We start from the raw sequence: 144179 nt of genomic DNA, 5'->3' as shown, positions 1-144179 counted from the left end.
ATCACTGATTTCAATGATGAACATTTTGATGATGATATCATTTTGCATTATTGACACACTGTTTTCCTAATGAATGTTGTTCAGTTGCTTTGACGCAATGTATTTTGTTTAAAGCGCTATATAAATAAAGGTGACTTGACTTGACTTGACTTAATACCAGGCAAGACGTCTTATTGGGTCTAATTAACCTTGAGAATATATGTTTGTTTTTCAGTCTAAAGACCTACAATTTTCATCTGTTCTGTCTGTGTCTCAATTTAAATGTCAATTTTGTGTGCTTGTTATTGGCACTACAAAAGCCCTTAATTTGTATTGTATCTGTGTACAATGAGACTGTGCAAAGTAAACAGTAACACGTATGACTTGAAGAAAAAAAATTGTTAACCAATGCAGTTTGTGTCATCATTTACTCACCTGTATGACTGGATGACTATCTTTGTTTTGTGGAACACAAAAGGAGACTATTCAATTAATATCCACTTGGGTGAAATAAAAATAGCAGAAACACCAGATAAAGCTTTTTGTTTAACAGTTGGTTTAATACCAGGTTATTACTCATCAAAACAAATCAGAGCACATCAGAAAATGATCAGCAATCCACAGGGACATTTAACTGACACCCTTGGGTGCTTTAAGCGTTAAAGTTAGTCACAATGTACTGAATTCACACAACCAGATATTGATCCTTTTGTGTTCCAAAGAAAAAGGAATGTCATACAGGTTTTGGATCAACATGGGGGTGAAGAATTATTTAAAAAAGGTAATCAAGAAAGATTAAGATTAAAACTAAATGTGCCCAGTAACTGTGATAATGAACAACACAAGGCAGCAAGGCAGGGACAAAGTGTACAGTAACATGGTAGTCCTTGAGTTCTCTGAATGCAAAGAACAGTTCACTGTTGTGTGTACTGTGTACAGTCGTGGCCAAAAGTTTTGAGAATTACATAAATATTGGAAATTGGAAAAGTTGCTGCTTAGGTTTTTATAATAGCAATTTGCATATACTCCAGAATGTTATGAAGAGTGATCAGATGAATTGCATAGTCCTTCTTTGCCATGAAAATTAACTTAATCCCAAAAAAACCTTTCCACTGCATTTCATTGCTGTCATTAAAGGACCTGCTGAGATCATTTCAGTAATCGTCTTGTTAACTCGGGTGAGAATGTTGACGTGCACAAGGCTGGAGATCATTATGTCAGGCTGATTGGGTTAGGATGGCAGACTTGACATGTTAAAAGGAGGGTGATGCTTGAAATCATTGTTTTTCCATTGTTAACCATGGTGACCTGCAAAGAAACGCGTGCAGCAATCATTGCGTTGCATAAAAATGGCTTCACAGGCAAGGATATTGTGGCTACTAAGATTGCACCTAAATCAACAATTTATAGGATCATCAAGAACTTCAAGGAAAGAGGTTCAATTCTTGTAAAGAAGGCTTCAGGGCGTCAAAGAAAGTCCAGCAAGCGCCAAGATCGTCTCTTAAAGAGGATTCAGCTGCGGGATCGGAGTGCCACCAGTGCAGAGCTTGCTCAGGAATGGCAGCAGGCAGGTGTGAGCGCATCTGCACGCACAGTGAGGCGAAGACTTTTGGAAGATGGCCTGGTGTCAAGAAGGGCAGCAAAGAAGCCACTTCTCTCCAAAAAAACATCAGGGACAGATTGATCTTCTGCAGAAAGTATAGTGAATGGACTGCTGAGGACTGGGGCAAAGTCATATTCTCCGATGAAGCCCCTTTCCGATTGTTTGGGGCATCTGGAAAAAGGCTTGTCCGGAGAAGAAAAGGTGAGCGCTACCATCAGTCCTGTGTCATGCCAACAGTAAAGCATCCTGACACCATTCATGTGTGGGGTTGCTTCTCATCCAAGGGAGTGGGTTCACTCACAATTCTGCCCAAAAACAAAACCATGAATAAAGAATGGTACCAAAACACCCTCCAACAGCAACTTCTTCCAACAATCCAATAATAACGCTTGCCCCAGTGAAAACGTCCACCCACATATTTGTTAAGAATGGTTTTGGACTGTTTTTGCTTGAACTGCTCATATTTTAAATGACTTTTTAACTGGATCAATATTATAAAGAGGATTATAAAGCAACAGCTTTAAGTTACTGTAAAACATCAAATACAACTTTTTACTTCACAAAACGTTAATTGATGTACTGTTGTGGCATATATGGCTGGATTTTTGTGATATTTTTTTCAGCTGTTTATATTCTCATTCTGATGGCACCCATTCACTGCAAAGGATACATTGGTGAACAAGTGATATAATGCTAAATTTCTACAAATCTGTTATGATGAAAAATCTATATCTTAAATTGTCCAAGCTTCAGCAAAGTTTCATTTTTAACTAATTATTTTGGTTGTTTCACTCTGTTATACATTAACTCGTCTCTTAATGTGCAGCCGTGGCCAGAGAGCTCGGCCCTAGAGGTTTGAATGAATCACGATGTCATTGCACCATGTAGTGATGTGGCTACATGTCACTTTTAATGATAGCTGCCATTACTTTGAGCTGGCCTATGAAATGGTGGGTGCACACATCTGTGAATTTAGAACCAACTGCACCACGTTGATTCATACTGCATATATTCTCCTACACTGGCAAGACTGGGTGTGCATGCAAGCATACAGTATGAGCGTGTTTTGCCATCACCCTGACCTGCCGACAAAACAGAAGCACATGGTTATCAAGAGGGGCGGAGTAATAACATCCAGCTAATTCACATTGGCTGCCATCACATGAGAAGGACAAAAGAAGCACTCAGCCCATGCTTATCATAGTTGTTTTAGAGGAAGAATAGAAAGGACTGCTGAAATTCCCTTAACACCTGGATAACCTTTCAGAAACACGACTTCTCATCACAATATGGGTGTTCACTCCCAAAATTTAGGTCTCATTGACATAACCATACAAAATCTGCTTGTTGTAAAAAGTATTTGACTGGCCTGTTGTTAGATTTCCAATGGCAATTTGCATTTTGATTCATTCTTTGCGGTCCACCAGAAGAGACTGAAGAAACAAAACTAGCATAATTATTAACACCTACTGTACATTTAATCTAAAACTTTTTAGCCAGAACGCTACTCTCTTGTTTACTGTACATGTGCACAACAGTTAGGGGAAGCCTATGGTTTATGGTTTATAAAGTTTTAAATATGGATATTATTCTTACTCAAACACATCAATTTGCTTTGGAAGGTTTTTATTAATCCCCCGGAGCTGTGTGGGGCACTTTTTTGATGGATTGATGCATTTTATTGGTCTTTTAAAAACCAACACCCATTCACTGCCATTATAAAGTTTGTAAGAGCCAGGACATTTTTGTATATTACTCTGACTGCTTGAAGGTAAGTAAATCATGGAGTAATTAAATTTTGGGGGGGTAAACAATCCTTTTGGTGATGCATGGAACTTTTTACAAAAATTAGCAGAGTTGCTTTCTGTATCCCTAACAAATGGAGACATGCACACTGGATATGTCAGGTTCAATAACTGAAATTGATCTGACACATTCATCTTACATTTATCTTATGGCACATTGCTGTAACATTAACATCTTAATTGCATATTGCATTTCATACAACCCTGTTGCTGAGTTCATCCTCCAATTGATCTGCATGATAACATTCAAGGCAGTTTGCTATATACAAATATTGCTTAGTAGTTTTAAATATTGCTTATGGTATCAAAGAAGTTTAGTTCGGTTTACAATGATCTTTGCCTTTTTGTTCCCTCAGATGGAGCCTTACAGAAGAGTATTTGCTTGTACATCCATGCTTCTATTTGTGTACGCGTAATTGAGATTTTTTTTCCCAACAAAGAGGTGTACAAAGGTTTAGTACATTATCATGCTGCACACACTCAAGTCTCTGAGCATCTGCTCTGGTTAGAGTGCATTGTGTTTCTTGTATGCAGCAGTGTAGTCTAGGTGAAGAGCTGTTTGGAAATGAATGCCTGTATAATCAATGAAAAACAAACAGTACAAGACTCTGTGTGTGTGTGAGATCATGTGTCCTTGTATACATGTGTGCGTGTGAATAACCCAGACCTTATGAAAGCGAATGAAGGTATGTGTGTTAGTGTAATTGTGTTAGTCATTGAATAGGACCTGCAGCTCACTGAATGGAAGATTTTTGTATCCTCGCTCAGTCAAGATGTCTTCATCGAGTTGGAGCCGTGCCTGGCGAGCACTCACTAAGGAGTTATTTTCGCCACAGCTCAAAAACCTTAGCAATGTGATCAAAACCAATTTACCCATTTGAATAAGCTTGAACGCGTTTCCTTATCTCAGCTTTGCAGTCCAGGAAATCCAGGCTCGTATGATAGGTTTGTGGAATGGTGATGAAACAGAATTAATTTTTAGGGTAAGCACCAAGCAAAAGCATGCTTTATGATTGTACCCTTGTAGGTATAAACAGGAGCTTCAGCCCACCTTGAAAAGGTGATTTCACCTGAGCTCTTGATTTAATTGAATCTTAGAGCCCTAGGCCTGTTGCCTTGATTTAAGACCTGTTTACACTGAATGCGAATTTTCGCAAGAAAAATACTTGCATTAAACAGTATATTCCTATTTAACTGTTTGACCTATAACAAAGCATTTTATTCGTATAGGAAGAGTTCAAACTAAAATCTATAAAAACATATGTAGTTAGTTAGCTATTAATTTTTTAGTTGGTTGTCATAGCTGTCCTTGCCCAAAAAATAATAAAAACATTAATAACTGCTCATATACCTATAAACATATATATATATATATATATATATATATATATATATATATATATATATATATATATATATATATATAAATAATTCCAGCACTGCTACTGAATTTGACAGCACACATTTGTATTTGAACGATAAAGACAACAGCTTTGACATTTTAATAATAACTCCTTATGGTTTTTTGGTGAATCAGTGTTTGAGCAACATAATGGATGGTAAGTGATGACAACTTTTGAATAGTTTATCTGGGGTAAATTGGTTATTTATGAGACAATATTTTAGACAAGCATGTATTACCCCAATATTAATGCAACTTAAATATGAAAAATAAATTTTATGAAGGGTAGGTCACATTCTCACAGGTGCACTCAACTCTATTTAGCTAAGCTTGTGCTGTAACATCAATATTTAAATTGTTTGCATGGATACTGTACATTTAGTTGATTCAGTTTATTTATATCTTTTCAGAACTTTTTTCCGCTTCATACTACACAAATCTTTTAGGTATTTTTTAAAGTGCTGACATGCTGACCATAGCATCACTCTGGACTCGTCTCTGTGTTACAGTATGTTGTTTCTGTAGTGTATATAAATGTGTATATAGTGTATATAAATATATATGTGTGTAAAATACCTTATTCAGTGATAGCTGTCATGTAGGGATAATTTATGCTTAGTGTACAAGAAATTTGCATATTTTTTGCACATGCTTATTTAGGCTTCAGAGAAAGACTATGAAAATATGTAAATTATTAGCATTATTGACTGTCTAAACTGTAGTGATTAACATTCCTGCAGCTGACTCATAAAGGTTTCACAGTGACATTGCCCATGGTGTTGTCAGTGTCAGAACAGATATTCTATATTAGAAACACACATTCATTATTCATCAGTGACTGCTTTGTTGTGATTGCTGCTAGTTTACAACATTAAAAAATAATAATAATGTAACCTTATGTAAGCTGATTTCTTTATATATATATATATATATATATATATATATTTTTTTTTTTTTTTTTTCATGCTCCGCAATATTCAATATTCATGCTCAGTTTTCAGGTTTTACAATTATTTTCCATCCTCTCTTTTCCCCTGTTAACTGTTTGGTAATTAAGACAAATGAACTCATGGAAATGAAATTTTATCTTAGTAATTGATGTGGTCCGGCTTAACTGGACTTGGTTCTTCTGTCAACGATAAGAAAGACAGATTACTGAGAGATTAAAGAGCTCTGAATCGAAGATCCGCAATACCTAATTACTCACTTAACAAATTAAATTACACATACAACTGGCAAACAAGATCACTAACAGAATTAAACACATGCTGATCGTATCATGGTTGAATCTGGGAATTCACAGTTTGCGAGGCACATTGCAGCACAGATCGTTTTGTGTGGCTGACTCAATGTAATGCAGGATACTGCAGCTCTGTTCACTGGCCATTTGAATTGTGTGTTCATGCTATTTTTAGTTATGTCTGTGTCTGTGATCCCTAAGTACTTTCTGTTTCAGCACACATTTCCACCAGTTTCTTTTAAAGCCATTGCTGTATGATGACAGTATGCAATTATCTGAATAAATATCTTCCATTGTGATTTACTATTGTGGTTTTATTTTGAATTTTTTTTTAAAAATGGACAGGTTTGTTTTTACAATGTCTAAGTGGTTATTAGTGTTGAGTGTGCATCTGGAAAGTGAGCTTGTAGAATTGGGCTAAATATAAATATTTTGCTTTCTCAGAGGAAATTCTTCAGGCCTGATGCTACCAGAAGTAGAGCAACCACTGAACTAGAACTGCATCTTTTAACTCAGTGATCCAAACAGGAACAGGAAGAACCGAAACACCTTGCAGAATTTTGAGCAGGTAAACTCAGGTAACAGCACAGCAGGCCAAACTTCTCATGTTTTTGTATAGCCCTAAAAACACAAGTGGAGAAGGATTGTTTGTTTCTGACAGAAATATCAAACTCATGATGACTGCAATAGCAGTAAAATTGAAGTCCTACCAAAGTAACAGAGAAGCTGATGTTAGTAGATTTTGTAACCTACACCATCTGGCCAAAATTGTAATCATTTTATTTATCAATATTTAATTATCATTCTCAGGATTCTAACATCAATATTACATCACTGCGTTTTAATTATTTCAATTTATATTTTAATTAAAACTAAATCTTTAAAATTATATATACATAATTCTTACATAAATAATTATAATAATTTCATTGCATATATGTATTCACACACACATACACTACTGTGTAAGAAAAGTAACTGATGCTTTTATTCAGCAAGGTTGTATTAAATTGATTAAAAACTAAAACTGACAGTAAATATATTTGTAAACTTTTGGATTTTTTATTTATAAAAGAATATTGACAAAATGTTATTTTTAATATTTTGTTTATAAATAAATGCAGCCTTTGTGAGAATAACAGACTTTCATGAAGAAAAAAATGTGAAAGAGAGAGTAATAAATATTTGCAATAATTTTGTATTAATAAAAAATGAAATTTTTTAGTTTAGTTTATTTGAGCTGTTCAGAATCATGGTTGTTACAGAAGTCATAAACTTATACAGTAATGGAAGCTCAAAAGGAGTAGGCTGAAGCAAGGAAGCTTATAATAAAAAGTGTTACAATAATAATAATAATAATAAACATGTTAATAATATATAAATATATTTCACAATATTAACTATTTTTGATCAAATAAATGTAGACTTGGTTATACAAAAGAAAAAAAAATATGTTTTTACAGTGAAAATTGTTATTGAACATAATTATTATATTAGTGCCTAAACTATACATCACAACATCCTATGTTCTAAAACATGCCTCTGATTGTCTTGTTTCTCTCCATACGTCTGTGTAATGATTCTGCTGGAGTCTGTTTACATCAGTGAAATGATTTATAGAACATCTCTTTCAGGATTCGTGGAATTCAAAAGGCGTGAGGAAAAACAATCTCTGTGTCTTGTACCTCTTTCTGTTTGTCAGGGTGGATTACTGAACGGGAAGCAGTGAGCTGTGGTACCGAGAAAAGGAAAGTGTATGAGATCCTAAAGTGAATATGACAGATCTATAAAAGAAAAATCTCATTTTTCACATCGGGGGAATATTGGCCCATTTAGGCCTTCAGTAGTCTGATGAACAGAACAGCAATGGGCCTTTTCTTATCTTTTCTGTTATAGCTGTTCCCACTAGTAAAGGCTCAATCTGTTGCTACCTGTGAGCCATTGTGATTAAAACATATTTTGCTAATACTAAGGGTCAAATGACGGCAGGCAACATCGGGTGTTGCTTTCCCATGAGACTGCAGTAATTATTCACTCATCTTGATGGGGATACAGTTGCAAAACACAAAAACGTCATAATAAAAAAATCAGGCAACCTTTTGTACTTCCAATTCAATCAGAGTCGTGTCTGAATGGAAATATGTGGAACAAGTAATTCTTTTAATGGGAGTAGGGTATCACTATAATTTCAGCTGAATGGACTGAATGTTTTTATTGAGATGAAACATGCTCGTGAATATTTATTTGGAAAAATCAGCACAGCTTGAAAAGTTGCCTGTCTTTCTATTCTGTATTTCTGCAGCCCATAACTTCAACTCATGAAAGGCCTGTTTTTAACAAGCTGAAGAATTGAGATTCATTCGCCGTCACCACAGCACAGGGCAATGAAAGAGATTTCTCATTCTCTGTGCAAATGAAGTCACAATAAATGATCTGTGCTTCCCGACAGCAACCATCTTTAAACTTCAGGGAGATTCTCTGACACGCTCTCGAAACACACTTCATTCCTCTCAGCCCACTCGCTCCTTGAAATGCAAACCTTTCTCTAACTGAATCGTATGAATTTTTTACCTCAGATGACAGAACTGTGAGCTTCAAGCATGGCTGATGGCGGTTTGGCTCGGTCCATTTCTAAACTGTGTTATTTTCATTATAGCTCTCACACTTCTTTCTTCCTTTAACAAAACTGTCTCATATTTAACAGTTAAAAAGAACAATTACTGAATACATTCTTGGTTTTGCCAGATATATATGAAATACATATTCTTTTGGTGTCATCTCTGAGTGGGATTAAAGGTGATGCAGTATAGCAGAAGTTCAAGCGGGAGTCAAAAACAGCTCAAAGAGAAAGGCTTTCAGGAGTTGGATCTGAAGATGCAGCTCAATTGCAAAGAGTACAAGAAGTCAGAGTACTCCATACCACAGCTTTTCAACTTTAAGTCAAGCCACATTTGACTTTTGAATAACATTGTATAACATTATTAATCTTTTCCCAGTTATAGTTTGCATTCTTTCTAATGCATTCATTGATATAATTGGTATAAAATATGTATCCCCTGCCTATATACTTAATATATATATATAATGTATGTATGTACTGTATATACAAACCCGATTCCAAAAAAAGTTGGGACAGTGTACATATTATGAGTTAAACAGGAATGGAATAATATACAAAAATCTCATAAACTTATATTTTATTCACAATAGAATATAGATAACATATCAAATGTTGAAAGTGAGACATTTTGAAATTTAATGCCAAATATTGGCTAATTTTGGATCTCATGAGAGCTACACATTCCAAAAAGGTTGGGACAGGTAGCAATAAGAGAAGTTAAATCTACATATAAGGAACAGCTGGAGGGCCAATTTGCAACTTATTAGGTCAATTGGCAACATGATTGGGTATATAAAGAGCCTCTCAGACTGGCAGTGTCTCTCAGGAGTCAAGATGGGCAGAGGATCATAAATTGCCCCAATGCTGCAACGAAAAATAGTGGAGCAATATCAGAAAGGAGTTTCTCAGAGAAAAATTGCAAAGAGTTTGAAGTTATCATCATCTACAGTGCATGATATCATTCAAAGATTCAGAGAATCTGGAACAATCTCTGTGCGTATGGGTCAAGGCCGGAAAACCATACTGGATGCCCGTGATCTTCGGGCCCTTAGACGGCACTGCATCACATACAGGAATGCTACTGTAATGGAAATCACAACATAGGCTCAGGAATACTTCCAGAAAAAACATTGTCAGTGAACACAATCCACCCTGCCATTCAACGTTGCCGGCTAAAACTCTATAGGTAAAAAAAAAAGCCATATCTAAATATGATCCAGAAGCGCAGGCGTTTTCTCTGGCCCAAATCAAATTTCGAAGTTATTTTTGAAAAACTTGGATGCCATTTCATCTGGACTAAAGAGGACAAGGACAACCCAAGTTGTTATCAGCGCTCCGTTCAGAAGCCTGCATCTCTAATGGTATGCGGTTGCATGAGTGTGTGTGGCATAAGCAGCTTACACATCTGGAAAGGCACCATCAATGCTGAAAGGTATATCCAAGTTCTAGAACAACATATGATCCCAACCAGATGTCTTCTCTTTCAGGGAAGACCTTGCATTTTCCAACATGACAATGCCAGAGCACATACTGCATCAATTACAACATCATGGCTGTGTAGAAGAAGGATTCGGGTACTGAAATGGCCAGCCTGCAGTCCAGATCTTTCACCCATAGAAAACATTTGGCGCATCATAAAGAGGAAGATGCGACAAAGAAGACCTAAGACAGTTGAGCAACTAGAATTCTGTATTAGATAAGGATGGGACAACATTCCTAAACTTGAGCAGCTTCTCTCCTCAGTCCCCAGACGTTTGCAGACTGTTATAAAAAGAATGCCACACAGTGGTAAACATGGCCTTGTACCAACTTTTTTGAGATGTGTTTATGCCATGAAATTTAAAATCTACTTATTTTTCCCTTAAAACTATACATTTTCTCAGTTTAAACATTTGTTGTATTCTGAATAAAACATTGAAATTTGAAACTTCCACATCATTGCATTCTGTTTTTATTCACAGTTTGTACAGTGTCCCAACATTTTTGGAATCGGGTTTGTAAATATATACAACAGTGATGCGCGGGTTGTTCCGAAATGAGCGGGTGCCTGCGGTCGTCCGCGGTTACGAGTCTTCCAAAAATATTTTTAATGATATTCGGCTCATGGTCAGTCGGGTCGTTTGAAATAAAAAATGCTAATTAAACCTTTGTCATTTATATAGTACTAGACACATTTTTGAAATACATAGGCCTACACTTTATTGGCTGAATAACTGGCATGAAGATGACGCATGAGCTCAGTCTGCACGTAGAGGCGGCAAAGAAGACTGCATGGGGAGCAACGTCGCTGTTTTTGGTAAAACATGATTTTGACGACTACATTAAGTTTTGTTTTATAGAAAATACTTTTTAAAAGATTTTCGTTTTGTATAAATTGTATCTTAATTTTGATCAGTGTTTTATCAATCAGTTGCCCGTATATTAAAAAATAGGAGCAAATATATAGCCTAGAAGAGAATGTATGCTAATAAGGCGCCGGCAGGATCACTTGCATTGCATGTGAACTGGAGGGTGCCAAAACTCAGCGTGTGCCTCACAGATCTGAGAAAAATTGGCTATATATTACAGAAAGCTTGAAATGTCTTCTTTTAAATGAAAATATTTAAACCAAAATAAATGGGCTACTCTCTGATGATGTAATATACATAATACCATATGAAATGTGCATTTCTCTCTGGCGTTCATGGCGAGTCTGGATCGTCAACTTCATCTTTGCAGCGACACAGAAAACACCAGTTTATTACTAAACAATTAAATGACTCCTTGCATATTTTCGAACCAGCAGGCCAGTCTGGGTTGAGCGAGACCCCACAGAATGAGCGAGCGGATCGGGATATTCAGAAATGTGCTCTCCGCTCACGAGCTCTGATCGGAACAAACGTACTCGGTTACTAACGTAACCTCGGTTCTCTCTAGAAGAGGGAACGAGTACTGCGTCTTAGCTAAGACGCTACGGGAAAAGTCTCTTTTCACGAAATACTGAAGCAAAAAATTTTCCTTAATTTTGAATTTTTGTAAAGCGCATTTGCAGCAGTACACAGCCATAGGCGAGATGGCTCGCTCGCTCATTGGCTGCATCTGCGGCAAGTGCACAGCCTATCGAGCGCAGGCTGATGCCATATCAGACCAATAAGGGCGCTTTGCGCCCTTCACGCCACTTCCCGCCAAAACGGGTGTGGCCCAACCTTATAAAAGGAGCTCAAAAAGGCTGACTCACCGGATTTATTTCATCGCCGAAGCGAACCAGAGTGAATCGTACGCACGGCAGAGAACGCAGTACTCGTTCCCTCTTCTAGAGAGAACCGAGGTTACGTTAGTAACCGAGTACGTTCTCTTACGAGAGTTCTCTCGTACTGCGTCTTAGCTAAGACGCTACGGGAACCCCATGTAAAACGCCGTGTGCGCAGGGATCACACACCAATAAACCTGAAGCAACGCCCAGGATTTACAGTGCACAGTCACCCGAGGGACTCACAGAGAGCCCAGGACAGGAGAGGGGGGGAGCCCTCCGTCCCATATCTAGCAGCACCCGTAGATGCGGCAATACAATCATCACACAGTCGAGGCAAGGCCTGACCAATGTGGCAATGCGGGTCTTACGCAATACTGCCCATATAACAGTCGGCAGCGCATAACGCTCACGAACTCAGAAGTCCCATCAGGGCCCTGATTCTGCTATACCGACAGCAGCCTTGCAGTGGGCACTGAAGGCCCCTGGAAGCGTAAGCTAATGCTATTAGCGTCAACTATCCATCTGGATAGAGTCTGTCACGAAACAGCCCTTCCCTTGGAACGTCCACTGAACGAGACAAACAGCTGCTCAGTTTGTCGAAAGACAGCGGAGCGAGACACATAAGCTCTTAAAACCCTAACAGGGCAAAGAAGACTCGAGTCTCCATCCTCTCCTGACACCGACAGGTTAGACAGGGCAATAACCTGAGCCCGAAACGGCATGTTGAGGGACTTCGGCACATAACCGTGCCTAGGTTTGAGTATGACCCTTGAGTCATTAGGCCCAAACTTCAAGCACGACAGGCTCACCGAGAGCGCGTGCAGGTCACCCACACGCTTCACTGAAGCGAGAGCCAACAAGAATACTGTCTTCAACGATGATGCTGGAGGCTAATCGATTGGATAGGCTCAGAAGGGGGACCCTTCATGGCCTCCAAAAACTGCCGCGAGGTCCCATATAGGGACTGACGGAGGTCTGGGAGGATTCAGCCTCCTAGCTCCTCTAAGGAAGCGGATGACCAAATCGTTCCTTCCTATTGACTGACCGAGCGCTGTTCAGAAAATGCTGCGATGGCCGCCACATAAACTTCGAGCGTGGATGGGGCTCTGCCCTTATCCAACAGCTCCTGTAGGAAGGAGAGAACCTCCGTCACCTCACAACTAAGGGGTGAACATCCCCGAGCCGTGCACCAGCTGGAGAACACCGACCACTTCGAGGCATACAGCCGTCGTGTCGACGGAGCTCTAGCCTGAGTGATGGTATTTAGCACTCCCACTGAGAGATCAGTGGGTAACCGTTGAGTGCCCACACATGGAGGGACCACAACTCCGGTTGAGGGTGCCAAATCAAGCCCCTGGCCTGCGAGAGGAGGTCCCTCCTCAACGGCAATCGCCACGGGGCGATGTCTGCTAACTGCATCAAATCTGGGAACCATGGTTGGTTCTTCCAAAAAGGTGCTACAAGCAGTATTGAACATCTCGTTTCTCTCACCCGTTCTATCACCTACGGAAGGAGGGAGACGGGAGGGAAAGCATAAAGCGGGCAGCACGGCCATCTCCGTGACAGCGCGCTTTCGTCCTTGGAAAAGAACGTGGGGCAGTGAGCGTTTTCGTGGGACGCGAAGAGGTCCACCTCCACCCTGCCAAATCTCTCCCACAACAGCCGGACTGTTTGCGGGTGTAGAGACCATTTGCCCGTGGGAATGTTGCTTCTGGACAGCCTGTCTGGACCCAGATTCTGTAGCCCAGGCCCAGCACTGCCCTCAGCGAACGCACGTTGCGCTGAGCCCAAACCAGGAGGCGTTCCGCCAGCCTGTACAGGTTTCGGGACCCGAGACCGCCCTGGCGATTTATGTAGTACACCACAGACATGTTGCCCGAACGGACTAAGACGCGGTGGCCCTTGATTTGGGGACAAAAGCGCATCAGCGCGTTCTCCACTGCCAGCATTCCCAGACAGTTGATATGATGGAGCTTTTCCCGTTTTGACCACAGGCCAAAGGACGGTCTGTCCTCGAACAGCGCTCCCCATCCCGAAGTGGAGGCGTCCGTCGACACCATCTTCACATTCGAGGAAGTCCCCAGGCTTACACCTGATTGGTACCAGCCATTTGCTGTCCAGGGTTTCAGGGCTGTGACACAGCCCTGATTGACCTTGAGATGCAGTTGGCCAGACACCCACGCTCTGCGCGGCACCCGCGCCTTCAGCCAGAGCTGCAGGGGGCGCATGGGGAGAAGGCCCAGCTGCAGAACAGGAGATGCTGAGGCCATGAGACCCAGCACCTTCTGACGCTGTGGTGACAGCCGCGCCGTCATGGAACACGAGTTCAGAACTATACCCAAAAACAGAATCGTCTGACTGGGGTTCAGCGAACTCTTCGCTCAATTGACACTGAGACCGAGCTTCTCGAGGTGATCGAGTAAAACGGCCCTGTGCTTCGCTCGTGATCGAGCCATAATCAGCCAGTCGTCCAAATAATTCAGCACTCGCATGCCTCTGAGAGGAGCGAGCGCTGCATCCATGCACCTCGTAAACGTACGAGGAGCCACGGACAAGCCGAACGGCAGGACTGTAAACTGGTATGCCTGGCCCACAAAGGCGAATCTCAAATATCGCCTGTGACTTGACGCTATCTGTATTTGAAAATACGCGTCCTTCAGATCTATTGACATGAACCAGGCCCCTCTGCGAATCTGCGTGAGGAGCTTCCTGGTCGTAAGCATTCTGAAAACTGCGTTTCATCAATGCCTTGCTCAGCTGTCTTAGATCCAGTATGGGCCTTTATAATGCCTAGCACCCAATCCGAAACCCCTGGAAGCGCTGACCATGCATCTGCATGAATGGCTAAGGGCTGGATGCGAAGCGCGCTCTGTTGACTGGGCAACGGCGGCGCTTGGGTGCACTGCACCATGGGCGTTTCGCCTGTGGCATTTGAGGCGGGGAGCGCGCTGATCACAGCGGGCAGATCGCTCGTCCTTGACCCCATCCCGGTGCTTAACCGATTTGGGGAGGGCTGAGCGGGTCCCGTGGGACTCGTGATGTCTGCGAGTAACAGTGGGCTGCAATGCACATTTACCACTTTCGACTCGCTGTCTGCCTGGGCAGAGCGTACGTGCACGGGTTTCGTTTTTACAGAAACCACACGCCGTGTGTGACATAGTGTATGTGGGCACTGAGGAGTGGGCACGTTTACTATGTGGTGCGCGTGACCGATCTGAGTCGATCTTATGTGCGCGAGCCCTGTGTGCAGGGCTGTGCTCACATGTGGAGATGGGCACTGAGGAGTGGGCATCGTCACTACATTTATAGCACCATCGGCCGTGGCCGGACGAACGTGCACGGGTTTCGTTTTTACAGAAACCACATGACGCGCGTGACATAGTGATTGTGGGCACTGAGGAGTGGGCACGTTTACTATGTAGTGCGCGCAATCGACTTGAGTCGCTTTTATGAGTGCGAGCCCTGTGTGAAGGGCTGTGCTTACATGTGGAGATGGGCACTGAGCAGTGGGCATCGTCACTACATTTATAGCACCATCGGCCTTGGCTGGACGAACGTGCACGGGTTTCGTTTTTACAGAAACCACATGATGCGTGTAACATAGTAAACGTGCCCACTCCTCAGTGCCCACGATCACTATGTAGTGCGCGCGATTGACTTAAATCGCTTTTATGGGTGCGAGCCCTGTGTGACGTACCGGTCTCCCTCGCTGAGTGGGGCTCTGACGAGCCGCAGGAAGGCATCTTAAAAAAGACGCAAGCTCTTTTACGAGTGTGTGTCGCAGGGCGAACACACACACACGCATAAAGAACAGCTGGATATAACAGAATTGAAAGGATATAGGCGCCGGACAGCGCAGCAGGAACGGCAGTGGAAGGCGGCGAAGGCCAGCAGCTTCAGAATGCCTCGTCCCGCTGATATGCCTCTCAGACGGCGCTTGCTTCCTCCGTGATCCAGCGATGCGTGAGCTTCGCTGAAGAGATGAAAAAACAGGTGAGTCAGCCTTTTCGAGCTCCTTTTATAAGGTTGGGCCACACCCGTTTCGGCGCCCTTATTGGTCTGATATGGCATCAGCCTGCGCTCAATAGGCTGTGCACTTGCCGCAGAAGCAGCCAATGAGCGAGCGAGCCGTCTCGCCTATGGCTGTGTACTGCTGCAAATGCGCTTTACAAAAATTCTAAATTAAGGATAATTTTTTGCTTCAGTATTTCGTGAAAAGAGACTTTTCCCGTAGCGTCTTAGCTAAGATGCAGTACGAGAGAACTCTCGTAAGAGAACCCGAGCCTCAATGTCTGCTGACCTTGCAGAAACATACAAATAGACATAGCCAGATGACTATTTTAGTAAAAATTATGAGCTTACTGACAATTTTTTTTTGACAAAATTATAATATATTAAAGTTTGTTGTTGTTGTTATTTAATTTTTTATTTTTTTGCCTAGTTAGTCTTGCCTACGTTCCTATGGCCAAATGACGCTACGATGAGCATTTACTGCTTTTTAAAAATGCGGGTCAGAAAGCGGGTCGGGTACAATATTTTATTTTTATTTTTTTGCGGTCCAAGTTGCGGGTGGGTTATGAATACATTGAACCGTGCATCACTGATATACACCCACCCACACACACACACACAAACTGCCATGAAAAGGTTTTTGTCCCTCTTTTTTTTATGTAGTTTTTTTTGCATATTTGTCACACTTAAAATATTCATTTATTAATAAACCATTTAAATCATTATAATGAGCCTTTACTTGCCTACATAGCCTAATAAGCACTCAAACACACGTATAAAGCTTGCCACAATGCACAGGCAGAAGTAATGATTATGAATGTGTCAAGGAAAAACAGTAAGGAGGCAGCATTAACATTTTAATAATTCACTGATAAACTAGTGCTTTTTTGTTTTCATTTTAAGTGAAGTTGGTGACACTGACACCTCATCTCATCATAGTGATGTTCATGCATGTTTCATACGGATTACATAATCTGAGAATATTAGTCTTCCATTTGAATTGGTTTATTTGAAAGTAGACATTTCACTCTCTATAGATATATATTTGTGTCTGTAAGGCAAAGATATACACAGAGTTTCAAGCTCAAGTTCACATAGAGATGGCTGAAAGTGCATTCTGTTCTCATTCGTTATTTTACAAAAGCACAATGGTTTGATGTTACTGTGAATGTACACAAATAAACAGAGTCTTTACAAATATGAAATATGCATACAGGTAACTCGTCTGTATGAATAAAAATTAGGGAGTATTTTTAAGAGCTAGACTGCACTGGCACCTCCGTCTGTCATGCAGTGAGCGCACTATTCTTCACACTCCACACAGACACTATAACGCACATTTATCTAGGTTAACATCAGATTGAACAGCCATGTAAAGTTGCTGATACATATTTCAGATGATAAGCCATATTTGAGGTCAATGATAGGCAAGCGTTTGGATGTCCTGCCTGATGTACTGTATTAGCCAGTGGTGTATAAAGTACCTGAAAGTCATACTCAAGTAAAAGTACAGATATCTTACCAGAAAATTACTTTGATAGAAGTTGAAATCACCATTTAGAACATTACTTGGGCAAAAGTCTTAAAGCATTTGATATTTATTGTACTTGTATTGTATTTTTTAAATCTTAAATGTACTTAAGTATTGAAAGTAAAATGCAAAATGGAAAAGAAGCACATTTATATATATGTATGTGTGTGTGTGTGTGTGTGTGTGTGTGTGTGTGTGTGTGTGTGTGTGTGTGTGTGTGTGTCTGTGTGTGTGTGTGTGTGTGTGTGTGTGTTTGTGTGTGTGTGTGTGTGTGTGTGTGTGTGTGTGTGTGTGTGTGTGTGTGTGTGTGTGTGTGTGTGTGTGTGTGTGTATGTGTGTGTTCATACACAGCTTGAGTAACAAGATTGCATTGTTTTAACTATTTCTTCCATTTTGTATTTTTGGGTAAGAATAAGAAGCACTTCATCCGGTACTTAGTCTTTCATTCCAACATAAGAAAACATTTCTGGAATATGCACCTGAAATAGCATTAAGCCTACAGTTTATGTATCTCAGAGGGGACATGGATGAATTTAACTTGTATTTACAGATGCATAAATAGGCTTAATGTTTTGTTTTTAACATAAAACGTTGAATACTGATATTTGAAATAATTTAAAACATGGAAAAAAAATAAATACGGTAGTCGAAATGTGAAATTAAAACCGCCAGTAGGTGACAGCAAGTGAATGTTAATGAGTGAGTCATCAAAATTCAAAAGGCTGATTCATTCAGAATCAAGGCATTTGATTGTGTTAATAAGTGAATAACTGAATCGTTTTTTCAACCGATTCGTTCAAAAAGCTGATTTATTCAATAAGTAAACACCGTCCATTGCTCAGAGACAAAACCGTGCTGTGATCTTTGTTTGGAACTATTGTCGTTAGCAAAATGTAGCAAAAACAAGCAATATTAATGTCTAAAATGTAAGTCACTTATTGCTTTACTGAACATATATAAAATTATTATTAAATGTGTTCATGTATCTGCAGGAAAACGGTACTCTTTGTGTGATATAGATTACTTTAGGTCTGCACTAAATAATATAAATATAAAGAGCATACAAAAGAATTATTGCTGTCTACTATTTGGAATGCCTGGAATTTTGAGTTTTAATAGACTAATAAATACATTTTTGATATTGGTGATATAGCCTACTTGATAACGTCAGATTGCACATCATTACAACTTACAAACACTTGCACTGGCAACCATATTATTGCAGATGATGCTGTATATCGCACACCCCTGACTCGTGTTCTTCTGGCTATTTTGTAGTAAGTAACGAATATACTTAGGGGAAATGTATCAGAGTAAAAGTATACATTTTAATTAGGAAATGTAGTGGAGTAAAAGTAAAGGTTGCCTGAAATATAAAAACTCAACTAAAAGTACAGATACTCCCAAAAAGCCTATCACATAGACCAGCTGTTAACGGTCTGCGTTACTTTGCTAATGTGGAATTTTATTGTATTTATTTTTTTCTGTGACTAAGCAACTAATACAATTTTGGTCGACTAAAGATTAGTTGACTATAAGGGGTCAACCCTAATTTTTACGACCTCCTGGATGAGTCTATGTTGCACTCTTGGAGTAATTTTGGTAGGCCGGCCACTCCTGAAGAGGTTCACCACTGTTCCAATTTTTTTTCCATTTGTGGATTACGGCTCTATCCGTGGTTCACTGGATTCCCAAAAACCTTAGAAATGGTGACTAATACATGTTATCTATTTTGTTTCTCATCTGTTCTTAAAATTCTTTAGATCGAGGCATGATGTGCTGCTCTTGAAGCTTGCTCCGCTTTGTCAGAAAGGTTCTATTTAAGTGATTTCTTGATTCAACCGGTCTGGCAGAAATCAGGCCTGGGTGTGGCGAGTAAAATTTAATTTAATAAAATAATGTGGTTAATTGCAGTTCTTCCATGATTTAACAGGAGGGGGCAATAAATTTTTTTCACATAGGGGCAGATAGGTTTGGACAGCTTCTTCCCATTAATAAATAAAATCAACATTAAAAACTGTATTTTGTATTTTCTTGCATTATCTTTGTGTAATAGTAAAAATTTTTGATGATCAGAAACTTTTAAGTGTGACAAATATGCATAAAAATAAAACAGGAAGGGGGCAAAAACCTTTTCAGGGCACTGTATATATATATATATATATATATATATATATATATATATTGTGGCGGGGTGAAGTAGGACACGACACGAGAAGGAGGGTAAATTCCCCAAACGGTGGATTTATTAAAAGAATCCGTGTGAGAACTGGCGGTGCTGTGAGGTGGCTTGGGTGTTCGGCGTCCTGTCTTCGCAGTGCTCTAGTGCAGTGTGGGTCCGTGCTCTCCTGTGGCGTTGGGGCTGGCGGTCACACGCTGCTCTCTAGGGCATAAGGAAAAGACAATGTTAGCCGATTCTCGTGGAGACATCTCTCACCTCTGTGGCTGCTTGCGGGGTTTATAAGGGCAGCGGCTGATGACACGCAGGTGTGGCCGCTCAGCCCATGATGAGTAGGCGCAGGTGTGTCTGCGCCGTTGCCTGGGCGACGCTGATGAGCGCTCGGGACACGTGTCACAATATATAGGGTGCTTCTCAATATCCCTACTCGTCTCCTCGCTCCTCCGTCCTCCATCCTATGACCCGGAAACCGATCGAACACAGCCATCTTGAAGGACATCTCAATTCCCTAATTGCACCACGAGGAGACGAGGATCGAGGAGGGAGGAGGCTTCATGAGGAGAGATGAGCGAGGATACACAGGTGTATCCTATGCGGAAGTATTTTATCGACTTAACGTGACGCACGTATAAATTCTCCTCCCCCTTCACATCTGTTGTAACAATTTTTATTTATATTTTACCTTTTCACTTCAAATAAACCATGCATGTCATATATTTCAAACAGGGCATCTTGCTTTATTAATATTTATTATGAATGTCTTAATTAACAAACTTTAACAACATAAGGGCAGATCCCTTTAATTACAGCTGATGACACATTGAAGTAACGCTAAAGGGAGCGAGGATAAATCATTTCACTTGATTCAAGTCCTCCATCCTCACGTCTTTTCCTTGCGTCCTTCCCTCGCATCCTGAAAGGGTGGAGCTAAGACACGAGGAAAGGAAGCGAGGAAAGGAAACGAGGATGCACAAATATGAATTGAGAAGCACCCATACAATCATACACACACACATATTTATGCAAGTGTGTACTGTCTTTAAGCATTTCATGTTTTATGTTCATTTTCCATGAAATACAGGATTTATTTAATGAGTCATAACATGCTTGTCAATACAGATAGATTAAATCATTTTTGGGATTTTTAAAAAGTTTATATAAATGTAATGCATTTTTTAAAATATGTTTAAAGGCTCTTTTGTTATGAGATCTTTTTTATAATGTAAATAAAATATAAAACACTACTATGGGGATTTTATCTTATTATCTGCATGCGAACAATAAATAAATTATACTCTGTGTGCATTTAATTGGTGTTTTTGTGTTAACACTCTGTCAGATTTGTTTGGATCTGTCAATCGAGACTTGAGATATCATGTGGTTTTGTTGAATCTTGGAATTTGACATAGGGCTGTTTTTTTTCCTCAGCAGATTCTAATGGCCATATTACTACAAGCAACAGTTTTTTTTTTTTTTGCCTTTTTCACTTTATATACTACAGTATAGCACCACTACAAATGAACATTGTTCTCAGAGGACCCTTAAAGGCATTTTCAAAGGGAACTTTCAATATATCATCTACTTCTTAAAGTCTGTTTTCTCACCATAGGGGTCAAACTTCAACATTCTTTTAAATGAACAGGAAAAGTACTAGTTATGTTCCCTATCAAAAGGTAACTCCTGTTGCATCATCACTTACAACTGCTTATGGAAACTCCAGTTTTCTCTGTTACTGAAGCCTGATTTGTTAATGTTTATGTACCCAATGATGCTCGAGACTGGCACAGGGGGCAGAGCCGACTGCTATATAAGTTGGCCCAGAGCGCCATTTCATCAGAATATTCTCTTTCAGCATCAAGACCATCCCATACGCTTCACTCTCCCGCAGCGCCTCATGCCACCGGTGTGCTTTGCACGCGAGGATCAGCACTCCTCATCAGATGCAAGTGGCTTGGTCTCGACTCCATGTCCTTGATGGCATCTGATGCTGACAAGTGTCCATGTAATGGCCAAGAGCCTGAAGTTCCCCCTCCAGTCTACGTGGCCCAGCATAGACTCAGGACTGATCCATGTTCTCACACGCGCTGTGTAGGAACTTGACTTTAAATGGTCGACCCCAGAAGAGCCCGCCCCCAGCCTCTTCCACAAATGGTTCCCGAAGGGCCAACATAATCCTTGCTCTCATCAGTGTCCAGCTCCCTCCATGCCTGCGGTGCACAACGAGCTCACCAATTTCATGGAACAAGGTGATCAGCCACCACCTCTTCCTGAGGGGGTGTTTGCAATTTCCCTTGTCCTCAGCGGCGTCAACGTTGGTGAGAGCTGCAGAAGTCGAGGGGAAAACACGCGTTGAGTAGGCAAGGCCATGGCTGGTGGTGCTGGAGTTACACCTATGGTTAAGCTTAATGGACATCAGTGACGCCGAAAAGATGGCCTTCCTCAATTCCCCGGTTTCTCCCAAGGGACTTTTCAGCCCTGCCATGGATGGCTTCTCTGAGAGCTTTACTGAGGCCCAAAAGATGTCGTAAGTGCTGTGTCAATTCCTTTCTAAGCACCCCAGCACGGCGACTGTTTCAAGCAACCCCAAGCCAACTTCCACACAGTGCCTGACATCCAAAAGTGCCCCTGTATGGCAAAGAAGTATCCCTTCCCGAAGTGCCAAGGTCCCTGCCCTCGTGTAGTGCTGGACCCTAAGACTAAGTCATCCTAACCTGTGTGCAGAGAAGAAGAGGAGAGGGCAAGTTCTCACAAATGCCGGGGCCCCCTCGAAGAAAGCATGTGATCATTCCCTACCCCTTTGAGCACCTGTGATGGAGGTTTTTTAGTGTGGCACGTCCTGCCAGTTCAGCATGTGCCACGAAACACTACCACTGTGGTAACTTTGACCTTGTGGGGAGATATTTCTTAGATGTGGGGTAGAAAATACAGTTAGGGGGTAGAAAATACAGTTTGTATAAAATATGTGCATAATTGAGATATATATCTATATCTTTATATATATCTATATATTTATATACAGTACAGACCAAAAGTTTGGACACACCTTCTCATTCAAACCTAGAGACGTTTCATGACTATGAAAATTGTAGATTCACACTGAAGGCATCAAAACTATGAATTAACACATGTGGAATTATATACATAACAAAAAAGTGTGAAACAACTGAAAATATGTCATATTCTAGGTTCTTCAAAGTAGCCACCTTTTGCTTTGATTACTGCTTTGCACACTCTTTGCATTCTCTTGATGAGCTTCAAGAGGTAGTCACCTGAAATGGGTTTCACTTCACAGGTGTGCCCTGTCAGGTTTGATAAGTGTGATTTCTTGCCTTATAAATGGGGTTGGGACCATCAGTTGTGTTGTGCAGAAGTCAGGTGGATACACAGCTGATAGTCCTACTGAATAGACTGTTAGAATTTGTATTATGGCAAGAAAAACGCAGCTAAATACTAGTGATGGCAAAATCGAGGCCTCGTGAACCAATGAAACAGTTGAACCAAATGTGCCATATTGTTTCGAGGCTTCGAATCAATCCGACACCCGTCTCAACGGTGACACCTAGTGGTCACTTGCAGGTGTTGATCTGAAACAACCTTGACGAGCCATTAAAAAAATGTGTTGTTTTTTTATTATTATAATGTTCTAATATGTGAAGCTTGTAACCTATAGGCTCCTCACTGTGCATAATGTTATTTTGGTCATGAAAAATGAATATTAATAAAAGAAATCAAGCCACAATGTCTCACTTTTTTAGAGATTTTTATTCAAAAATATTAATTTATCTGGTGTGGAAGGACTTAGCCTACTTCTTTTTTTACAGATAATTTCTCCAGCCTTTGAAAAAATCCTCTCACAAGGGACACTTGTTGCTGGCATACAAAGATATTTTTTTGCAAGGACATACAAATGAGGAAAGATTACTGCTCTCTCTTTCCAGTAAGTTAGTGGATCATGAGTTCTGGGCAAATACGCATCGTTGATGTATTTTTTCACTTCCACTGTGGCATCAGCTGTAGCATTGTGTATCATCTTGGTTTGATGGATGCGAGTATCAAAAAGTTCCCATAAACTGTCCTGTGTTTCTACTGGTGTTGATGTTGATGGTGATGGTGATGATGATGATGATGGGTGTGATGTTGACATTTCTGGGTCTGAATAAAAATGAAAGCAATTAGTAACAAATCCTAAACTGACGGCATATATGAAGGATATATTATATTACATGATTCAGATTACATAACATAACACAGACTGAAACTGCTCACCAGGATTTGTGTTTGAACGCATCAGTGAAGCACACTCCAGTGTGATATGCTTTTCAGCTTCCTGGGCTTTGGCAGCATTTCCAAATGCCACATTTTTGAACCTTGGGTCCAGCAGTGTAGCCAGTGCCAAGGCTCTAAAACTCTCATAACCTCCACATCTGGAGTGCAGACCTTCTTGCAGATGTGAGCCTATGAGCCAAAACAGGAGAAACACATATTTATAATAATGACAATAATATGACAGTTATGGCCAATCACATGGGTAGTATGGTCATTGTGGCCTACCTAATTGAACAGTTGATTCCTGCGTTGCATTTCCTTTTTTCTGTGCAAGCTTGTGCTGCAACATCCTGTACAGTGGTATAAGCTTTGAAGCAGACACTCTCTTTTCCTCTGACATCTCTGTTGTTGCGAGTTTGAATGGTTGCAGTATTGACAATGATTGTTCAATAATGTCATAATCAATACTTGTCAGGGGAGCAGTATCATTGTTTAAGTTGGAAAGTGCAGTTTTAGCATGTAGCTTGTCAAATGTGCAGTGCCATCTCGTGTCAACCTCCTGTATCAGTTTCAGAGTTGGTCTTCCCATCAAGCTCTGCATCTCCACAAGCTTGTCCTTTGCTTTGCAGCTGGATCTGAACAACCCCACTATCTTTCTGGCCTTCTGGCGTATTTCATTGATGCCTGGGGTTTGATCTAGTGCCTTTTTCACAATCAAATTTAAAGTATGGGCAAAACATGGGACATGGCGAAGCTGGAGTAGCTGGGCACTTAGGATCATGTTAGATGCATTGTCAGTCACCATGCACTGAACTTTGGAGGTTATTCCCCACTCAGCCATTAGCAAGGCTTTAGCCTCCATGAGATGCTGGGCTGTGTGGGTTTGGTAAAACCTCCTTACACCCAGTACAACAGTTGCCATTTTTGCCTCTGGTGTTATGTAATGGCAAGTCACACAAAGATATCCATCCATATTAATGGAGGACCACATGTCAGCTGTAAGGCTAACAAATTCGGCCTTTTGTAGGTCCTCCATTGTCTTCTCCTTGGCTTTGTTGTACTTTTCGCTGACCATTATTTTAAGCACCTTCCGGGATGGGAGGACATAGCTTGGATCAAGCTTGTTCACAAATGCCCTGAATCCCTCATCGTCCACGATGGTGAACCACCATGTTTAAAAGAGCCTCATCCAATTCCCTCTGTCTGACTTTTAAAAGAGAAGACAAAACATACTTTCAGACAAATACATTGGAAAAATACAGCTTCAATTAGTGCACATCTATTAAAAGTATAGCCTACTGGTTCATTAATTGGAAACCTTCCAGTGTTTATAATCAGTGCTTTATATAACTTATAAACTTTATAAACAGTGTCCCAAAAGGTTGTAATTATATTTCAATTATAATTATATCCCAAACAATGCATACCTTGCTTAGATGGCCCAGCAGTGTCAGTAGCAGGCCTAGGTACAGGGGGAATGCCATCCTCTGCACCCTGCAAAATGGCAGGATGAGTGCTCCTCAAATGGCGCATCATGGATGATGTATTGTTGCAGTAGGCTAGCTGCCGATCACAATACACACATCTCACTTTATTTGGGGTTTCTAAATGGAAATGCTCCCACACCACAGATGTACGGCATCTCTTCTGGGGAGCTTCCATTTTATCTATCTATCCAAATCTATCTATCTATATATGAATCGATCTATGTATCTAGATATGTATCTATAATCTATGTATCTATATATGTATCTATCTATAATATATGTATTTATATATGTATCTATAATCTATCTATATATGTGTCTATCTATAATATATGTATTTATATATGTATCTGTAATGTATCTATATATGTATCTACCTATTAATCTAGCTGTCTATATATATTTATATCTATGTATCTATTAATGTGTCACTATATGTATACTCTGTCTGTCTCTAGCCTGTCAGTCAATGTGTTGTGTAAATTTAAATGTAAGTCTAAATTGCCTATAACTAATTAAATCGCACTATGTCACTATATCACCAAAAATCCGCTATCTCAAAGTCAAACTCCTCTCACAAAAACCCACGAGGTCAAAATGCGTTTATTTCACTTTTATACAGATGTGCGATTGTGTGGTCTGTTCCCGACCGTTCCAATCAAACGCTGATTCGGCGGACCACACCTGATGAAACAATTAGTGAAACACTTCGAGGCTTCGTTTGGTCATAGTCACGTGACATGGGTGTTTCGAATCACGCTTCGGATCAGTGTTTCGACACATCTGCGCTTCGGGATCTCGCAAAGCTTCGGAACGACTGTTTCACTTCAGCCATCCTTACTAAATACATGAAAACGAGTGGCCATCATTACTTTAAGAAATGAAGGTCAGTCAGTCCGAAAAATTGGGAAAACTTTGAAAGTGTCCCCAGGTGCAGTCACAAAAACCATCAAGCGCTACAAAGAAACTGGCTCACATGCGGACCGCCCCAGGAAAGGAAGACCAAGAGTCACCTCTGCTGCGGAGGGTAAGTTCATTCGAGTCACCAGCCTCAGAAATCGCAGGTTAAAAGCAGCTCAGATTAGAGACCAGGTAAATGGCACAGGGAGTTCTAGTAGCAGACACATCTCTAGAACAACTGTTAAGAGGAAAATGTGTGAATCGGGCCTTCATGGTAGAATATCTGCTAGGAAACCACTGCTAAAGAAAGGCAACAAGCAGAAAAGACTTGTTTGGGCTAAAGAACACAAGGAATGGACATTAGACCAGTGGAAATCTCTGCTTTGGTCTGATGAGTCCAAATTTGAGATCTTTGGTTCCAACCACCTTGTCTTTGTGCGACACAGAAAAGGTGAACGGTTGGACTCTACATGCCTGGTTCCCACCGTGAAGCATGGAGGAGGAGGTGTGATGGTTTTGGGGTGCTTTGCTGGTGACACTGTTGGGGATTTATTCAAAATTGAAGGCATACTGAACCAGCATGGCTACCACAGCATCTTGCAGCGGCATGCTATTCCATCCGGTTTGCGTTTAGTTGGACCATCATTTATTTTTCAACAGGACAATGACCCCAAACACACCTCCAGGCTGTGTAAGGGCTATTTGACCAATAAGCAGAGTGATGGGGTGCTGCGCCAGATGACCTGGCCTCCACAGTCACCGGACCTGAACCCAATCGAGATGGTTTGGGGTGAGCTGGACCACAGAGTTAAGGCAAAAAGGCCAACAATTGCTAAGCATCTCTGGGAACTCCTTCAAGACTGTTGGAAGACCATTTCAGGTGACTATCTCTTGAAGCTCATCAAGAGAATGCCAAGAGTGTGCAAAGCAGTAATCAAAGCAAAAGGTGGCTACTTTTTTAGAACCTAGAATATGACATATTTTCAGTTGTTTCACACTTTTTTGTTATGTATATAATTCCACATGTGTTAATTCATAGTTTTGATGCCTTCAGTGTGAATCTACAATTTTCATAGATATGAAAGGTCTCTAGGTTACGAATGTAACCCTAGTTCCTCGAAGGAACGAGACGCTGCATCAAAGGCCCTTTGGGAAAACGCCTTTGGCAAGATCAACTCTGAATATTGTGTGCAATCAGTCCAATGGAAGAGCGTGACGTCACAGGCGGGGTGACGTAGCGACCAGGAAGCTATAAAGGCACATGCCACGCAGCTGGCTTCAGCTTCGAGTAGGGAAGCAAGCGCCGGCAGGGGTGCCGGGAGTATGGCTCTGGGACGCAGTGTATCGTTCCTTCGAGGAACTAGGGTTATATTCGTAACCTAGAGACGTTCCTCTTCAGGAACTCGAGCTGCGTCAAAAGCGCTTTGGGGAACGATGTGTCAACGCTGCCAGACTACCAATCCCCTGCCTAGTGTGTATCCGAAGAGCACAGCTAAGCCAAGAGGACAGAAGAGCCAGGAGCGGCTCGCATATCGAGATTGTAAAATATGGCAAATGTAGAGGGCGTGGACCATCCCGCAGCGTTGCAGATGTCCAAGAGGGACACACCTGCTAGAAAGGCCTTAGAGGCAGCCATACTCCGCGTAGAGTGAGCCTTGGCTCCCAAAGGAAGGGGAAGACCAGAGGACTCATAGGAGACGTTGATAGCCTCGACTATCCAACGACTAAGGGTCTGCTTAGAGGCAGGGGAACCCTTTTTAGAAGGACCGTAGCAAACAAGCAATTGATCAGATTTTCTCCACAGGGCAGCTCTGTGGAAGTATGCTTCTCCTGGTCTGGCTCCCGAACGGGAGGAGGGCAGAAGGCCTGCAGTATGATAGGTTGTGGTGTAACAGAGGGAACTTTGGGAACATAACCTGCTCGAGGGTATAAGAATGCTTTGGCCATACCAGGGGCAAAGTCTAAGTAGTTAGGGGCCACCGAGAGGGCCTGAAGGTCTCTAACTCTCTTTAGAGACGTAATAGCCAGTAACAGGGCAGTCTTAAGGGTCAGATGTCTATCTGATATATCTTGAATTGGCTCGAATGGAGCTTTGCAGAGAGCCTCTAACACCACGACCAATCCCACGGGGGAATACGGGACCGTACTGGAGGTCTCAGCCTCAGTGCACCGCGGAGGAAACGTGTAACTAGGGGGTGCCTACCCACTGACTTACCATCGAAAGGGACGAGGTAAGCAGCTATGGCCGCCACGTACACCTTTAAGGTGGAGTGAGTTAACCCCGCAGAGAGCCTAGCTTGTAGAAACTCAAGAACTGTACCAACTGGGCAGTTAACAGGGTCAAGCTGATGGTCTCTGCACCATGAGGTGAAGAGTTTCCACCTCAGGGCATATAGTTTGCTCGTAGAGGGAGCTCTGGATTGGAGGAGGGTCTCAACAACCTCAGTTGAGAGTCCGGAAGCTATGAACTGTGCCCCCTCAGGGGCCACACCAACAACTTCCACAGCTCCGGGCAAGGGTGGATTATTTTGCCCTGCGCCTGAGAGAGTAGATCTGTCTTGATCGGAATCTCCCATGGAGAAGCCGTTGAGGAGAGAGAACAGATCCGCGAACCATACTCGGCCCGGCCAGAACGGGGCTACTAGCAACAGACGGAGCCCGTACTGGCGTACTCTCGCCAGAGCTCCCGGGAGCAGAACAGTGGGGGGAAAGGCGTACAGACGAAGCCTTGGCCAGGTCTGTGTGATGGTATCTAGTCCCAGTGGAGCTGGGTGAACTAGAGAGAACCAGAGGGGACATTGCGATGTCTCTTGAGTCGCGAAGAGGTACACCTGAGCTTTGCCAAATATCTGCCATATCTGCTTCACCACCTCGGAGTGAAGCATCCATTCCCCGGGCCTCGGCCCCTGTCTCGACAGCATGTCTGCTCCCACATTCAATCTCCCAGGAATATATACCGCTTTTAAAGAGAGGAGTTTGCCCTGGGACCACAGGAGGATCTGGTATACCAGCTTGTATAAGGGGCGTGAACGCAGACCTCCCTGGTGATTGATATAAGAGACCACCGATGTGTTGTCGGTGCGCACCAACACATGACGGCCTCTCAGGTCTGGGAGGAAATATTTCAATGCTCGATACACTGCTAACATTTCTAGACAATTGATGTGCCATGTTAGATGGCGACCACTCCACAGACCGCGGGCAGGGTGGCCACTCATGACCGCCCCCAACCGGTGAGGGACGCGTCTGTCGCTAGCGTTACACGGTGACCAAGAGCTCCCAACACCGGGCCCTGATTCAAGAACCAAGTTTTCTTCCATATGTCTAAGGCACGAAGGCATCGCCGCGTGACCTTGATAGTTCGGATTGGATTTCCCCTCGGGGAAAACCCCTTGGTCTTGAGCCACCACTGCAGGGGCCTCATGTGCAGGAGGCCAAAAGGTATCACGTTGGACGCAGCTGCCATGAGCCCTAACAGTCTCTGAAACTGCTTGACAGTGACTGACTGGCCTTCTCTGACTCTCTTGACTGAGGAAAGGATTGACTCGATCCGAGCAGGAGACATACGTGCCTGCATTGTGGTCAAATCCCACACTACGCCTAGATAGGTGGTTCTCTGAACTGGAGAAAGTACACTCTTCTTGGCGTTCAGTCTCAAACCCAGCTCCCCCATATGGGCGAACCGCCATCTGCTCTGATTGAGCTAAAATCAACCAATCGTCAATATAGTTCAGAATGCAGATGCCCTGCATACGGAGGGGTACCAGAGCTGCATCTACACATTGTGTGAATGTGCGGGGTGAGAGTGCAAGGCCGAAGGGAAGTACTCGATATTGGTAGGCTTTGCCCCCGAAAGCGAACCTCAGGAACTTCCTGTGTTGTGGAAGGATGGATATATGCAAGTATGCATCTTTGAGATCTATTGTGACAAACCAGTCCTCTGAACTGATTTGAGCTACAACCTGTTTGACAGTGAGCATGAATATTGAACTTCAGTGACATTACTGAGAGGTTTAATTGAGTAAGTCCAAGATCGGACGCAACCCATCATCTTTCTTTGGAACTATGAAATACCAGCTGTAAAACCCGGACTCCCTGTCTAGAGGAGAGACCACCTCGATGGCCTCCTTTCTTAATAGGGTATTCACTTCTTGTTCCATCACCAGAGCCTGCTGGGGGCCGACGACTGTCGGTGTAACCCCATTGAATCTCGGCGGTGGACGGCCGAACTGAATACAATAGCCTCTTTCTACTGTGTGCAGGACCCATTGAGATACATTTGGCAGTAGTTTCCACGCTGCTAAATAATGTACTAAGGGAATCAGTCTCTCGAGACTGATCTCTGGTGTAAGAGGCCCCCGAAGGGGTGGCGAGCTTCCCAGCTCCGCTACGCTCACGGGCGGACATAACTGGGAGTGACACTCGCAGGAGACCGCTGCGCCCTGAAACACTGGCAGGGTTGGCAGACCGGCCTCCAGAGGGCACTGGGGTGAGACGGGCACCGTATAATGAGGTGGACACCACTCTACCCAAGTAGGGACTACCCTCAGGGTTGCTGCGCCTCTGGCATCAGGACCTCTTTGTCGAGGAGTTCCTAGCTTCGATAATTGCACGAAGGTCTGATTTTGCCTTGGATTTTGCCAACGGTATTGACTGTGTCGCCCAAACAGGCCCGAGGCTTGAAGCGGGGCGTCCAGGAGGCAGACCCTGTCACGCTCTCTTATCTGAGACAGGGTCAGCCATAAATGCCTCTCCGCGGCCACCAAGGCTGCCATAGACCGCCCAATCACGCGAGCGGTCTCTTTGGTGGCGCGGAGGGAGAGATCAGCGGTCTGTCTAAGCTCTGCAATATCGTCGGACTTGATCCCCTCTCCCTCGTCTACATCTCTCAGCAGGTCAGCTTTATATGCTTGGAGGACGGCCATAGTGTGAAGGCATGCCCCCGCCTGACCTGCTGCCACATAGCCCTTGCCCATTAACATGGATGTTGTTTTTAACGGTGTTGTGGGCAAGGCCGGAGCCTTCAGAGACGACGCCGAACCAGGTGACAGATAGCTCGCAAGCGTCTGCTCAACCCGGGGCATTGCTCTGTACCCTCGCTCATCGAGCCCCGTGACATTGCCATAATATTTAGAGTCGGGCCGAAGAGACGGGTCGAATAAGGGTGTTTCCACGATCTCGCTATTTCTTCGTGGAGAAGAAATCGTCACCTCATCAGACGAAGAGTGGTGGAGTGTCAACCCCTCGCCCTGGGGGGAAAAAACCGACGAGCGTGCTTCCGAACCCAGGGTTTGGGCGCCGGATCTGGCAGATGAGGAAGAAGATAAGGACTGGCCCGTCTGCATACCCTCCGCCAGATCCACCTGCGAACCCCACGAGTGCAGCAGCCGCTCTGCCTCGGCAGAAGCGGGGCCAACACCGCGGGGAATGCTGGCGAAGGCTCCCTCCTTGAAGAGAGCCCTCCGGGATCGAAGCCTCCGCATCGGCAATCGTTCACAATGCGGACAGTCGGCTCCCTCGAGAGCCGACTCAGCGTGCTTCGATCCCAGGCAGACCACGCATAAATCGTGTGCATCCCCAGCCGTGATGTAGCGTGGGCATGGACGAACACACAATTTATAGCGCGATCTGGATTCGCCCTTCATATGTCTAGTCTTAGCTTTGCTCTTTGGCATTATGTTGCTTTATTGGGACAGACAACAATAAATAAGACTCACAAGACTTTTGAACATGCACACACAGAGCGCTTGCTGAAAGACGCGAAGCTGAAGCCAGCTGCGTGGCACGTGCCTTTATAGCTTCCTGGTTGCTACGTCACCCCGCCTGTGACGTCACGCTCTTCCATTGGACTGATTGCACACGATATTCAGAGTTGATCTTGCCAAAGGTGTTTCCCCAAAGCGCTTTTGACGCAGCTCGAGTTACTGAAGAGGAAATAAAGAAAACTCTTTGAATGAGAAGGTGTGTCCTATATATATATATATATATATATATAATTTATATAATATAATTTTATTAAAAAAGATAATTTACACTCAATGCATTATTGCATACTGTTGTATAATGTACAGATAATTTCTTAGCGATAGATGCTATTTACACTTAGTCAAATAGCAGGATTTTCTGCTATTTATTATACTACTTATTGCAAATAGTAGCAAATATATGCACCTTAGTACTGTAGATTATTAAAAAATATGCAATAATAGTATCAGTATATTCCCGTCAGTACTCTATTTAACCAGCAATCCTGTTAATCAGCCACAATCGATCAGACACTGGGGCGCTCCAGGCCTGAATGACCTTGATCATACTGCAGATGTCCTCAGAATTTCAGTTACTACCTGAGCTGATGTTAAGAATCAGTCAATCCTGATGGCTCTGATACAAAAATAAGCACTGAGACCAGCTTTTAAAGTGATTCTGAGAGTAATTGTGTTTTTCACCACTATGAACTTTCAGACAACAATGGTGCTGAATTGAAAGTGACGGACAGAGAGGAGAAAACAAACAGAAGAAGACATCAAGCTTTTGAAACACATTTCAGTCTTCAAGGTCAACACATCAGCCCTTATCTATAGCAACGGCTTGTACACGGTATGATCAGCTATTAAAAAAACAGCTTCATCGAGTTTCCCAGAAAGCTGTCAGTGTGAATTATTCAGCTCTATTAAGGGTGAAAAGAGATGTGAAGCAAAGAAAGGCGCTTAAGAATCTGAAAAGAAAAGGTTAAAGGGGTCATATGACGTTACTAAAAAGAACATTATTTTGTGTATTTGGTGTAAAGCATTGTGTTTATGTGGTTTAAGGTAAAAAAAAAAAAAAAAAGTGTACAAAAAAAATGTACATTATTGTTGCTCCTCTATGCCCCGCCTCTTTGACACAGGTCAACATAACATTGTTGACCTGCGTAAACATAAACCATGTCTAAATTTGTGATCGGAAAAACGACAAATAACAAGCGCTACTCTACACTGCTCAAAACTCACGTTGGAATCATCAGTGGCAAATCCTTTACATGTAAAGCTACTTACATGCTATGAGTCAGAAGTGCCAGACTGTCCATGCAAGCTGACACTGCCCCACTTTATAGCAAGTGGTAAGAACAATATTTATATTCTGCCATCTCACAGAATCAAGCACAGGAGGACTATAATTAAAGAGATGTTTCACTCTGACTTTGCACCACTGTCTATGGGTCAGACAGGATGTGACGTGTGTGCTTATGTTTTGAGAGGTTAAGGCTTGCAGTGCAACTGGAGCCACAGGTACAGTAAAACATTATTATCAAGTGGATTTAGAGAAGAACATGCTGTGGGTCAAAACATTGTGTCGGCCCCCAGGGATGTGAAACTTTACCTCAGGCAAAGCTAAAAGAAGTTCTCTATATCAGGCTCTGTTGGACCGTACTGTTCCCATACCCTGGGGGGATGGAAAGTGTGCTGTTTCTTATCACAAAGTGCAGAAATGTAATAACTAATGAGCAGGATTTGAAGCAGATTTAATTAATTATACAAAACACATGAACATATTAACATACAAATTAGAGCTAGAAGGCAGAATTCTTAATTCTAACGTGGAGGCCCAATCATTTTAATAAGAAAAATCACTCTTATGTTTAAAGAAGCACAAGTGGCGAGCACATGCAATGGAACAGCACTTCAGAATATAGATTTTGTTATTTAGAGTTCAAGCGTACAACAGTTTTTAGTTTGTGCCATGAGGTTCATAGTCCTTGTTATGTTATTCCAGAAATGTGAATATGTGAACACTGTGACAGAATGAACTGAATTGCTGATTCACTTAAAATATCTGGTTCATAAGAATCGTTTGTTCGTGAATCAGTCTTTACTAGTTGCATTTCCGTGCAGCTTTCAAGAAAAACTCAACAGAAAGATGTTTAATTGATTGACTGAATTGAAAAAAATCACTTTGTGAACAACATTTACTTAGCCATTTAACTATAGATTTACTGATAACCAAGTTTAAAGATAACACTGGCTCACCAATCAATAGCCCAGCTTCAGTCGGATCAGTGGAATCACTGGTGGGAGCAGTGATGATAACATAATGTCTGAAAGGCCATTACACAGGTTCTGGTTTCCATGGTGATTGTGAATGTACTTTAAGAGGTGCAAGGGTTGAGATTATTCAGTCTCTTCTGATTAGAACATTTGTTTGAAAACTCGACAGGGGAAATTGTGTGTTTTGACATAGTTGTTATGCCTTACGGTGTTTTTCCTAGCAATGCTCTTTGGCACTCACTTTCAGAGCATTCTGGGCCTGATTGATTGCACTCGGTAAACTATCTGCGAAAAGGAACAATCCACTTAATCAGTGGATCTTAGAGATTGACAATAGAATTTTAATATGAACACAAGCTGTTTCTCTCATTCTTTTAAATGGGTATCCAGTTGCTACTTTGTAAGCCTTAAAGGTATAGTTCACCCCCAAAATATAAAAATTAGCATTTTTATTTACTCACTATCATATGGTTGCAAAACTGTGTAACTTTCTTCTGTCATTTAAAAAAATAATAGAGAAAACATGGAAAAATGTGATTTTGAACTTTGGATTTTGAATTCTGTACACACAATTTAAAAATTCAAAAAGACCCTTGCTCTACCTGTTACTTTTTTATTAGAGAATTTGTCATTCTTTTTAGTCGTATGTTTTTTTAATTAATGACTTGTTCACAGCTTGGAGTATATGGAACTGGTGTCCATTTTTATAACACCAAAAAGGAGGACACATTGCAGGATCCAGTGAAGCCAAAAACTGAAGCCAAAATCTATAAGCTGTGACAGAAATTATTTTTTCTAATTTAAGAGGTAACATTTGCTGCCTTAAACTGAGTTTAATGTTTAAATATATAATATACTGAATAAGGAAATATGAAATGTAAAAAAAAAAGTAGGTGGTGGCAAATCCTTGTTTCATCCAACCAATTAATTCAGAAAATTAATTCAGAAAACTCTGAAACATGAAACACAAATGGAGTGAAGCGATAGCTCTGGCAGGCCATGTTAGTCAAGCTCGCATCAGCTGATCTACCTACAGGATCAGCTGGTCTATCTACAGGATCATGACACCAATCATAATTACCTACATAAGGTCCCTTCAGTCATTATTCAGCAGCTATCGCTCGCTCAGGAACTAATCACCCACCTCTATCCCCAGATCCTCCTCTCGTCCAGTCAGGTCACCCACCTCTATCCTCAGATCCTCCTCTCGTCCAGTCAGGACTTGGCAGTTAATATATCATTGAGTCAGACCACTGAATCATGTTGTTAAAATAATCACGTAGAACATTAATGGTATCTGCTACATTTATCATTGATGTTGGTTCTGTTCTGTAACCCTGTGGGGCGGCGGGGTCTGCTCTCCTTGCTCGTATCCATGCTAGGCTGCGTGGATGAGTGTTTGCCCAGAACAGAACCATACCCCCAACATAAAATGAATGCTAATCGTAAGTTATATTGACGATAGTTGTCCTGACAGAACTGTTTTAGGAGATTCAACGATTCTACGGTGACGCTCTTTAAAACTTTTAAAGAAAAAAAAACAGTCAATACTGACAATATTTTTTCTAAAAGCCAATGTCAACAGTCTCCAGATTATAGTATGTTACTTCTCAGATATTTCAAGACCCAACAAACACAGATTCAACATGTTCAACCTGTGAAAATAAGGGCTAATCAATACCAACAGATGATGACTGGGTTAATGCACTCGAAGACTTGAAGAACCTAAGACACTTTGATCTTCTGAGATACAGACAATATACACACAGTGTTAAGGTCTGTTTTAATATCTCACTCATCACGACATCTCAGAGATGTCCTTTTTCACCTATCCTTTTTATCCACTTCCTTCATCTCACCCATCTCCCTTCACTCAGCTCATCAGAATGGTTGACAATGTTCTATATAAATGAAAATGATATTCACAGCCATGTTTGGTATCATTTGTATAGTCTCCGTTTGACTGGTAAAAGGGTTTCAATATTACAAGATGTAGACTTAAAGGTAATAAAGATCATATGAGTTTAGAGACATTTTGCTTACTGTAGTGTGCCATTTCCCAGTGTCTTTCCAGCAAAAGACTATTCGTCCCCAAAAGGTTTTAAACTCTTAATGTCTGGGTCTTGATCAATACAAATTCCTGTTGCCAGTTGGAAGATGTTTTTCTTGGACAGTATTTAAAGAAATCTTGCAAGAAGATCAGGGTGCTTCTGTAGCCAGATGAACCCATAGCATGGAGTGTGCCCATAAAATGAATGAATGAATGAATGAATTTTTTATTATTATTGTGTCTTGTATACAATTCATACTATGCATTTTACTGAAGTCGGTATGCATCCTTTATTCTTATATTTATTTTTGAGGTCTTGTATTGATTATCTCTGTATTGAATATGTAATTGGCATCATGTACTATTTGCCTGACTTATAATAAATTGTCACATTTAAATTGATTCCATAGATTGACACAAGTACAGTACAGTAGATTACATTGTATCCTTGTTACTGCATTTCTGCGTCAGGTTAGTAACAGACTAAAATTTAGTTGAGATGGAGCATAGGGCACATCACCTGGATCTTGAGAGATCTGGCTAACAATTGTTATTAGTTCAAGTGTACACAGCCTGTAAGGCCTAAAAAAAAATTAGTTTGGTTCCGGTTTCCGACCGACCCTGTCAATTTATGTGCGACCCAAATTTATTTTATGAGACTGGGGAAGAACGGTCTTTCACACATCGTTAATTAAATTACAGTTTCCTTTAAATGCTGTTTTACACTTAAGTAATCCGTTAAAAACCATTAAGTATTGCATCAAAACCCTTTAACTGTCAATTCCTAAAGTGAGCTATAACTTAAGGTTTGGAAATCGTAACATTAAGAGAAACACGGGGGGAGTCAACAATATATCGCGGAACAGAGAGGGCACTGACAACATGCTGACAGACAGGACATTAACATTACCAGCTTACTTTTAATATGAAACAAAGTCTCATTTGGTTATTTCACCTTTCAAATGTGGTCATTTTTTAAAGAAATGTAAACAATAAATACCGTTTTGTGGCTCTTGAATGTGTCGAACAGATCGCTGTAAGTTAGATCATCAGTTAAAACTAACTGATCGTCTCTTGCTTCTAGTTAATTTATAGCATCAAAATCAAATAAACCACATAAATGAACATAACAAAGAATGTTGTTTGACTACAAAATGATGTCTGTACACTCCGTTTTTCAAGTTCAAATCCTCCATGTTAATCTACTATGAGATCGCCTGTCAAACTCCCGCGAAGGCTTTTTGTGTGTGTGTGTGTGTGTGCGTTTTGCGTGTCTATGGCAACAACAGACTTTAAACGGGAATACAGAATCACTGTCGTAAAAGTACCGGTACACACATTTAAAATCAGTGCGCGCACGTGTGTGTGTGTGTGTGTGTGTGTAAAACTGCCACTGGAGAAAAAAAAAAAAAATTAAAAAAAAAAAAAAAATCCCTACCGACCAATGACCTCAACTGACAACCAAACTTTTTTTTTTTTTAGGCCTAAGGGATAAAAGGGAATTTCCGTTCCGAAATTTAACTGGATGTTATTCAACCAACTAACCTCTGTTTACTGTAATGTTACTCTAGCTAAGTGTGCATGGGAAACCATGGCATGACCAAACCAAAGCTACTATCAGAGAAAGAAATGTTGGTCTGCTTATATAGTAGTGGTCGTGACCTCTGATTAGAGATAATTTTGCTATATTCAAGTCTGTACAGATTTATGGGTACTAAGTTAAATTAAATAGAACAAACAAGCATAGCAAGAGCCATCTAAAGTATTAGTCAATTAACTCTGTCAAATAACCAAGAAGCATGTGACCATGAGGTATGCTAACGGGAGCCTGTCCTCCAACAAAAAACGACCATATAGGTCGTTTGTGCAAGCACCTTATTACGACCTATATTTACGTTTTAAAGTTAAGCGCCCTCTAGCGGGCGTAAAAATAATGACAGTATCGCGTTGCGTCTGTCGTCATGAAATGACGTATAACGTCATTACCAATCAAAACGCACGTTTATTTAAATGCAATGTGTGGGCTTTTTACACCGATCTCACAGTATTTCCTACATATTTTACTAGGTGGCTTATTCGTTCGAATGACCACACCTAACCCCACCCCTAAACCTAACCCTCACAGAAATCATGCTAAATTATGATTTATTGAGCATACATTTTCGTGCACATCCGTTCCCTGGGATCGAACCCATGATAGCATGATTACCTATCAATGTATAGCGCAATAATCTACCAACTGAGCTACACGAAACGCAAATCAGAGTGCAAATAAAAGAGTACAAAACATTAATATGAAAATGACCTTTTGCCAATAGGGGCGCAATTGTAGTATACGCTCTGATGGGTCGTATTTTAGGGATTTGGACAAACGACCTATACGGGCGTATTGGTTGGAGGACAGGTTGGCTAATGGCCAATGAGATATGAATAGAGTAATGAGTACAATCAAGATAGGAGTCAAATAGGATAAACAAATCCTATTATTCAAATGATCAATGATCAGTTGATATTTCAACCTAAATTCAAGGTTATAATAAAATGACATTAGATTAGAATTTAACTTAAATAACTTAAAGATAGAACATGAATGAAACCTTCAGCCACCATTGGATACCATTGTTGGGCAAGTTGCATGAACCTTACACACTGATGAGACAAAACCATCAAACGTGTCTGTTGCTGATTGACTGCATCTGTCGATGCAGTGTGAACTGACCTTAAAATGTTGGCCATTAAATACGAACTAAAATATAGACCATTTCTAAATTCATACATTTTTATTAGATACCATTGAATAAAGTGTAAAACAGCGATGATTTTAGGAGGACAAATGAAAGCGGAGCAGATAGGTCAACATGGTATTTCAAAACCAAACTGTCTGACCTAAAACTGGGCAGATGATCAGCCTATATAAACCACTTTTACTGAACTTTTACGGTGTTTTTGAGTTTTAAAGGCCCATTTCCTATGGTTGCATGAGAAAGAACAATAATTATTTGAAAAATGTTCCTTTGGGGTCTCATGGGAAAGTCCAAGGTGCTGGAAAGTCCCAGTTTGTAAAGACATGATGAAAGTAAATGATTTTTTTTATTTTAGGGTTAACAATTCCTTTAAATTCTTCACTTCCCAAACTCTGAAACAAGATAATACACTATTCACACTCAGCCTGTTATTGGAATAACAATTCTCCAACAAACAGCATGAGCCAAGCACGCTTTACTGATGCCCATCTACCCCCTTCCACATAGACAGAACTTTCACAACACTGTCAAGGGGATCGCATGGGATAGGAAGGTTGCCGCAATTCTTTGATGCCGCAGCAGGATTCCATTAAAGATGTGCGGTATGAGACAATTACAGGCTTTCAGAACTGCACTTCACATTGTGGTAGTGCTGGCAAGAGACAAAGAGACGAGAAAGTGAGGACAGCTAAAAAAAAAGGGGCATGTTTAATGAAGTCCACAAACAAAAAGAGGTATACACACTCTCACACTCCGAAGGAGCATGTGTGATAAGTGCAGGCCTTTGTTTTTATAGGTTTCCAGGGAAATGTTTGGCACAATCTGCATGTGCTCATGTTAATGATAATAATTCTTTACTTTTATATACAGCTTTTTTTCACACTCAAAAAAAAAATATTTTGAAAAGAGATCTTCTGAATCTTCTGGGCCCCCGACAGTGTTTAGAATTTACCTGGGTGATGCAACTCCAGACAAAGAGCACAAGAATGTGCTCCACACACCAGCTAACAGTGAGAAGAGATGGAGACCATTGTAGGCAAACAGTGAATGTGATGGTTAGGTGGTCATGGAATTTTTTTTTCATCTATTTGATTCCAAAGTAGAACAAAAAACTGTTGTATTATTTATACACAGACTCAAGAATAATTTAAAAGGTATAAAATTAAGTTGTATCGAATGGACTAAGGTGCTGGTGGCCCCAGTCTGCATAAGGGCATGAATAATTAATACGGTCACATTTTGTTTTATTTACACTGTTATTTTGAAAGTAAGTTGTTTTGCATCACCTGGAGTTCATTTTCTGTGAACTGTTTAGGTTTAGAAATTATACACTGATTGTAACCATTATTGTGTTTTGTGTACTAGGTGTTGAGATGTGTGTGTGTGAATCTATTGTTTGTCAAAGTATAATGCTGTATTATTTGGAAAAAAAAATAGACAACATTTAGCTCTCAGCATCACTGGGCTGTTTTAAAGGAAATTGTATAACAGTTCATTGTTTGTATATATTGTTGGTTTAAATGTCTTTAGGTGCCACCACTACAGATTAATGAGTAAATGCTAATCTAATTAACATTTACTATTATTCTGCATAGCTTACTATTATTATTATTGTATCAAGCAACATATGGCATATTGAAGATTTAGATGTACTGAGGAATGATATGATACTCTGATGAAAATTGCCACTGAATGGTGAAAGTTACTATGGAATCCCTTGGAGTGCATTAAAAATGTATCAAAGACTGTCAAAGTAGCCTGAGAATGTTGAAGTATCAAGTCAAGCAAAAAAAAATGGAGTATTAGCATGGACTACCTTGAATACACATCTTTCCCAAGGATGGATTTCTGATACATGTCAGCGTCTGTTACTATTTGTGGGAGACAGACATGCTTGCTCTGTCATTCAGTGTCAGTCAGAAGCATACAGAGATGAAAGTCTGTTGAGGCATACAGTGGTTTAATCAGAGATTTGAGGTTTGATGTTGAAAGCAGAGGCCACTAATGGATTCAATAGATGTAGAGTCTCCAGAGAGGGGACTTTTGAGCAGCAGGGATTACGTGAAAAACCACCATCTTAGTTCAGTATAGCCATATAAACCCACTCGTGATTGGGGCAATGCATGCATGGCAAGAAGTCAAAATCCCTTTAAGACATTTTGACACCATCAAAGAAAAGAAATGTCTTTATCTTGATTGATTTTTTATTTTTATTTTTTTGGGGACTGAGTCTTCAAAACGCACAAATATATATTTCTGATCGATAACAAACAGCTTCCTTTGACTATAAATATGAATGCATTATGCAAAAAAAAAAAAAAAAAAAACAGTATGCAGTATGACTTTGACCTGCAGCTTGGTTATAGAAAAAGGATAAAAATAAGAAAACACAAAAGGTACTTTAAGGTTTCTGGGAGCCAAAAAAGACTTGTTTGAACACTAAAAAACAAGGCATACTAGACCAAAAAAAAAAGAAATAATACTACCATTTATTGCCAAAGGAGAAAAAATAAACAGGAAAACAGAAAGAGATGCAGGCCTTTTGTTCAAAATAACCATATACTTACACACTTTTTGAGGTACATTTGCCTCTAGCCTTTTTTGTTTTATCTTTTTTAATTCTTTCCCCACTATCACAATAACAATTAATAACTAAGAGGTAGCAAACATTATACAATGCAACTGCATTAATGTTGATATTTACTTGTAACATGGACTTGTTTTGATATTGAATGTTTATTAATATAAGGCAGATTTATGTGAAATCCAGTCAGTTTATTTATTAATGTCATGTAGACTATATTCTTTTATTCAGGAGCATTTTTCATATTTAATAATGTACACTTTGAACAAAATATTGCAGTCAGTTTTTGCTCCAGCAACAAAAATAGTTCCAAACAATGCCACAGAAGAACAAACATTTCTGAGCTTCACATACTTTTGTTTACTAATTTTTGAAAAGTTTCTAAATGTCACTAGATGTGATGTGTTATGCATATATATGCATATAAGTGTCTGAAGCTAGGATTGTGTAGTTGCTAGAATTGTCGAATTTTTTTTTTTATTTTTTTTTTAAAGCCACTAAAAAGATCTGAAAAGTCATTAAATATCACAAATATATTAAGCTGGATACACAGTCTAAACACAGTAATTGTGTTTTGTTCCAGTGAACCACTGTTTTGAGTGAATCGCTTCGATTGAATGATTCAGTGACTCAGAGACAATCAAAGTTTTGTTCTTGAATAAATCAGAGTTCAAATGAATCAGCTGAATGATATCAGACAGACAGTTATCTCCATTAACTGATGTAAGATTGTAACTGAAAAATGCACAGACTTGGGAGTACGTCTGGAACATATCATAGTTGATCTTCCTTTTAAACAAATATGTTTGCCTTTTCAAATACGATAAATTAGAAGATTCAACACAAATCAGTTATGATTCTGTTCATAACTGATTTATGTGGAGTCTGACATGATATGTCAGATTTGCTTTAAATGTACTGCAAACTCCAACAACATTCTTAGATTTAATAACAGCTTGTGCCAGTATAAAAAATTCAGACAGGATTTACTAAAGACTTGAGGTGGAAAAGGTTTTGTGGCTAACCTTATTGCATACAAAGGCCCTTTAAGGCAAGTAATTTCACTCGGCAGCCATCTTTGAAATGCCTCTTGGGCAGCTATTTCAGTCATGCAAGTACAGCTCCTAACTCTTTGGATGGGGAAACATCAAATTCCCCAAACTGTTCACTAAGCTTATGGTTAAATTCCATATTTTAAATCATCAATGAAATCTGCCAACGTTACCATGTCATTTTTTTTTTCTTATGCTCAAATAACATTAAGACCAGCCAATACATGTGTGGTCCTAAGTGTGTGTCTCCGAACGCGGATTGTTTCTATAACAAAATTCTATATAATTCTATTAGAGCTTATAACAACAGCTTGGTGAGGCAATGACCAATTAGCAATTGACTTTTATTTAGAAGGCGGGAATATTCGGCCATATTGTGTGTTGCACATTCTCCCATTCATAAGTTATATTAATGCACTGTCTTGGTTACCTAAAGTCTTTGATTGCATATGCATTTGTAGGAGTTTCCTATTCAGGCACAAATTTTATGGGAGGAGAGTACAGCAAGGTTTACTGCAGTTTAGTGCTATTTGTGCCATTACTTAATGCCCAGAAAACATCTTAACTTTTTCTTACATTTTTCTTCCGTGTTGGTAGATTATCATGCACTGTGTCTGAAATCAAATACTTCCCTACTGTATAGTACATAAAAACATTATTGTATGTATTAATTGATAACTAAAAATGCAGGTGAAAACTAGTTCTGGTGATATTCACTGATGGACACTTTAATATCCTGTGAGGCCATGAAAGAGGATTTATAAATGACAGTGAAGTGACACAAATGCCAAGTTCTGTCTTAAAACTCTAGATGGTGCTGGCTGATTAACACAAAATGATGATATTCACAGCGTTAAACTACTTTGCACAAGCTGATTAGTTCATATTGCATACACAGCCAATGAACTTACTGCTTTACATTTAAATGGCTGGTTCATCTAAAACCCTCTACCTTCCCCACACTGTAAAAAACTGCTGTAGTTTCTACAGCAAAATTTTACAGAATTTTTCTGTATAAACATTTTACAAGATGCAGCTGTAATTCGCAATGCATTATGGGTCAAATAAGGTTTTACAGTTGTTAACAGTATATTTCCACGTCAACTGTAATTCATTTACAAGAAGCAGGTGTTGTCACTGTAGTCCCTGCTTTTTACACTAACTTACTGTAGTGTGGCATTATGGGATTGCGCGCGCATCATTCAAATCTGAAACCCAGCCGACTGGAGCCGCGTGAGAACGATTGAAGATTAGAGGCTTTATTCATAATTCCTGGTAAGTTCACTTAAATATACTAGAGAAACATATCCTTTTTATATTTATTTGAGTATATACTTATAATGTATAAGCGATATCATGACACAATGACCTCCTATCCTGACATTTAGACAAGTGGTCTTGGTAACTTCTGTGCAGTACTGGGAATTGCTATCATAGCATAGTTAGGCCAAATTTTCTATTTTTGGAAGTTACATTTGCATATTGAGAGCATTTAAAGTAGTGTTTACCTAACTTTTATCATAAAGCCCAATGCGAACGATCGTCATAGTAACTACTATCTGTCGAAATAACTGACAAACAGCAAAATATGTGAAATTTCATTTGTTTATATGTATTCATTTTTTTATGTGTTCAACTATCCCATATTGACGTGACGCCTTACTATAATAAGTGAAAGACATCTTTATATGCCCGACTGAACAAGTTAGCCTGATAAAAAAAAAAAAAAAAAAAAGACTGAGGAAGCATCGAAACGCGAGACTGATTCTGATTATATTAACGTTTCATTCAACATCAAAACAAGCTTAACGCCATAAACTCACGGAAAATACATGAGGTAAATTTCAACTGTTGAGTTTATTTATAACATATGATATATAAGTAGCATCACAAGTGAGCTGTTTTCGTGAGTATCATGATTGCAAATACATAGTTCAATAAACAATTAGTTAACAAGTCACTTACTTCTTTTAGACACAATATTAACTGTTGTTCTATTTCACCAACGAAAATAGTTCCAAACAAAGACCAAAGCAAAACTATTTTGCTCATCCTCAAACAAAAACTCAGCGGTGTTTTTGCTGAATGATTCAGCTTTTTGAACGGATCGGTTCAATAAATGACTCAGTTGATTCCCTCATTAAGTTATTTGCTGCCACCTAATGGCGGTTTAGTTTCACATTTAAAAAGTATCATTGCATTTTTCCAACATTTATTAATTGTATTTTCAAAAATTAATTTAAAACATTAATTTCATTACACAGTTGTAATTTTGCACTGTAAATTATTTAATTTGATTGGTGGTACAGTTCTACAGTGTAATTATAATTTATAATAGGTTGTTTATTCTAAAATATATGCCTTTTTTGAGTGTTAATTTTGGTCTCATTTATGTAAATGCTTTAAAGAAATCACTTGTAGGTGCAAAGAATAGCAGCTGATGTGGAGAAATGTTTGATGCTTCAAGAATCTGAAGCTGATTTTATTAGGTAATGTATTAATTCTTTAAATAATTTGATAAACTTGTGAGTTAGATTACATTTTATATTGAAATACTACATTGTAGGTTACATTATTGCTTATATTTCTTAATTTCAGGTCCACCCATTGGCTTTTGACTATTTGAGGGTCAGACGGTTGTGAATTCATACCTCAACTTGTAGCTGGATTTGGAGCCTTATTACAACTTCAGTCTGGCATCCCAGGAGCAGGCATCTTTTGCACACTTGAATTTTTTTAAAGGTAACAAGTTTTACTTAAGTAATTTCACTTGCGAAAAAGGTTACTCATTTCGTTTAAAGGGTTACTCCACCCCATAATGACAATTTAGTCAATCACTGTTAACGTGATTAACAGTGATTAATGTCATTTCAAACCCGTAAAAGCTTTGTTTGTCTTCAGAACACAATTTAAGGTATTTTGAATGAGAACCGGGAGGCTTGCGTCTGTCCCACAGCCAAACAATTAACAATGTCTAAGCCCAGAAAAGTATGAAAAGCATCGTCAGAATAGTCCGTCTGCCATCAGTGGCTCAACAGTAATGTTACGAAGCTACGAGAATACCTTATGTATGCAAAGAAAACAAAAAGAACAACTTTATTCAACAAAGCTGGTATTTTTGTTTTCATTCAAATCAAAGCGTGAATAAACATAGAAAGCCTGTCCATGTGACACAGTTCAACACATACTCGCCAAAATGGCGCTAAACTGATGCGTAGAGGAGGCGAATTGTTGAATAAATCGTTATTTTAGTTTTCTTTGCATACAAAAAGTATTGTCGTCGCTTCATAACGTTACTGTTGAACCACTGATGGACTATTCTGATGATGTCTTTCATACTTTTCTGGGCCTTGATAGTGGTATTTACTGGAGAGTCTATGGGACAGTCACAATCCTCCCGGTTGCATCCAAAATATCTTAAATTGTGTTCCGAAGACGAACGAAGCTTTTACGGGTTTGGAACGACATGGAGGTAAGTGATTAATGGCAAGATTTTCATTTTGGCGTGGAGTAACATTTTAAGTACTGGTAAATACTGATTGTATTGTATAAGTGGCATTTTGATATTTATTTTATTGAGCTAGTTTCATTCAATACTTAACTTTATCCTGATGCTTTTGCTTGTTTTTATGTGCAGATGTTTTCTTGGAATCACAACACTCACTGGATACAAGACGGACACATAGAGGCAAAACAAGTGGAAAAGTCTCCGAGAAGAGGGACAACGCTCATGTGTGTGCTCATCTCAGAAAGTTGATGGACTTTCAGTATGTATTTATTAAATTGTCTTTTGCAGGAATATTCTTAATTTAATAGAACATAAGCTCAAACCAACAGAATTTGTGATTTAATGTTGATTCCAGCATTTTATTTTAATCATTTTCTTTAAAACGTATATATTTTTTACAAAAATTATACAAATTCTGTTGATTGACCTTCATTTTTATAGAAAGTTAATGTTCTACTCTGAATATGGCTTTTTTTTAAACAGTTATTTGTGAGGCTATGTTATTTTTATGCTAAGATTTAACTGTTGAAAGACTGACATTTTTATTTTAACAGTAAAAGCCTTGCAATGTCTTTCTGCCAGTTTTAATAAATACTTATTTGCAACATCATTGACTTCATTCATTTTTATTAATTTGTAATTGTATTAAGATAGAGCTCATGACAATGCATTTATATCAGTATTTTATAGTTTACTGTTAAAATTATTCTTTAAAGCAGTTTCATTGTTAAATTATTACAACATCATATTGTATTTAGGGGTATTACAGGATTTTATTGGCAACTTTTGTTGCCAGTTAAATACTGTTATATAATGAAATTACAAATAAATGCTGTAAAATATATTTACAGGACTTTATTGGCAACTTTTTAGCCAGGTAAATACTGTACTTTAGTGAAATTAAAAAATATTGCTGTAAAATAAACTACAAGTTAAATTCAATGTTACTGTAAAAAATACTACAAACTACTGTATTTCACATACAGCAATTAACTGTAATTTGCTTTGCAGTAATTTCCTGTAATCCATTTTACAGCAATTAACATCATTTTTACAGGATTTTATTGGCAACTTTTTTGCCAGTAAAATCCTGTAAATTCTACAGTACATTTTTTACAGTGCAGCTCCACCTGTATGGATCTGCTATGGGTTAATATATATGATATTTGTGCAGCAGCAGTATGTCTTAAATACTAACAGCATCTATTCCACCAAGACCAAATTAATTGTTTGAACAATCCTTTATATATATATATATATATATATATATTAGAGGTGGGCATAGATTAATTTTTTTAATCTAGATTAATCTCACTGTAATTTTGGAATTAAATCTAGATTAATCTAGATTAAAATGGCTCATTTGAATTCTGCCAAAGGCATTCAGAATATGTGTGCTACCCAAATAAAATAATGACTAAAAGTAACGTTAAGTCTTTGAGAACGGGTTTTTCAAGACAGGTGGTGCATTAGACCAGGGGCTCATCTCCTTTTTCCAAAATGCATCACAAAGTGCTTGAGAAAGCTGTAAACTAATTCCACATTGTACAAGGTGCAAACAACCTTACGCCTGTTTCAAACATAATCCATCTGCAGTGCGCATGCGTTTCGTATTTTTTTACGCACCCATGTTAACGGATTCCAGCGTTCATGCGGTTGCGATCCGTCAGTGCGTTCCAGGAGCGTTGCGTCTGCAGCAGTGCAGCGATCGTTTACATACCGGGTAGCGGACTGCAAACGCATCCTGTGTGAAAGCACAACAACGTGCTGCTTCAGCACCACATACGAAATGCACGCGGACTGCATACGCACGAAGTATGTGTGAAACAGGCATGCATCTTGTCGAGGTTTCCATTGGGAAGCTTCTTTAAAAAAAAAATTCCCTGAAGCAAACCCGGCGGCTTCACCTGCATCCATGTTAACTTAGCACGTCACGTTTGATGTGGTAATTTCACAGTAGGCATACACACATGTTTAAAGACTCGTTCTTGCCCCCTACAGATTCGGCTAGGTATACATCCGCGCTAAAATATCAAGGTGAAAGTCATCATAGCTCGCCTAGTATAGACCCAGTTCCCAACCCAACTTTGAGAATAGCTTAACGGCGATATTTTTTTTATGGCCCGATAAGAGTCTCCCGTTAACGCAGCACGTTAACGCCGATAACGGCCCACCACTAATATATATATATATATATATATAATATATATAATGCCATACAATGGATTTGGATTCTTATTTTGTATTGTGTTCTAAAACGTGCATGTGGTAAAGAAATGATCAAATTTTTTTCTTTCCCTGCACCCAGGGGGATCGGTTTAATGGTGAGTGCCAATACAGGGAGTGATGACATCAAGATGACATCTGCTCTCATAGATTCATGATTGTAGAGGGCATTTTCTCTTTCATGTCATAGAGTATTGCAGGGAGATCTCCCTCCTACGCAGGGTACGTACAGAATGATGACACCAAATTTGAAAAGCTCTTTGAATAAGGAACATTATGAAAAAGAATAAGAGATGAAGACTCAGTGAGGGTCCTGGTGAATCCTCCTAGTAATTAGATCAAGGTAGATACGACTGCATCCCAGCTCCGCTCGGGCAATGTGAACCCCACCATCAGTTCCAAATTTGATATTGTGTGTGCTGCTAAATAGGGAAATCAGGAGCATGGGAAACACAGCTCAGATATAGGAGACAGAGGTTAAAGAATCATGGATTTTGCAGATACCAACAACTAAGGTGGGGGGGCATCTGATTTTATATTAGCCTCTAGGTTTTAAAATCAAGATACTGAATATAGCAGTTTTTCATTTATTTACTTCTGGCCTAGAGTTAATAAAACCGTCAGTAATAATACTGATTTTAAGTGTCACAAACCTCATTTCACAATGTGGTCCCCAGATACTTAAGTGCACATAACAAGGTAACAATTCTTAATTTCTTGTTAAACGTTACAGCTGAAAGTTGTCTTGATTTGGTGAAGGATTCATTAGAATGATTTAAATCAGTAATTCACAGTTTATAAGTCTTTTGACAAATGAATTAAAAGAATAGTCATTAGTCATTACAGTCATTTGAGTGCAAATATGATTGTAGTGGTAAGTTCAGAGTGTGATTTTATTTTAATTTTTTTGACAAACATTTAAATGTTTGTGGTCGGTATGCAAAACAAACACTGCAACGACTACATTTGCCTTGAGGGGTTAAGTCAGGATATAGGAGGCGGAAATAAGATGAGCAGGTAAATCTTACACAACAGATGAGATTTTACAGTACACATTTATTTACCGTGCTTCCCCCGCTATTAGTCACTGTCCACACGGCTCCTTTATAAATGGTCAGGGATTGCTATAATCAGTTGAGTGGTGTAGTCATTCCCAGAGTTATAATTTGTTTTCAGTCATACATTGTTAAACTAATGCGCACGCTCGTTCTCGCCCATATATGGGCCATTAGTCACCGCCACACGTGTCTCCCTTCTTTGAGCGCAATAAGGTCACTTTGCCCTCTCTGATTTGGTTTCCTATGTCAGTGTGTAACAGTCAGAAGATGCTGAGAAGAGAAGTAAGGCTGAACATGAGCGCAGATGAGAATTAGCACGGCAGCTTCACACCAGTGGCCTAGTGGTTAGAGAGTTTGACTCCTAACCCTAGGGTTGTGGGTTCGAGTCTCGGGCCGGCAATATCTTGACTTAGGTGCCCTTGAGCAAAGCATGTTGATTACACTGGATGAGCGATAGCACAAATATCACCCAATCTTCCACTTTCACAAAACATGCAGGAATGGCTAATGCTAGCAAAGGGATGGAAGCCTTAGAAGCGAGTGCCACTGCTGGTACAAGAAAGGATAAACCTGAGGAAAAAGTTAGATATAATTATATATACTGTACACATGATCGTTCAGAAATTTTTTGAAGGAAGATTCTTATGTTAATTAATCAAGTCTAGGGGAGTGCGGGGCACAAACTAATGCGGGTTCAGTTGTAACGCACACAGTGTGCTGATTTGGTGCTCAAGAAACATTCTTATTATTATCAAAGTTGTGCTGCCCCTAGTGAAAAATAAATGTACTAAAATGTATTTGAAATACATTTGTTTCATGCTAGGAATGCTGCAAATACCTCTATGTAAGACAAAATATAATTTATATATATATATATATATATATATATATATATATATATATATATATAAATCCACTATAAAGAAACTTTAGTGAAAAAGTTTCTTAATGGAACCACAGATATACATATATATAAACTTTATTTTTAAGGGTTTAATGCGAGTAAAAATTAGCTTTGGAAAGTGAATAAAATATTTAATTAGAATTTTATGTATAATCCAACCCTTGATTATACAAATGATATGAGTGATTAAAAACAAAGATTAAACCCATAAATTAAAGTGTTACTAAATTTACCTGATGCTGATATTTTTGTCTAGATCTCCATGTGGCAAATAAATGTGGAATATTGCTCACTGTAAACAACCAAACCATAAATCTGGAAAAAAACTGATCTGTGCTGCAATGGCTTGCAATGCTGCAAGTTAATGGATGGGGTGGCCTGTGGGTCATGCTGTGTGGTTCGGTTGGGTAGTGCGGCAGCACTCAGGGCAGCGCTAAAGCACTTTGGTCTCTTTTTGTTATCCAAACATCACTGTGTAAATGATGGGATGGGATAGCACTTCATGTCAAAAGGTTACCTGAACCTACACTAGTACAAAGAGAGCGTCTTTTATTTGGAATTAGCTATGATATGAACAATTACGGAGTCACAGTTTGTGTTGGAGTTTATGAGTGTAAATAATTCAATTGCACAACATCTCTGAGCTCAATGCTGCAATGGCAACAACAGCAACAGTAAATGCAACTGAAAGGCCGAATGACCTGGATAAGCATGGTTGCAAATTGTTGTTGTTCAGAATTGCCTCTGTAAACCAGTGTCATTCACTGTATAATAAAAATTAAGTCTTTGTTTTGGATCATATTCTAGTACTGTGTCATGTTTCCATGGCAGTGTTGTTTCCATGAGATCTATTTGAGTCAGATCGAAACGGCCTAGTGAAAAAAGAAAATGTTCAAATAACAAATATTGTATTTTTAACTCTCTCAGGATTGAAGAGTCTGAATAACCCGTATAGCAAATTCCTGCTTACAGTTATTGCAATTAGTCTGCTGGGAGAATGTATGCCTACTGAACAGTAAAAGCTCCATGAAATATTTCTTCAAAACAGCCAGTTGTTGTCAGGGAGAAATGTGTTCTATGTTCAAAAGCCCAACCGCGGTCAAGAAACTGATGCTCGTTTTAGTGTTAATAATCGATCAGTAAACACTCCAGTTTGGCATTTTCTAAAAGAGAATAAATGCACATAGACCCTCTCTGGCCTGAAATCATATCCATCCATGAATTCTCAAAGTTATGAAGATAAGAGAAAACACATCTAGTAAGGACAAGCAGTAAACAAATGACGCTATAGTTGTTAACATTTAAGCACAAGAAAAATCTGCAGTAAACCTTATATCAGAGCTCTGAAGAGCCTTAAAACAGACAGGGGAAGGTTTTCGATAACTGAACTGGTGATCTGGAAAAGACACAGCTATTGACCCAAGGCTATTGCTTTCATCTCATGATGTTCTCTATTTCCAACATTGTTGTGGACAGTGATCACAGCAGTATCATCAGCTGCACAGCAAGACTTATCAAAGTATGAACGTTATATTTTACTAACAAACAAATCTGCTGGTCCAATGCTACTCTATATTTATGGGTTGATAGAACACTTTTTTTAAAACCTTTAACTGGTGTTACATAAAAAATAAAAAATAAACATTCAAATAATCGGATTTATAAACAACAAGCAACAATAATGGCCTAAGAATGCAAAACTCACAATACGACCAGATGATGCATTAGCACGCCTGAGAGGTTTTTTTGCACAGTCTACTGTATTTGGCCACAGAAATGATTATGGTGATAATAGGCTGAGAGCAGGAGCTATTTGAAGGAAGGACACAGGCATGAAATGAAGAGTCTGTTGTGGCATACTGTGAAACACTCAGTTGCCACAGGGGAGATCAACATCCAGCAGACAAAGACACCCGACTGACTGATTGACTAAAATTGAGCATTTAAGAGAAACAGAGAGGCAGCATTCGTCATTCATATTACTAAAGTTCTCAAGTGTTTTTCAAACCAGAACAGAAGAGGAAGAAAATTATAAGAGCAAAAGAGTGCAGGAGTACATTTTGTTCAATACTGTGAAATGTGTTTTCATGAACCTGTTTTGTTCAGTAAGTATATGGGGGAGACCGGGCTAGCTGTCAATTAATTCATTTGCTAATTTTTGGTTGCCTTTTGTGTTTCATTATTGTTATACTGTTTAAATTTTGCTGAAAATCTTTGATTGATTCCACTGTAACAACTTAATCCATATAGGGCCAGTTTTACTAAACAGGACAAATTAGCGCAAGAGCGTAATTCCAAAACAGCGCAGATTAGAAGTAGTCGCAAATAAAGTATAAAGAAATAAAAAAGCCACAGTATGTTTGAAAAGAACCAAAAGAAGTTTTGATAGTTCTGGTATTGCATGACTCCTAGTTGAGGGTTCCAAATCATCTTTTATTTCCTGAAGCAAATGCAAATTAAAAACAACTTGGCAAACTATATGTTCGGATATTGTCGTCTTCTGGCATTATAAAAAAAATCGCTGTCTGTTCTCTGCGGTACCTCCTCCTAACAACAATAATTTAACCATTTCAATCGCAAAATACTTTAAGACATGACTTTTTGGGTGTTAAATAGTGGCGCAAATACCAGTAATTTGATGAGCGCAAATCGTGTTGCGTGATTCATTAGAATACACTCCTCCCATTCATTTTGCTGTGTCCATGCCTTTTCACCACTAGTTCACCACTGCACGTTTTTGGTAAAACCTGACAGTACTATTTTAACACCAAAAGATGGTTTGAGCTGGCCAGTAAAACTGGTCCATAGTTTAAAAATATGCCACACTATTGGGGCATGTGGACACAAAAGGTCAACATGTGTTCAGCTGTATCGTTCTTTCCTGTGCAATGCAGGTAGAAATGTTCAGTACAGCTTTTATTTTGTAGATAAAACCTTCAGGCAGGTAGGTGGTATTGGTTTTCAATCACACTTTTAACAGAATAACACAACACTGTTACCAACAAATTCCAATCGTTGTGGGGTTTTGTTGGGGTCAGTGTGTTAAGCCTTTTGTTGTTGTTGTTTTTTTTGGGGGGGGGGGGCATAGTGAATCAGCCCCTACACAGTGTCATAAAAGAATGATACAATCAATAGTACGTTTTACCTTGCCTGTAAAAAAAGTGACTTTGCTAGCTTTACAAAAAGAACTGAGGTAAGTGATTCAGACTGACTAGTCATACGGATCATCACAAACCTTATAACCTTGTGCATTTACCACATACCTCAAGATCACAAAATAAACTAGAATCCGAACAAATCTGGGAGGCAGCAGCTAGCAGACAGGTATATGTGGCCTTCAGGTTCTGCAGTAATTATTCTGCATCTCTAGGCATCTTGGGTTGGTGACTTTGTAATGCTAATAAATGAAAGCTTTCAAAGATAAGACCATTACTCTCTGCACAAAATGCAGAAAGTTTTCCTCATGGCAATGTGAAGTTTTGAAGCTTTGACCAATATCGTCGAGGGAAATTTCACTAGGAGACTCATTATTTCACTTCACCAGATTATCAAATGCAGAAGCCCAGAAGGCAACTCTACTTTCAGCTGTGAAACAGTGTGTACCAGCCACGCAGTTATTCACTTTTAAGCATTTCTGTAATTGGCTAATTAAAAGATGAGGTTTTGTAATGGTATTATCGTTAAGAACCCACAGTCAGATTAGAATTTGATTAGACTTTAAATAACAAACCTATAAGAGGACATGTTCATTTTGAAGAAGGAGATATCATTTGTATGTGGTTTTGCTTGAAATGGTATAATGATTATTCCTCAGAGTACTATTGACTTCACCCAAAAATTAAAGTTCTTCATTTACTCATGTCATTCAAAACCAGTATGCATTTCTTCCTTCCGTGAAGCACACACAAAAATATATACATTTTGAAAAAAACAAAAAAACATATTTTTGTGTTAAACTTCATTGATTTTCTTTATGTGGACAAAACAGTATTTCAAAATATCTTGTCTGTTTGCATTCACCAGAAGAAAGCAGGTCACAGGTTTAGAAAGACATGACGGTGAATAAAGCATCACAGAAGTTTCATTTTTGGGATAATTACCCCTTTAAATGGGTTACTACTTTAAATTTTTTTGCTTGTGTGTCTATTTTGTTCAATAATCATAACGAGGAGACAAAATCTGCTATTAATTTGCTATTCATTTTATATGTTGCCTTTTGTGTTTCATTACTGCAGTGTTGAACAGTCTATAACAGGCTGCTTAATAAGCAGGATCCATCGTGATTCAACATGTTTTCAGCTGTTTTTATTTATAGATAGAAACATTCAATAGCTTCTTTTGTAGCCAAGACTTCAAGGTAGGTGTCTGTATAGAAATTGATGTTGAGAAATAAAGGCAGGAGTGTGACAGCTAGCCCCAGTCTCCATTATTTACTTCCTGATTATTCCTTCTCAGAACATGGGGACAAATTCATCCTTCATAATAAAGGATAAACACAGTCCAATCGAAATCCCGTTACCTCGTGTTTTACTGAACAAAGAGAGGGCCAATCAATCCCAGACAATGCAGTTTGTGAGACACTTTTTGTGACACGTCAGCCGCCAGTCTGGGAGAAATGATCACTCATGTTACCCTGAGGGCCACAATAAAAGGCAGGAAAGCTGCCTTTCACTGTCAGACTCTGCACTATTGAAGCACTTTCCTCCTCAGATGACAGTTCGACACAATTGTACTAGCAAAATGTATCTGACCCCCATCTCTCCAGACAGACTGTTTTTTCCCACACATACTGTATACAGATTTACCCACCCACGATTTGAAGCCACATAAAAGGGTCAACAGCGCCCTCTAGAGCAAAGACGGAGAAGTAGAAATCAGTTAAGAGCCATTAATGGTGCATTAACGTTTCCTGCTGGAGGAAATGATCTACTGTGCCTGCAGAGACACAACACCCACTGCTGTTTTTCGATGAACCTTCGGTCCCTTAAGATGAAAGGGGACCAGTATCTCAAGGAGTTTCGCCAGTTTTATAATGTGTTAATGTGTGTTAATATCATGATTGTATAAACAGCTTTAATCCCTATGCGGTGTGGAAGAGCACTTCTGTGGCAGCATACATTTCACACCCTCAGTGTTTCATTGTGACTGTAAATCCGGATCAGAGAGGATGTCTCACAGTAACTGGATTACAGAGATCTGGATTACATTTGTCCTCCACATGCTTAGCCTGGGTTTATTATTTGCTTAGTACAAACGGGGGTTCAAGAGGGAAATAGAAGCAACAAGAACCTGAGAGCCAGTGTAAGTCATATTAATTCATTTCAGATCCCTTGTAAACACCGGCTTAACTGTGGCAACAAGCCAATATGGCTGCTAAAAGATTGCTTGTGTAAGGTCAGATATTACCAATATCAATCAAAACTAATCCAGCTACTACTTTATTTGTAGATGTAAAGTGGTATTTTGTGAATTGTACAGTAAATAAAGAGAAATCCTGATGAATGAATGGTTAAATGATTAATAGAAACATGAGCAGTAAATACATGAAATGTTTAAATAAAAACTGAAATGAATAATTTATAGTGTAGAAGTCATTTACAGACCTAATAAATAGTAAACGAGTAAAGAAGTGCTAATATATTAAAGAAAATCCTACATTTTGCTTTAAAATGTGTAATATAATTTTACATAATTTGTGCATGACTTTATATTTATTCATTTTGTATTTTTAATGTGTACTTTTACTTTAATTAAAATTGATTCATATAACATTTATATTCAAATCAATTTTTTTTCTCGCATATAAATTATTTTCATTATTTTTTTATTAGGCCTATTATTATTTTGCTCCACTGCCCTGTTATTGCATGTGTGTATAGTTTGCATTTACACTCACTTTTTCTTTTCTCCATCTCTGCTCTAGCTCAACACAGGATAAGGATTCTCCAGCATACCGATGCATCTTAAGAGTCGCCAGGGTCACTCACAGGCAGACAGTAGAGTACAGATCCTGGACAGCAAGCGATCTGGTTGAAAAGAGGCTATGTCATGCTGGAAGAACCATACCTGAACGGGTCAACATGGCTTGTCAGCTACTTACATTCGTGGTCTAACATCTCTAACCCAGCAGTTTCGCTTGAAATTCACACTCTGCAGCAGCTGTGACAGACAGGATCTAGCCTGCCTTTCACTCCACTAAAGTGACTTAAATAAATAAATAAATTTAGCATACGTGACTTACAGTGCATTCAGGCTAACATTTTTTTATCTAACATGTGTTCCCTGGGAATTGAACCCACAACATTGCGCTGCTAACACAATGCTCAACCACTTGAGCCACAAGAACACTTAACACTTAAGGCAGTTAATGTGTGGAAAATCTTAAAATAAAGAAAAATTTAATTAACTCTACAGTTAAATGGATGGAGAACCTAAGCAAACAAGACTGTTGGAACTAATGACGTCCCATTGGTGAATGAATCATTCAGTTCAATGAATAAGTTACACCTGTTCACTTGTTCATGAAACAAATTGAATCTGCAAGAGCGATTCTCCAATCAACAACTGACTTACTCTTTCATATGGGATTCCTTGTGAGCATTTGGAATAATTGAGCGAAAACTAAGTTAATTGAATAGCAGAAATGTAACGAATAAAAAGTACTGTAAATTTATGATTTGATTGTGTGATGTTACATAGGCCTACATGTGAAAATTTTCAGCCAATTGGCAGGTTACATGAATATTAGTATTATTTATGTTAATTCAATTTAAAAGCTACTTTCTAAATAACATGTTTTATCCCTTACAAAAATGAAATAAAATAAAACCAAAAAAAACATGGTTACCTATCATTAACAAAATAAGCATGTCTTTTCTACACTAACCATAGTTTAACCATGGTATCTGTAGCATAACATCTCGGTTATGTATTTAATTATGGTTCCCTGAATAGGGAACGAGATGCTGCAGTGACGTCACCATATGGGAACACCTTTTGGTGTGACAAATGTCTGAAGCCCTATACCATCCCGCCAATTTTATTGGCCAAATAGCGCTTGGCACCGCCCTACACATGTGTACGCATAGTATACCTGAGTGCAGCACGTTATTTCGCTCAGATTTCATGAACTGAAGAAAAATGCTATCAAGGTACAGAACGGCCCGGACCGCAACATCTCGTTCCCTATTTAGGGAACCGTGGTTACATACGTAACCAAGATGTTCCCTTTCATAGGACACTTCGATGCTGCAGCGACGCCACCGTATGGGAACCCTATACCATTATGCCTGACATACCTTATAGCTGGGATCTAAGGAAAGCATCTACTCAATCGGAGAGAACCTGGGAGCCAGGAGCAGCCCTCACATCCAGACTGTAAAACTTGACAAAAGTGCTCGGTGAGGACCATCCTGCCGCAGCACAGATATCATCCATAGAAGATCCACTGAGAAAAGCTTGCGATGAAGCCACTGCTCTCGTGGAATGAATGCTAATTCCTAAGGGCGAAGCGAGTCTGTGCGCCTCATAGGCCAAAGATATAGCCTCCACCAACCAAAGGGACATGCGTTGCTTTGTGACAGCATGGCCTCTATTTTTTGTGTCCAAAACAGACAAAAAGCTGGTCGGACCCACGCCATGGAGCTGTTTGATCAATATAAGCCTTAGTGCTCTAACAGGGGAATGACTCAGATCTCCTAGCCCCGCCTCTGCAGGGGGTAAAGCTTCCATGACCACTTGTCGAAAGTGAAAAGGGTTTGAGGCGACCTTAGGGACATAATTAGGCCTCAGTCGCAGCAATACTTTCTCAAAACCTAGTGCAAAGTCCATGCATGAGGCCGAAACAGAAAGAGCCTGTAAATCTCCAACTCACATGAGGGAGGATAAAGCCACAAGAACAACTGGTCTTTAAGGGCGGAAAGGCCTTAGCCGTCGCGAACCCTGTATAAAGCGAGAGACCAGCGGATGACGGCCACTGAGGTACCATCTATATATACACGTGGTTCGCTGAAATGGCTGCCACATAAACTTTAAGAGTGGCTAATGTTACTCCATCAAAAAAGCGGTTTTGAAGAAACTCCAGTACTGAAGCCACGGGGCAGTAAACTGGATCCATATTATGAATTCCACACCAGGCAATAAACAGTTTCATTTTAAAGCATATAAGCGTCTCGTAGAAACTGCTCTAGAATTCATTACAGTCTCTGTGGTTTCAACTGAAAGACTGGGACATATTAACTCACTCCGTTTAGAGGCCATGCCCACAGCTTCCATAGATCTGGCCTTGGGTGCCAAATCATCCCTCGTGCTTGCGATAGTAAGTCCTGTCTGAGGGGAATCTCCAATGGAAAGCCCACTAGCAGATTGACCAGATCCGCAAACCATGGCTGTGTGGGCCACCACGGAGCCACCAACAGCAGCTGCTCCACTCTGTCCAGCCGTATTCTGGATAGCACTGCTGGAATCAGTCGAATTGGAGGAAAATCATATAAGCTGGTCCTGGACCAATCGTGAGCTAATGCATCCAAGCCTAGGGGCAAAGGAGGGCATATGGAGAACCACAGCGGGCAATGTGTAATCGTGCTTTGCCCCTTTTGCTTCTCCAAATACTTGCCATATAAGGCTCACCGTTTGGGGGTGCCACCTCCATTCCCCTTGCTCCAGGCTCTGTCTGGAGAGCAAATCCACTCCGAAGTTCAAGTGCCCGGGGACATGAACCACTCGGATTGAAAGAAATCTGTTCAGAGATCAAAAAAGAATATTCCTCGCCAGCCTACACACGTGGCAAGGATGTAATCCTCCTTGATGAATCAGATATGACACAACCGCTATGTTGTCTGACCTGACTAGTACATGATGGCCGATCAGCAGATTAGAGAAATATTGGAGAGCTAGAAAAACTGCCAGCAATTCCAACCTGTTTATATACCAGCCACGTTGTGTCACCGTCCATACTCCGTGGGCTGGGCATCCTTGACAAACAGCTCTGTTGTGACAGTCTCACGGGAAGCACAAATCCCCAGCTGAACTCCAGTTTGAAGGAATTTGGCTGACATCCACCGTTTTATTGACATAACACACCTCCGTGTCACCAAAATCATCCGATGCAGAAAACAACGGGGTGAAATGTTTTGGCTTTTCATCTACCACAGAAATGGGCGCATGTGAAGTAAGCCCAGACGTACTAGAGGGGATGCCGCTGCCATTAGACCCAAAAGTCTGAGGCTCAAACTTACCATCACTGTGCTTTGAAATGGCGCAGGCATGACGTGAGAGATTGAACACGCGGGAGAGATGGTCTTGCTGTCATTACACGAGAGTCCAAGTCTATTCCCAGAAAGGTTATCCATTGAGAGGGAAAACACTGTTCTGGAAATTTGTGCGTAAGCCCAGGCTGTTTGGATGATTCAGCACAAGATCCCGATGAGAGTGTGCTTGAGTCTGCGATTGTGCTAACACCAGCCAATCGTCCAGGTAATTTAATACGTGAACGCCCTGGAGCCACATGGGGCCAGAACTACGTCCATGTATTTTGAAAATGTTCGAGGAGCCAAGGCTAAGCCGAAGGGAAGAACACAGTATTGATACGCTTTGCCCTCTAAAGCAAATCTGAGGAACTTCGTATGTCTCTTGATGATCTGAACATGAAAATATGAATCCTTCAGATCGATCGTGACAAACCAGTTGTTTGGTTGAATCTGAGATAGAATAGACTTTACCATTAACATCTTGATTTTGCTCGTCCTGAGTGCAAGATTCAAACAGTGTAACTCCAATATTGGTTGTAAACCGCCACTCTTTTTTTTTTTTTTTTTTTTTATACAACAAAATAGCAATTGTAAAAACCTGACTCCATCTGAGAGGGGTGTACGTCTATAGCCCCTTTTCCCAGCAGAGATGACATCTCCTGCCACAACACCACGATTTCCTTTGGTTTAAAAACGTGGGAAGATTTCCAGGGTAAAGAGTCGAGCCTTCGAGATTACGGCAGCTGTGTGGGCCATCATAAATGGGCCATCTTTGTCAGCCTCTTGTACCATCCCTCAAACTCTGAAGGCTGGATTTTGCAGAGTGTCTGAGGGGGCGCTCAAAGTGATAACTCAATCCAATGATGCTCGAGGCGCCTTTTGCTGCGAGACAGTCAATGTTAGAGCATGGGGACTGCAGTCAGAGGGTTGGATGTGTAATAGCGGTCCAACAGCACTTTCTGGTGGAGGGTACAGTCCCTGACGAACAGCAGAAGTAACAGAAACTGCTGTTAGGGGATTAAGGACGAGAGGCTTTTGCCGTCTAACTCAGGTTTTTTTTTTTTTTTTAATGTTAGCGAGATTAGGCAAGGATGCTGCTGATTTAACACAATCGAGTGGGGGAGAGTGAGCGAAGTGGAAAAAACTCCAGTGCATCACTGTCCTCATAATCCAAGCCGCACACATTGCCCCAAACCACCGCCCCAACCGCAGAAGCATACGGCGGGGGTTAGACGCGAGGGCGACCTAGAGAAAATTTATACTCCCGAGCGCAGAACTTTAGCCGCAGGCTATCACAGAGAGAACATACATAGAGGTTGCTAAACATACCTCTCATGAGTGTCTTCCCATGATAAACCTATTACACGGCTGAAGGAAATGAATTCTGAGTGAATTAGCGCATGGCACTCAGGTATACTATGCGTACGCATGCGTAAGGCGATGCCAAGCGCTATTTGGCCAATAAAATTGGCGGGATGGTTTAGGGCTTCAGACATTCGTCACACCGAAAGATGTTCCCATACAGTGACGTCACCGCAGCATCGAAGTGACCTATGAAAAGGCACTGTGTTATACTAATGGTAACCAATCAAGCGGCAACCTCCCAGCTCTCTCTCATGAAGCCAACAAGGAAGTGACTAAGACTGTAATTCGTCAACTGGCCGCTAGAGGCTGGCTGCAAAAGAGAGTCAATCCCATAGACTCCCCATGTTAAAATACCCAACTTTACAGCAGAAAAAAAAAAATAATAAATTATATTAACATTATATTAAGCCATATGACAAGTATAGGTCTCGGCAGGAAAGTAATGGGAGTTACCAGATCAGGGTGTTTTTGGACCATGGTACCTGATTGGCTGAAGTCATAGTGACGGTAGGTTTAGGGGTGGAGTTAGGTAAGGGGGGTCATTTTTATTGCATAATTTAGAAACACCCAGCAGTTTGAAAACACCCACAAAGTCATAAACGCCCACTTTTGCTCTGCAGAGACCTAAGTCTCGCTGCTGAAACCGCCGTCGAGCAAGGTGGGCGTGGCTTCAGCAACCAGCTCCCGCCTTTTTGCCCATTTTGGATTATCCGGGAGTGACGCAAGGTGAAGTGAAGCCAAGACGGCCACTTTGAGCTTCAAAAATGCTCTTCAGAAATCTACGGGGGACGTTCACAGTTTCACCAACAGATCTTGTTACACTGGAAGATTTTATATAAGCATAATTTCACACCACACAATACACCACTATGGAATAATAGATACATTAAGGTTAGAAACAAATCTTTGAATCTGTTATTAAAGCTATCCCTACCTCTTTTATTTGTCTAATCAAAGAAACTCTCTTTTATTCGAACCCATGACCTTGTGTTTACCTCCACTGTTATTTGAAGGCTGTGAATTTAAAGAAGGTTAACTTTCAAAATTATAAAAATATGTTTAACAACATTTATTATCCTATCATAGAAATTCAATTTCTTATCACTTCCAAAAAGATACCATTCATATTCTTAGAACTAAATAGGCCTACATAAAATGTCCTTTATCTCCCAAAATTAAAAAAATTCATTTTAAATGTTTCAAGTGGATATATCCATCCAATGAGTACTTAAGACTTAGATTTGGATTTGATTCTAATAAATGACATTGTGATGACATTGAAACTACTGATGGTCTGATATTCATGGCTGGCTTTACCCAAAGGTACATTACCTTGACAGCTTCACCCTAAAAGACATTATCTATGGACTTGTAATGAAAAATAACAAAGATGATTTTCTTGTCAGTAGCATCCTTTTGCTGAGAAAGTTTTATATTCACAAATCTAGGTTCTTGAAAGTAAAACCAGGCTTTTATGCATTTCATAATTAGTTTGTTTTGTATTCAAAAGCCCTTAAAATGATGCAAAAGAAAAACGTAATATTTCTGTTTTCTATTATTATGGATTATGATATGATTATGATAAAAAAAAAATGACAAAGTACGATAAACTCAAATGAAGCCTACCTGTTTGGTTTTAGCATGCCACGCAAGAACAAGAACCCCGCGATTACGTAATTGCGTCAAGACGCAAATAATCAAATTATTTAAACGGTTCTTTGAAACTTGCTCAAAGTGAACTTGCTGTATAAAATAAGTTGTTTCTCGGAAATGAGTGGGATTTCCACTCATGTAGCCTTTGCATGCAAATGTGGCAAACCCTGTTGCGTATTTAATCCAGCAGGTGGCAGCAATATAGTACGTACCTTGAGATTGATGAACGTCAAACGCTTCTGATAGACGTGACCACGCCTCCACCGCGAGTTTGTGTCTGTTGTCAAGGAAGCGCGTCGATGGTTACCGACATGGCGCAACAGTTTCAGCTGTAGCGAGCGACGACAAAGACTTACATTTTCCTGCTTTAATTAAATTACATGTCAAGATAGCATTCAGTCGGTTTTGGTCCAGGTGAATTTCGTATCAAACTACTGGAAGTTATAAAGTCATAGGTAGTAAGTTTTCTGCGCTGTCTGTCTGTATTTATTTTCTAACTGGCTGGCCAGTCTTCATTTTGCTGCCATTCTTCAGTGCACCAATATTTTAACAGAGCAGATTAATTCTGGTCGTGCCAGCTAACGTTATGTTATTGCGCGGCCGTTCCAACATCAATAAGATGCAGCTTTTCTTGTTCGGATGAGAAGTGTGGTGTGTGGAGACCTGTCATCAGCTTGTCATCCTGATCTTCGGGATGCCAGTCCTGGAGGACACACTTTACTACTCGTATCCTTTTCCTTGCCGGAATTACCAGCGTCAAAGTTTTACTAGTGGCATAAACTACTGTAGCTACTTTAGAAAAATATTTAGGCTGTATTTGTTTTTCTTGTATAATGGACATATAATGACCAAGTATAGGAGTGGTACTATACTGTGAAACATTATTAAAATTTAAATTAAAAAAAAAAGAAAGAAAGAAGAAAGAAAGAACCAAATAATTAAAAATTCTATTTGAATGTATTGCAAAATGTAATTTAATACAGTGATGGCAAAGCTGAATTTTCAGTAGAAATCTCTCTAATGATTTGAAGCTCAATTGTTGGTGCTCAATTAGTAATAATGGTTCTTATTATTATATAGAGTTTCTTATTAATATCTTATATATAATGTTGAAAAATGGGTGGAAACCTTTCAAATATATATATATTTTTTTCAGGATTCTTTGATTAATAGACAGTTAGTTAATTGAAATGCATTTATATGAAATAGTTTTTTAAAAACATTATATATGCATTTACTGTGACTTCTGGTTGATTTAATGCATATTTGCTGAATAAAAGTATTAATTTATTTTCTTCTTTTTTTTCTTTCTTTTTTTAAATACATTGTACTTAACCCAAACTTTTCAATGGTAGTATATCCCAGTTTTACATTAAAAAATATTAATAACATTGATAAAAAATAAGAAATATTTTGCTGGGCACCAAATCAACATATTAGAATGATTTCGGAAAGCTTATGTGACACTGAAGTAATGGCTGCTGAAAATTCAGCTTTTCCATCACAGGAATACATAACATTTTAAAATAAAATAAAATAGGAAACAACTATTTTGAATTGCAGTAGTATCTCACAATATGACTTTTTACTGTATATGATAAAAGAAATGCAGCCTTGGTGTGAGCATAAGAGACTTCATAATTACAAACTTTTGGCCACCATCTGAATATATTTATACATGTTCTGTAAATTTGCCTATGTTTTTATATATATATATATATATATTATATATATATATTAGTGCTGTGCATATCATGAGATAAATGTTTTATCCTATGATAATAATACCTTCCTTGACATTCTATCACATTAGCAACATTAGATCAGATGTACATGAAGGTAATGAAGATGAAAGAGAAGTGTTGGTACAAGAACAGAGGTACTGTCGAACTCGGGCTCGCAAGCTTTCCCTGGAAACAAGACGCAGACGAAAGTAAGTGTGTCAAAAGTAAATCTGATTTTATATTTATTTCATTAATTTGTAGAAAAACTTTAAAAGCATTTATTAGTTTTTGTTTTTTGTTGTTGTTGTTTATTTACTAACTTATTCATTTAGGTTGTAACCACTTTTAATCAACTTTTTGGTTTCACTATCCAAATTAATTTTTTGATATACAAAAATGTAATCTCTCCCTACTCTTAATTTAATTAAATTCTTCACTGAGCAACAATGAAAACACAAACTGAATAGATCATTTAATGTTTATGGATGGAAAAAACGTTGTTCTTTGCTGTCCATCCAAATGATAAATTTATAAGCATGTCAACATCTATCTCCTTAAACATTTAATACATTGCAGCGTGGATATTAAACTTCACAGTTCTAGGCATTCAATCTCTGGGGACTTGTTATTAGATGAGCTGGCAATAACAAGAAAAAAACTAGCGTCAGCATATTCACCAAGGAGGCAACTACGCTAAAAGACTGTCGGGTGAGTGTCCCAGAGATTTAGAAGCAGTGCACAGCTGCTGAGTCTAGTGTTGACAGTGAGTGTCAGATATACTAAGAACTGTCTCCATGCAGTTAATGACTCAGTCTGGGTTTTTGACCTGGTCAGTCTCTGTGCACACTGAAAGTGAAGCTACCCTACAGGGCACAGATACTGTTATACAATCCTTTATTTGTCAGCCAGGATTTACTAGCTCGAAATAGAAGCTCTAATCAGCAAGAGCAAAGGAACATGACTTTATAAAAGGCAGTGATGGTGAAGAAGACGAGTGCGTCCCCCACTGAGTTCAGAGAAGGCTGGGACACAGATCCGGAGCTATTTTTGTGCTGATTAAATAATTCCCGGAAACATATCGAGTATATTACAGAATTTCATGACTATGTGCAAGAGTGTCAATGACAGGACATTCATTTTTGTCTTTATTCAGAAATAAATAAACAATGCAAATCTCATGCATGCAGTGTGAAAACATGATGTGCATGCTTTTCATTTATGTATTAATGCAAGGTTAGTTCAAGTTGCTACTATGGTAAATGATTTTGCATCAGTTTAGTTGCAATTCTAACTGACAGCTCAGGCATGCACCAGTTTCTGTGCCATTAACAAATGAATTTAGCTGAAATGCATCTGTTACAGAAGTCTCAGGTTTCTGTTGACCCTGGAAAGTAAACGTCTGAGATAACGCTAGCTTGTGCAATGAGCTGATATTGCAAATTAGATTAAAGTCTCATTTCCATTTTAAGTCAAGTGGTGTATTTGATATGCTGCACACGGTTGCCAAACATCTCATCCATCCACCTTAAAAAGAATGAATTATATCTTTAGGAGGACACAGTGTGTGCAAAGCATTGTCTATCTGTCAAAGGTCACAAGTTTTTTTTGTACTGTCTGATTGTCTCTCTAGGGCTCTAGAGGAGAGAAGGAAACAGTGGGATGTTCAAGAGCAGAGACTGAGGGAGAATATTCTACAGCAGCGCCATCAGAGGGTCCAGGATGCCACAGAGAACTTCCAAAGAGCTCATCTCTCTCCTTCCCAGAGAAAAAGACCAGGTAAGTTCAGCAAAACAGCCTAATCCATGTCTCTACATGCTCTCTTTATCTCTTGAACTGTATGTTAGGGGCTATTATTAGGTCAGTATGTGATGTAAACACCTCATCCTCCATTTAAATAAAGTAATTTGTGTCCTTCAGGCGCCTTTAAGAGAAGAACACTCAACCTTGATGAAGCACTTCATCATATTCAGAGCAGTCCGCACTTATACACTCAACAATCTCCATTTTTGGCAAGTGGCTCCACCATTAGCAGGTACGACATCATTGCCATGGCAAAATATTGTTGGTTGAAGATACATAACATTGTAACTTGAATTAATGAAGTACATCTAAATAATATTTAATATCAAATATTAAAACATAATTTCAGTTATTTTTAGAAATTAATAGAAAATGTAATATCATACATATAAATAAATGGTTTGTGTCATTTCGAAATGTTCAAATGTCATGTAATATGTTCTATATAATATTTATTCATCTTATTAATTAAAGTCACTACTTTAATGGAAATATAGATACTTTTTTATTGTCTTTTTTAATTTTTATAACATTTTTTAAAACATTACTTTTGGCAGCACGTCAAAAAAAATCATAGAGTTCTATACAATATTTAGACACAGTATTAGGGAAGCCAGATTAAAATTTTAAAAGAAAACTAAAAACTTAAATTCGCTTATTTTAGCTTTTAATTACAATGACGTTTCCGAATCATTCCATGCATTGTCTTTTCTTTTTATATTTTAATTTAACAATTTTTTATGCATTTTCTTGATAGTAATTTTCATCTTTAATTTCTTGTATGTTACATTAATTCAGGTGATTATGGCTTTATGCTTGTTGCAATGTTTTTAGCATTGAACACACTTTGGGCTGCATCTCTTGTATAAAAGCTGCTGTATAAATGTATATTCATTAGTACTATGGTTGCCTTGAATCCTGTTTATTTCAGGAGCTGCACTCCCTCCCCAAAGCCTTTAGGGGGCGCCCGTCACCTACATGCCTTATCTGCAGCTGAGGCCTATGCCAAACTCCTGCAGGAGAAGAGTCTGAGTAACTTCAAGAACAACCAGCTGCTCTTCCTCAGTGAGCAACAGGAGACCCAGGCCGCTCTGAAAGAAAAAGAGCAGGCCGATCTACAGGTTAATGTGCATACTCATAAAACGAAATGCCTAGTTAAACTATACCTGATGGTATTCAATTAAAAAAGCTTTTTATAATAAAATGTTACTGATGAGTTTAGTCCATCATCTGGAAGTTTATGTAATGCCGAGTTGAAGCTTTTGTTTGTTTACAGTTACAAGATTGTAACTGTGATCAACTTCCTTGTTCAAGTGACAGTTCACAGTGATTCACTAACGCCGTTATTGTGTGTGTTGAAAGGCCTGTTGTCAAATTTGCTTAAGGAGTGTGTGAAGGTTTTAAGATCCAATTTCAACTATTGGGGAAACAGAATGACATTGTAATTTTAGCCCAGGGCTCTTCCTGCCACAACGTGCCGCAGCATCTTCTGAACAAACAGAGGTGTTTTAAAGAGATGAGCTCAGTCTGAAGCTTTAATCACACAAACGCATATTAAAACCACAGATACACATCCCCTTTCTCTATACCTCAACCAAACATTCTTTCACTCTTGCACACTTAGTTATGTCCTCTTACACACACCAGCTGGAATGTTACCTGCACTGGCTTACATACAGTGAACTATGAACAGAGCAGGATACAGAAGGTAATAACCCTATTTATAGGATAGGTTTTACGCTTAGGTATTCTTGGAAAAGTGTTCCATTTAGTGCACAAATGTAGTCAGAGTTATGGAATGCCCTTCATAGGAATGTCTGTCATCATCATGCTCTATCTGCCTTTAGTTTTCCCTCTGGATATTAAGCATGCAATATTATGATTTTACTTGCCTTCGTTTTTGGGTATTTGTGATACTCATGCTTTTTAAACAGACACATAAATACAGATTCTTAAGAGCTCAATCGTCTTACATAATTGTTGATCGATGTTTGATTAAAAGGTTCGGGGGAAGGACTTTTCTAAGATATTAATTGAAATGAAATAAATGAAAGACATTTTAAAATGTTTATAATATATTTTGTTTACTTTTACTTTATTCATCAAAGAATCCTGAAGAAAAAAAAAGTATCACATTTTATACAAAATATTAACTGCATTCAGCATTGATACTAGTAAGAAATGTCTCTTGAGCAGCAAGTCGGCATTTCTGAAGAAACATGTGACATTAAAGAGTCTAGAAATGGCTAAAAACTTAGCATTTCCATCACCGGAATAATTCACATTTTAAAATATTTAAAAGTATAAAAGAGTTATATTAATAGTAATACAATTTTAATTCCAAAGCCTTGGTTAGCATCTTCTTCTTCATCTAGACTTCTTTCAAATACATTAAACTATATCAATATCTTAATAATGTATATGTATATTGATCTGTTCTTTGATTCATTATAAAAAAATGTACCTGAAACATTATAGAGTTAAAGATTAACTTCCTATGTTTTATTTTCCATCCCTCTGCAGCATGCATGCAACATGATCTCCAAAAAGCGCCCAATCTGCCAGTATTAGTGCATAAGTGCTCTAATGTTTTTTGTTTTTTATATATATATATATTGATTTTCAGGAGTATCTTGATACCCCAAATAGCGAGACAGAGAGTCTGTCTAGTCTGGACAGCTTAGAGAACGGAGACACTCAGAAGACCCAAGACACTACACCGGTTTGTTGCTCCGACCAGAGCACCACCTGTACCCAGTCTTTCTACCTTCCTGTGGATCCCCCTAAACTCCAAGACCCCAAAAATCCTCCAACAGCATTCAGACATTCCAACAACCCATGTTCACCATCTCATCACTCCACTTCCGTAGCAAAGAGTTTCCTGGAGGAGTTCTTAAATCAGACAAGCAAACTCAATCTCAACTCACCCTCACCAAAGAATCGTGAGTCAACAGAAGAAAACAGGAGTCTCCGGAATTGCACGCAAGAAAGATTTGTTAACTCAAAAGACCAATTGCAGACCTTCAACACCCATAATTGCCAAAAAGAACTGACTCAGCAGGACTTAGCTACTAATTCAGAACATATGACTCATGATAATCACAGAAACGCTCAAAGGAACATTTTGAAAGACAAAGGATCTGTGGTTGCCCACTGCAAAACACAAGCCGTGCCAGATACCACACCCTTGGAATCCTCAAGTCTGACTAAAGACTTTAAGTCAGAATCCAAGCAGCAGACAAGAACCCTGGAGGAAAAATATGCTAAACATTTATCAGAAACACAGACAGCTCTTCCAGCCGGCAAATGCAAACACAGCAACAGTTCATTCGAAGCCTTTTCGTGCTCCTCTGCCCATCTTAGCATAACGTATCGGACTGACACAAGATCCCCCAACATACAACCAATAGAAGAACTGAGTTCTTCACAGTCAAATCAACGCAAACCAGATGTATATGCTGCCACAGGGCTCAAGATAGAATCCAAACCGCTGAGCATGGAGGAGAGTATAAGCATAGATCCTAAAAATGAAACGGATGTCACCAAATTGGAAAAAGCTGGAATGCTGAATTCTTCTAAAAGCACGGAAGAACCAAACGGAACATCTGCAGACCCCTTGACACATTCACCCCCTAACAACAATGTCAGATTCCTGAAAGGGATCCTTAAAAACCATTTAAAATCCAAATCAGGCAATGTCAAATTCACTTATACTCCTGGCCATTTGCTTTTCACCAAAGAAGTGGCTATATTAATCCGGGACAGTGTAGAGCTGGCCAGGACAAAACTCAATGAGCCAGAGCAGAATAGGGCAGTTAAGAAGAAACTACGCTGGTTTGATGAGGTAGATGGAGTTGAGGGGGTGGACAGAGTGTTTAGAGACCCCGGCAGGCATGCTAACCTGCCTCAACCAACCCATAAACAGTTCTCTGCAGATCACTCGGACCATGTGAATTTCACAGGGGTATCAAAGAACATCTCCAATAAGACCTCTGCTGTCACCGCTGGGCCCCAATCCACTAGACGGGCCTGGGCAGATGTAGGGCCCCAAGAAAGCCGTACACAGGAGCCCACCTCTCAAAGAAGAGCCTTCTGCACTGAGGGCCCACGGACTCCCCGGAGAGCGCGCTCAGCCAGAGTCGGCTCGTGTCCCGTTACCTCCCGGGCCAGGAAGGGCACTATCATCAGACCACAATCTGCCAGGGAAGCGCAACATGTGGCCAAGAATCAGGGGAAGATTTTGGTGCCTCGTCCCCCTCCAAAACCTGAAGCTGTGGAGTGTAACCTAGCTGAGGGTCCCGTGTACATCTCAAAGGCATCGTGCAATGACGATGGTGTACAGAGCAGACCGGATCTGCAGGATCTGGCCTTTTGCAAAGACACTCCAGATAGCCAGGCAATAGTTCATCGACCTACCCTCAGAATAGATGCTATCTGTTCACCAGTGCTACCCTACTGTACCTTCACCCATGAGACAGGCATCTGTTCCCTCTCCCCTCCAGATGCCCCTGCACACAATGCCAGGCGCAGGTGTGGAGAGAATGGGATATGTTTGGACCGGACTCCAACAGATGAGGAGATCTCACTGCTCTGGCATGGAGTCCGAAGTGCTCTCGCCAGTAAAGACGGTAAAGAAAATCCCAAACTCTGTATTTCTGTCCTAACACATTTGTAAAATGATTCACCTGAGTGAGTTTAAAATCCCACTACACATTGGTGTATAAAATGTTAAGCCTGACATGGGAAATATTCCGAGGGTGTTACTTTTTATTTATTTTTTTTATTTTTTTTTTGTGGTCAATAAATTATAGTAAAAGCCTGATTTATATCAGGGTTTTGTTATAATTTATTGATCAATAAATTAAAAATGTTTTATTAAATTACTGATTTCAATCTTCATCATTCAATCTTCAAAAATCATTCCAATGTAAATATGTCCACAAATATTTTTTATAATATATATGTATAATAAATTATAGTAAATATATATAAGGGTTGAAACTGTAATAATCAAGAAGGCCACATATGGCAAAAATACAAAAATATGTATTATATACCCATTTTTGTTACTCTTTATTTTATTTTATTACTCCAACTCTTACTATTAACTAGTTGCTTATTAGCATGCATAGTACTATGATACTGGCTGTTTATTAGTACTTATTAGGCACGTATTATTGAATAATTCTGAATGACCATATTTTAGATCCCTTTACCCGACCCAATACCTAAACTGAAACAACTACCTTATTAACTATTAATAAGCAGCAATAATTAATAATTAAAAATAATATTGAATGTGTTCCCTAATCTAAAGTGTTAACATAATTACTTAATATGCATTAATGCATTACGATGATTATGTATATACTTCAAATACATATATCAAACTGCTTACAAACACACTGTATACAAGCTCCGAGATATCTATAAATAATGTATGAAATTTTAAATATGCATTTTTAGATTGTATACAAAAGTTTTGTATTGATCATGTGGTAACAATTTAGGACAGGGACAAATTCTCACTATTCTCATCTAGTTGCTTATAAGCATTAACATATTGATTTATTATTACTTATAAAGCACATATTCTGCATGACCATTTCTACATCCTTAAATCTACCCGATACCTGAACTACCTTACTAAATATTAATAAGCAGAAAATTAGGAATTTATTGAGGCAAAAGTCAGTGGTTTGTTAATAGCAAACTTTTAAAGTTGGATTTTAAAATAAAGTGTGTCTGATGTTCATGGATTAGAGACTTGTGTTGTTATTGATAATATGTTGTAATTGTGTCACATTGTGCAGCATTTTCTATTACAGTGTGTACTGAAAAAATACTTGTTGCACCATGTTTAAACAAGTCTATACTAGTTACAAAAGTTATTTACTTGCCTATTTCTGTATTTTTCCAATCTGCCTTATGTCTTTCAAATGTTGGGAATGATTGTTAATTTTCTTTGGCCCTCTGTCGAGCACTGCACCACTTGGGATTACTACTCTGTTGAAATGGATCCGTTTAATGATGGACTGTTGTCACTCAGGGGTCAAGTATTTTTTTATAACATCAGGAAACCTCTACATTTTGAGGAGAGAGACCTCGAAAACAGGATAACTGACTTTCATGCACTGGGACATTTTAATAAAACTGTCTTACGTCATCTTCTTTTGTGTTTTTTTTTTGTTGTTGTTGACTTAGGTGACCCTCAAAGTCTGTCCCATGTCACTATCAATGGTGATAGTCTGATCAGTGGTGTCAAAGGAGCCTCAAAAATGGGTGGATTTTTCTTGTCTTCCTCTAACAGTAAGAGTCTATAGTTTTATGTAAGTAATGATGTCAAACAGGCTCTTATAATTCATTTATCTCCTAAAATACCAAAAGCCGGGACATTTGCCCTTGCTAGCACAAGTGATAACAAATGAAGAAAGACATGTCAGTTGCTTCACTAGCGTTATTTAGACTTTAATGCTAGAGCTTAGATGTGACCCAATACAGCAAGAATTTTTCTGATATTCATGGTAATTGGGTCAGTTAACAAAGGTGAAGTGATTTCTAATCACTGAAATGTGCTGCTTAGATATGAATGTACTTTTTAAATAAAGAGTTTCTTCTGTAAACCAGTGAGAAGTCCAATAAGGAGACAGGCTATGGAGAGTAATATGGTGAAGAGCCGAGTTTCAATGGAAAACAGCAGGAACCAAACTGCAAGAACAACACAGAGAAAGCCTAGTTTTCCTTATCAGGTAAACATGCACATATTCTAAAGATACTGTCCTAGAAAGCAAGGAAAACTTAGCTATTACTAGAGTTGACTTACAACTGGTTTATTTTGCAAGGATGTATTCATAGCATCTAGTTCAGAGTGCTGTGCAAAAATAAAAAATGTCCATAGGTGTCTTTGAGCTGACAAGGATATGTATATTGTTTTGATAAATTTAAATAAATAAATACAAATAAACTTAATTAAATCAGCCCCTTGGAAGTTTGCTCACCAAATATCTGATGTGTAGTATGGTAAAAATAAAAAAAGTAACGTTAAGGATATACTTGCAAAGTGTATGTTAATGTTATGTTGCTTTGGCTTTTTAACATTTTGGAATAAGTGTTCATTAACTGTTGACTTTGGGTTTAACAGGTCACTGTGCCAAGTCCTCTATATCCAAAAAAGAATGGTCATGCAACTGACAGTGAAGGTAATGTATCATGTAAATGAATATCTGTTATTGTGTTATGTAGATAAATGAGTCTCCTCTGCAGATTTTCAACAGGGCAAGATCAAAGCATTTCTAAAATGTAAATTTTTTATTCTAATGTACAAACATACATTATTCATGTAAGGTGCAGCATGTTTTTTTTTTTTAAATTGCACAACCAAAATCATTTTTATACAAGAAACTATTATTTTTCCAAATATTGTCATTATTTACATTTCAGTCCCAGGTGCTGTTATTCTTTTTCTTTCTCTTTCTTTCTTTCTTTCTTTCTTTCTTTCTTTCATTCTTTGGGATAAAGAAGACATTTTTTGAGAAAATGTTATACAGCTGTCAGACTCCAAAAATAATCAAAAAGAACCATACAATATCATAAAATTAGTCTCACAGGGAGGGCAGGATTATCAGTGAATACTGATAGAAATTGTATTCTGTTTTGCCCAAAGTTATCATTTAGTTTAAGAAAACTTGGAATATGCACAAAATGGACTTAGATTGGACTAAGATACTTAATTTTTATTTTATTTATTTTTGTGTGTGTTTGTGTTTGGCAATCCCATAAGTATGAACATGAGAAAAAATCTTGATTTCATTTACTTTGTTTTTTTAATTTTGCAATTTTTTTACAAAGTTACACTACCAGTACACCAGAGAGAGTCATTGAGAGTTTTAAGTCTCTTCCATAATACTGGAAAAATATAATATTGTGAAGTACTTTAAGTCGTTATTTATTGCTGAGTGGGCAAAGATAATGTATTACGGTGGAAACTCTGATTTTTTTTTTTTTTTAAGAATTCTTTAAATAATAGAAAGTTCAAAAGAACAGTATTTATTTGAAATAAAAATCTTTTACAACATATATGTTTTAATGTCACTTTTGATCAATTTACTTGTTTAAAGGGGTCATATGATACTTTTTTAAAGATCATAATTTTGTTTATTTGGTGTAACAGAATATGTTGACATGCTTTAATGTTCAAAAAACACATTATTTTTCAAATACTTTACATTATTGTAGGTCCTCTATGCCCCGCCTCTCTCAAACTCGTCGGTTTCTACAAAGTCCCTCCTCCTGACAAGCGCAGTCTGCTCTGATTGGCCAGCTGACCCAGTGAATTGCGATTGGCCGAACACTACAAGCATTCTGACTCTGACCTTTGAGTCTCGTTTTGCAAAATGAACAAATCTTTTTTCGAGCCGTTTCATTAATTTCGTTAATTCTATCAAATATAATTAAAATCTTTTTGTTACTTCAGTAACATGTCTACACTAACTGCAGTAACTGAAATCAAACCTTCGTTCTTTGCTTAAACATTGGGCGGCATTACGCAAATATTTCCACATAGTGACATAGACATGTGGGGGCGTGTTTGAATGAGCCATTTTAGGGGGGCGTGGCAGTCTTAACTTCGATAAAGAATATCTCTTTGGATTTTAGACTTTAGTCTTTGCAACTTTACAGATCTTCTTTATGCACCAAGAGATTGTTACACTCCAAAGAGAAAGGAACAATTGAAATCGCATCATATGACAAGGGGAAATATTTGCGTAATGCCATCCAAATGTTCATGCAAAGAAAGAAGGCATGGTTTCAGTAACTGCAGTTAGGGTTGAAGCAGTCATGTCAGGGAGGTGCTGTGTGTTTATAGGCGAAAGCAAAAGCACTTTATTTGGCCTTCTGAAAGTAGATGCATTTAGGTATCTTTAAGATTACTTAAAGCTGTCTTAACAGTCCGTGGCTTGTGTACTGCAAACACAAATGAGCTTCATCACTGTTTGTCACGCGACTCTGTTCCCCTTTTGGGCTTGAACTGATGATAAATCTATGTACATTATTAACTGTCTTTACATTTATTTTGAAAGATGAAGCTTGCGATTATGGAAAGGGGTGTTACATTTCCAACGAGTGGTTGCGGTGTTCGGCCAATCACAATGCACTGGGTCAGTTGGCCAATCAGAGCAGACTGTGCTTGTCGGAAGGAGGGACTTTGTAGAAAACAACTCATTTTAGAGAGGCGGGGCATAGAGGACCTACAATAATGTACAGTATTTGAAATTTTTTTTTTTTTTTTTAACATTTAAGCATGTCAACATATTCTGTTACACCAAATATACACAATCATGTGACCCCTTAACTTAATGCATTAACATTGCTTTTTTCCCCCCACTGTTACAGGCCCAGAGGTGTCAGACGGTGCTCATGAAGTAGAGGACTGTGCTCAGACCCATAAGATCTCCAACGGTCCGATTGGAACATTGAGCCAGAGAATACAGTCGCTCAGTGTCAGCACTGTGTCACAAGAGGAGCAGAAGATCCTGCAGTCACTCGAGAGACTTAATCAACGCCTGCAATGTCAGTTTCATTTTAAAATCACACAATCAAAGCTTATATGTTTATCACAGATTATGAGGAAGGCAGTACCTTTTCATTTTGCCCTATGTGTGTTTTTCTTGTTTTAATCTTTGCAAAATATCAACAGCTGTGTTCCTGATCACTTCCACTTGATTTAACAGATGTGCAAGATACAGCTGGTGGCAACCCAGCAGTGAGGGGCATCTTTACTTTGGGTCCTGCATTTGTGAGTATTGTGTTCAGAGGAAGTGATCTGTTCCCTTGAACTAATGTGACCTGCTCACAGCTCTGTCCCCTCTTTCTGTCTTCTCATCCTTGAAGAACCAGACCGGTGAGACTGTAGGTGTCACCGTGCGTAGGCGAGGAGCCTCTGCTGATAATCGCACCCGAACTCAACAGCGTTACTGACTACACCTCCCATGATCCACCACTCCCTCAAGCACCCTCTCTCAAATGCACTTAGCAAATCTTCAAACCTTATGATTATATGCTGTATTTTGTTGAGATATACTCTAATACTTTATCTTAGTGCTATTTATTTGTTTTTTAAAGGCATAGTTCACCCAAAAATGAACATTTGCAGAAAATGTACTCACTCCCTGGCCATCCAAAATGTAAATTTATATTTTTTTTTTTCATTTGGACAGATTTGGAGAAACTTAGCATTCCATAACTTGCAGCTCACAAATGAATCCTCTACAGTGAATGGGTGCCGTCAGAATGAGAGTTCAAACAGCTGATGAAATCATCACAATACTCCACATGTAATCCACACATCTCCAGTCCATCATTTAACATCTTGTGAAGTGGAGAGCAGTGTATTTGTAATTAACAAATCTATCATTAAGACATTTTAACTTCAAATATCCATTAATCCATAATATTGCTTTTCTTAGTAAAAAGTTGTCTCTTCTGAATCAGGAGATAAATATGCACAGATCCAGCAGAGTTTATAAGCGAAAACAGTCCTAAACAGTTCTTAAAACAAATCTGAAAGTTTTTACTGGAGGAAGCACTATTATAGATTTTGTTGGTAACAGTTTATGGATTTGTTTCTTACAAAGAGGCAGCTTTTCACATAAGATGATAATAGATTGACTAGAGTGTTGTGGAATAATATGAATTTTTTCCCCTTTGGATTCATTCTAACAGCACCCATTCACTGCAGAGGGAAAATGTCTCTCAATTTCTCTAAATCTGTTCCAATGAAAGAAATCTTGAATGGCCTGAGGTTGAGTAAATTTTAATTTTTAAGTGAACTATTCCTTTAATCATGTGTGAAATGATTCTGGCAATACACAATGTTTATGTAATAAAACATTAAAAAAAAAAACATTTGAAAGAAAATGTATTTTATGTTCACGTGTTGTTTGCCTTCTAATTAGTTGGTATTTATTTTTTACCCTAAGATTCTAAATATATTTCATAAGAGTTGTATGTATGCATACTGGTATTTTTATTCTAAACAATCTTGACTTTGGAGAAAAATAAATTAATTTGAGAAAAAAAAAAGTTTTGTTTTGCCTTGTTTTCTTAGTGCCAAGACAGGATAAAGGGCTTTTTGTGTAACTTGACCTCAGTCAAGTGTCAGTTAAGCATAAAATAGATATGGATTTACATTGTACGTGTGGCATAATCATGACAGGTTTTTCTGGGTGTGTATTTTACGTTTGTATGTGTGTGCCTGTGACCTGTGTAAGTGATGTTTTGTGTTTGCGTGTGTGTGTAATCAGTGTATACATGCATGGGAAAGCTTATCTAGGTGTGTGACAGTGACACTGAGTGACTATTAATTACTGCAGTGCATTAGAGACTCACCACACAGGCTTTGCAGGATAACGAAGTCAAAATCCTGATGCTCTTGTGTCATTACCACCCTATAACTGTCATCATGTCATGTAACCCCTCTGTACAAAGCTGTCATTCATTTACAAAACGTACTATTCTGAGCAATCAAATTGCCACATCAAGGAAGGCTACATTTTTAGTTTTCTACAAGTTTGCTTTTTTGATTATTATTGCAGAATCTTGCATATATATTTTTATTGCCTTTATAAAACATTTTTTTAAATGTATTTGTTATAAGTCTCTCATTCTAACAGTAAAAATGATCAAAAGTACAGTACAGTAAACGTAGCATTTCAGTTTTTTCGATTTTTATTAAATTTTTTATTTTTTTCTGTTTTTCATGCTCTCTATTTTCAAAAATCTTCTATTTTATGTCTTTTTCATTTTATATGTTTATATTTGATATATTTGTTATTTTCACTTCCATTTTCTTTCTATTTCTATAAATTCTATTTTCTATCTTTATAAAAATGTAAATTTTTATTTATTCCTGTGATGGAAAAGCTGAATTTTCTCCAGTCTTCAGCGCCGGATGATCCTTGAGAAATCATTCTTATATGATGATTTGCTGCTCAAAAAACATTTATTTTTAATGTTAAAAACATTTGTGCTGCTTTTTTGTGCATTTTTTTACGAGTCTGTGATGAGTAGAAAAGAAAAAGAACAGCATTTATTTGAAATAATAATACATAAATAAACTTCAGTAACATTATAAATCTTAGGTCTTTACTTTCACTTTTTATCATATTTGCATACTTGTTAAACAGAATTAATTAGTAAGATGAATTTTTTGGAAAGAAATTCATCTTACTAATTAATTCTGTTTAACAAGTATGCAAATTTATTTTTATTTTTGGCTGTTACAAAAAAAAACACACCCACACAAAAAAACACCATGCACACTATTCTAAAAAAATTTAGAATAGTGTGCATGGTGTTTTTTTGTGTGGGTGTGTTTTTTTTTGTAACAGCCACTACTGTGCTTAAATGAAACACAAAAATACATTCTCTCTAAACCAATGCAATTATTTATTGTATGTTGTAAATAGACAAAAAAAAAATTGCAATTTGCTAAATCACTAAACACAGTTTGGAATTTTTTTTTTTACATTTTTCATGATAAAATTCTTAAATTAAGAAATGATTGTCCAGAGGAGAACTGGTCTCTCGAATTAATCTGGTTTCACCCCACCCCCTCGTCCCCTTTTTCCATCTGAATAAGGGTTGAGTTCCTTGCCACTTTTGCCTTTGACTTTATGGTTTAAACCATCTTTCTGACCAATATATCAGTTCATATTCCATAATAACACTTAAAAACCATTAAAAAATCCTCACATCAAAATCCACCAACATATTTGTTTAGATCTGTTTTACTCTCCTTATAAACGGTGTTTGATCTGTGCATATCACTCTCTTGATTCAGACAGCAACCTTTTTTGTTTATTACAAACATGTTGCTTTTCACTTCACAAGATGTGTGAATGACCTGTGCAGCCATTCACTGCAGAGGATCCACTGATGAGCAAGTGATGTAATGCTAAATTTCTCCACATCTGTTCCAATGAAGAAACTCAATTTATGAGATACATTGCTCATATTATTATTATTATTATTATTATGTTTTCTAAAGGTAGAGTGCTGATGTGGACATCTGTACAGTTTGCTATTCTTCGGCATGGCTATACTGCAGTTATCTCATAATCCCCAGCCTACTATGTCTGTGATTGTTTAATTGCAATGTTTTGTTGCATAACACGAAAATCTGTCAAGAGCTGAGTGACTGATACTATTATAATGAAGACAAGGAAATTGCCATGCCCTTTCTTTTGTATGTATTCACTTCATACAAACGTAAAAAAACTGATCTCAGAATGATAATGGAGCTCAAATGTGGCCGAGCAGCACCTCCAGATTACATTTAGGGCCATAAGATACTGTAAATGTTTGCCCCGAAAACCAAGTATCAACCCAAAGTCAGTCATGTCCTAAGTCATTTTAGGATTTTTAGTAATGAAACACCCAAAGTAATGAACTGTTTTGTTTTTAATTTACTCATCTCTGGTAGTCTTCTTTTTTATGATGTAGTTAATGACCCATTATTCATTTTATAGAACAATAACAACAGTGAAAAAGAGAACAACATATAGTCATGTGAAGATAATGAAATAAATGGTTCCGTGTATCTGCCCTTATTAAAAACAAGTTATATGAGTGGGAACATTTTTTTGTATATAAAGTGGAAACATAAAATCCGTCAGCAAAGGAAAGCCTCCCCCTGTCAAGTGGAAAGAGAAATTTAGGTGAGAAACTGCCCTTTAGACACTACAGTACAGACACACAATGAGCCGAAAACCTGTTCAGCAAGTGTGTTCTTGCAATACATTTCAATTTGTCACATTTCAAAGAGGGAAGGCACTCTCTGCCAAATTCTTCAAAGGTGCGGGGACCTCCTCAACCTGCTGCAACAAGCCAAGGCAAGCTGACCGGAGAAGAGACTGCACCCTTCCCAGAAAGACCTGACAGAACGAACGCCGGCCAATCTTAAACCACACAGAGCTAAATTAATTGTTTTTCTTTCTCTTTTGCATGAACATTGGTATCCTGTAAGCCTGCTATCCAAGTTAATAACTGAATTGGAAATTTGACTGTGATTAGCGTAACAGTGTTCTGTCGAAAAAAAAAACCGAAACCTGGGGTTCCTCCAAAAAAGTCACATTTGTTACCGATGATCGAGTAGAATTGCTTTCTTATTTTATAAATGATGAAGGCACACTTATTACCTCTTTAAATGTGCATGATGGATGGATTTTAAATATAAGGTCGATTGCAAACTTTTCAAAAATAAATAGCAAAATTTGCACAAATTTTACATTTTAAAATACTTATTAATAATAAATAATTGAATAAATAAAAATGGATGATTTTTATATAAGTTCACAATTCTATTTAGATTATACATTCCTTAATGTTCTAGTTTTAATATTTTGTAGAGTCGCCTTTTCCATCGATAGCAGGTTCAGTCTTTTACAATAACTTCGCAGGCAGGTTCAGATTAGTAGTTAGTAGTTTGTTCATCAGAATATTCAGGTCAACGTGACTAAGCCAAGACGTGAACATCTTTTAGGTCATTTACTAGCAAGCTTCAGTTTTTGCTGACAGAAAGAGATTGTCTTGCAGTATTTCTTCATATTTTGTACCATCCATTTCTACCTGTTTACAGCTAGAGGCTCAGACCCTGCCAACCACCACAGCAGAGACCTGCAGGTTTGAGTGAGTGCCACAGAATGGCAAGCTCCACCATTGCTCATTCTGAACACAAAATCACATTTTTATTCATATTTTTTTAGCTTTTCAGGTGTGCTTCCACTGTCATTTTTGCTTATTGGCTTCTACTGTGCAGCCTTACAAGCCAGTTTTGTGTAGAACATTTTATTGTATACTCCTTTGTATTTTCATCAAAATGATCATCATTCATTATTTGACGGCCAACCGTTGTAATGTTGCTTTTTTTTTTGGGTGGCTCCATTTAGCTTCCATTTCCTGAAGCTACGCTCAAATCCTATTTGTAAACTTTTCAAGTTAAGTCACCTTTAAACAATACAGATTGTCTCCATGCAGCTTCACAACAGGAAATTAACAGAAATCAGTGATGCAAACTATAAAGCAAATACAAAACACATTCATATTCTGCTGTGAAGCAGTTCTAACCAGTGTTGATGTGGCAAAAATGTGACACACCAATGATGATTAAGCAATAAAGCAGTTCTATAGATGACAGTATCATTATTCAGATCAATTAGGTTAAAGTTTAGTTTTCACCGGATAGTGTCAGTGCCGTTAAACCAATAATATTACAGATTTAAAAAAAGCAATTTAAGTTAAAATGCTTTAATGATGGATTTGTTTCTTACAAACATGCAGTTTCTTATTTAAATAAGACATTAACAGATTAACTTAGATTACTTATTGATTACTGTGATGTTTTATCAGCTGTTCGGACTCTCATTCTGACGGCACCCATTCACTGCAGAGTATTCATTGGTGAGCAAGCGACTTAATGCTAAATTGCTCCATATCTGTTCCGATTAAACATATTCTTTTAAATCTCGGCTGTCCTGAGGTTGAGTACATTTTCATTCCATTTTTTGTGGTGAACTATTTCTTTAAGGCTGGTAAAAGAGTGTCAGAGAGAAAATATTAAGTAATTTTATTATTAAGACAACAGATTTTTAATCAATCACAAAAACGAATTACGATTAATCAATTAAGGTTCTAATGATTAGATCGTCTCATGTGTCATTGACCTATAGAGGGCGCACAAACGCTCCCATTTCCATTCGGATGAGGATTATGGAAGCATTTCCACTAGCTTCATTATCCACATTATCACGGGGATTATTAACAAAACAAATAAACTGTCTCATCTTAAAAGATGAAAGATAGGGAATTAAAAAGTAAAAGTAAAAGATAATTTTAAAAACATTAACATTATATATATATATATATATATATATATATATATATATATATATATATATATATATATATATATATATATATATATATATAGATAGAATAATTTCTTTACCACATGCACGTTTTAGAACACAATACAAAATAAGAATCCAAGTCCATTGTAGGCATTATATATATATATATATATATATATATATATATATATATATATATATATATATATATATATATATATATATATATATATATATATATATATATATTATTTTTTTTAATTTTATGTAGGGCCTACTGTTTCACAATCCTAAACCACTGACAAATAATTCAATAACAATTGTCGCAGGCTCAAAGATAATGTCCCGGGCTCAACGATGTTGGGACATGTTGACTAAATGATAGAGTTACCCTCAGGACAGCTAAGTGGGTGGTCTGCCCCAGGGCTGGGCAGGGTAACCCCCAGAACAAACCTCAAATACTGCCTCAGTCATTTCAGGATATTTAACACTCTTTAATAATCTTACACACACACACACACACACACACACACACAGGATAATCAAATTAAGGAATATTTTCATAGACAACAGTTTATTTGGAGTATCATGTCAAGTCATAACACTGTTGCAAATACTGTGGTAAGATAAAAGAGAGTAGATTTTTGCTCAATACCTATGTCAAACAATTTGATAGAATATTTCCAAATCTGTCTGTTACAAAATAAAGCTGATTCAAATCTACTGTTTATCACTGCACTGTGTAAATTAATGTCAGATGCACAAACAACCTATCCCTTTAGACTACTTTAACCTGTGATAGTAAACATTGATATTTTAAAATGAGCTATGGTAATTAAATTTAATTGTACTAAAATAATTCTAGTTGTAGGCCTACCATCAACTGCTCTCATTTCACTTTCAAAATGGCAAAAAAAGAAAAAAAAGAAAGAGTCTTAAAAAGGTCACATTAGGAGGGTGATGGTCCAGTAATGATTTCTCACCATTCACAAATGATGGCGTTAAAACTAACAGCTCACTGGTCTCCCTTTCACTTCATGATCACTAGAGTTTAATACGGAGATAATTCAGAGCAGAATAAATGGCAAAAAACACACACATAATGTGGTTCATTATATATGGCTTGGAGAGACAGTTCGTGTTTTGGCTGGATATTGGTTGGCTGGTTAAAACGGGAAAGTACAAAAGTAACTTTTTTAATCCATTCATGCCCTTACAGTTCCCGCAGGGGATTAAAAGGGTTCATAATCAGTCACTCAATGTTAAATGTATGGGAAAGTCTTGACAAAATGATTTCTCAATGGCCCGGGAAGGCTCATTTACATAACAATCATGGGAACTGCATGGAACTACTTTTCTGCAGCTTTCTACATAATGAAAGACAATTTATTTATTTCTTCATAAAGAAGTCTTGAACGCTTGAACTTCACTGGTGTGTTTTTGTATAATGAGATTCATTCCGTGGTGAGTGACACTTCATGAAAATATGAATGAAAAATTGTGACCCCCTCTAAAAAACACACAGATCAGCTTTGAATGATCACAATAAAAAAATAATAATAAAAAATGAAACGTGACTGTCTCATGATGATAGTTTTGTTATCATAAACATATTTCGTTATACAGATTAAAAGTAAATAACAAATATGCATACAAATGTATTAGCTTGAAATAAATTATAATATAAATATATACGACCCTAACTGATATTTGAACACATTATTAATCATCCATAAAACACTAATGCCTGAAATATATATGGGCTCTATGTGCCCCCTCACAGAAGAAAATCATGTAGCTCTTAGGCTCTTGCTTAAGCCCCGCCCCTCTGAGTCAGCGGTCACATGACTCATAAAGTTTGATGTCCTGCCCAAACTTTCAGAAGTTGAGAGAAGAAAAAAAGTAAGTTAGGTTAGTGAGAGGGCTGTGATTTTCAACGCGCTTTAGGCTACAGTCATAACCAATGTCTGCGTTAGAGGAGCCGTAAACTTTTGGGAAAGTCACACGGACAGCGCTTTTAAAGAGTTCAGATACTTCAGAAGAAGTTTAAACGACAACGTTTAGTAGATATGCGCGTTTCCACATTTATTGGGGTGTTCTCGAGAAGCAGAAAAACAGCGTTGCCTACTTTTTTCGCAAGGCTTGGATAATTAATAAAGCGGACGGACAGAAAACAGCTTTGGGCTGTTTGGATTTAATCTTCTGGCATTGTATGGTTGCAGCCAATTTTCGTATTTCCACCAATTTATCCGTCGGATAGAAAGAAGAGCTACGTTTCATCTGGAGTCATGGATCCGAGCCAGCACAATCCTCCTGCCGGCCATCAGATCGTCCATGTTCGGGGAGACTCCGAGACCGATCTGGAGGCTCTTTTTAACGCTGTGATGAACCCGAAGAGCACCATCGCTCCACCCTCAGTGCCGATGAGGATGAGAAAGCTGCCAGACTCATTCTTCAAGCCGCCAGAGCCAAAGTCCCACTCCAGACAAGTAAGAGACCACCCCCACAGAAACCTCAAACTATTTCCACAAACTGTTCCTGCGCCTGACACTGCGACTGGTGCGAGGGGCCACGACTCTTATTATAACGTTTAGGGTGTAACTCTGCCATTGTAGATTTGTTATTGCATGAGCAAATAACAGTAAGCACTGAATGTATGAGATAAATACAGTGAATAAAGGCTAAATAAATAATAAAGTGCATAAGCGGACGTATGACCTCATATGACAGCAGAGTATAAAGTAAAATAATAATAATAATAACGTGCCACGCATAATTTATAACAGAAATTATATTAAAAATTAATAGAATTGTCATAACACAAAAGTTACAATTCCTTAGAAATGTATTCCTCTTAAACTCACTCATATGCAAGCTACCATTCCACAGGGAAAATAGCTGATCTGAAAGTTACCACTCGGAAAGTATAGCAAGTTACACTGCAACAAATCTGATCTAATACAGAAGAAGAAAATATTTGTATCTCACTTATATTCACCCCTAGAACTAGTTGAAGTTTAAAAAGGGATACCACTGTGGCTGTACTACTAAGGTAAAGTGATGGTTATACCAATCTGCACTCTTTGTATTTTGATACTTAGTGTGTCCAAATGTCTTGACCGACAGTACAAAGTCAATCACTCTCACAAGATAAGATTTATTTCCAGGTTTGATTTCAGCTGATGATAGCTGAATATTACACTTCATCCAGCGCTTTTTTTGTTCTGTGTTATATGAAACATTCTGTTACTGTTTTACGGAGTGAAATCTCTCTAAACGATTCAGTTCATGGGTGAGCTACTGGAAATGATTCAGACTATTTGCAAACCCACAGTTCATTCAAAAGAACCGACTCAAAAGAGTGATTATTTTGCGATTATTCTGGTTGTGTTATTCTAAACCGCCGAAAGAAAACCCAGACCTATACTACTTCATTCCTGAAATAATATTTTCAGTGTTTTGTTCATTGCAACTGCTTTTCGCTTTTAATGCTTTATCTTTCATTTTATATAAGAATAGCAATAAGAGGTTTATAAACAATATGAGGTTAGTGTGTAGTTTCCAGCCCTTGTTCAACGAGCGCAGATACTTAAAATAGTTCATCTTTTAAAGCTTAATTAAAAAATAAAATAAAAAAGTAAACTAAAGTAATTTGCGGGTTTGGGATCACATCTCGCGCATGCGCACATGTTCAGTTCTGCTGAAAAGTTGCCCCAGGACAGCCTGTTTCTTAGCTCCCCCTGAAGTCTGCAGCCTAGGCCACATCCGTTTCTTAACTTTTTGTTTTTGTAAAAGGAGCTGATGAAACTAATGAAAGTAACACTAGGTTATGATTCAAAAGGACAACAGTCCCCTTGTGAAAATTTAATCATTTATTTGTTTCCATGTAGCCTAGCTTATTAGTATCCATTGACTTTCCCTGTATTAACTGGAAAAGAAATGACTCATTTCCCATACTCCGATAACCCTCCAGAGTTCACAAAGTTTTATTTATTATTTTAGAGCATTTTATTTCAATAGTTTAACAATTAAAATGCTAAATCCCTTAATAATATTTGTTACTCTAGGTAAAAAAACAAAAACAAAACGACAACATAGTTTTCCTCATGTTTCATTTTAAAATGTTATAAAATAGAGTAATGCTACAAAGAATGATTTACACAGTAACACTTTTTACATGTGGAGGACTTGAGCTTTATAGCATAAAGAAAACCGATTTGTTACATATGAGATGAAATAAAACAAAAAGCATAAGAAACATAAATGCTTTAACAATTACATTGTAAGATTAATCATGATTGATGAACATATCAATGCATTGTAACCCTAGTTTCTGTTATCATTACAGCAGAACTACAAGAGGAAAACTTAATACAAATATTTATGCCGCGTTCCAGGCAACCCGTAACCCGTGTTTTTCCAACCTTATTCCTGTGAAGGTGCACTGGAACGGCAGTCAAACCCATGACTTCCCACCCGTGAACTCGTACTAGGTCGATGTACTCCGAGTTCAGAGTTCGCGAAACAACAATGGCAGCCCCTACAAATAATATTGCCTACTGATGCAGTACATTGCATACAATTCCTTGCGCTCAGGAAGTTTGGCGTGGCTTGCCTGGAACGCTACAAAGTCGTTAGTCGTGGTTTGAAATCGTGACTTATGAGCTCAAAAACCTGCCTGGAACGCAGCATAAGTTTATGACCTTCACAATGGGGCATCTTTGAGTTACATAGGCTGAGAATCATATGTGTCCGTGCTTGTTCTTCCATCATCCATGTTTCGAATTATTAAGGTTTAAACATAAGTCTCTTTGCTATTTAAGAGACTTATTGTTTGTAGCCTTTTTGCTTTAAATCTAATCCTTATCTAAATGTCTTCTTTATGCTAAAATAATCCTCTGTCCCTGTACAGGCCAGCACGGACGCAGGTACTGCTGGTACCCTCACGCCCCAGCACATCAGGGCACACTCCTCACCCGCCTCCCTGCAGCTGGGTGCAGTTACTCCTGGCACACTGAGCAGCATGGTTCCATCAAACGCCCCACCTCAGCACCTCCGCCAGTCTTCTTATGAAATACCTGATGATGTGCCGCTGCCCCCAGGCTGGGAGATGGCCAAGACCCCTTCAGGCCAGAGATACTTCCTAAAGTGAGTCATTAACGTTGTCATGCTTGATATGATAAATGTCAACATGGTTTTGTGCTGTTTGATGTCTTTTAAATTGATAAGGCGTTGTTGACCTTCAGATTGGGGTCAAGTTTGCAGTCATTGTAAAGATGGAAGACTTTCTACGTGTAGAGATTTACAGCAAAGGTGAATTTTAGTGGGGAAACATTGTCTTGCAATGCTTCTTTGAGGTCTTGATGTATCACATACTGCTTGCAAATCCATGTTTCAATTGAGAATACTATTTTTAACAGCCCTTTTATGAGCACAATTTATTAATATCACATACTTAAGCTAAACTTTGAAGAAACTCACATTGTGCACTACAGTCTTCTGGCTCATGATATTCATAAAAACTGAATCATTGTCACAAACTGAAATGCCTTTAAAGATAAAGTTCAGAATTGTGATTTTTCAACAGTATTAGAAACTGAGTGCACCATTTGTTGTTTGCGTTTGGGAACTCATATAGCTTTTGGACCCAAAAACGGTGGTGTGTGACGTCAAGCTTGCAAGCTGAGAGTTACAATAACAAAATGACTTTGGTTTTTATTTTTAATCAAAACTCTCAATAAATAGTCTTTTTTTCCAGCTGGTTTATATATCTTAGTCTTTGCTAGTGTGTTAGCCTGTGTGCCAAGGTTTCCTTCTCTCTCTCTCTGTGTGTGTGTGGGGGTACTTAGTGCTTCTGCGGATTGGGTTTCAGAGGGGAACAAAGGCCCAGTGTAGCAGCGTAGAACGAGTGGAGGACGGGCCGGCCTGGTAAACTCATCTGCCTGTCCACAGGACACAGGCTGCACACAGGAGGAGTTAAAAAGGCAGAATTAAGGACTACATTGTTTCTTTTTGATAAGTCATTTTCAAGTTGTTGCTGTTTATTTAAAAGCTGCTATATTAGGACTGAATTTTTGAATGCAAAGTTTCTGGGATGTCTGAAGCAGTGACCCTCTGATCAATCGCTTCTAGACAAACATGATTAGCCTCCAATTTACTATGATAAAACAGAGAGCTTTTAAAAACAGATGTTTAGAAGAGGAACATCTGTAGAACATCTGCTTCATTTGGACCAGATCTCCAGGAACTGTATAAAAGGGGTTTGAGGGACAGGAAGGGGGAAACGCCATTTGTGTAGGCGACTCACAAGACCAAGGCTAATGTTTTGGAAATGTTGCAACCGCTAATGCATCCAACAATGAGGACGCCTAATCCTTAAGACAAGGCTCCAAATTTAGTCTGGTAGTTCCCGTTCTTCTTCAACGGATAAATGAGGGAAGATTTAAGCAAACATTGAGACTGCTACCTTTTCGAGTGGTCTGTGTGTGGGCACGGTTTGATCTTCCCCTCGTCTCGGTCACTGCTGAAATGCACAAATGAAAGTCTTGTCTCCTCTTGTCTGTACAACCCCCTCCTTTTCAACTTCTCTTTGTTTGGGGTTCTAGAGAAATGCAGTCTCATTTTATTCAGCGTCTTATTGTTGTTGTTGACCCTCGCTTTGTCTGTGGATCTCTTTCCCACAGGAAGTTGACATGGTTCGTCAACAATTCCTCCTTTTTGTAGTGCGCATATCACTGTTACCCCCTATCAAATTCAAGGAGCTGAAAAAAAGAGTAATCTTGTGGGTTGTTTCTAAGTTCTTAAAATATTGTCTCAAGACCCATGTGTTTCACTGTATTGCTTTATACATCTTATGTACTCTCCAAAGTATGTGCTTGATTCATGGCCAGTGAATATCAAACATATTTTTGAGTGTTATGAGTATTGTTTCTTCTAAGACTAACTTAAAATGTGTCTCACATTTGGTTCCATTGGTTTGTACATTTTATGTAAACTCCAAAAATTCAGATTCATGTCTTTCCGAGAACAAATTTCCAGTCCAACTTAAAATGTGACATTTTGTTCCATTGCTTTGTAAGTCTTATGAAAACTCTTAAGAGCCAGTCTGATTATACAGTGCTTCTTTTAGACCAACTAGCTGAGTTTTGCGGTTCCCTATGTTACATTGTCAAGTGCTGACAACTTGATATCCGTTGTTATTCTCGTCTAGTATAGATTAAAGGGATAGTTCACCCAAAAATGTAACTTCTGTCATCATTTGCTCACCCTCCACTTGTTCCAAACCTGTGAGTTTATTTATTCTGTTGAACACATAAGAAGATATTTTGAAGAATATTGGTAATCAAACAGTTTATGGTAGCCATCGACTTCCATAGTATTTCTTCTATACTATGGAAGTCAGTTGGTAAATACAGAATAATTTTCTGTTGAATAATTCCAATTTCTTGCGACTCCCATTGCATATTTAAAAGTGTCATTTGAATCTAGAAACACTGAAGGCTTCAGGAAGCTTGTCCTGGAAAACAAACACACTCCTATTTATAATCAGGCCCTTTTCAGATGAGGGGCAGTGAGAGGGCTGTGAGATCTGTTTGAGACTATACCCAACTCGCATTGCTTTCTGCATGTACACGACTCTCACACAAGTTGTTTTTCTCCTAAGACCAGAGATTTCATTAGAGAGCATATGTTACCATTAATTTTGGTTGCAGATAAGCAGACGGAGGTTTGCGAAGTATCCCGGTGGCTCTCGCTTTGGCCACATGTGAGTCACACGGTTAAGGGAAGTCTGACAAGCAGCCTGGTTTCCGTTTCGGCATGAATGAAAGCGCAGTTTGTGAATCCACTCAGTAGAGATACAGTAGAGAGAGAGAGAGAGAGAGAGAGAGAGAGAGAGCATGAGCGGGTTGCATTATATATCCAGTGACACTCATGTGACCTGGTCAGATACAGACAAACAAACAAGGCTCTGAACACACAGTAAAAGATCTATTAAAACTAGTTAGATTTAGGCTTTGAATGGTTACACTGTAACATTTTTGTCCTATATTTAGTTCAGCCTTTGCTCAGGCCTCAGTGGTGTCCCGTGACACTTTGATAGCGGGAAGAAAATGACAGGAAACGCAAAGCTATCAGAAGTCGTAATTAATCTGCAACACCCAGTCATTTGAAGACCGTTTCAACACTGCCTCAAAAGCCCAGGATTATAGGGAACTAGTTCTGTGTACTGTGACGCTTCCAGATGCTAGTTGTGGATCTTCCTGAGAATGCAGGAAAATAAGTGGACTGTAATTTGACATAAGTTGGGCCAAAATTACACTAGTTGGAGAGAAGAAAAAAACAAAACAAATGGATAATTTGGATTGGTGTATAAGTCCTATTTTATTATTACATTAAGAAGTAATGTAAAGTACTCCACAGCACAACAAATCCTTTAAATTTAGCAGGGCTTAGAACAGAACAAATTTATCAGCTTTTCAAATTTATAGGTTTACTCAACCCCAAAATGTAAACTTTGTCATTAATCACTTACTCCCATGTCATTCCAAACCTGTAAAAGCTTTGTTCGTCTTCGGAACACATTTTAAGATATTATGGATAAGAAAAGTATGAAAAGCATCATCAGAATAGTCCATCTGCCATCAGTAGTTCAACCGTAATGTTATGAAGCGCAGAGAATACAGTTTTTACGCGAAGAAAACAAAAATAACGACTTTTTTCAACAATTAAGCGCGGCTGACAAAGAAGAGCGTACACTGCCTGTGGTCCAAACTTTTCTGGACATTGACAGTGTAATTTACTTGGCAATCAATGGGACAGTCACAAGTTTTCATCCAAAATATCTTAAATTGTGTTCCGAAGATGAACAAAGCTTTTACGGTTTTGTAACTACATGGTAGTAAGTAGTGTTGTCAAAAGACCCGGTACTTCGGTACCAATTCGGTACTAAAAAAATTAAAATGTGACGGTACCAGGTTTCTTTAAGTACCGGTAGTACCGAGGATCCGTTCAAACCCGGTTCTGGATGCATACAGCGCTATGATTTCCGCGAAAGCAGAACACGCGGACGGAATCTCAAAATCCAGTTATGAAAATGAAACTTACATTTTAATATGGACAGTCACGGAATTTGTCAAGGTTAGCATAAATTAATCAAATAAAATCTCCATATGGACCAGTATCTGTAAATGTTAAGCCGCAAAAGTTGGTTGAAACCTGCATCCTGCATGTTCTGCGCGTCTCTGTGTGAATGAATGAATGGTTTGTTTACTACATAGACTGAAGCGCATGACGCTTGCAATAATGAGGACATACAACATCACCAGAACTGTTCTGAGTCACTTCACAAGCATTTTACCGTTTCATTTGAGTAAAACCAGTGTCAATTTAAAGGTATTCACGGAAAACCGTCAAAACAGCCTCTACATTGCGAGTAAATCACTCGCATATGTGAATAAATTTTACTAAGGGCGAGTAAATTATGTCTATTGTTAGCCATTGGCTAATTCTTAGATTTTACTCGCCAGTGTGTGTGTGTTCGAGGCTATTATAAGATTGGCGCAGATATATTTTCACTTGCTGAACACTGAGCGCTTCAGAGTTCTCTCTCCATCAAGCGATCTGTACTTTTCAATTCATCTCAATGGACGCACAGTACACCTGTATTTGCCTTTTTTACTGTCTATGGTATTTGCCGAACTGTAAACTCGCCATCCCTTTCCTGATAGCTTTGTTTCTCACACATGCAAAGAGAGAGAGAGAGCGAGAGTCTTACCACGCTGAATCGACATGCTACATGTAAACTATATTCTTTGTTGTCTTCTCCTGTCAAAATAATGTAGTTCATTTAGAATTATTCATGTTTTCGAACAAGCAGAAGATATGCCGGTTTCTCCGGTAGTGGGCGGAGCTAATGCGCAAATGCCAAATTTCATTGGCTGGCGCTCATCTTTTACCGTCCCTGTTTTGATTTCAGCAAATCAGTTCGACCGAACGCAGACAACGTGATTAATATTCATGAACCCAGCAGCTCATCAATCCATAGTGCATTGTATATTGTTAGTATGGTAGTAGAATTAGTAGTATTATTATCTTTTAATAATAATTATTATGATCTATTACTATTTTTTTTTTACAGAAACCCTCAATGAACAAAAATGTCTTAAGCATCACCACCAGTCTTAAGTTCAGATAAATGACAAATATGCATTCATTACAAATTCATTTTTACATAAAGGCATTGTGCTAGAAATATTACTATTATTTTGTAAAATGTTAATTAAAAATTAATCACACAATATGTCTTCCATGTTTTAATTTTAATAGCAAATCCACTTTATTTACCAAAAAATAAAATGTGTTTAAATTTCATAAATTGAAAGAAAAATTAAATTTGGGTGAAACTTGTTTACTGTTTTTCATAATTATATTACTTGTAAAAGAACTTTAAACACAATTTTAAATAAGTATAAAGAATGGCATTGGTTTTATTTTTAGTGATAAAAAGTTTTTTTTTTTTAATTAGCATATTTTTGTGTTTTGTTTTGGTACCGAAATTGGTACCGAGAACCGTGGATTTTCACTGGTATCGGTACCGAATACTGAAATTTTGGTACCGTGACAACACTAGTAGTAAGTGATTAATGACAAGTTTTCATTTTGATTTGGAGTATCCTTTTAACAAACAAAATTATAAATAGTATGTCTACACAATTTTTTTTAAAGTAATCAAAATATTTGTGCTTTATGCATGTTTTATGTGCTTTGGAATGCAAGCCGCACAACTTTTCAAATGTTAACTTTTAAACAAAAACAATGTAGCATATTCAGGAAAATATGCTGCATTGTCAAGCGTGTTGTTATTCTGGTCAGTGGTATGATTTATACCGACTTCTAGCAAATTATAACATTGATTCATTATTTACATATTATGAATCTGCGTAATACTGATTTATTTAGCATAAATTGTTGAATAAATCTGATTCTTTACAACTCTCTTTGCACACAGTGTGTCTGAGTGTGTAGATTGAATCTAGAATGACTGGAGGTTAAAAGAAGTTGTGGCCTAGTCTTTTTTTTAACTTCCTAGGTCTGTCTCTGTTTTTCCTCCTTGTCTTCCTGCTTTCATTATTAACCCTGTGGAAGACAGAAGTGGGAAAGGTCAACATGATGTGTTGACCTCCTCTCTTTCCCTTTTTCTCCAACAGTTTACTGTGAGCTTTGATTTATAATAGACTCGGGCCAAGGGAAAGGGGGGCTCAGGGCGGTTGAGGGTCATCTTGTTTAGTTCTCGCCTGCCTGTTTTTTGGGACCTCAGGAGGTGGTGGTTGGGGGGGGGGGGTAAGTTCACAGGGCACTAACACTGAGACCAGGGTCATAAACTAATGAACGATTCTAATTTGGAGAATGTGACCAAATAGAGGGGCTAATCAGTGTTTCCGTTGTCTTATTAAAGCCAGGCCTCAGTGGGGGGGGGGGGGCTGGATGGGGTGGGGGGTGAACCCATGGGAGGCCAGACCTAGCCGAGAAAGATCCTCAGGGATGTGGACCTCAACTATCACAGGAATTAGACCCTGTGATGGGATCCACTGTTACCCCTTCACCCACTTTAAAACATGCTGCTTTTAATTACTGTACAAAAGGTGTGTCTTAGAGTCTTTCCTGAAGGCAAAACTTCTTATTATTTGACCTTCTTAGTATATTGCACATACAGTACAGACCAAAAGTTTGGACACACCTTCTCATTCAAGGAGTTTTCTTTATTTTCATGACTATGAAAATTGTGGATTCACACTGAAGGCATCAAAACTATGAATTAACACATGTGGAATTATATATGGAATTATATACATAACAAAAAAGTGTGAAACAACTGAAAATATGTCATATTCTAGGTTCTTCAAAGTAGCCACCTTTTGCTTTGATTACTGCTTTGCACACTCTTGGCATTCTCTTGATGAGCTTCAAGAGGTAGTCACCTGAAATGGTCTTCCAACAGTCTTGAAGGAGTTCCCCGAGAGATGCTTAGCACTTGTTGGCCCTTTGGCCTTCTGTCTGCGGTCCAGCTCACCCCTAAACCATCTCGATTGGGTTCAGGTCCGGTGACTGTGGAGGCCAGGTCATCTGGCGCAGCACCCCATCACTCTCCTTCTTGGTCAAATAGCCCTTGATGCCTTCAGTGTGACTCTACAATTTTCATAGTCATGAAAATAAAGAAAACTCTTTGAATGAGAAGGTGTGTCCAAACTTTTGGTCTGTACTGTACATGCATTTAGACTTATGTTTGTCACAAATGTCTATCTTGTTTCAAAATGTTGTTGAATATGCCTGATAAAGTAATTTTAAAATATTTTGAAAAGGAACGTTAAAGGACATGACCCGTCGTAAGAGTGTGAGGGGATCAGGTGGTAATGGTAAAAGCATGGTGTTAAGTGGTTTAATGAGCACTGTTTGGTTTCGGTGTGGCCTCAAGGTCCGTAGACTAAAAATGGACCCCTTGTTTCCTTCCTGCTGTCTGCTCCCATCATGGCATTTTCTTGGTTTGGGCAGGAGGTGAGCATGATTGGATAAACTGGAGAATCACAAGGAAACATGATGCCTTCCCTTGAATATATATCATTAAGACTCTTTCTTTAAGTTGATTATTTTATCAAGTTAGAGATGCATGATATATTGCTATCATATTGGTTATAATATATTATAGGGTTACAAAATATTAAATGAAACCCCAAAACACATTTTCTGAAATGTTATATATACATGTTTCACACTGTTGTAAACGATGTTAATATTTTTGGAGTTATTAAGGGGAAACTGGTTATTTTTAAGTCTTATATGTATAAGTACAAGTCTTATATGTGATTCAAAATCAGACAAAATCAGTCATAAGTTGTTGGGTATTTGTTGCAATAGCCAACAATAAATTGTGTGGGTCAAAAATTTTCTTTTATGCCAGAAATCATTAGGATATTAAAAAACATGTTCCATGGAAGATATTTGGTAAATGTCCTACTGTAGATATATCAAATTTTTATTTTTGATTAGTAATATGCATTGCTTCTTGCACATGCAAATTCATTATTTTTGATGTTTTTGCACCCTCAGATTCAAGATTATCAAATAGTTTGAACAATGTCAAATATTGTCCTATCCTAACAAACCATAAATCCATTGAAAGCTTTCAGATTATGTATACATCTCAATTTCAGAAAATGTACCCTTATGACTGGATTTGTGCTCCAGGGTCACACATGAATACATGAATAAATTTGGTTTGTGTCCAAAATCCAAACAAATGAGATGAAGTATAATACAGAATTTAAGATAAAAAATGTATACGTTTAATCTATACAGATTGCTCATTGCTGAAAACAGTATTAGTACTCAATTAAGGGGAAATTTGGAAAAGTTATTTTGCCAGTTTAATATTTTAGTAGGACTGGTTTAATATTGGTACTTCAGTAGAAACAAACAGGAAAATGTGTTTTTGTTTTTTTCTTTTCTGAAGAAAGCATGTGTATTAGGAGCAAGTGACAGACGTGCAAGCTTTTGTCCTATTGTAGTGCAATGGTGCTGCTTCTGGAAGTGTTACATGTCCAGACACACACTGCTAGCTTAGACAGTCTTTGTTATTGAGTGCTGCAGTCTTCTGGGGTGGCCTGTTTTCTTTGCATTTTCTTCACACACTCAAACTCCGTTTTTTTGTGGCCAGTTGGGAAAATATTAGCTTTTCTGCCTTTTTCCCTGTTTCTGAATGGAAGCATAGGCTTAATACACATCCATTTGAATTTCAAAACGGTTTATCTGGGTTTTACGGTTAAACTATAGGTGTGACAGGATTGTGAGGAGTTTTGTGTTCATGTGATTTTTAACTTCATTTTCCTCCACTCCTGTCTGTGTTTAAATACGCTCATCGGGAGGCTCCGTGTGAATCACGCTGTGTTGAATTGCACCATCGTATGTGTGCGTTCAGAGCAGGCGTGTTGTGTACTGCTTTTGGCCATCTCTTTGATGGTGGATGAACGGTTTAGCCATCTGGATCAGGCCTCTCTTCCCAGCTCCATTTGTAACACATTTGTGTGGAGGACGGGTGAAGGGAGTTAAAGTTTGCGATTGCAAATGTGAGCAACATCACAGGGAAGAGCCTGTCATCCTCCCAAACCCAGACCAAAATCATGCTTTTGTTTCTTGGATGATTAAGGCCTAGTGTTAGGTGGTGTAATACTGGTCAATACTGTGTGATGAAATGTGTGAATCGGTAGAGGTTTTGGTATACCATTAATGAAACTGTAGATATCTGTGGACAGGACTGCTTAATGTTATTTTCGAGTGTGAGCAACAAAGGAAACTATAACTAAATGTTAACTACCAATGTAAATGTATAGCTTTAGTAACTTTATTGTAAAGTATTTTTATTCATTACATTTATTAAACAATTACTTGTTTATTTAAAAAAGATTATTTAATTTTTTTTAGAAAGGATGCTTTTTTGACTTCTGAACTCGTTGTACTTTACGACGTGAGCAGAAGACCCATTTAGACTCATTTCCTGGTTTAAGTCATTTGTTAGATTACAGTGGCCTCGTTTTTGTAATGTTTAGTTTCCCAGGTCAGACTGGATTCATTTCTCAGCTCATCTAGTGTGAAGCATTTACTTTGAGCAAATGTGTGTTTGTCAAGCTTGGGCTTTATTGACCACGCACAAACAAGCCCCTTTCCTGTTGAAGTGTCATCTGTGAGTGTGTGTGTGTGTGTGTGTGTACATATAGATCGCAGAGTTATCCATACCAGTGTTTACCCAGTCCTGATGTAACACCTTTGCCCCAGACATCAATGCTCTTACTGTCACTACGAAACAAACTGCCTTAAGAAGAACCCCTGCCTATGCATTCAGACCAACGTCTCGTTCAAAACACTCTTTACATTTACCAAATAGCACAGGAGGTGTGTTGAATGTGTTGCATTCAGCTTCATGCGGTTTTGCTTTCCCATTAGCAGCAGTTTAATGGTACATTTTCATTAAAAAGTAAAAGATAAATGATTTAAACATTAAAATATAGCTTGCCTACCCCTTCTGAGCACTTCATAGCCTTTACCCAAGTTTCTCTGTAGTATCTTTCTCTCTTGTTCTCTCTGCCTCTGTTAATTCGCTGCTTTGTCCACTGACTCCTGTGATATGAGCCCTCCTTCAAAGAGGAACTTAAATCCGGGCAGAGGTCAGCAGGTCGCTCAATAATCTCTGCTGATGATGTCCTGCTGACGGAAGCTCAGTCACTCATCCACCCGTCCTGATGCACGCTCGGCCGTGAGGAATGGAGAACTGAGGTCTGATGTCCTCTTTCTTTTCTGACTAGCAGCATTCAGTCTTTCATTTATGATGGCAGTCTCTCTTTGGCATCATTAGATGCTGTGTGTTTTGCTAAGCTAATATACGGAGTCATTATTTTAACAGCGTTTACTAGTAATAGACAGATTTACTACTATTCAAAAGTTTAGGTCCAATAAGATATATTATTAAATTCAACAAAAAAATTGTAATAACTTTTCTATTTTAATATATTATCAAATGTAATTTATTCCTGTCATGGCAAAGCTGAATTTTCCGCAGCCATTACTCCATTATTTAGAAAAGCATTCCATCTTTTCACATAATCAAATTATTTTTCAGAAAGAATTATAATATTCATTTCTTGTTATTATCCATGTGAAAACCTTTGAATGTCTGATATGGAGTCACTCATTACTTTTACGTACTATGTTATATTATGTATAACCAACAGGTAATTATGAAAGTAATAAATGTTAATATTTTCATTATGTTTCAACCTTATTCTCAAAAAACAAATAGCAATAAATTCACTGAGCACTTATTTAAAATATTATGTAATTATACATTTAAGGACTGAGTAATATTAATGAACTACATGTACTTACTGTATAGTTGGGGTTAGGATTAGGGTTTGGCTTAAGGTTACTTGTGTGTAATTATGCATCTTTTATTGTTATTATAATAGTAAGTACATGTAACATGTACCAAGGACACCTTAAAATAAGTGTTAGTGAATATTCATATAAAATACAACAAAATCCTTACCTGAGTTTATCCCTCAACTCAAAAAAAAAAAAAAAAAAAAAAAAATCTGAAATATGCTTTCAGCCACTAAATTTTCAGGTGAAAGTTAAGTATAATGCAAATTTTGGACAAAGACAGAAAATAGGGAATGCTGTCTTGGCACTTTTTGCTATTTTGAATACAGCTCATCCAGTATGCACCATATTTCAAGGTCAAATATTTGTTATTTCTTAGGCAAAGTGGAAAACATGCAGTGCTGGTGAAGTCGAGTGCAACTGTGAGAAGCATTCATCGCTGCACCTCAAGCTCTGCTATGTTATAAATAACTGCAGCACAATAAACAGGGCTCTGATAATTGGGCCATCAATCATGTCGAGCGCTTGGGTGGGTCTAGTCCCAGTGCCGTGAGCTCGCTAACCTCCCCTCTCTACCTACCACCACCAGCACCTCCTCCTTGAGCGCTCTCTGGTTTCATGAGCAGTGATAACAGCTGGAGAAGAAATCAGGAAGTGAGCTTCTATAGAGCACTGTCTCCTTTAGTGTCATGGAGTGATTCCTGTGTGGTCATGGCTCAATGTGATTTGAGTGCCAGAATCCCCACCTTCGCTCTCCCTGTCTATTGGCTATAAAGCAAAAGCCTGCTACCAGGGTTGTAGACCTTTCTTTGTCTGTTTGTCATTCTCCAAGTCTGCTTAGTCTGGGATGGAAGAAGTGCTGCTGAAAGAAGGTTGCATTCGTCTGGCTGATGATGTTTGAAACTCTGGAGGGTGTTTGTGGGGGTCTCTTGAGTGGACGTCTATCCTGTCTATGCTTTTGTCTCCATCTCTGGCCCCATAATCTTCATTAACGCCTCTCAGCTGGTGGCCCCCAGTGATCTGTAATGGCCCTGAGTAGTGGTGATGTTTTTCCGGTGGGAGGGTGGGATACCGTTGCCAAAGCCATAGGTGTTTGTTTATTGGTGTGAATGTGCATTCAGCCTGGGTTACTTGCCATTTTTTTTGTCATTATTTGTGACTCTGGACCATAAAACCAGTCATAAGGGACTGTTTTTTTTTTTAATTTGAGATTTATACATCATCTGAAAGTTGAATAATGAATGATTATGATTATGATCTCTAACACTTCAGTTCATCAAATGCAGGTTGGCATCATGGATAAATGACAGGCAAAATATATGGATTTCATTATTATTGTTACTCTTGGCAGCTTCTTGACTGTCCTCCCATTTTCCCGGTACTTTCCCGCTGAGTAAAGGGAAGCCAGTCTGCCTCATTTGTGAAGTGTGTTTGTTTGTGTGTGCTGGAAGTGCAGAGAGAACATTGTATGAGCAGACACTCAAGAGTGACGCAATGGTAGGGCTCTGACCCAGGCTGGAAGGTGTGCTTTTGACTACAAAACCCATTTGTCCTCTTCCAAAAGCTAGAGAGCAGCACCACAGGCATAAAATCTGTTCAATAATTATGCTGCCTTCTAAGGGGCCATTTACACTAAAATGTTTTCAGCCAAAAATGGGAACATTTTTATGCATTTTGCCTGTTCGTTGGGGACTGAAAAAGCATATTTTTGAAAACGGGTTTCAAAGTGCAAGTTTTTGAAAATCCACCGTTATCATTTCTGTGTAAACTCCCAAAACAGAAATCTTTGAAAACGGTGACATCATGCACATGCGTGTTGGGAATGCAGACTTGCACAGTACGTGTCGATTTTAAAGGCAAGTGCGAAAAAAAACATACATAAGAGTTTGCTAACGCTTCTTCAGCAAAGTGTTGATTTACTTCATCAATATTACATCCAACAGTGGAGATGCATAATATACATTATCGAAACAGGTGTTTACTAACAAGGTGACAGCACTAACTACTGGCCTGGCATACGTAATACAGCATTTTTGGCCGTTTTCACGGATATGTGTAAATGCGAATCATTTTGAAAACGTTGTTGTGAAACTAGTTAATAATGCATGGGAAAAACTTTTCCGTGTTTGACTACATCGTTGTCGTGTAAACATGGCTTAAGAGATCCTTCACAAAGATGTCAATCCCATAATGCACTGCCATGAGGTCAGTGAAGAAATAAGGTGAGAGGAATGGCAATTTTTTTCATTCTATAAAACTTCTGCACAGAGTCCTATGTGTGTTTTTAGAGCTGCTTACTATATAGTGCACTCCAAATCATTCTTTTATGAGGTTCTATGATGTTTACGATGCCCCCTAAGAAGGCAGTTGCCTATGCCATCTCAGTCTATTTTGGAACAAAGCTTATCTTTTAGCTTGAGTTGGGAGATTATTGCATTCAAACCACTGCCACAAAACAGCATGTTGAAGGTAAGCTGTCGCTCATGTTGGTTACGGTCAGTTGTTCTCGTTCTAGATCATCGTGACACTGAATTAAACATAAGCGTCAGTGTTTTGCATGGAAAAGGCAATGTGTGGGCAGAGCGCTCGGGCTAATGAAGCCCACCTGTGTGAGTGCGCCTGCGTCTGCCCTCGCTGAAACCCAAGAGGAGATCTTCATACTCAACATCCTGTTCTCCAATTAAAATTAACTCGCACCGCCTCTCCCTCCCTCGCTCCCCCGTGTCTCTGTCATAGTTTCCAGCAGCAATCGGAGGGGGAGGATCGGGGTGACATAAAGTGTAACAGGACCACAGCCATCCACTCAGCCAATGGAGTTCTGAGGGATTGCTTCCACGCTCGTTTTTTCCTCCTCTGTGGCCTTTTCTTTTTGTTTGACGGTCATTTGGCCCTCCCCCGTGACCCTCCCGAAGAGGCCCCCTGTTCCTCGTCTGTTTTCCTGGAGTGTGTGTGTGGGTTGGGGGTAGGGTGGCTTACTGGTAGGTGGGTGGGAGAGGGGCAGTTTTTGGCAGATCCTTTGATCAGTAAAGCATAAACAAGAGGGAGCTTAGAGAAGAGGGGGTGTTGAAGTGCTGAGTCAGGCGCTCTCTTTCTCTCTCTCCTCTTTTTGTTATTCTTGCTCCCTCCCACTCTCATAAGGCAGTGATGGCAGAATAGCGACTAATTGGTGGCAAAAATATGACGACAGGAGAAAAAAAAAAAAGGTCAGCAGGCTGTGTTTATGATGAGAAAGGGTCTTGTCAATTCGGTACTGCAAAGCAAACCTGTCAAATTTACAGTATTGATTTATTCACAAGGTCAAACTTTTTTTGGTCCTGTGGTTTCTCTTCCAGTAGACTAGTGGTCAGGCATCTATCTATCAAGACTAGGGTCCAAACAGCATGGGTTTTTCAATAGCTGATGCCAATATCAAGAGTTCTGGGTGATTCATGGTCTGTATAATGCTAGTATATTCATATACATTGTTTCCCATGTAGTAAAAATATACACCACTTTTCAAAGGCTTGGATTAATACGATTTTTTATTCTTTTATTCAGTAAAGAATGCATCAAATTGATAAAAGTGACAGTAAAGGCATTTAAATGTTACGAACGATTTTTTTTTTATAATACTGTTCTTTTTAACTTTGATTTAAAGAATCTTGAAAAATAAACTGATTTCTGAAGGAAATCTGTGTGATTTCTAAAACAGTTTAACTTTTTTACAAATGATTTATTTGTAAATCAAACTGGAATGCCGACAAGTAAAATATTAGCTATGAGTAAAATCATGCTTTATCGGAATGTTAAGGCACTAAAGTGTCAACTACGAAAACAATTAGGAGATTGCAATTTAATGTGCTTTTGACAAGTAATTATACATAATGAAATTATGTTATGTAAATAAGGTAAATATAAATTGGCTTAAATTAAGGAACTACTGAAAATATAGAATATTTTTCATAATGTTTTTATAAAAATTACCCTTTTTTTTCCCTGTATTGACAGGGCTGTCAGTAGACTTAGAAACTGACACAAGGAAGTGGTGACAGTTATTTATTAGTCAATCAAACATGTTTATCAGTTAATGCCAATAATCTCAAACTATATTCACTAGTCGGGATGCCCAAACATAAATTCAGTGCATGCAAATATATTACATTTTCAGTGACAAAAACTGTCTTAAATAGGCAGAGGGAACAGAGCTGGGGGAAAAGAGGAGCAAGTGAATAGCATTTAGGGTTTTGGGTCGTAGCTTGCTCTGAGCTTTTGTGCAGCAGGTGAAAGCTTTGTAAAACTGGCGCCAGATTGTTAAAGAGCCTGACACTTCAGTGTGTTCGAACAGGCAGCGAGAGAAAGAAACCTCCTGGGAGGAGACCCATGACTGACCCTGCCTGAATGTACAGGCCCTCGCCTGAGAGAGAGAGGGGCCTTTTCCTGTGTTAACTCTACATCTTAATCGAGCAACAAGCCCAGACAAAGCCGTCATTAGAAATGCTTTAGACCGAGTGCTGCAGCCAGTTCTCACTGTAGAATAGACGCAAGTTGTGTTTCACAACCACCTAGCTTGTCCTGAAGTTACATAAATCTACTTCCTTCAGGAGTGTTTACTTGCAGCAGTATTTTGACTTCAAAACCAATCCGCACTGGCTGTAGTTTCATAGACCTGACAGAACATGCAACGCCTCTATCGCAGGTCTTTTGAACCGCCCACTCCATCCCTAACACTGCTCGTAAATTGCGTGCTTGTGCCTTCAGGACACCAAAACTGTTTTCTTGGAAGACTTTATTTGTTTCAAAGAAAATGTGAAGATTAGCAGCTAGTGTTTTGGAAGGAGATGGTTTGATTTTAAGGAAGCTGCGAGATTAGATCATGAAATGTGCCGTGATAGTACGCTAGAAATCTTACGAATGTTAGTTTTTGTAGATAAATAGTTCAGGCTTAACTTGTTTCTTTTTGGTTGTTCAAATGAAAGTACGTCTGTTGGGTATTCATGCTGAGATTGGGGCAAAAAAGCCCTTCTTTTTCAGCATACACTGCTTAACCTTTAAGTGATAAACTGCAGTGAAAAGAGGACAACATTTGCGTCAAGCAGCACCGCTCTCCCTGCCACCCTGCTGTCTGAGATCTGAATAAACAGAAGGGTGGAAGGCTGGCTTCAGTCTCTCCTTTTAGACTCGTTGATTCGTTTTCCAGTAACCGTGTTATTCATCACTGACCTTACACAGTAATCTGTGACTTCATGTGCAGATGACACCGGTTCAGGTAAATCCCATGTAAACGGGGTCGAAGTTCACTCAACGGCCTACGGTTATCCACGCTCCTTCCTCCACAGCAATGCATCAGCAGATCTGACACAAGAGTGGGTGGCAATTGTAAGGTTTATGAAACTGACTTTTTTTTTTTATAAGAGCCTAGTTTTAGCATCCAGGGTAAATAAAATGAATGGGAGGTTCACTGTTAACAGGACAGACCATCATTTATACTTGCTTGCAGGAGGCTTCGGAGATGTTTGGTTCCTGCTTGCTTTTGCTTATGCAGATTAAAGGACTGAGATGCTATCCAAATGGATCTGTGTTCAGGTGTTTACAAAGATCTTGTAAAAGGTCCACTTGCTGAGAGTTTTATCTGAGCACTCTGTTTGAATCAAATAAACCAATGTGGGATATATAACACTGGGTTATATGGTAGTGCATTGCCCTTGAATTATTATAGATTTATACGCAAAAATCACGGTTCGGTACGTACCTCGGTTTTAAAGTCACGGTTCGGTTCATTTTTGGTACAGTAAGGGAAAGAAATGCAAACATTAAACTGCAGGTTGTTTATTACTATAAACGTTTTTTAACAATTTGTTTACTTTTTTTTTAATACTTTTTAATAATATATACATAAAATAAAAAAAGAATAAGAAATAAAATACTGTTGCAAAGTTCCCACTAAATAAAATACTCTCAGTCTCAAACCAATATCATATAATAAAATATAATGAAAAACATAAATAAATAACTATGATTACAGTGCAGCATTAGCAATCCCAGCTTGTAGGCCTGCATATATTTAAAAAATATATATAACTTTTCCAAAGTGTAAAGTTGCAGCATCAACAGTTTCAGTTTTTAGACCTGCTCAGATTTCGATATTGCGTTGGACTGATCGGAATTAAGAGCAAAGGTCTGTTTAAATGCCGACGGGAGCTGCGTTTGAATTACAATCATTTTTTTCCTAGTTGTAGTGATGTTCACACTCTCGTGATGCCTTTTGAAAACCTTAGGCCGGTGACACACTGGCATATTGCACCTGTCAAACATAGTCTATTTTGCCGTCAATACTGTTGACGGTGTCCTTTATCAGTAGGCTTTATATTTATGCTCTACATGAAGTATAGATATTGTTGTGGTGAAGACAAGAGCCTGGTCTGTCGGCGGTCTCCCTCTATGTCACCTACAGTAGCAGCAGCGCGCCAGCGTCAGGCACGATTCTGGTGTGTAACCCCTCTTTCACACCGCAAGCGTAAGCGGTGCGCGAGCAGCTTTGGTTTGACTGTACGTATGCATACATACATGTGTATAAAAATGGCAGTTTGTTTTGGTCCTATATGTCAAACCAAAGAGGCAGCTCATTCGGATTTGGGTCAAGCCACAATATTTCTGTCTAATCATCCTGCTTATGTATGTCTCTGTCTCCTCATAGCCATAATGACCAGACGACCACCTGGCAAGATCCACGTAAGGCCCTCCTTCAGATGAACCAGGCCGCCCCGGCCAGCCCAGTGCCTGTGCAGCAGCAGAACATCATGAACCCTGCCTCAGGTCAGCAACTCCAGACACTCGTTTCATATTAAACACTACACTCTCAGTCCCAGCATTCTTATGGTAAATCTACGGGTGTAGCAGTCTCTGTTTACATCCCACCGAAACCCGCCTCTACCTCAGCAAGTGCAAAAACCTTATCAGGGCAGACGAATGCAAATGCATGCATGTGAATGGCAGCTGATGATTAGGTAGACATGTCTGGTTGGAGTGACAATAGTGACCTGGGTGTCCAGATTATGAAAGGTTCAACAGGAACTGTTGGAATCAACAAGACTGGTGCCATTCAGGGTTTTAAGGCGTTCCCCCAGACTTTAATGTCATTCTTTGCAAAGTCATTTGGTCCTGGAAAGTATAGAGTACAGCAGTTTCTGCCCACATTTTTTGAGCGGCCTTGATTCCGGATGAATGTTTCCTATTCATTTTTTCCATAGGAAGCATTTTGTTAAATAGTTACAAGCCAGCTACGAGGTGAATCAAATGACAAACTTCGAAATCAAAGCAAAAAACACTTGTTGCTTTTCGCCATTTTCCTGTGATTGGTGGAGATTTCTCTCCAAAATTTCATAACCTTGTGAAAATGTTGGATAAAAAAAGAAAAAATGTGTGGATTATGGCCAAAGATTTCAAAAACGATAATTTCACTTAGTAATGGACAATTTTCTGTACACTGGCTGTTCTCTCTCAGGTCCTCTTCCTGATGGTTGGGAGCAAGCTATTACCTCAGAAGGAGAGATCTACTACATCAATCACAAGAACAAATCCACCTCTTGGCTGGACCCACGACTTGACCCGCGTTACGGTGAGCTTAAAGTCATAAAAGTTCATAATACTAAAAATAGTATCATTATAAATCATACTTTTCATTAAACATTGGTCTCTTAGCATGATAGCGTCATCACCATTTTATAAAAGAAATAAGTCACGTGAGTAGTGATGCACTAAAATTCCAGCAACTGAAAATATTCATCGAAATTGCAAAAAAAAAAATCATTGACTGAAACAGTTAACGCTTCTTCGCTGACATTTTTTGAACATCTGTTCAGTGTGGATAAGCTAACAACAATTAAACATGTCTGCATGGTCCACTATGACCAAAATTGTTAGTAGATGTAAAAAGAAATTTGGTTGAGGTATCGAGAGGCGGCCGAACTTTACTACAGCTGTTTTATCACCTGTGGACAACCTCAGCTGCGTACCGAGTTCAGTTAGCCCAATTTAATTTAATTTTGGTTTCTTCTTTTGACTTAATGAGAATTTTCATGACTGAACCTGAGTTCCACTGTGGTAAAATAACTGCAGCTATCTCTTATTGCTGTATTATTTTACTGATTACAAACCGAGTATAGATGGCTACTCTCTGCACTGTTTGCCAATGAAAGTGAGGGAGAGTGTGTTTTTGTGTCACACTATTCTGGAGAGTATTCCTGCGTCCTGTGACTCATACTGAGGTTAGCCAAAACTGCTCCACACTCAGGACTCTGCGATGTGATCCCTTGACTCACACACAAACACAAACTAGCTCAAACTGCATCTGATTATGCCTTTTCCTAAACCCCTTGTTCAGATATGCATCCATAATCCATACGCAGAGACAATGAAAACTATCTAGGCAGCGGAACTGTCACGTTAATCTAATCATCGTTTTTTTTTTTTTTTTTGCTGTGGCGATAAATGGTTCAACGAAAGGTTGTCAGACTGAGATGTTTGTCCTTTTTCTACCCCTTTCAGTCCCTCTCTTTAATCTCTTTCTATGAGCACGTAAGGCTCACAAAGAGATGAAGGCTTCTACTTATGTCACTTTGAGTTACTCACGCTTGAAGTGTTTTCCCTTCATCCCAAAAGAGTTTTCCCCAGGGACACTATCTCACTATCTCCATGTATGAACAAGCATGTTCTGCACCATTTTTGACCAAAATCCTAGACTACAAAACAAGTTTCCATACACCTAACACACATGTGGTCGTGGGGATAGTGGTAAACAGTCTGTGAAGGGCTGGGTCAGACAGGAGAGAGAGAGAGAAAGAACGAAAGACAAAAAGGGAGGGGGGTCGGCGCTGGTGGGTGAAGCCCTTTGAAGATTTATAAGTGTTCAGCGGACAAGGTTGGTGGGCCCCTGAATTACAGACGTAATGTGAGGTGGGGGGACTGTAATGGGGTAGACGTGGTTAACTCGTTCCTTGCCGCAAGTTGAGAATGTTTGGGCGTTCCCATGCGGTTTTTATGTAACTGCTTGTGTCTGCATTTTATTATGACCTTTGTGTTTGTGTTTTCATCCCTCAGCTCCTCTTGGTGAGGTCCCACTAACTTCAAAAAATGCGTTAGCTCCTCCTTGCACCAGTTGAACCCCAAAAAACAATGAAATGTGTTGCTAAACTGACATGTTGTCCAGTCTGGCTCTCCACTCACCCATTGGAGACACTTTGGTAATTTGAGCAGGGAGTAGAATGGGATTGTACTCCTTTAACAGAGAACTGAAGTCTGGCCATTCTCTCTTTCTGTCTCACCCCACTTCCCACCCCGCGTGAGGCCCAGCGCAGGCAGAACTGTTCTCAGCTGCACATCTAGATGGACTTGAGTTGGTGCCAGGCCTCTCGATGCTGCAGCTCTGCTCCTAATCTGTTCCAGACCTTTTCAGTCAAAGAGACCCAATGTTAGAGAGAGAGAGAGGGAGAGAAAGAGGAAAGGGGCAGGCGGAGTTAGGGCCAGAGAGGGGGAAGGGAAGAGGGAAAATAAAGGGAGGAATAGGAGAAAAAAAGAAGAAAGCCCATAGGATAAATGTTTGCCTCCTTTCTCAGAGGTCTGGTCTGAAAGTCCACCATTGGACTTTATGATGCATTTCACACTTCATCTGGCCATTAGACTCAAAAACAATGATGCAAACTTTTTCTGTGTGTGGTATGCAGTTTTTGAGCACAAAGGCTGACTGGAACCTTTGGTTATCGGCCATGTGCTGGGATTTTCTTAGTACTTCAGTGCAGGAGTTGGCACCTTGTTGGCAAGTGCAGAATGATGTCATGCTCTTGTGAAGCACTCATCTTTTCCAGAGCTTTAAGCTGACACACAAACTCATGAACGGTTGCATAAACACTTCATGACTCCCAAGGCGCTCGCCTTATTGGGAAACAGGATGACGAATGTGACATCAGTGGTTCTCATTCAAAGGTGACAGAGTTTATCAGTACATTCATAAAGTTTGTATTCTGAAGCAAATGTTAGCAGTGCTTCCTCTTGCAGTTTCAATGGTGGTTGCTGGGATGTTCTGTTTTAGGGTGTTGCTATTTGGGTGCTAGCATGTTTTGGGTGTTTGCTTACTAGCCCAAGTCAAAATAAGCCACTCCCATGTGCCTGTTGTCGACATTAAACCATTCATTGGGATAGTATCTGGAATCTTTTTTTTTTTTAAACGGATTACATGTACACCAGCTGCGTTCATACTATGACATAATTACAAGATGACAACACGGGAAATTCTACTCTGGCTGCTCACATCCTCCGACTCAGAACTATGCATTTCTATGTAAATACTTTTAACAGCAAAGTTAATTTGTGTAATTTGATTAATCACAATACAAAAGTAACAGTCGTTATGCAAATGCATTATTCATAAACCGTTTTTTTTGGGGGGGGGGGACATGCACATGACATGCAGAAAGAAAAAAAAAAAGTAAATTGTGCACACGATTTACTGATTTGTGCCCTCGTTTTAAGTAAATCGTGCATGCCATATAATAATTAGTGCTCTTGTTTTATGCAGCAACAGGTTTATAAGAATGTGTATGGGAAGTAAAACGATTAACATGATTTACTTTCTTTTTTTTTCTGCATGTCGGGTGCAGGGCTCCGTATAGAACACCATTGTATGCATTTCATTTATTTTTAGATTATTCTTGCATTATTAAGGTATTATCAGTAGCTAGTTATAAGAATTATTTATCAAAACTGCTGAAGCAACTGACATTTTGAGTTTCATCATGACATTGCAGCAGTCAGGTGGTACATTATATCTACTTCTACAGTTCATTTGTTTTTGTTTTTACAAATCCGAGTTTTGATATGGTAATTCAGACATGGCATGAACACATTTCGTTCAAATGTGTCTCCAGTGTGATCAAAGTTTCAAGTACTTTTTTGGTGAAAGATAAGAGAGTGAGTAAAGTAAGAGTAATCTAGTGAAATAATTGGATAGATGATCAGGTATTTGTGATTTAAATAAGGTAAGCATATTGAAAGAACACCGGGTGTGTGAAAATACAAAGCCAAGGACCTACTAGAAAGCACTTCTAGTATTCAGTCAGGCTCAATTATTTGTAACGTAACTGCTATACATATTACTTGAGTAGCTTAGTGTGAATAACAGAAACCTATTTGCATTTCACACTGCAGTAATCACTACTAATAACTGTGAATGTCTCCCAAGTCTTGATGTATAAATATACCACCTGCTGTTTCTACTTGTAAGTGATACGGCTTCCATCTTGCTTTCAACTGGTTTCCTGCTACACTCTAGTCACAGCTGAGTTTCCTCATGCTGGCTTCCGGCAGCTCACAGCTTGCTTTTGTGTGGCCCGCTGAGGTTTATGTATGATAGGATATAGAGAGGCTTTTCTTCTGGACACAGATTGACTCTCTTTCCCTGTCTCCTCTGCTTTATGTGCTTATCTCTTAACTGGAAACGCAATTTGAGCGCTGCTTTTATACAATAAACCTGTTAAATCGACAGCCAGCAAATATTTACAGAGGCTTCAAAAGGTCCTGGCGCTGCGTTTCCCGACGTTTCCCAACACCCCTTCGGTCTCACCTGCAAACGACAGGGGAGCTTTGATTGGCTGGCTCAATTAAGACTCATTACTGGATGAATGTGCTCCAGAGCTAGTGTACGTCAATCAAATCTTTCTCACTCTCTCTTTTTAATTATGTTCCTCTGGCACGTTTCCTCCTGCTGGTTCGTAGAAGAGCACATCCATGGCACGAACTTATGCAACACAGTCATTCTGCCACATGGATAAGACTTGTTTGTGTGTTCTTGTCATCTTTATGCTGTGGTATGGAGTTTCCCAAGTGATAAACCCACAGCAGTCAAGTACAGACTTGTCAGGGAAATCCAGACCTGAGAATCAAGAGATTTTTGTTGTGTTCCCAACTGTTTTAGCTGGCCACTCCTACCCTGAGATCAGCCATTAATGCTCCACCATTCAGCTTCAATAGACCCCCTATCTATACGAGATAAGGGTCTTTAAAGAGAAACAAACACACACATGCACTCCCCCACTAGCACTCCTATATATTCCCACACACTCTTTCATGCCTCAGGCAGTGTGGGGGATGGTGGTTGCAGTGTGTGTGTGTGTGTGTGTGTGTGTGTGTGTGTGTGTGTGTGTGAGGCGTGGTGAGTCTCTGATATGATTCCCATGGTGAGAGGAGAGCGGAGACTCATTCAGGCCTGAGGTAGTGTAAACACACTCTGATTGAATGGTGATGAGGATAAGCGGGAAAGACGGGGCTCCCTCGCTCGCGCATGACAACGCAAGCTCCATCACAGATTTGTTTTCACTGGTGGCCTCAGTGCATAAGTAAACAGCCATTTTCATTGGTCCAATTACTGTAACACCCCACCTCCTGTTGTCCAAAACATTTGTTTCTGTATTTGCGTCTGTGGCGATACGCATTGCTCCATTCACTTGCATTGATAGGCTTTTTATACCCTATATGGTATACATGGCTAATGCTACTGCCCCCTTTAGTGACAGATTTTATGAATGGATATTTTTGACTGGAGATTGAATCTTAGGTTTTTTATATAAAATAAACATGAATTTACAATTAGAACATCCATTTTTGTAAATAAAGTACAATTATTACAAAATGTGTGAAATAAAATATATAAAGTATAGACTGAGAAAATCTGAGTATATTTGTAAAATTTCTGAATATTTATTTATAAATCAAAAAATTTTATAATTTTGACAGTATAAATGTGTATCCGAATATAGTTATACATATGTCTAAATCAATAAATGCAGATCTGTGTCACACTAAATCTATAGATGCAAAAAATTGCGTACAAATCTCTCTCGGTCTCTTTCTTTATGCGTGTGTCTATGTATGTATATATACAAACATATACACACACACACACACACACAAATATATATATATATATATATATATATATTAGTGCTGTCAAACGATTAATTGTGTATTTATAAACACATTCATGTATAGATTTAAGAAAAATTTTACGTTTATACATTAAATTATGAACAAATATATACATGTAAATATTTTCAAAATATATGCTGTTTGTGTGTTTATATATATATATATATATATATACATACGCACGCACGCACGCACGCACACACACACACACACACACACACACACACACACACACACACACACACATTTATAGGTCTAAATATGGGAAATGCAGATGTAATTCTGAATATGTAGTATTTTCTGAAAGTGATCAATGACTCCCTAAATAAATTCAGACTTGTAAGTGCTTATTTGAATTTATAAATGTATATTTAGATTTCATACATAAACACACATTATGCTTAACATCCTGGGTTCTGATTAATATTACATTTCAGTAGTATTTATATATATTTATATAATATATATATATAATATAGTAGTAACACTATAATGCCAAAAATGTACATATTTGATACTGTATTTTCTAGTGTTACTGTATTTGCTTTTAAATATAAACTATATAATGGAATGCTAATTAATAATAGAATGAAGCATCATAACGTAATCGATTTTGTGTCCTCAGCTATGAACCAGCAGCGGATTTCCCAGAGTGCTCCAGTGAAGCAAGGCTCCCAGCTGCCCTCCAGTCCACAGAGTGGAGTGCTGGGTGGAAACAACCAGATCAGGCTGCAGCAGATGCAGATGGAGAATGAGAGACTGAGGATCAAACAAGAGCTCCTTCGCCAGAGACCCCAGGTCAGACACACATACCTGTCAGAACATTCTGTCCTCACATGGTCTTCTAAACGAGCCTGATCTGTGCCACGTGTACTCGCTGTTCATGTTGCGTATTTTTGTTTGTAATGTACTGTATCGTATAATTGTGCAGGTTGTTTCGACAGATTATTGGCATAAGGTCTGGTCCACCTTGCACCTCAAAGCAACCTGTTGCACTTTGCACAGTACATATGGTGTAGGGTGGGTAATTCTGAAGCATCGATACTTGCTGTATATGTTTTCGTGAGCTAAATGAGAGGTCGGAAGATGATGGGGCAGATGGAGGAGGTTTGGTTCAGCTGCCCCTGCTTTAGAATGTAAACACAGTGTTGACTCAGTGCTGCAGACCCCCCTGCTGGAAAACTAAATAAACAGATCATCAGGGATGATCTTACCGGATCTAGCTAGAAGCAGCTCTCTTAAAAGAGCAATAAAGATAGGCCTTCAAATACATTTAAAGGCATTGATGTAGTGGCTGAAAATCCTATAATGAATCGCTCAGTCATCATAAAATTGCATTCACAGCCTATTGTAATATTATTGCATATTTCCTACTAAAAACATATTATTTATAAAATTTTCTTAAACGTATGTGAAACATATAATTTGGCTAAAAACTTAAAACATTTGCATCATTCTAAAATTAATTAAAATCAGAATAAAATGGGCACTTTTTTAGTTTTAGTTTTTTCCAAGTGGCAACCTTCCGCTGCATTGATATCTAATACCCTTCAATGACATCACTTAACACACGAACTCTTGCAGCTCAAATATGAAAAAAAAAAACACTAAATACATTTAAAACTCAGCTAAAATAAACAGATTAAATGACCTGTAAAAACAAATGAAAATAAAATACATTTAATAAAGATAAATGTAAATTTAAAGACGTCGGTCAAAACAGAGGGACATGTCATTTCTCTACAGTCCTATCCAAAAAAAAGAATAAAAGCCCACAAAACAACTTTAAAAAAATAATGAATAATTTGCAACAAGATGAGTAAAGCGCATTAAGAAAGTCAATAGGGTCAGTGTTAATGTTGATGTGTTGGAGTCTTTTCTGTGGTGATGGCATGTTGTCTTTTAATCAGCGAAAGTTGTGACCGTATTTAAGGTTCGATTAGTCATAGGAAGTCAGTAATAAAAAGATCTGACCCTTCTGCCGTACCCTAAATGATGTGCAATAAACCCACACCTTCGCGTGAGTCTCCACAAACCAGCAGTTTGAGCTGAGGCAGTAAAATAATCAAGGATGTTGACAGACAATCTTGCACAATCCATTGACAAATGATAACCAGATTTGCAACTCATGACTTGTTGGATGGGAAAGGCTTTTACTTCACTCAAATGGGTGATAAAGTAAACGAAGTAAAACTTGTATGTTAAGTTTTTTTTTTTTGTTGTTCTTTCCCGTACCTCACTCACTGTTTCGCGTACGTGTGCATAGTTTGAAAGCAAAAACCTGTATAGTTTGTTCTGTCCTTTTTTCTTCAATAGAAAAAAATGTATCCGCTCTCATCTCAGTGCTTGGAGTAATTCCAAAGAAAATCATTAATTTAGTCTTGTGTTAAGCTTCCGTTCCTGCAAACCCAGTCTGCTCACTTTAATCAAATTTCGTACTTTGACACACATTCTTTTGTTTCCATACAGGAGCTTGCCCTGAGAAACCAGCTGCCGACCAGCATGGAGCATGATGGCGGCACTCAAAACCCTGTGTCCTCCCCCAGCATGGGACAAGACGCACGTAACATGACCACCAACAGTTCTGACCCGTTCTTGAACAGGTAAGATGCATCAAACTGCAGGACTGCAGTCATACAAGAAAAAAATTTTTTTTTGCATTTGCACATGGCATTATTTACCAGTTAAAAGGCACATAAGGGCAAAGAACCTTTCCACAAAGGATGTTTGGCTGCATTGTGTGTGCGTGTTTTTTTTTTTTTTTTTTAACTTGAGTGACACTCACTAGTGACCCCTGCTGGAGAAGCTGTTGAAAGGAAGTCCGAATTAAGCTGCTTTTGCAGAGAACTGCGTCCTCCAGTGGCAGTCAAGCACATACAAATCTCCTCCTACATGTGAGCAGATAAGGGATTGATGTGAATAACAAGGCGGCCCATGAGAACATGTGGTTTCGGTCTTAGACAAGGCCAGCCTCCCTCTTCCACCTCCGCTGCGCACACAAAGAGCTCATTCATCCAGCAGCTCTCATGCACCGAAGCCACATTTCATTCTCTTAATTAGAAGAAACTTGCTGTATTTTCTTACACTGTAGCATGTCCTCTGCTCTCTTTATTCTGAACTGCCTGTTTTGCTGAGACCACCAGCAAAACAACACCTTTTACAATAAAAGGCAGTTCACAGCAGGCCATTGTGAGTAGTACAAGCAATTACTAGCAGAATTTAAGCAGAATAATTTTAAACAGAAGCTTAAAGAACTCTTTTCTGCTTTAGTAGTATTATGATTTGATGCTCAGGAAACATTTGGATTATTATCAGCGTGAAAACAATTGTGCTGTTTACGGTAATATCTTTGTGGAAACCATGATCATTTTCCCCCAGGTTTCTTTAATGAATATAAAGTTCAGCATTCATTTAAAATACAAATCTTTTGTAACATATATTAGATGTCTTTTAATGCCTCTTCATTTTTTATTCCAAATTATCTTGCCTCAAACGTTCGAACGATTAAGTGTAAGTGTACAATTTACATATGTACGCAGATTAGAGTTGTCTAAGCAGTTGTGTCCTGGTGTTTTCCTGTGCAGTGGGACATATCACTCCAGAGACGAGAGCACAGACAGTGGCCTGAGCATGAGCAGCTACAGCGTCCCCCGTACTCCGGACGACTTCCTCAACAGTGTGGACGAGATGGAGACAGGTACGCCATAACAAGAATACTCAATGTAACCACACACATGATGTCAGCACATTTTAAGACCAACCGTCTCGCTCTCAGGCGACAGCCTCGGCCCCAGCTCGATGGCAACACAGCCCAGCCGTTTCCCCGACTACCTAGACGCGATCCCGGGCACAGACGTGGACCTGGGCACCCTGGAGGGGGAGAGCATGGCGGTGGAGGGTGAGGAGCTGATGCCAAGCCTGCAGGAAGCGCTGAGCTCCGACATCCTCAACGACATGGAGTCAGTGCTAGCAGCTACCAAGATCGACAAGGAAAACTTTCTAACCTGGCTATAGAGCACCTGGATCCAGCGCTACGCCTTCTCTTCCAACATGCTGAACTGCTGCCTAATCCAATCTGTGAAGGATGTGTAGATGCTTTGAGTTGAGAAAAGAAAGACATTTCACCCTACTGGACAGTTTTTTCATTATCTTCTATTCACTACATTTGGCCGAATTGGTTTTAAAAGCAGAGGGATTTTAACCTTTGGTCCTTTTGGGCTTCTTTTTGTTTTCTTAAGTCTTTTTTTTCATGTCTGCATCCTCAAGGCTGGCCCATGAACAGACAAGTGTCCACAAGTACCCATATCTCTTTCACGGCTGTACTGAGTGCAAGTATGCGAATGTGAAGTTGTGTGCGTGACGTGTCGTTTCTCCCCTCGCTGGGCGAACAGGGCCGAGAGGGCTCAGAGAGAAATAAAGACAGACGAACCCCGAAATCAACATACCGCAACCTCCTGTGACTGCAGCTCCCGTCTCAGAACATCCCTGATCTCAGCTCATTTTTTCCTCGTACAGTAATGAGCCTGAGAAACCAAAAAGCGATGAGGAGGTTGTCTGTATGTGAAGGGTTTGTGATTGTAAGGTCTAAGTCGTGTGGCTATGGTTAAACAAATACTGCTGCTTGGCTGTGCCAGCATATCACACTAGAAACTGAGTAATCAAGTGCCTTCAGACAAAAAAAAACAAACAAAAAAAACATGTTTCTGTATGCTACAGATCATAGATCAAATTTGACATTGCTTTTACTTACTAACTTCATTAATCAAAGTATATTTCTTTGCAAAGGATTTATAAAAAAATATTATGTTGGGAATTAGGGTCTGATTTTTCTTTTTCTTTTTTTTTTTAAAGGACCCTAGCTTCTTCATGTGTTAGTTTTATTTAAGCCTGATTCTGTTTTCTTGAGGGTTGTGGCATTAATGTGTGATCAAAGAACAAATCTGATCTTTCTGCTCTCTTTTGAAGAGTTTTATACAGAACAACTATTCTAAGAGCTGCCTTGTACATGAACTGATTCACAAAGAACAATATCTAGATGGACGCTAGCATTTTTTCGCAACATTTTAATCAACCTGATTGTTCCGTTTCATTACCGATATTTTTATTTTATTTTACGATTATAGAATCTCAGTCGGTATGTTGTTGCTTACTTGGTTATTTTTGTGAAAATCTCAGATTTTATTTTTTTTTTTAATCCAAAAGCATTGAACAAAATCTCAAGGGCACTTTGATTAATAGACAGACATCTCTGATATGAGCTCCAGTAGAGTCTGTGCCAGTTATGTTGATGATGTTTGGTGCCGAGGTGGATATCGGGCAGGAAGAGGAAGATTCTGATAGGTTTAGATGGATAGATGAGCATGTCTTGAAGGTTAGTGCTGTAGATTAGCTGTTAGCTTGGATTCGAGTTTGATAACAGTGGGCATGAATGATAGAGTAGACTTTTATGGAAACAATCAGTTATGTTCGTTTCTGTCAGGATTTCCAGGAGGCTTCCAAAGACTTTTTTTTTAGTAATGAACGACAAAAAATAATTTATCATACTTTTATATACACATAAGACATAAGCTAATGAGAAAAGTTCTAATTGATTTGTGAGGAGATTTCTAATGAAGCCAGATCTGTCTGGTCCTCTGATGTCAGTACTAAAGACACATTAGGCAGGTTACCTAGGTTTGCATTATTTCACTAGAGCAGAACACTACAGGGACTTTGCCCATTACAAATTTGCTGCAGATGCTTTGAATTCATTTCCTCTTGTTTACAATATATGGATACCTTTACACTACATGATTATGGCTCAATAACTGGCCCATACACTAAATATCTGTTGTACTGATTTTTTGTTTCTTAACAAAGGTGAAGTTTTATCAGTATAATGTCTGTGGTCTGTTGGGGTGAATATACCGCTAAGGTTTATAACGCAATTGCCTCGTCAAGCGAAATTTTATGGTCAAATTTTATGATCAAAAACAGCAAGCTAGGCCATAGTAATGAAAGTTAGAAGTTATAGAGAAAATAAAAGTGGTGAGAGAAGAAAAAAAAAAGCAAAGACAAGCTAAGAGAACTATATTTTTGCAAACAAAGTATTGATGGCAGACTCGAGTGGGGTAAAATAGTGTTGGAGAGAGCAATGCAACAAAATGTTTTATGAATTGTGGGTACACTGATGGTATTGCACGTTTCTAAAACATTGACTAAAATGTGTGTCACTTAAACATGATTTTATGCTTGCTTAGTTACTATATATTCTGAACAGTTGCACACTGTTTACTTTTTTTTTTCTTTTGTAGTGGTAGTACTAATCACACAAGTTAATGGATTGGTATTTAGATTTATTTTAAATGCACCCAGAATGAATTTATATCCTTTTATTATGATCAATGTATGTGCATGTACTTTAGAACCTTAAGTTCTGTTACATTATGTCTCTTTACATATTACTTTCAAATTGGCCTGGAATAAAGTATATACTTTGGTAGTTACTGTGTTTAATCAGTTATTTTATGCATTATTAGGCAAACGTTTTCTATTGTACATCATACAGTCCTCACAGTTAGAATAAATCACTTTATTGGATCACTTCTTCTTCCATACATGATGAAACCCAAAATCAACACTTTCCAAACAAATGTATCATGAACTTTTATTTAAAAATATTAGAAACTTTAAAAGAAAAATCTCCTGAACTGTAACCAAATAATTTTTGCCTCTGATAGGTCTTTAAGAAGACTTTTACAGGAGCATATTTTAAACGCTATATATTTAGTCCAAGCTCATTAAAATGTCCTGTAGTACACATTGGACTACAGCGGACTAGACCGTAGACACAAACACACATTTTTATTTTTCAAGTATTGTTCAAGTATTCACAACTGAAAATGTAAAAGGGAATAGGGAATAACCTATTTAAGATTACAATATAATATGTATCAAACCAGACACCGTCTCATATGCATATTTACCACATTAAGGTGGAAACGTTCTCTTCAGATGAGGACTAGCTTGTGTTTTAGCCTGTATTTCCTCAACGGCTCCATTTTTAAATGATGGCATCGTGTTCCTCACTGCGGGACATTAAATAAATATTAGCTGTTTTACATTATTCCATATGAACATGTATAAAACATGGGATAATACATAACAGAGTGCTACAGTCGGGTTCTGGAAGTAAAAATGCCAATAATTTTCTCCATAGGGAAATTCATTTTTAACAACAATTTACAAACCGTCAAAGAAGGACCTAAGTAACACTTTAGAGTCATTGTTACATGTTACTTGTAGTTACTATTACAGTAATAAAAGTTATACTTTATTATACGTTACAGTGTACATATACATTTAAGTACTGTAATATTAATTAACTATATTTACTTACTATATGGTTATGATTTGGCTTAGGTTGCATGTAATTATGCATAATTAAGTGTTAAGATATTAAGTACATGTAACGTGTAACAAGGACACCTTAAACTAAAGTGTTACCATGATAAATTATGCATAATTACATGCAAATAACCCAACCCTAACCATATAGTATGTAGTTATTTAATATTACTCAGTATTTAAGAGTATATGTACACTGTAACAAGGACACCTTAAAATAAAGTGAAACCCAGACCTACTGTGTGCTACGAGCTAGTAAATGTCTTACTGAATTTTGGTGAAAAACTACATTACACACGATGCTGTACAGACACTCCACCAGAGTAAATGCAAATCCTATAAATCATTTACTCTTTGCATATGTATATTTACTGTACATATGTATACACACACACACACACACACACACATATATAGTATATATAGTATTCAGATCCCATTAAATTTTTTACTCTGTTATATTGCAGCCATTTGCTAAAATCATTTAAGTTCTTTTTTTTCCTCATTAATGTACACACAGCACCCCATATTGACAGAAAAATACAGAATTGTTGACATTTTTTACAGATTTATTAAAAAAGAAAAACTGAAATATCACATGGTCCTAAGTATTCAGACCCTTTGCTGTGACACTCATATATTTAACTCAGGTGCTGTCCATTTCTTCTGATCATCCTTGAGATGGTTCTACACCTTCATTTGAGTCCAGCTGTGTTTGATTATACTGACTGGACTTGATTAGGAAAGCCACGCACCTGTCTATATAAGACCTTACAGCTCACAGTGCATGTCAGAGCAAATGAGAATCATGAGTTCAAAGGAACTGCCTGAAGAGCTCAGAGAAAGAATTGTGGCAAGGCAAAGATCTGGCCAAGGTTACGAAAAAAATTCTGCTGCACTTAAGGTTCCTAAGAGCACAGTGGCCTCCATAATCCTTAAATGGAAGAGGTTTGGGATGACCAGTACACTTCCTAGAGCTGACCATCCAGCCAAACTGAGCTATCGGGGGTGAAGAGCCTTGGTGAGAGAGGTAAAGAAGAACCCAAAGATCACTGTGGTTGAGCTCCAGAGATGCAGTCGGGAGGTGAGAGAAAGTTGTAGGAAGTCAACCATCACTGCAGCCCTCCACCAGTCGGGGGTTTATGGCAGAGTGGCCCGACGGAACCCTCTCCTCAGTGCAAGACACGTGAAAGCTATAAAAATTCTAAAAAATACTGAGACCAAGATAGAACTTTTTGGCCTTAATTCTAAGCGGTATGTGTGGAGAAAACCAGGCACTGCTTATCACCTGTCTAATACAGTCCCAACAGTGAAGCATGGTGGGGGCAGCATCAAGCTGTGGGGGTGTTTTTCAGCTGCAGGGACAGGATGACTAGTTGTTCCCTTCAATCGAGGGAAAGGTACAGGGATATCCTGGACGAAAACCTTCTGTAGAATGCTCAGGACCTCAGACTGGGCCGAAGGTTCACCTTCCAATAAGACAATGACCCTAAGCACACAGCTAAAATAATGAAGGAGTGGCTTCACAACAACTCCGTGACTGTTCTTGAACGGCCCAGCCAGGGCCCTGACTTAAACCCAAATGAGCATCTTTGGAGAGACCTGAAAATGGCTGTTCCCTAACGTTTACCATCCAGCCTGACAGAACTGGAGAGGATCTGCAAGGAGAAATGCCAGAGGATCCCCAAACCCAGGTGTGAAAAACTTGTTGCATCTTTCCCAAAAAGACCAAATACTGAGCAAAGGGTCTGAATACTTAAGACCATGTGATATTTCAGTTTTTCTTTTTTAATAAATCTGCAAAAATTTCAACAATTCTGTGTTTTTCTGTCAATATGGGGTGCGGTGTGTACATTGAGGAAAATAATTAACTTTAATTTAGCAAATGGCTGCAATATAACTCAGTGAAAAATTTAAGGGGGTCTGAATACTTTCTGTACCCACTGTGTGTATATATATATATACTGTATATACACGCACACAATATTTGTCTCATACATACAGTACCATTTTCAAATGTTTCTTTTTTTTCAATAAAGTTTAAGATTTTATAGCTGGTTGGTTTGGTATATTACTCTTAATAATAACTTTTTAACAATCCCTATAGGAAAAATGTATTGAAGAAAAAAAAATCCGGAACCAGTGCTGCTAAAAAAAAAAGTGAATGGGCACTAATGCGTTCTTTTGAGAAATAGGAGGTACATGGTTCAAAAACTCATCACATCACATATCTGGACATATCTTGGATTAATTTGTTTTTCTTTTCTTTTTTAAACACTAGCTTCCAGCTCTGATGGTACTCGCATGACTCTGTAGCGCACTTCCCGTTGTGAACAAGCCAATCTGTAGCCCAGACTGATGACCAGTGTGATTATAAAGGCCAGCATCATACCGCCAATGAAACTACCCGCATGGAACCGAGGACCTGCTGTTGGCTTACTAGGAGTAACACCTGTTTTATCCATCCAAAGACAATGGAAGTTTCAAAATTTGACTGTATTAATGCTGATGATGCTGTTGGTGAAAATAATGCTGATCTAAAGTAGTGCAATCAATCAGTGCAGAAACTCAGACTGTACCTGTCGAAACAGAAATCAGCCGTTTGCTCTCTGTTGAGGTGTGCACAGTGTTCACAGACGCTTCAGTTGGGTCGATGGGTTCAGCTTTGGGCAGTAACGTTGAATAGTTGGACATGTTCAATCTGAAGTCACTGAAGTCTTTCCTTCAGCTGAATGAGACAGCTCTCCTGTCTGCATATGGAAAATCCAGATCAGAAAAGCAGTTTATTTGTATTATGTTACAGAAATTACAATAACAGCCACTAGCAAAATACTTTTATAGTGTTGTGTAAGATTTCGCTGCAATAGATTACAGCATTCGCAATGTTTTGGACCAGATGTGTGCTGTGTTTTCATGGGAAATTGGAGTAAGATGATGCGAGTTAAGAGATTCATATGGCTGTTCTACTGGAGTAACTCATCAGTTATTTACATGTAGATTGTCTCAAAACAGTGAGCAGTGAACCGTCAACCTACACCAGTTGTTATCAGCCAAGGCCTGGCTAATGTAAAAAGCATCTACCGTTCTATCACTGACCCTTGTACCGCCGTTCAGCTTTTCCTCACTATCTGTGGGAAGTTAACAAAAATAGTACTAATAGTAAGAACAGTTTTGATGCCTGTAAAACAACATTACCTTTACTATAAACTTTTACTTTAAACTGATAGATTTGGCATCTTTGCCATAAGCCTTGCTTCATTTCGGACTCAGAGTCTGTTGAACAGCTCCCTCAGTTTTGAGACAGAATGTCCCAAACTCTGTGTACACGTATACACACTGGAAACTTTCGCAATTTCCGCGGTTTCCAGAGTTCTTACAAATAAACAAATGAGAAATACTCACCCGATGGCAAAAGCAGACAGGAATGAATGAAGATGAAACACAAACAGCGTTTCATTTTCTTTACGAATAAAGTCCCAAAACTAACCGACAGTCATGAAAGACGAAAGACTTTTCTGAGTCTGCCCTCATTAACGACGAATTTATCAAACTGCTTTAGGTGTCAGGAACGCGTTATAAATAATGAAATTAGACTTTAATATCCAGTTTTAGTCGACACCAGCACAACTGGCTGACAGCAACAGCGAATGAAACTGTTAACTATGTGGTCTTTACTTGGTGGTCTGGTTCGCACATCCGTCGGTGTGTGTGTGTGTGTGTGTGTACACACTGTACTGTAAAAAGCAGGCGATCGCCATGCAGATCTAATATAACATTACCGTCTAAGTTTTTAAAATAATGATGTCCAAGCAAGTGATTTGAAACTCGTTTTATTTTTGCAAAGCATCACAGCCTGGAGGGGAAAATCGAAATATGTTTACAAAAACTAGGGTGCACTCAGGCACGATCAGTTGAGCCAGAAACCCCCATGGCCACGTTTTTGATAAATGATCAATTAAATTGCAAATGGTGACTGAGACTTTAAGTTTATCAAACAGCATCAAAGACAAAAATTCTTAATTGTTTTTTCGAATTTATGCCCACTTAATGCAAGCATCGAGTAAATAAAGAAATGGGTCTATATCCAACACCAGCATTTGTGCTTGGCCCTGGTCTAGTGTCCAAAATACCTAATTTACAATGCATTTTGTTAAAGCTACTATAACAATTAGGGATGCACCGAATATTCGGCCACCGAAAATTTTCGGCCGAAAATGGCCAAAAAGTGCATTTTCGGTTTTCGGCCGAAACACTTTTATTACCGAAACAACACGGCCGAAATGTTATGATGACGCAAACAGAAACCGCGACCTGCACGTGCACCTGCATAGCGCAGACCACGAGCTCCCCGCGTCATTCACTTCACACCAGTGGGTCTTAATAGAGAACATTCTCTCTATTCTTATTCCTTTATTCGCAGCACTAAAGCGTCTCCTAACAAAGAGATTGAGACGGACCAAGAAGTGAAAACAAAGAAAAGTACAGTCTTATAGAGTCTGTTAGCACACGTCTCACTGAGATCTTTTCGGATCCTCCGCACTTCATCGCGAATGTGCTTGATCCGCGTTATAAAGACCATTACTTGGACGCGGAAATATGGCAGAGCACACGAGAAATGCTCCAGGCCGCGCTGGATGCGGAGAACCCGCGTGGAGACGGAGAAGCGCCAAGCGCAGGAGACTGAGATCAGAGCGCAAAAAAAAAAAAAAGACTCGTCTCTGCATATATAATACACACACATATACATATACATGCATAATATCAGATTGTAGCCATATTTCTGCTAGATTTTTTGCTAGATTTCTGCTTTAATTTGATAAAAATGTTTATTTATGCCCTGGCCCTATTTAAATACACTCTCTCAAATATTTCTCAAATGTCAGGCAGATGACAAGCTCAACTGCTCAACAGCTAGATGGTTATCTGTCTGAAGTCCCCATCCCCAGAAGTGATAACAGTCTTGCCTACTGGAGAAGTAATGCACTTTCTAGTCCTACAGAGAACAATTTCAAATGCTCTTCACCTAAATGCACTTTTTATGAGAGAACAGTTAATTTTAAAACCTTTCTGCAGGCCAGTAGGCCTGTACATTATTATTTAATATACAGATGAGTGGGATTAAATTTTAGTTTGAATTTTATTTTATACTGTGCATTGTTGCAATGTGCTTAATAAATATTTGCATAATTTGTAATTATGCATTTTTATGTTTTTTTATAATTTATGTAATTGTAATTATCTTTGAAACTTTAATATTAATTTATGCAATTGCAATGTTTTAATTTTAGTAAAGTTAGTACACGGCCATAGCAATAAATGCAATGGTACTAATAATTGGGATAATTTCTTTCGGTGTTTCGGTTTCGGTTTTCGGCCTTGGTTTTCTCTTTTTCGGTTTTCGGTTTCGGCCAAGAATTTTCATTTCGGTGCATCCCTAATAACAATTATAACATTCCTATAAATTGCTGACTTGCTGTGCACTAAAACCAAATGTTTATCACTTGTGTGTATTAAGGCAGTAAAAGAATATAAAATAATAATAAAACAATTTGGAAATATGCCTCTTGGACAAAATTGGCACATGGATTTCTTTGAAACAGATTTTATTAAACAGAATTCCATAAAAACATATGCCTTTCTGATTAATGTAAATTCGACATGCATGAAAATTTCACACACAAAAAAATAAGACTTCTTGACACATTTCTGTAATTTACACTGAAAATACAGAACCATTGAAAAACTGAGGCCATGGATTCTACATTACACATCTCATTAGTGAGCTAATCGCTAAAGTGCCAATTAAATAGAATGAGGGACTGATACCCTAAAACAGCCATTCTGAGGCATTAGAATGTAATCAGCTGCAGAAAAGGAGGAATTCATTAGTACAAATGACATTTATAGAACTGCAAAAACGTGAAGAACATTTTCTGCTGTGGTTGGTTGGTTTTGATTGAAGTAAAATGATTCAGCCTAGGCTCAAATTAGCTGTAGAACTCAACTGTATGAACAATCAACATGCAAGCGAATGCTTTTCTTTACTCTGACCTCGGCTGGTGTTTTCACATTTACCTTACTAGTTACATCTAGTCGCCAGGGCACAGATGTTGTTTAAGATCATTCCTCGAGTTTGACTGCAGGAAATTAAGATACAATTTTCACTGATCTCTTCCAGACCAGCATAAAACAAAATGATCTGCATTGACGACAAGAAACCTTCTACTGCAGCAATGTCTTACTGCATGGAGTCAAACCTCTAGAAGAAAGAGGATCTTTCTTCTGACTGCTCATCAGGTGAGTCTTACATCTCATCCAAACCATAGTCCTCTTCAGGAAAGTCTCCCACTGTTACTGAGAGGGGCTTCACAAAGGCTCCATATTTTGGCTCACACTCAAAATAGCGTCTCCCATTCACACTAAATCAAGACAAATACAACGCATCAATCAGACTTTCTCAGAAGGTTCATGTAAGGGTCACATTAGTCATTTTCAGAGACATGCTGGTCTTATTCATAAACATAAATAACTTGTGCGTGCACCGACCTGCCATCATTCTTCCCCAGCGGCTCATCATATTTCACACCAACCCAGTAGCCTGGTTTGAAATCTGCTGTACCTGGAAACAAAGAAAGCATTTAAGCCCCATTGAATATGGTTGGAAAACACAGGAATTCATATATGAAAAAACAAACAAAACAAAGAAAACGGGGAGCCCCAGGTCAGGATGGTGTGTTACAGTTCACAGAGTTAATTGCCTTCTGACAAGCATCACGCACCATTTAAATCAATATCAATACTAGATGTAAGTTGATTATATTCATTTCTTTTCAGTATTACAAGTACATGTAACATTCAAGTGGTAAACCAGGTCATGTAAATAGCACAAACAAAGCCTTAATCTGAGAGGTGTGATATGAAAATAAGGGTAAGTTTACCAACAAACATAACAGTGCCAATCTTGGTAGGTTGCCCAGGAACTTGAACTTTACAGCGGTTCCCAACAACAATGGCTTCAGCGGCCGCCTTCTCTTCCTCTTCTTTCTTCGCAAGAGCCTCTTCTTGCTTGGCTCTGGTTTCCTCATTAAATCGACCTAACTTCATATTCTTCTTGAAGTTCCGTATTGAGTCTGACACATAAGAAAAAAAAAAAAAAAGAAAGAAAAGTTGGGTTATTTGCTTACATTAATTATAGATATAATTACATACATACTGGTATAAAAAAAATAAAAAAACTTTTTTGATGAATAAAAGCATCTGCTAAATGCATTAAATGTATACAAGTACTTATATGTATAAATCAAAATTAACCATTTGTACTACCTACTGAAACACTGCATTTCACTCTCTAACACAAAACAATTTTTATTTTTAATCAAAATGTTAACTACATTTAAAACATGCTCCTATCTTACAATTGACGCAAGCTCACATTTAGCCGATCTGCCTCCATCCAATCAACCACCAACTGATGTAGAACCCTGTTCGAAATTTTTTCCCCATTTTCAAAAGACCTTTAACTCAAGATGTACGGTCACAATAAGAAAGACTTAACATGTCTCGGTTTCAATTTCTTTTGGAGCTCAACTATCACAGCTCAACTATTAGCACAGTCACTATAAGTTGGTTTAAATTAAATCACTCAAATGTGTAACAGGTTAAAAAAAAATTTAATTTAATTTTTAATTTTTTAAAGATTATTAAAGAAATTTGGATTACCTGCCCTTTTTTCATAGGCTTCATCAGAGATCTCAAATTTCTCAACCTTTGACAAATCAGTGAACTCCCCACTTTGCGTACCACTGCGGTCTGTCACCTGCACAGAAAACAACACTCAAACATAAGAATTCTGTCTTTATTAATGCTACGGGGTTTCTGCAGAAAGTTCAATTTAAGACTTTTTAATACCACCTTATAATGATTTAAGGCCTAATCCTGTAATGAAAATACACATTATATTACATGCATATATGTGATATTTAATTTGTTTAATGTAAAAAGAAAAAAAAATATCATCACTGTCATAAATTATATTACTATGATATTAGGGATGGGTATAGTTTACATTGTATCGATACGATACTACTTATCGATACTGGTACTTATCGATACTGTTATCGATACTATTTGGTGCAAAAAGATATGAGGTTGTTGAAAATTTCAAATTATTTTATTACTGCTGAACTTTAGCAACTGTATTAATGTTCTTCAGTCAAGAGCAGTGAATTATTTTTCTCTGTGTTTTATTTTTATTAACATTAAAGGAATAGCTCACCCAAAAAAGAAAATTGTGTCATCATTTACTCACCCTCAAGTTGTTTTAAACCTTAATGAGTTTCTTCTTCTGTTGAATATAAGTTTTTTTGAAGAATGTGGGAAACTAAACAGTTGTTGGTCCCCAATGACTTTTTTCCCCCCTCTACTATCAAAGTCAGTGGGGACCAGCAACTGTTTGGTTACCCACATTCTTCAAAATATCTTCTTTTGTGTTCAGCACAAGAATAAATGCAAATTAATACATGCTAGGTACATCATGACTGAGTAAATAATGACAAAATCTTAATTTTTGGGTGAACTAACCCTTTAATGAATGTCCCTTGAAGAGATGCAAGCAACATTTCTCTCTTACCCGTTTTTCACTTTAGACATAATTAACTGTGTTAACATAACATAACACAACATAATTAACCAATTATGTCATAATTAACTTTAGATATAATTAACTGTGTTTATATGTAAACCTTGTGTGTTTTTGACAGTATTAGCACAATCAGACCACAACTAATATAACCAAGTAATCAGGTGCTGTTTGACCGGCATTTTAGTGTATGGACACTTCGGGTGGACGCGCTCTGAATAAGCATGTTAGAACAACACATGAATAAAACCTTTCTCCGGCAAGGCCTAAAAGCACACGCAAATAATGTACTTTTGTGAATGCAAATAAGTGCTACCGCTGAATGGACATTTGATGTGAATGTATCTCGCGAGTTGCAGTTGAAGCTAGAACCGCGAGACATTTTACAGTGCATCGCTTGAGGTTGTGTTAGTTATTTTCATTCCATTACTTTTTCATTCTATTACGTATTAACTTCGTTCACTATTACACTACTGCATATATTGCATCTGCCACTGGTGTCACTTAGTTTTGTAACGAGAGCCCACACTTTCGAATGTTTCACTCTTGCCGTGATGACTGACTGCACGCACACAGCACATGTGCTGGATATCACACGCACATCGAGCAAACGTCAGCCACATAATTCAGCGAATGGATAATTTGTTGTTAACACTGAAGTATACGGAGATAAAACAACGCAAGTATCACTGCATTACCGAGATTTTTGGTGGTGTAAACAATATATTTTGAAGCAATATTTTCAGCGCCACGAGAGGGCGCTCTATGGCTTCAGTGTAGACTACAGGAGCACTGGGTAGCATCTCTGGCAGCATAGAGCGCCCTCTGGCGGCTGTAGACGTTAATGTTTTCTATTGGTTTATTTCTCTCGGTTCATGTCAAATTAATTTTGATAAATAAGTTGCACCTGACTATAAGTCACAGGACCAGCCAAACTATGAAAAAAAGTGCGACTTATAGTCCGGAAAATACGGTACTTTGATCTTATATCTTTTTCACCTTTTTAAATGTATGCATCATGCATACTCTGGATCGGTATTGGCTCCGATCCTGGCATTTCCTGTGGATCTGGTATCGAACAGACGAGACCGATCCAGATCCGATCCTGTGTATACTATTCTGTGTTATTGTTGAGCTCCACGAAAGACACAATATTATAAAGCACCAAAACGTTCAAAAGTTCAATGTGAGGTACAGATTAATATTGAAGTCATTAATTTCTAGTTCACATAAACTCTTCTTTCTGCTGTCTGTCATCCTCCATTCAGCAATCAAACTGTGTGTCGCGTTCGGTTACTACAGTCAAAACGATTAAACTATCTTCAAGAGCGCACAGTAACTGAGGTTTAAAACTGTTCAAAGAAAAGGATCATTAAACTAACGCACAAATTTAAATAGTCTATGTATCAATATCCCTTCTAGGGCTGAAACGATTCCTCGATTAACTCTATTACAAAAAATGATCGAGGCAAATTCCTCTGCCTCGAAGCCTCTTTTATTTTAAATCTCACGTCAGGTTTTGATTTGAGGGTGTGGGCAAACGTAAAGAGAACGTCGTGGCGTGGGTCCATTGCAAGATAGAGCTGGCATACCACAACTAGGTCCCTATGATTTCTGCGATGCAGAAAACGCGGAGGGAATCGCGGAATCCAGTCATAAAAACGGAATTTACAGTTTAAAGTGGAATGGCACGGAATTTGCCAAATTTTGAATGAATTAATCAAAAATAGGTCATTGCACTTACATCAAATCACGATATGGACTAATATCTGTAAATATTAAGCCGGAACAGTCTATTTAAATATGAATCCTGCATGTTCTGCGTGTCTATGTTAATGAATGGAGCAGAAGCGCATCTTCATTCATTAAACACATGGAAGCACGCGTGACGCTACGGTGATTTCAGCGTCTTTCCTCTCACTAAATAAAGACTTGAACACATGAGGAACATCTCCAGAACTGCTCTGACATTCGCTTCATGAGCATTTGACCGTTTGATTTAAGTAAAACTAGCATCACATCACATACACAGAACTGTAAAGGTACGTCAACCCGTCAAAATAAAAGTCCGGTTTAGTTTAGTTATTGGGGGTTAGTATCAAAAAGTTAAGTTTGCTTAATTTTCAATAATTAAAAGATAAATTAAATCAATGTTTTATGTGTTTAATGTTTATCTCAGAAAATGCTTTATTTAAAACCCCAATTGAATGGCACTTAAATGCACTTAATTCATCGGTCAACTTTATTGTCATTGTTCACAGTACAAGTACAGACAGAGAAACAATGGGTACTAATTAAATGTTTATTTTTGATGTATGCATTGCATTCTATGAATTTAAAAAATAAAATAAAAAATTCTAAAAAAGGAAACTTAGTTGTTCATTTTAAGAGACCCAGGAGTCTTATTTTCTCTTGCATAATATTGCACTTTAATTAAGCAAAAACACATTTTATCCGATTACTCGATGGAATTTTTGGTAGACTACTCTATTACTAAAATATTCAATAGCTACAGCCCTAATCTCTTCCCTTTTGTACTAGTGATGTCCGGTTCGCGAACTAATCATTTGATTTGACAGGTTCTTCTTAGTGAACCAGTTTACCAAATAGGACTGAATCGTTTGTACCGGTTCGCGTCTCTTGTAAGCATCAATCCACAATTTATTTACTTTTTTAATGTGGCTGACACTCCCTCTGAGTCGAAATAAACCAATATTACGGAGTAATTCATTTACTCAAGCAGTACACTGACTGAACTGTTGTGAAGAGAGAACTGAAGATGAACTCGAGCCGAGCAGCTTTCTATGTGGACTCGGAGGGCTGCGCAGCATGCACACTGTGACTCCGTGTTGTTTCAAGCTCATCATTCTGCGCACAGGATGTGCATAAGCGCTCTGTGGCACTCTATATTTGCGTCTTCAGTATTATAATATTTTCTGTAAAATCAAAGATTATTAATAGTCTTTCTTGTTCTGTCCTATCTATGATACATTGCTGCCTTTATTACTGCGCTATAGATTTAAAAGAAACGTCTTTTAGATTTCTATATAAATGTATATATTTGTTTTTTCAATAATGTATTTTACAACAATACAAAGAGCAATGTGTAGCATATTACCAGATTTGAGACTTATTCGCTTTTATTTGTAAAAAAAAAAATTTCAATAGATTTAATAAAATGGTGTTCACAATGGTGTTCCCCTGATTTTTCTAGAATCTAGAGTATCTTTTGCTGCTGAATTATCTACCAACCTAGTTTATCATAATATTTTTGTAAACTTTTATGATTATATATTTTTTAATTTGTTATTTTTCATTAAAATGAAGTTGTGTATATTTAGTAGATTGTGATTAACACAAGAGAATAATGATCAGGCCAACACAGAGAAGTGTAGAAATTCTATATTAAAAAAAAAAAACCTGTGCTGGTATCGGATCGGTATCAGCAGATACTCCGAATTTTCGGTATCAGATCGGTTCTGAAAAAATGGTATCATTGCATCCCTATTCTTTATTATTATTAATTGAAAACATTATATAAACAAATAAGGTAGTTCTTTCTGACATCGCATTAACTACCGGGGGTTTGGGGGGGGGGGGGTAAATCTTTGGTCTGTTCATTGATTGTAAACAGTCATTAGGTCCATCAGACTGAAGATATTTTAGCGGTAATGTGACCAAAAATATTTAAGACCTTTTTAATCTGAATTTAAGTCATTTTAAGACATTTTAAGGACCTGCATACATCCTAATCTATCAAAATAGTTTAAAAATGTCCAGAACAGCAGAATTTTTAAGCTCTAGAAATCATCATCTCACATTGCTTACATTTTGTCATGTCACTTGTTTTCTGTGTAGCTGGCGTGCCAGAAAGGAGTCAATACTCACATGTATTCTGCAGTCATCATCCACAGGATAGGAGCCGAGCAGCGCTTCATTGTCATCTAGCTTCTGTAAGAACTTGTCTGAAGTGCTAAATAGCTCAAGGTCCATAAAGGCAGCTGGAGTGCCCACAATCAGCTCCAGTTTACTCTGAGAAACAAACATACAAGTTAAACTAGTAAATAAACTAAAACATCAATATGATTCCAAACAGACCCTCACAGTTTGATGACCTGTAATGACCTGTCAAAAAATATAGAAAAATTGTACCCTCATGTGTACAAGTCACTCGGGCAATACCTTTAAAGCCCAATTTTGTACGTTACTTACCCATAAATGGTTCAAAGAAGCTCATTAAGGGTACATATTAAACCTCAGCAGTAGTAATATAAATATTTCAGACGTTGATGTATAAAATAATTTTTTTAAGGATACTGACACAGTGACAAGCTCTTGTACAACTTATTTCTTGCACATTTACTCTGACTATATGCAATTGCAATCAGTGTTTTTTTTTATTATTTTTTTTATTATTCTGGAACAGATTAATAATAACTCTTGCAAAACTTTAACATTTCCCAGATAAACTTTGTTCACTCGCAAAATAATTGCATTCCCTCAAGAAACTTTACCTTCCCTTTAAAAATTTGCAGTGGAAATAATATAAAGTGGTAGGAAACTATTTCATAGATTTGGCAAGCCTGCCTAACATGTTTTGGAGAAACCTGTGATTTTGTTATTTTTATTTTTTGTGAGTGGACACAAAAGCATTGAAATATAAAATTTTTACACCCATGATTTTTTTTCTTTCTTTCTTTTTTTTCCCACATCATGTCCGTTTAAGGGCTCAATATTACAGAACCACAATTGCTGTTATACTAAAAAATTTCATGACTGTGATTTGACCATATTTACACAATGGACAACATCTGCATATGACCAGAATATTACATCACTAGCTAGAAAAAAGTACCACCAAACATGTTTTGAACATTTTAAATAAGACACAATATCCAGCTCTTTTACAGTTTTACAGGAAAATAATAGCATAACATATCATAAATATCACGGGTCATTTTATTTTAGTATACAAAGCTGCACATCCTCAATTCTGCAATATTAAAGTTAGTGTAATATCGGACATGTATCATGTCTGACTGTTTGGCAATAATACTAGTAACGTTATATGAGCCGCACCTTAAACTCTGCGATCATGATTCCTCGGTTGAATCTACGGTTCACCTCGAAGGAGCTGACGGTGCTGGTCAAGCGCACGGACACGGTGGGGTTGGTGATGACTGTCACACTCCCGTCCATCTTCCGTTACTAACCAAACTCTGATGCTGCTGGGGTGGTCGAGCTGAAAATCAAAGGTGTGTATTCATGCAGCTAAACACATATGCGCGATCAGAACAGTAATGTCATGGCCTCCACTCAAGGTTTCATATTTGCCATATTGCTGGTTGCTATGGCTAGTATTTACATGCGCTCACGTGACAAGCTCTAGCTTTATTAATCGATTCAGTCAGCTGTCAGCACGTTCAGTTCTCACCAGTTACACACGCTCCGATATTTTAGGGACTGTATTCAGAATTCAAACCAACAATTCCGTATATCTTCTTCTTGTTTCAGCTCCTCAAAAGCTCTTCCGTCAAAGACCACAACACGAGATTCTGGAAACTTCTGCCCACCCACATTGACCTTTGAGCCAATAAAAATTGGCAATTGGGTGGGACTTTGGATTCAACCAATAGGAAAATGGCTATCAGGCTTTCAGTGGGCGGGGGATATGTACTCTGTCGAATTGGGCTGTTCAGTGCTACGGTTATTATCCAATCACTGTTTGTTTTGTTGAAGCAGACCGCTCCCAAAGATACATGATGAACACCTGCTTGCAGTACTGAATGTATTCCACACGATGCTGCTAGAGTTTCATGAAACGCATCAATAAAAGCTAAATACGGGAAGTTCATTCAGAAATTGCTAGTAAATGTCAACCCAACACCCCCCCCCCCCCCCCCCCCCACACACACATTTAAGTTTTTCATTAGGAATAGTGAACCCGTTCTCTCATAATCATTGTTTTATGTAAAGATTCTAAAAATATTTTTTGTAAACTATTAAGTTATTTAACTGAACTATACAATGACCTTTTTGACTACTAGTTATTATATATGACTTTAGAAAAGCTATTATAACTAACATAAACGTTAGGATACTAGTTTGGGATATATAATTAAAAACTAGTGCCACATACTTAAATCGGAATATATATTCTTACTATTGTAATAGTTACTCCAAACTAAATATATATAGTACAAAATCAAAAGCTACTAGTTACAACTAGCTACAACTAATAATGAGAGAAAGCAAGTATTTTGATACATTGGTTGTCAACATTATTTACATTATAAAATATGTTAAAGCATTTGTTAAGCATTGACTAATATATTATTAGAATCAAATGTTGTATAGCATTAACCTATTATTTAATGAACCTGAGTTAACATGAACTAAAATGAACATTTGTGTTTTTAATAACTAATGTTAATAAAATGAATGAGTACACTGTAAAAAGAAATGTATCGGTCATTGTTAGTTAATTGTTTTAACTAAGGTTAGCTTATTGGACCTTACTGTACCCATTGTGAAATTCACACACACACACACACACACACACACACACAACAGGATAAACAAGCCACATTTAATTATCTCTGCAGTGGCAAATAAAGTAATTCTGAAAACTGCTACTCATTTTCAGATGTCTCTACTGCAAAACATGACTCGTTAAGTTAAAAGGCAAGTGTGCACAGGTAGAAGATCAAAGGGCTAATGGTTATTGGCTGAGGGGATAGAAAGTTGTAGGATGGGGGTGACAGACTACACAGCCTGATCGCCTGCCTTCCTGAAAACAAAGTTTACATTCTTGCAAAGGGATGAGATGGAGGTATAGAGCTCTGCCTCATCTCATTCTGTCCATCTGCTTCCAGGTGTGCGTGTCCTCTTTCACATTTAAACCCTTACTCTCCCTGTCCATCCAGCATGCAAAGTTTTGAAACACACACACAATGTTGGTTTCATTATATAACTCAGGACACTTCACAACATTTGTTGTCTCAGGTGGAGTCTCCTACAGACACTGAACCCAACCAGTGTTGAAACATCGAATATGGTTTATGTCAAAATTTGAGTTTCAATGCACTTTGGAGTGTGGTCAGTAGGCCGGCCGAGAGTGAGAGAGTGAGAGAGTGAGAGAGTGAGAGAGAGAGAGAGAGAGAGAGAGAGAGAGAGAGAGAGAGAGAGATAGATAGATAGATAGATAGATAGATAGATAGATAGATAGATAGATAGATAGATAGAAAAAATGTTCAAAGTGTAAAGGAATAGGCTACCAGTCTCTAAAAATATACTTCATACTCCTCCATAATCGTTGAAGTTTTTAGCATTGTATGACATTTTACATACAACTTGAAAATGTTGTTGGATGGCATAAAAATTAAGTCTTCTTAAATCTTCACGTCCTCGTTGAGTGAAAGCAATTGAATGCAAAAAAAACAAAACAAAAAAAACTTGTGAAGCTTGTGTATTGTTTGTTTCTCAATGGGAAACAAATGTGGTCTGGATAAAAAGGATTGCACAATGGTAATGAAGGAGCCGGATTGAAATGCAGCAGGCCTGTGGCGGTGGATGTCTCGATGGGGGAGGTTGACGAAACGCAGGGGCGTGACGCCTCGCGCTGCAGCAGCGCTCACTCGCCTACGGGAGAATGGGAGAGAGACACAGAAGGGGAGGGAGGAGGAACTTGAAGGAAAAAAGTTAAAATAAAAATGGCTTCCTTGTCTTTGGAGTCCACAGAACAAACTGGAAACGGCCCTAAGGAGTCCACGCAAGAGGAAGCCAAAGTGAAAGAGGAGATTGATCCGGACGAAGTGTCGGAACAGCTGCTCCAAAGCTTCCAGAACTCTGCGCTCAGTTTTTCCACCGATCAGGTCGCGTGTCTGTGCGAAGCGCTCCTGCAAGCGGGTAATGTGGATCGCCTGTGGAGATTCCTCTCCACCATCCCTCCTTCGGCCGATCTGCTACGTGGCAACGAGACCCTACTGAAGGCCCAGGCTCTGGTCGCTTTCCACCGGGAGGAGTTCAACAAGTTGTACGCCATCCTAGACAGTCATGACTTCCACCCGAGTAACCATGGGTTCCTTCAAGACCTCTACTTGAAGGCGCGCTACAAGGAGGCTGAGACGTCCCGGGGTCGCAGTCTGGGCGCCGTGGATAAATATCGACTGCGCAAAAAATTTCCTTTGCCCAAAACCATTTGGGACGGAGAGGAGACGGTGTACTGCTTCAAGGAGAAGTCGCGCAATGCGCTGAAGGAGTGTTACAAGAGTAACAGGTATCCCACTCCGGTCGAGAAGAATAATTTAGCCAAAGTCACCGGACTTTCATTGACTCAAGTCAGCAACTGGTTCAAGAATCGCCGACAGAGGGATCGGACCCCCTCCGGTACCAACAGCAAAAGGTAAGCGTATTGTATCAAGTATGTGACGGTGATTTTTCTCAGACCCGAGAGAAACATTCTTGAGGCAGACTGAGAGAAGAGAGCAGTAAACAAACCGCTATTGTGTGCGAGGTTTACACTAGAACGAGTGTGTAAACTAAAAATCTTGACAGATTGTGAACAGATTGCCCGGTCTGATGGAGACTGTTACATTCACAGTATGTACTCTTCATTAAAGGCCTAGTGTGTCGCAGATGATAAATTATTGTATTTAATAAACCATTGAACATAGGAAAGTAAAAAAATGAATAAGAATAAAATAAAATTAGTCTGCGCACAGATGGGAGATACAGACGTGAAAAACGTAAATATTTGCCATGCATTCTAATTGTTAAATGAAGTGACAAGTGAAAATGACAAGGAGGTCTTAGAAAACATGGTTGAAAGCATGTTGCTTTGTTGTGAAATGTGAGATAGGGGCGCCAGAAGTGGCTCGAATTTCCTGAACTCCTGCACCACAATGTCTTTCTGTAGTGCATGGATGGTTAAATGTCAGGGCAGAGAGGACATTGGTTAAAAAAACTTCATTAAGATATAAGTGTAGTACTTGGGAGGAGTAAGCCATACTAGGAATTTCTCATCATTAGAAATATATTTATTTATTTAGCAGTATTGTTGTTGTTGTGTGTGTATGTGTTTTTCCCCCCATTCAGTTCAATGAAATCATATATTTTAAAACATGTTTATCATCACTGCAGCACAACTTGAATCTGCTGCCCCCATTATATATAATTCCAGTCACATTTTGTTAGGACTATAATACTTAGGGAAATGTTGTTAAAATTGATTATCTACATAAAAAGATAAACTTACTATGTTCATATGACAATTAATAGAAATATTTTGGAAAGTTTTTATCATAAACTTACTGTTCATACGACAATTATCAGAAATATTTTGGAAAGTTTTTATCAAATATAATTACATTCAATGTAGTTGACTTCGATTTGGTCCATGAGGCATGAATTAATGTTATTATGATATCAATTATGCTTGTTCCCAAAAGCACATGTATGTTGTGCAGATGCCTATTTTGTGAATTTTCATCAGCAAGATAAAATAGAATGGAAAAATAAAATTTAGTTTTCTAGTATATGTTTATTGATCTTTTCATTCTTTTTATTGATTATTGAATTATTGATTCATTATTTTTCAGATGTTAGAACAATATTCAGCAGCCGCTAATAATGTACATTATAATGTACTGTAATTTGTTCACTGCAGCACATGCACATGGTGACAGGTTGGCTAAATGTAAAAAATGAATGAACTTTAATGTTTTAATGTAATGCAACTAAAAGTGTGTCAGTGATCATATGTGCTGCAAGTTATCTGGTTTTTGTTGAACCACAAGCTTCACTGGGTCTGGTTTGTAAATAATTTAGGATTCTCCTCTATTGATACAGCTGTCAGAAATCTTTTGGATGATTGATGGTAGACATTCATAGAAACTACATTTAGACTGTTTGACCAAATTTAATGTTTCTGTCTTTCCTACAGTGAATCTGATGGAAACCACAGTACAGAAGATGAAGCCAGCAAGGGAGATCTGGATGATATTGCTGACAAACCTGCTGTTCACGAGACAGGCAGCTCAAATGCTTCTCTTATATCACTCTCTGGGGCTCCTTGCAGTACTGGTCAGCTTATTCTCAACAGCACAGGGGGATTCCTTACAAGCTCTCATCCACTGCTGCTCAATGGGAGCCATATACTCTCAGGGGCAGGAACAGGGGTCATCATCAATGGGCTGACACTGAGCGATGGCCACACAGTCACTCTCAGTCCTGTTACAGCTAATGCACCATTGCTACTAAATGGGGCTCAAGTAATCTCCAAAGATGACCGGGGCATCAGTGATATAGAGGCCCAAGGCAGCCTGCCCACTGTGGTTCTGAATCCACAAGCCAGTTTAACTAGCACAATACCTCTCTCGCTCAGCGAGGACACTAAAACAGCCAGCAGCAATGTCTCTCCATTGGATTTCATCAGTCTTCCAGAGCCCTTGAAGGATCCAGATAACACTCAGTCACTGCCTACAAACTCAATGTCCTCACCCATCATCTCTACTTCTGTCATCTCTCCCACGTCTCTTCCTTCAGAGGCACTGGTCCCAAATAGTATTCCTGCATCAACAACTGGCTCCATGAGTTCAGTCATCTCCAGTCCCATGGTGCCACTACTGCCCACACAGCCACCTGAAATTGTTGTAATAGGAAAAGCTGAGTCTCAGTCACCAATTCACAGCTCCATCTCAGGCCCTCAGGTGCTGTCTTTACCCCAGGTGGTTCCATCAATACAGGGTGTACCAGTTTCTCAACTGATGCAGCATCCATCTGGGGCCACAGTGTCATCCTGCCCCCAGCTTGTTCCAGTCTCCCTGAACAATTCACAGTTACCCCAAGTCCCCATTCCTCAGTTTCAGACACAGACCTTGCACATTGGTCCAAGACTTGCGCAAGCACACCTCCAAAATGGCTCGAACACATTAAGCACGAGTAGTGCTTTATCACTCCCCCAGATGGCTGATGGGCAGATTACACAGGTGCTTACACCTCAGCTAGGAGATGAATCTACTTCAGCAGCATTTCCACAGATACAGACCTCCATGGAAACACAAGTCATTCCCATCTCCTCGCAAACTCAAGTTGTGCCCATATCCCAAACCAAAGACTCAGGCCAACCTCAGCTGGTCCCCCTGTCACTGCCCCAACTTATACCTGCATCATCCATTGCGGGAACTCCAACTGGAACCCTGTCCTTTCCTCAGGTGGTCCCAGCAACACCATCTCTTTCCATTCCGTCCCCTGGAGGTGCTTTCCAGATTCTGACATCTGGATCTGGAACAGGATTGAGTGTTGCCCAAGGACCGATACGCCTCAGTCCAATAGGGCCTCCTCAGAGTGTCCCTACTGGTACCATCCCAGGTGTCCAATTTCTCAACTCTGGGGTGATTCAGCTACCTTCTGCCTCTCCAGGTAGGTCACAAAAATTATTTCATCAGGAGTGGAAAACAGTTGCTTGTTTTGTTCTGAAAAGCATTTATTCTGTTTTTGTCTCAAGGCAACATCCTACTAGCAGGTGGCATTGGGGGCAGCCCCATCCTAAGTGTTCAAAATGGCAAACTCATCCTCACTATCCCAGCTGGGATCCAGTTCGCCAGCATGCCTGTCAAGTCCGTCCCAGATAGTTTGGTCTCAAGTACCCTTGATCCTCAAACCTCACCTGTACACCCACCTTCACTCATTTCTCAAACCTCAAATTCTCTTCAATCATCTCATTTGGGGCTTGTTGGCTCCTCTACACTTTACTGCAGCCCTGAGCCAGGAACAATTGCCAACCCAACCCCAGGAGCCTCTCCTGACACCCCAGACTCTTCTAGCACTCCCACTCCTACAAGTGTCCTACAATTCCAGCAGACCCTTAGCCCTGATAGCATGCTCCCGCTCAGTCCAATATGTAGTGGTGTGGCAACTGGCCACCAACTCTCCCAGCTAGCCTGGAGCCCTGTCCCGCTGTCCTCCTCTTCTGGTCTGACATTATTTGACATGCGTGGGAAAGGAGATCTTCCAGAGGACCCTGCTTTGTTAGGTTTGCCAGGAGGAGAGTCCCTCCTGTTGGGCACTCCTCCTCCAGGCGAAGATGTAGACAGAGATTCTCAGCTGGATGATGTGGAGGACATGGATGGGGACTCGAAAATTCTGACACAACTGCAGTCTGTCCCTGTGGATGATGATCTGGGTTTGTAATCACCAGTCCTTCTGACAAACTTCTAGATGCAGTTAATGTTAAATCTCAACCTGCAAGACTTGCATTCGACCATGTCCCAGAAGTGAGAGGAACTATGATTTATGACTTCAGAGGTTTGGAGTCTTTCCCCGCTCTTCCTTATGTAGATAGAGTTTTAAGTAGTGGAAGTATACAACATAATAATGGAATCGTAGAAAATAACCTCTTTTATATATGGAATTCATTTGTGAAACCTATATATTTAACAAGGGCATGACCATAGAGGTTAACTACAGTAAAGGGAAGGCACTGCCATTTAGTCACAGAGGACATTTGCATAACCAATATTAACCTCTAGGAATCTAAGGCTGTGTCTACATGTTAGTCCTTTTTTGGTGATACACAGAGCTTGAGGCATGTTACAAAGGACTTACATGACTCCCTAAGTGGTAAAAAGGCACTAATATGTCAGAGGCAATCAATTTGTTTTATCTAGGAGTGAAGAGCATGTGGGAATGCCTTCTTTTGTGCCTTACATTTTTGTTACTTCTCAGTTTAGAATCTGAAAAGTACTTTTATCTTTTAAAGAAGAGAAACAAGTCATATTAGGTTTCACTCTGAGATACAATATAATAGTGGTACATGTTTATGCTGGTCACAAAATCTACTGTCTTGGAGCAAATCTAAGTATGAATTGAGTCTGAACATGAGCTAGTCATCCTGTCAGAGGCTCCCAAAGATACCTGGATGCACCGACAGCACCCTGCGCTGGGAAAAGGAAATCAGATTTCAGTATTCTCACAACACTGGGTGGAAGGCAAGACTTGGTTGACAAACTAGCCTTTAAATGAGCCTGTGACAGCTACATTGGATATACTACCAATGTAGCTATACTGCTCAGTTCAGGTGCCGTTTTAATTGTTTTTTGCTTTAAAGTTCAATTGCCTGAAGTACCTTATATAGGTGAATAGATGGTGAATGTGTCTGATTTTTTGACATTACACTTCGAACACACAGTGAAGCACTCTATGTTGTTTTATATTCCATGTATACCGTATCTTGCAGCGTACATTTATGATGACACACTAAACTGACCATAGATATCCTATACTTGTAGTATGATAGATAATTGACATTGGTTTCCATCGATAAACCATTGAGTTTACCCAAGCAGTCCAGCTCATTACCATAAAACTGTGCATAAACCTAATAGGCTTGAGTGTTTGAAGGGAATTGAAGTACTGGATATTTGTCTATGCAACTGTTCAACATGAACTAAGATTTGTTTACTGTTTTAAACAGCCACTTCTTACACTACAAATCCATCATAAACATATACAGTGAAATGTTTTTATTCTGTTTATCTTGTCTTTTTATATTTCATATTTTTATTTGTAGAATTTTCACATAGCTTCAGGAAATGTCTGTTTTTGCCCTTTTCCTGCTTGATTCTTATCAAATGCAATTTAGGTGACTTAAATTAAGCTACAAGTATGACTTTTTCAACACCAGGTCATTATCACTACCAGAGTGGTTTGCTTATTGAAGAGCACAGTTCTGTATATTTTGCACATTTTATCATTTTTATTCATGGAGCTTTTACCTTTTTTTTTTGGGCCCCACAAATTTTGGTACCATTTTAAACCATTCAACTAAAATAAGGCTTGGCCTGTGAGATTTTGACTTTTTTTACGAATATTTAATGCATTTATCAATCATTTCGGGGTCATTCAACATTAAAGCTGTTTCCCTCATTCTAGCTTATAGTTACACTCCATTTTGTGATATGTCTTTTTTTATTTCTTTATGAAAGTGTTTGTATTTTACACCTTTATGTTTCATAGGACTTTTTTCATAGGACATGCCAAAGTTTTTTTCTTCTTCTTCTTCTTCTTCTTCTTCTTTCAAGTACAAGGACAATGTTTGAACTTTTTTGGAAAGTATGTGTGCGTGCGTGTATGAGTTTGTCCATGAGTATTGCTATTACTCCTCCAGAATGTAATGATTACTATGTTAATTCACATGCATTTTAGTCAGTAGCGTGATATATTTGTTTGTTCTGTTCACTCTTTAATACTTTCGCTTCACTTTCATGTACAAACATAAAAATATGCAGCTGATCAAACCAAAGAGTTTTTTCTTGATCATTTCATTTAGTGAAGGGAGTTTTTGTCATTATTGTAAACGTCTCTTTTTATAGAGGTGTGTTTTGTATCTTACAGTAATTTTATTTTTTATATTCCATTTTGTGATATGTAATAAACATATATAATTCTATCTGAATGCTTTTTGTTTGACATTAATCTCAAGTTATTTGCGAAACACTTTTACTGAAATGACTGTCTTTCTACAACAACAACAAAAATATATATTTTTACCCAGAAGCAAATCATCTGCGGTTCTCTTCCACATCATTACAAGCATATATGATGTATATATCTATATACATATTTCTGAAATGCCATCTCTAACCAAATTGTCTAACAAATACTGCACCATGATTTGATTAGGAAATAACATTGCCTTCATATTTAAATAAGCTGCTTTGTGCACCTGACATCTTCCCCAGGTAATTGATACAAATACAAATACAAACAACACTTAGACTGAAAGGTTTGTGTGTGCTTGTGTGTTGGTGCCTGTCTGTTTTTTTAACCCCTATGCTCTCCGATTACCTGCATGTACCAAGTTGTCTGGGCGGGTCTTTGTGGCTGGAGAAGGTAAAACCAGCTAAAACCAAAAAGCTGATACACTCATCGGCTGCACTTATTGGCTAGCACGTCACTGGAGAACAAAAAGGCTATTGTGAGATCCCCTTTACCTGAGACGCTCTACATTGCATTCAAATCAGAAGGTACTTTGATTTTGCACACTTCTTCTGCAGGTTTCAGTATTCTTGTGGAGCTTGCTGTCGTTATTGACTTTGAAACAAGTCTCAGGTGTCCCCTCGAATGGACTTTTAGGTGGGACGATTTACAAATTGTTTTGCAGACCAATTCCTCGTCATCCCTTGTGGGACCTTCAATCATCCTTGTTCTGAACATGGCGATGGGCTTCTCCCCAGAGCAGGTGGCCTGTGTTTGTGAGGTTCTTCTCCAGAGTGGAAGCATGGATCGCTTGTCCTCGTTCTTATGCTCCTTCCCTTCCAATTCCTCGTCATCCAGTGTGTATTTGGGAATGGCTCAGAGTCAAGAGAGTGTGCTGAAAGCGCGGGCTGCGGTCGCCTTCCACCACTGTCGTTTTGCTGAGCTCTACAGCTTGTTAGAGGAGAACGTGTTCTCCCCACGCAGTCACCCTCTCCTCCAGCAGCTCTGGCTCCGGGCTCACTACATGGAGGCTGAATTGCAGAGGGGCCGCCCTCTTGGGGCCGTGGGGAAGTACCGCATCCGCCGCAAGTTCCCTCTTCCTCGTACCATCTGGGATGGAGAAGAGACCAGCTACTGCTTCAAGGTGTTTAAATCTGTTGGTGGATCAGAGAGCACTGATTTATCTGTGTGTTAGTCTCAAAATAATCTTGTTTCCTTTTGGGAGTGGTTTCAAGAGCTTTCAGTTGCATCCTTTGCTCGCAGGAAAAATCTCGCAGTGTATTGAGAGAATGGTACTGCAGAAAGCCATACCCCTCGCCACGAGAGAAACGAGATTTGGCTGCAGCCACGGGACTCACTGCTACACAAGTCAGCAACTGGTTCAAGAACCGACGACAGCGGGACAGAGCTGCGACCAGCCGCCAAGGGTAAGAACCGCTCCCTCACTCTACATGCTACAGGGGAACAACATAGTAGATCCCTCAGAAACTGCTAGTTAATTTTACAAATAAGAAACTGCAAGCAACACACTGAATTAAATTTGACATTTTAAAGTAGACCGCTTTAAATGTTTGGCTTTAGATCTGTGGTTCTCAACCAGGGGGCTTGCTTCAGAATGACTTTAAATGATCTAAAATAAGACAAAACAAGCATTCAATTATGTTAATCAACTAAAGATTTATAAACTTATTTTAATTGACACCTTTGGAAACTTTTTCATTTCTAGGCCTGGAAAAGTCTTCATGGGCACTTACAATTAATAGGCAAAGCATATTTCTATGGCAAACTGTAAAATATTTGACTGGGTAGAATTCTGAGCATAAAAATCTTTTTCCAAATGGTTGAGAACCACTGCTTTAGACGCTTTGAATGAAAAGCAGCAGCATTCTATTGTCTCCTTTGATTGGCTCCATGCTGCCCTCTGCTGGATGTGTCAAAAACCAAAAGAATCTTCAATAATCCATTTACATACATGATCTCAGTTTGACATATTTCAGGTTTTATATCCGAGTTCTTCCTATGTTCCAGCAGAACCTCAGCAGGAGCGTTTCTGAGCTCTGATGAGGAGCTCTCACCGCCAGCGAGTCCCAGCACACTCTTCTCCTGCTCCCAGCAGCTCTCTGCTCACCCGCCCCCTCTCCGCCACCTGGGACCAGCACACTACTGAAATCAATGCAATAGAATGCAGGTCAAAAAAAAAAAAAAGTTTTGTAATTTAGATTATTCCATCTACCTGGAAAGACAACATCATTGAAATAAGTGTCTTTGTAAGTCACAGCTGTCTCTGTGTGAGCTCCAGACTCTGTAAGCAGCATAAAAGAGAGTCAGGGAATATAGCCCTACACTTTTTTTAGCCTTTTATGCAGTTGTGTTTTCTGACTTGAGGTTGGTTGACAGTCTTGCGTAGGTTCGCAAAATGGCTGAATTGGCTTACAGCACCTTCTACAAAGTCAAACTTGAGCTCTTTTAAACCAAAACAGAGCGTCATTACAGCTGGCAGCAAATGCCATTTCGGCTTTCTGTAGTTATGTTTGTTGTGCACCCTAACATTTGTGCTTAAATCCATACTGTATTTCAGGACTTCACTTATGAAACTAGTAAAAGTTTGAATTGAAAATGCTAAAGTATCTTCCTTTTTATAAATATAATTTGTGGCAGCTCATAACGCTGCATCTTCTTTCATTGCTATAACT

The 144179-nt window shown here is 38.7% G+C and overlaps 5 protein-coding genes and 1 long non-coding RNA gene across 8 annotated transcripts; 4 read left to right on the top strand and 2 right to left on the bottom strand.

The window, feature by feature from the left end:
* Positions 1 to 39643: 39643 nt before the first annotated feature.
* LOC132101809 (centrosomal protein of 126 kDa-like) lies at positions 39644 to 76509 on the top strand. The gene is made up of 13 exons (XM_059507030.1): positions 39644 to 39751; positions 63345 to 63397; positions 64485 to 64604; positions 66026 to 66171; positions 66313 to 66427; positions 67127 to 67316; positions 68822 to 70823; positions 72400 to 72504; positions 72823 to 72944; positions 73337 to 73394; positions 75589 to 75765; positions 75927 to 75991; positions 76087 to 76509. Exons 1-13 carry the CDS (start codon positions 39644 to 39646, stop codon positions 76171 to 76173), a joined length of 3348 nt encoding a protein of 1115 aa, XP_059363013.1. The 3' UTR covers positions 76174 to 76509.
* Positions 76510 to 83973: 7464 nt separating this feature from the next.
* LOC132101399 (transcriptional coactivator YAP1-like) lies at positions 83974 to 117469 on the top strand. Of its 2 annotated transcripts, XM_059506331.1 has the most exons (8): positions 83974 to 84592; positions 87016 to 87251; positions 104704 to 104822; positions 105511 to 105624; positions 111610 to 111782; positions 113454 to 113587; positions 114569 to 114681; positions 114760 to 117469. In XM_059506331.1, the coding sequence occupies exons 1-8, from the start codon at positions 84392 to 84394 to the stop codon at positions 114996 to 114998; spliced, it is 1329 nt and encodes a 442-aa protein (XP_059362314.1). In that variant the 5' UTR covers positions 83974 to 84391; the 3' UTR covers positions 114999 to 117469. The 2 variants fall into 2 exon arrangements, with proteins under 2 accessions (XP_059362314.1, XP_059362315.1); XM_059506332.1 differs by lacking the exon at positions 105511 to 105624.
* Positions 117470 to 120679: 3210 nt separating this feature from the next.
* LOC132101401 (uncharacterized) lies at positions 120680 to 122036 on the bottom strand. The gene is made up of 3 exons (XR_009423171.1): positions 121773 to 122036; positions 120950 to 121120; positions 120680 to 120822 (listed from the first exon to the last, which is right to left on the bottom strand). It is a non-coding gene; the product is annotated as an uncharacterized LOC132101401 (long non-coding RNA).
* A 2156-nt stretch (positions 122037 to 124192) lies between these two features.
* On the bottom strand, positions 124193 to 132633 carry LOC132101398 (tubulin-folding cofactor B-like). Its single transcript, XM_059506330.1, has 7 exons — positions 132501 to 132633; positions 132088 to 132251; positions 130897 to 131040; positions 126090 to 126186; positions 125309 to 125500; positions 124917 to 124989; positions 124193 to 124789 (listed from the first exon to the last, which is right to left on the bottom strand). Exons 2-7 carry the CDS (start codon positions 132205 to 132207, stop codon positions 124675 to 124677), a joined length of 741 nt encoding a protein of 246 aa, XP_059362313.1. The 5' UTR covers positions 132208 to 132251; positions 132501 to 132633; the 3' UTR covers positions 124193 to 124674.
* Positions 132634 to 134532: 1899 nt separating this feature from the next.
* LOC132101396 (homeobox protein SIX5-like) lies at positions 134533 to 140859 on the top strand. The gene is made up of 3 exons (XM_059506327.1): positions 134533 to 135412; positions 136952 to 138429; positions 138515 to 140859. Exons 1-3 carry the CDS (start codon positions 134721 to 134723, stop codon positions 139198 to 139200), a joined length of 2856 nt encoding a protein of 951 aa, XP_059362310.1. The 5' UTR covers positions 134533 to 134720; the 3' UTR covers positions 139201 to 140859.
* A 1220-nt stretch (positions 140860 to 142079) lies between these two features.
* Positions 142080 to 143804, top strand: LOC132101397 (homeobox protein six1-like). Of its 2 annotated transcripts, none has more exons than XM_059506329.1 (3): positions 142080 to 142630; positions 142750 to 142913; positions 143515 to 143804. In XM_059506329.1, the coding sequence occupies exons 1-3, from the start codon at positions 142223 to 142225 to the stop codon at positions 143651 to 143653; spliced, it is 711 nt and encodes a 236-aa protein (XP_059362312.1). In that variant the 5' UTR covers positions 142080 to 142222; the 3' UTR covers positions 143654 to 143804. The 2 variants fall into 2 exon arrangements, with proteins under 2 accessions (XP_059362312.1, XP_059362311.1); XM_059506328.1 differs by having other exon boundaries at positions 142091 to 142630; positions 143518 to 143804.
* The last annotated feature ends 375 nt before the right edge of the window (positions 143805 to 144179 follow it).

The sequence above is a fragment of the Carassius carassius genome, chromosome 23 (assembly GCF_963082965.1).
Source record: "Carassius carassius chromosome 23, fCarCar2.1, whole genome shotgun sequence".
NCBI classification, from domain to species: domain Eukaryota; kingdom Metazoa; phylum Chordata; class Actinopteri; order Cypriniformes; family Cyprinidae; genus Carassius; species Carassius carassius.
This window is presented reverse-complemented; position numbering and strand designations above follow the sequence as displayed.

Excerpts from the sequence above, each read along its gene's own strand:
- LOC132101399 (XM_059506331.1), top strand. The coding sequence starts at position 84,392 with ATGGATCCGAGCCAGCACAATCCTCCTGCCGGCCATCAGATCGTCCAT. Across the intron at positions 104,823-105,510 it reads CATCATGAACCCTGCCTCAG|GTCCTCTTCCTGATGGTTGG; the intron begins GTCAGCAACTCC and ends GTTCTCTCTCAG. Across the intron at positions 105,625-111,609 it reads ACGACTTGACCCGCGTTACG|CTATGAACCAGCAGCGGATT; the intron begins GTGAGCTTAAAG and ends TTGTGTCCTCAG.
- LOC132101397 (XM_059506329.1), top strand. The coding sequence starts at position 142,223 with ATGGCGATGGGCTTCTCCCCAGAGCAGGTGGCCTGTGTTTGTGAGGTT. Across the intron at positions 142,631-142,749 it reads AGACCAGCTACTGCTTCAAG|GAAAAATCTCGCAGTGTATT; the intron begins GTGTTTAAATCT and ends CTTTGCTCGCAG. Across the intron at positions 142,914-143,514 it reads GCTGCGACCAGCCGCCAAGG|CAGAACCTCAGCAGGAGCGT; the intron begins GTAAGAACCGCT and ends CCTATGTTCCAG.
- LOC132101398 (XM_059506330.1), bottom strand. The coding sequence starts at position 132,207 with ATGGACGGGAGTGTGACAGTCATCACCAACCCCACCGTGTCCGTGCGC. Across the intron at positions 126,187-130,896 it reads ATGATGACTGCAGAATACAT|GTGACAGACCGCAGTGGTAC; the intron begins GTGAGTATTGAC and ends TTTTCTGTGCAG. Across the intron at positions 125,501-126,089 it reads AGCCTATGAAAAAAGGGCAG|ACTCAATACGGAACTTCAAG; the intron begins GTAATCCAAATT and ends CTTATGTGTCAG.
- LOC132101396 (XM_059506327.1), top strand. The coding sequence starts at position 134,721 with ATGGCTTCCTTGTCTTTGGAGTCCACAGAACAAACTGGAAACGGCCCT. Across the intron at positions 135,413-136,951 it reads TCCGGTACCAACAGCAAAAG|TGAATCTGATGGAAACCACA; the intron begins GTAAGCGTATTG and ends TCTTTCCTACAG. Across the intron at positions 138,430-138,514 it reads GCTACCTTCTGCCTCTCCAG|GCAACATCCTACTAGCAGGT; the intron begins GTAGGTCACAAA and ends TTTTGTCTCAAG.
- LOC132101809 (XM_059507030.1), top strand. The coding sequence starts at position 39,644 with ATGCCGCAGCAGGATTCCATTAAAGATGTGCGGTATGAGACAATTACA. Across the intron at positions 66,428-67,126 it reads AGTGGCTCCACCATTAGCAG|GAGCTGCACTCCCTCCCCAA; the intron begins GTACGACATCAT and ends TGTTTATTTCAG. Across the intron at positions 67,317-68,821 it reads AAGAGCAGGCCGATCTACAG|GAGTATCTTGATACCCCAAA; the intron begins GTTAATGTGCAT and ends ATTGATTTTCAG.